The sequence below is a fragment of the Pseudophryne corroboree genome, chromosome 3 (genome assembly GCF_028390025.1).
Source record: "Pseudophryne corroboree isolate aPseCor3 chromosome 3, aPseCor3.hap2, whole genome shotgun sequence".
NCBI classification, from domain to species: domain Eukaryota; kingdom Metazoa; phylum Chordata; class Amphibia; order Anura; family Myobatrachidae; genus Pseudophryne; species Pseudophryne corroboree.
Window position 1 is genome coordinate 805,788,928 of NC_086446.1, and position 130,727 is coordinate 805,919,654.

At 46.7% G+C, this 130,727-nt stretch overlaps 1 protein-coding gene across 1 annotated transcript; it reads left to right on the forward strand.

Annotated features, from left to right (window-relative positions):
- Positions 1 to 12,757: 12,757 nt before the first annotated feature.
- LOC135057453 (pancreatic lipase-related protein 2-like) lies at positions 12,758 to 121,240 on the forward strand. The gene is made up of 11 exons (XM_063963346.1): positions 12,758 to 13,448; positions 27,661 to 27,899; positions 28,052 to 28,155; positions 60,657 to 60,705; positions 100,331 to 100,482; positions 101,285 to 101,410; positions 114,404 to 114,538; positions 117,632 to 117,740; positions 120,287 to 120,406; positions 121,001 to 121,126; positions 121,221 to 121,240. The coding sequence occupies exons 4-11, from the start codon at positions 60,657 to 60,659 to the stop codon at positions 121,238 to 121,240; spliced, it is 837 nt and encodes a 278-aa protein (XP_063819416.1). The 5' UTR covers positions 12,758 to 13,448; positions 27,661 to 27,899; positions 28,052 to 28,155.
- The last annotated feature ends 9,487 nt before the right edge of the window (positions 121,241 to 130,727 follow it).

A 130,727-nucleotide genomic window follows, 5' to 3' on the forward strand; every position in this document is an offset into this window, starting at 1 on the left:
CGCAAACGCCAACTCGTTCCTAGGCAGGCTACGCTTTGTATCACCGCTTTCCAGAATACGCACACAGCTGAAAACCTCTTACGGCAACTGAGGAAGATCATCGCAGAATGGCTTACCCCAATTGGACTCTCCTGGGGATTTGTGGCATCGGACAACGCCAGCAATATTGTGCGTGCATTACATCTGGGCAAATTCCAGCACGTCCCATGTTTTGCACATACCTTGAATTTGGTGGTGCAGAATTATTTAAAAAACGACAGGGGCATGCAAGAGATGCTGTCGGTGGCCAGAAGAATTGCGGGCCACTTTCGGCGTACAGGCACCGCGTACAGAAGACTGGAGCACCACCAAAAACACCTGAACCTTCCCTGACATCATCTGAAGCAAGAGGTGGTAACGAGGTGGAATTCAACCCTCTATATGCTTCAGAGGATGGAGGAGCAGCAAAAGGCCATTCAAGCCTATACATCTGGCCACGATATAGGCAAAGGAGGTGGAATGCACCTGACTCAAGCGCAGTGGAGAATGATTTCAACGTTGTGCAAGGTTCTCCAACCTTTTGAACTTGCCACACGTGAAGTCAGTTCAGACACTGCCAGCCTGAGTCAGGTCATTCCCCTCATCAGGCTTTTGCAGAAGAAGCTGGAGACATTGAAGGAGGAGCTAAAACAGAGCGATTCCGCTAGGCATGTGGGACTTGTGGATGGAGCCCTTCATTCGCTTAACCAGGATTCACGGGTGGTCAATCTGTTGAAAGCAGAGCACTACATTTTGGCCACCGTGCTCGATCCTAGATTTAAAACCTACGTTGTATCTCTCTTTCCGGCAGATACAAGTCTGCAGAGGTTCAAAGACCTGCTGGTGAGAAAATTGTCAAGTCAAGCGGAACGTGACCCGTCAACATCTCCTCCTTCACATTCTCCCGCAACTGGGGGTGCGAGGAAAAGGCTACGAATTCCGAGCCCACCCGCTGGCGGTGATGCAGGGCAGTCTGGGGCGAGTGCTGACATCTGGTCCGGACTGAAGGACCTGCCAACGATTACTGACATGTCGTCTACTGTCACTGCATATGATTCTCTCACCATTGAAAGAATGGTGGAGGATTATATGAGTGACCGCATCCAAGTAGGCACGTCAGACAGTCCGTACGTATACTGGTAGGAAAAAGAGGCAATTTGGAGGCCCTTGCACAAACTGGCTTTATTCTACCTAAGTTGCCCTCCCTCCAGTGTGTACTCCGAAAGAGTGTTTAGTGCCGCCGCTCACCTTGTCAGCAATCGGCGTACGAGGTTACTTCCAGAAAATGTGGAGAAGATGATGTTCATTAAAATGAATTATAATCAATTCCTCCGTGGAGACATTCACCAGCAGCAATTGCCTCCAGAAAGTACACGGGGACCTGAGATGGTGGATTCCAGTGGGGACGAATTAATAATCTGTGAGGAGGGGGATGTACACAGTGAAAGGGGTGATGAATCGGACGATGATGATGAGGTGGACATCTTGCCTCTGTAGAGCCAGTTTGTGCAAGGAGAGATTGATTGCTTCTTTTTTGGTGGGGGCCCAAACCAACCAGTCATTTCAGTCACAGTCGTGTGGCAGACCCTGTCGCTGAAATGATGGGTCCGGTAAAGTGTGCATGTCCTGTTTATACAACATAAGGGTGGGTTGGAGGGCCCAAGGACAATTCCATCTTGCACCTCTTTTTTCTTTCATTTTTCTTTGCGTCATGTGCTGTTTGGGGAGTATTTTTTTGAAGGGCCATCCTGCGTGACACTGCAGTGCCACTCCTAGATGGGCCAGGTGTTTGTGTCGGCCACTTTGGTCGCTTATCTTAGTCACACAGCTACCTCATTGCGCCTCTTTTTTTCTTTGCGTCATGTGCTGTTTGGGGAGTATTTTTTTCAAGTGCCATCCTTTCTGACACTGCAGTGCCACTCCTAGATGGGCCAGGTGTTTGTGTCGGCCACTTGGGTTGCTTATCTTAGTCACACAGCTACCTCATTGCGCCTCTTTTTTTCTTTGCGTCATGTGCTGTTTGGGGAGTATTTTTTTGAAGGGCCATCCTGCGTGACACTGCAGTGCCACTCCTAGATGGGCCAGGTGTTTGTGTCGGCCACTTGGGTCGCTTATCTTAGTCACACAGCTACCTCATTGCGCCTCTTTTTTTCTTTGCGTCATGTGCTGTTTGGGGAGTATTTTTTTTGAAGGGCCATCCTGCGTGACACTGCAGTGCCACTCCTAGATGGGCCAGGTGTTTGTGTCGGCCACTTGGGTCGCTTAGCTTAGTCACACAGCTACTTCGGTGCAAATTTTAGGACTAAAAATAATATTGTGAGGTGTGAGGTGTTCAGAATAGACTGAAAATGAGTGGAAATTATGGTTATTGAGGTTAATAATACTATGGGATAAAAATGACCCCCAAATTCTATAATTTAAGCTGTTTTTTAGGGTTTTTTGAAAAACACACCCGAATCCGACAAAAAAAATTCGGTGAGGTTTTGCCAAAACGCGTTCGAACCCAAAACACGGCCGCGGAACCGAACCCAAAACCAAAACACAAAACCCGAAAAATTTCCGGTGCACATCACTAATAATAAGGGGGAAATCTGCTCTGTGCTGTGCTTGGGGTATAATAAGGGGGAAGTCTGCTCTGTGCTGTGTTTGGGGTATAATAAGGGGGAAGTCTGCTCTGTGCTGTGCTTGGGGTATAATAAGGGGGAAGTCTGCTCTGTGCTGTGGTTGGGGTATAATAAGGGGGAAGTCTGCTCTGTGCTGTGGTTGGGGTATAATAAGGGGGAAGTCTGCTCTGTGCTGTGGTTGGGGTATAATAAGGGGGAAGTATGCTCTGTGCTTTGGTTGGGGTGTAATAAGGGGGAAGTCTGCTCTGTGCTGTGGTTGGGGTGTAATAAGGGGGAAGTCTGCTCTGTGCTGTGATTGGGGTATAATAAGGGGGAAGTATGCTCTGTGCTGTGGTTGGGGTGTAATAAGGGGGAAGTCTGCTCTGTGCTATAGTTGGGGTGTAATAAGGGGGAAGCCTGCTCTGTGCTATGGTTGGGGTATAATAGGATTTTAATACCTACCGGTAAATCCTTTTCTCTTACTCCGTAGAGGATACTGGGGATGCTTCAGGAGACATGGGCACACTATAAGACTTTGAATGGGTGTGAACTGGCTCCTCCCTCTATGACCCTCCTCCAGACCCCTGTTATAGGAACTGTGCCCAGGGAGACGAACATTTCGAGGAAAAGGATTTATTTAATTATTTTAAAACTAAGGTGAGATACAGACCAGCTCACACCTCAAACACGCCGTACAACATGGCATTCAACAACAATGCATGGAATGGCATGACCAACAACAGTCACAGATTGACTGAACTCAACGCAACATGAGCGTAACTATAACCAAACTGCAGATACAGTACGCACTGGGTCGGGCGCCCAGCATCCTCTACGGACTAAGAGAAAAGGATTTACCGGTAGGTATTAAAATCCTATTTTCTCATACGTCCTAGAGGATGCTGGGGATGCTTCAAGAACCATGGGGTTTATACCAAAGATCTAGAACGGGCGGGAGAGTGTGGATGACTCTGCAGCACCGATTGACCAAACAAGAAGTCCTCCTCAGCCAGGGTATCAAACTTGTAAAACTTCGCAAAGGTGTTTGAACCCGACCAAGTAGCAGCTCGGCACAGCTGTAATGCCAAGATCCCTCTGCAGCCACCCAGGAAGAGCCAACCTTTCTGGTAGAATGGGCCTTCACCGACTTCGGTAACGGCAATCCTGCCGTAGAATGAGCCTGCTGAATCGTATTACAGATCCAGCACGCAATAGTCTGCTTTGAAGCAGGAGCCCCAATCTTGTTGGGAGCCCACAGGACAAACAGAGCCTCCATTTTCCTAATTTGAGCCGTTCTGGAGACATAGATTTTCAAAGCTCTGACCACATCGAGAGACTTCGATTCCGCCAAGGCATCGGTAGCTACTGGAACCACAATAGGTTGGTTTACGTGAAACGATGAAACCACTTTTGGCAGAAATTGCTGACGAGTTCTCAACTCCTCTCTATCAGCATGGAAGATTAAATAGGGGTTCTTGTGAGACAAAGCCGCCAACTCAGATACCCACCTTGCGGATGCCAAGGCCAACAACATGACTACTTTCCAAGTAAGGAACTTTAACTCAACCTTGCGTAAAGGTTCAAACCAATGAGATTGCAGGAACTGCAATACCACATTAAGATCCCACGGTGCCACAGGAGGCACAAATGGAGGTTGGATGTGCAGCACGCCTTTCACGAAGGTCTGAACTTCTGGAAGAGAGGCCGATTCTTTCTGAAAGAAGATTGATAAGGCCGAAATCTGTACTTTAATAGAGCCTAACTTTAGGCCCGCATCCACACCTGCTTGCAAAAAATGGAGTAAATGCCCCAGCTGAAATTCTTCCGTAGGAGCCTTCTTGGATTCACACCAAGACACATATTTCCTACAAATACGGTGGTAATGCTTTGCCGTTACTTCTTTCCTAGCCTGAAGAAGTGTGGGAATGACTTCACTGGGAATACCCTTTCGGGCTAGAATTTGGCGTTCAACCGCCATGCTGTCAAACGCAGCCGCGGTAAGTCTTGATACACGCACGGTCCTTGTTGTAACACGTCCTCCCATAGTGGAAGAGGCCAGGGATCTTCTATGAGCAACTACTGAAGATCTGGATACCAGGCCCTCCTTGGCCAGTCTGGAACAATGAGTATCGCCTGAACCCTTGTTCTTCTTATAATCTTTATCACCTTTGGAATGAGTGGAAGTGGAGGGAACACATAGACCGACGGAAACACCCACGGTGTCACTAGGGCGTCCACCGCTATTGCTTGAGGGTCCCTCTACCTGGAACAATATCTCTGAAGTTTCTTGTTGAGGCGGGAAGCCATCATGTCTATTTGAGGAATTCCCCAACGACTTGTCACTTCTGCAAAGACCTCTTGATGAAGACCCCACTCTCCTGGATGGAGATCGTGTCTGCTGAGGAAGTCTGCTTCCCAGTTGTCCACTCCTGGAATGAAGACTGACAGAGCGCTTGCATGTCTCTCCGCCCAGCGAAGAACTTTTGTGGCCTTGGCCATCGCCGCTCTGCTCTTTGTTCCGCCCTGGCGGTTTATGTACGCCACTGCTGTTATGTTGCCTGACAGAATCAGGACGGGAAGACCGCGAAGAAGATGTTCCGCTTGCAGAATGCCATTGTAAATGGCCCTTAATTCCAGAATGTTTATGTGCAGACAAGCTTCCTGGCTTGACCATTTTCACTGAAAATGTCTCCCCTGTGTGACTTCTCCCCAGCCTCGGAGACTTGCATCTGTGGTCACCAGGATCCAATCCTGAATCCCGAACCTGCGGCCCTCCAGAAGGTGAGAACTGTGCAGCCACCACAGGAGGGAGATCCTGGTCCTGGAAGATAGGATTATTTTCCCATGCATGTCCAGGTGAGACCCGGACCACTTGTCCAACAGGTCCCACTGAAACACCCTGGCATGGAACCTGCCATACTGAATGGCCTCATAGGCCGCCACCATCTTCCCCAGCAACCGAGTGCATTGAAGAATCGACACTCTTGCCGGTTTCAGAATCTGTTTTACCATGTTCTGGATTTCCAGAGCCTTTTCTACTGGAAGAAAAATTCTCTGTAATTCTGTATCCAGAATCATACCCAGGAATGACAGCCGTGTCGTCGGAACCAACTGTGATTTTGGCAAGTTTAGGAGCCAACCATGTTGTTGCAGAATCGTCAGCGATAGCGCAACATTTTCATCAATTGCTCCCTGGATCTCGCCTTTATGAAGGGATTGTCCAAGTACGGGATAATTGTAATTCCCTGCTTGCGCAGGAGAACCATAATTTCCGCCATAACCTTGGTGAAAATCCTCGGAGCCGTGGACAGACCAAACGGCAACGTCTGAAATTGGTAATGACAATACTGAACAGCAAACCTCAGGTAAGCCTGATGTGGAGCATATATGGGGACGTGTAAGTAGGCATCCTTTATGTCGACCGACACCATAAAATCCCCCTCCTCCAGACTGGAGATCACTGCTCGGAGAGATTCCATCTTGAATTTTAATTTTTTTAGAAAGAAATTGAGGGATTTTAGGTTCAGAATCGGTCCGACTGAGCCATCCGGCTTTGGGACCACAAACAGGCTTGAATAAAAGACTTCCCCCTGTTGTGCCGGGGGCACCATGACAATGACTTGATTTTGACACAACTTTAGTATCACAGCGCATACTACCTCCCTTTCTAAAGGAGAAGCTGGCAAGGCCGATTTGAAAAATCGGTGAGGGGGCACGTCTTGAAACTCTAATCTGTATCCTTGGGTTACTATTTCTACTATCCAAGGATCCAGGACCGAGTGCACCCAGACCTGACTGAAAAGTCTGAGATGTGCCCCCACCGGTGCGGACTCTTGGGAACTTGCCACAGCCTGTGACCTTTTTTCCCCTTCCTCTTCCTCTCGCAGCAAGTAAGGAGGACCCTCGTCCTTTTTTGAATTTAGTAGGCCGAAAGGACTGCATCTGATAGTCAGGCGTTTTCTTCTGTTGTGCAGGAACATAAGGTAAAAATGACGACTTACCGGCGGTAGCCGTAGACACCAGGTCAGTGAGGCCGTCACCAAACAGGACACTACCGTTAAACGGTAACGACTCCATCGCCTTCTTACAGTCAGCATCAGCATTCCATTGATGAATCCACAATGCCCTCCTAGCTGAGACTGCCATGGCATTGGTCCTTGATCCCAAAAGGCCAATATCCCTCGCAGCTTCTTTTAAATATGCTGCAGCGTCCCTGATATGACCGAGAGTCAAAAGCACGCTATCCCTGTCCAGGGTATCTACCTCAGATGACAAGTTATCTGCCCACTTTTCAATAGCGCTACTCACCCATTCCGACGCAACGGCAGGCCTGAGTAGCGACCCTGTAGTGACATAAGTGGATTTTCGGGTATTTTCCTGTTTACGATCCGCAGGATCCTTTAGGGCTGCCGTGTCAGGAGACGGAAGCGCCACCTTTTTGGTTAGACGCGATAAAGCTTTGTCTACCTTCGGGGTTGACTCCCACTTTTCCCTGTCCCCAAATGGAAACGGATATGCCACAGGAATTCTTTTGGGAACCTGTATCTTCCTGTCCAGATTTTCCCAAGCCTTTTCAAAAAGAGTGTTCAGTTCATGAGAGGGAGGAAACGTTAACTCAGGTTTCTTTCCTTAATACATACAGACCCTTGTATCAGGAACAGCAGGGTCCTCCGTGATATGTAACACTTCTTTTATTGCCACAATCATGTACTGAATGCTCTTAGCCAGTTTTGGATTTAATCTGGCATCACTATAGTCGACACTGGAATCAGAGTCTGTGTCGGTATCTGTATCAGCTATCTGGGTAAATGCACGTTTCTGTGACCCGAAGGGGTCTGAGCTTGTGACAAAGCATCCTCCATGGATTTCCTCCATGTCTGGTTCTTAGACTCAGATCTATCAAATCTCTTAGTCAACCGAGTCACATTTTCATTTAAAACACTCAACATATTTACCCAATCAGCCGTCGGCGGTGCCGACCCAGCCACTCTCACAGTACTCTCTGTCCCCACTCCAGCCTCCTCCTGGGAAGAGCACTCAGCCTCAGACATGTCAACACACGTACCGACACCCACAACCACACTGGGGCTATAGGAGATAGACCCACAACAAAGCCTGTAAGAGAGACACAGAGGGAGTTCTGCCAGCTCACAACCCAGTGCCTATCCCAGTACTGAAGCGAGTAACAAGACTGCCCAGACCTGCTAGCACTTTATATATAAATAATTAGCACCAAATCACTTGTGCCCCCCCCCCCGTTTTGCACCCTGTTACTTGTACAATAGTGTGGAGGTCAGGCTCAGCATCTCTGCAGCTTCTGTGAAGAGAAAATGGCGCTGGTCAGAGCTGTGAGGGCTAAGCCACGCCCCCTTCATGGCGCGCTTCAGTCCAGCTTAAATTACATATTTATACAGGCGGGGGTCCCGTAACTAGTGCCTAGGCACTGTTTTCACTTCAGCTGTGACACCCACCGAACCACGGCATAACAGGGGCCTGCAACACTAAGTATTCACTGTTCCTTAGAATTAGTGGCGGATTTAGCGGGGGGCGATCAGGGCGAACGCCCCCCCTACATATACCGGCAGCGGGATGGAGGCCGGGTCCCGCTGCGGTATTGGGAACGGGTTGGAGAGCGGTGCAGCACGGCGGGGGACGAGGAGAGAGAGGAGCGTCCTGACGCGCGTACAGTGACCTCTGATCTGAGCACGCCCCCTCCTTCCTGTACGCGCGTCAGGGCGCTCTCTCTCTGTCTTCGTCCTCCGCCTCGCTGCACCGCTCGGAACCCGTTCCCAATATCGCGGCGGGACCCGGCCTCCATCAATGATTAGGTGTGTGTGTGTCCCATTTCTCCCCCCTCCTCTCTTCTCCCAGCATTGTGTCCCTGCATTCTGTTGCCTCATTCAGTGTGCTATAATGTGCACTTCGGCTCATACAATGTGCTATAAAGTGAATTTTGGCTCATACAGTGTGCTATATTGTGCACTTCGGCTCATACAGTGTGCTATAACATTGGCTCATACAGTGTGCTATAACGTTGGCTCATACAGTGTGCTATAAAGTGAATTTTGGCTCATACAGTGTGCTATAAAGTGAATTTTGGCTCATACAGTGTGCTATAAAGTGAATTTTGGCTCATACAGTGTGCTATAAAGTGAATTTTGGCTCATACAGTGTGCTATAAAGTGAATTTTGGCTCATACAGTGTGCTATAACATTGGCTCATACAGTGTGCTATAACGTTGGCTCATACAGTGTGCTATAAAGTGAATTTTGGCTCATACAGTGTGCTATAAAGTGAATTTTGGCTCATACAGTGTGCTATAAAGTGAATTTTGGCTCATACAGTGTGCTATAAAGTGAATTTTGGCTCATACAGTGTGCTATAAAGTGAATTTTGGCTCATACAGTGTGCTATAAAGTGAATTTTGGCTCATACAGTGTGCTATAACGTTGGCTCATACAGTGTGCTATAAAGTGAATTTTGGCTCATACAGTGTGCTATAACGTTGGCTCATACAGTGTGCTATAATGTGAATTTCAGCTCATACAGTGTGCTTCAATGTTGAATTTCTTTGTAAGAATATCCTAATGTCTATCCCATGCATGTTTAAATTGCCCTACTGTCTTATCCTCTACCACCCCTGATGGAAGGAATGGCGATTTGGCAGTCTGTATCACCAGTGCGCAGGGTTCTCTCCACTAACTGGCAACATTTTATTAGTAATGGCAACAATAGGAAATTTTAGAAGCGAACGGGAAGGGCATTACTAAGTGGGAGGGGCTATGATTAGGGGGAGGAGTCATAATTCTTAAACCGCCCCCCCTAAAAGTTAAGTCTAGATCCGCCACTGCTTAGAATACAATGCAAATGAGATTAATATACATACAGACATTAATGACACAATTCAGCGGAAGATGTTTTATTTCCCTGGGATGCTTTAGTGAATCTTTCTCCGCTGTAAAGGATTTGAAACGATTATCTCACTAACTTGCATAACAAACAATCACTTTCATAATATATATACAATTACAATATTAAAACAATTGGGGCCCCAATGAACCTTTTGTCCTTCTTAGCTAGCTGAGTGATTTGTTAAGTGCACTAAACCTGAAATACTTTCTCCTGGAAGCAGCTATTAAGCATGTGGTGGATGCCGCAACTGAAGGTTTAAAACCTGGAGCTCAATAGGTCCTATCTGGAGTTTATAAATTCTCTCCATTGCAAGTAACAATACTGTCTCGTAATAGTCTGTCAATGCGGGTCTATTTCCTTCTAGGTACTCACTGTTTAATCCCAAAGCTCAGTGTGCTCATTCTGCTGCTAATGTCAGTTTTAAGGCTCTATTCCTTTAGAGAAACACTGGTGTTAATGTTCATGTAACGCTCCTAACAGATTGCTTTTGTTGAACTCGCCTACTTTTACACCAGTAGATCAGTAGTAGCCATCCGTTATCAATGTACGTGTACTTTATGCCTCTGAATCATACTTGCCTACCCCTCCCGGAATGGCCGGGAGGCTCCCGAAAAACGGGTGACCCTCCTGGCCCCCCGGAAGAGCAGGCAAGTCTCCCGATATCCGCGGGTCACCCCCTGCCCGCCGCCCACTTAACGAGTAAAGTGGGCGGTCCGGGCAGGCGATGACGCGATTCTTGTTGAATCGCGTCATCGTAACCACGCCCCCTGCTGTATAATGCCGGTAATCGCGGCATTACACAGCGGGGGCGTGGCTTAAATGATGCGGTCCAGAAGCCACGCCCCGTTCTGCCTCTGGTCCGCCTCCGTTCCGCCTCTGGCCCGCCCCCTGTCACGTCACCTCACTGCCCGCCCCCCCTGCTGAGCCGACGGGCTGATCTCTCCCGGAGAGAGCAGCCCAGAAGTCGGCAACTATGCTCTGAATGATGTAACTAGAAGAGAGTACTTTTAGGGAGCTGTAGTGTCTCTAGTAGTGACGGAAGAGTTGCTCCATGCCTGCTTCCCTTTAGTGATACTGTCACTGACTTCCACTTATTTCCTAGATAGTAGCCTTGTATAACTGTATTACATAGTCCTGTTTCCTCTTGCACCAGTGCACTCAGGGCCGGTGCTAGGGTGTTCGGCGCCCCCCTGCAAACTATAAAATTGCGCCCTCCCATATTCCGTTGGCGTGCGCCGGGAAAAGGGGTGTGGTCTCACAACTAAGGGGCATGGCCACACAATAGTACCCCCATTTAAAATTACGCCACAATGTAGCACAATCTTATTAATCTTATACGTAATGCCCCACCCGTAGTAGTAGCGTCCTTATATGTAATGCACCCCAGTAGTAGTAGCACCCTTATACATAATGCACTCACAGTAGTAGTAGCATCCTTATACATAATGCCCCCCAGTAGTAGTAGCATCCTTATACGTAGTGCCCCCCCAGTAGTAGCACCCTTATACATAATGCACTCACAGTAGTAGTAGCATCCTTATACATAATGCCCCCCAGTAGTAGTAGCATCCTTATACGTAGTGCACCCCCAGTAGTAGATGCGTCCTTATATACGTAATGCCCCCCCCCCAGTAGTAGAAGCGTCCTTATACGTAGTGCACCCCCAGTAGTAGAAGCGTCCTTGTTCGTAATTCCCCCCCTAGTAGTAGTAGCGTCCTTATACGTAATGCCCCCCCCCCCCCCACAGTACTAGTAGCGTCCTTATACGTAATGGCCCCCCCCAGTAGTAGCATCTTTACATGTAATGCCCCCCCCCTGTAGTAGTAGCGTCCTTATGCATAATGCCCCCCCAGTAGTAGCATCCTTATACGTAATGCCCCTCTAGTAGTGGTAGCATTGTTATACGTAATGCCCCCCGAGTAATAGTAGCGTCCTTATATATAATGCCCCCAAGTAGTAGTAGCGTTCTTATACGTAATGCCCCCCCCAGCAGTAGTAGCGTCCTTATACGTAGTGCACCCCCAGTAGTAAAAGCGTCCTTATACGTAATTCCCCATAATAGTAGTATCGTCCATATACGTAATGCCCCACAGTAGTAGTAGCGTCCTTATACATAATGCACCCCCAGTAGAAGCCTCCTTATATGTAATTCCCCCGTAGTACTAGTAGCGTCCTTATAAGTAATGCCCCCCCCCCCCAGCAGTAGTAGCGTTGTTACGCGTAATGCCCCCCCTGTAGTAGCGTCCTTATACGTAATGCACCCTCCCAGTAGTAGTAGCGTTGTTACGCGTAAAGCCCCCCCTGTAGTAGTAGCATCCTTATACGTAATGCACCCACAGTAGTAGTAACATCCTTATACGTAATTCCCCCCTAGTAGTAGTATCGTCCTTATAAATAATGGCCACCCCAGTAGTAGCGTAGTTTCACGTAATGCCCCCCTGTAGTAGTAGCGTCCTTATACGTAATGCCCCCCAGTAGTAGTAGCGTCCTTGCATGTAATGGCCTCCCCCAGTAGTAGCGTCATTATACGTAATGCCCCCCCCCCAGTACTAGCGTCCATAAAGTGCGCGTACGCACAGAGGCGTCACCAGGTGTGGTGACACCCGGTGCGCACCCCTGATGTACTGCTGCGATCGCGGCAAAAAGGGGGCGTGACCTTACAGCTAGGGGGCGTGGCTTCGCGGGAATACTGTTATCGTCACTCTGGGGGCGTGCCCAGCATCTCCGGAGATGCTGGGCTTCCCCCAGAGACGGTCTCAGTGTGCTGTCGGCTCCTCTGCTATGACAGGAGCCGGGTGCTGTAGCGGAATTTCACACTGCAGCACCTGGCTCCTGTCACTACGGAGGAGCTGACATTTGGTGTCACCCCCTCCAGGTGTCACACCCGGGTGCGGGCCGCACCCCCCGCACCCGCCTTGTGACGCCACTGCGTACGCAGACATACCTCACACACACAATTCACACATATATACACACACATACACACCCACCCACCATATGCACACATACACACACACACCACTTACCTAAGCCAGTCTCCCTCTGTACTGCAGCCTGGTCAGTGTAGCTCCGCCCCTTCTGTCCCGTTTAGCCCCGCCCCCTTTCGGCCCGTTAAGCTCCGCCCCCGTCTGTCCCGTACTCAGCCGCTGTCACACGGGGAGGGGAGGCAGGAGGTTTTTGATTCTGCAGACGCTGCTGCCAGTGACTGTCATACAGTGACAGACACAGCAGCAGCAGGGGGGACAGGACGGCGCAGCAGTGAAGGGATTCAGAGCAGGGAAAGCGCCTCTCTGTCCCAGCGCCTCCCTGCACTGCATCCCTTCGCTGAGCGGGTAGCGCCGGGCCTGAGTGCACTATATATTGTGACTCTCCATCAGTAAAAGAGGTTGCCTGTCTCTGGGTGTACTGGGTACTTTGCAAGGAGCTAACGTGTCCCAATCTCCAATAATCGATATGCTGGCATTACTATACTTGTAGTAACCAAGTGACTTACAGGTCTGATGAAGCTGCTGGGGTGTCATGAACTAGCTTTTGGGGAAGCTCTGCTCTAATTCCCCTGGAGATGTCAGTATTGCAGTAATTAGGGATTTACAGCCTGATCAGTGCTGCAGCTGGCTCACCCCTCTTCGGCTGCCACTCCAAGCTGGGGCCACCTTCCGTGCCGCCTCTCCGGCTGCAGACTCTCCACTTGCTGCTCACTGGGGAAGGACTCACAGCTGCCCTCCATCTCTAGCTCTCCCTCTCTGGTCACCGGGAACAGTAGTCAGCACCGGGTAAATAGTGCAGCACTTCTGCTCACTGCTAGCCACTCCTCTCAAAATGGATGCTCAACGACCACCAACTGTCACACACCAGCCAGCATGAGCCAGCCTCTCCCTGAAGCAGCATGTGACACCCTGGTAGCCAACGTGTGGGTGAGAGTTCCCATTCACCATGCGCTAGCTCTGTAGCTCTACTCCACTGTCGCCAATGATGCTCTGGCTGCATGTATATAATGGCAGTATTTACAAAGAAACCGTAACTGTTCTCACTTGGAGTGGGGTATCACACTGCAAGTGCTATTTGTGGGTCCTATGCTGCCCAGGGCACCCCCCCTGTGCCCTGCACCCTGCAGTGCCATTCATATGTGTGAGCATGGCACGCAGCGCGACATCTGCGCGGTACCTAAAACGCCGTCTTCTGCCATCACTGAAGTCTTCTGATCTTCCTATACTCACCCGGCTTCTGTTTTCTGCTCTGTGCTGTGGTTGTGGTATAATAAGGGGAAAGTCTGCTCTGTGCTGTGGTTGGGGTGTAATAAGGGGGAGGTCTGCTCTGTGCTGTGATTGGGGTATAATAAGGGGGAAGTCTGCTCTCTGCTGTGGTTGGGGTATAATAAGGGGGAAGTCTGCTCTGTGCTGTGGTTGGGGTGTAATAAGGGGGAGGTCTGCTCTGTGCTGTGATTGGGGTATAATAAGGGAGAAGTCTGCTCTGTGCTGTGGTTGGGGTATAATAAGGGGGAAGTCTGCTCTGTGCTGTGGTTTTGGTTTAATAAGGGGGAAGTCTGCTCTGTGCTGTGGTTGGGGTATAATAAGGGTGAAGTCTGCTCTGTTTTGTGGTTGGGGTATAATAAGGGGGAAGTCTGCTCTGTGCTGTGGTTGGGGTATAATAAGGGGAAGTCTGCTCTGTGCTGTGGTTGGGGTATAATAAGGGGGAAGTCTGCTCTGTGCTGTGGTTGGGGTATAATAAGGGTGAAGTCTGCTCTGTTTTGTGGTTGGGGTATAATAAGGGGGAAGTCTGCTCTGTGCTGTGGTTGGGGTATAATAAGGGGAAGTCTGCTCTGTGCTGTGGTTGGGGTATAATAAGGGGGAAGTCTGCTCTGTGCTGTGGTTGGGGTATAATAAGGGGGAAGTCTGCTCTGTGCTGTGGTTGGGGTATAATAAGGGGGGAGTCTGCTCTGTGCTGTGGTTGGGGTATAATAAGGGTGAAATCTGCTTTGTGCTGTGGTTGTGGTATAATAAGGGGGAAGTCTGCTCTGTGCTGTGGTTGGGGTATTTTAAGGGGGAAGTCTGCTCTGTGCTGTGGTTGGGGTGTAATAAGGGGGAAGACTGCTCTGTGCTGTGGTTGGGGTATAATAAAGGGGATGTCTGCTCTGTGCTGTGGTAGGGGTATAATAAGGGGGTATAATAGGGGTGAAATCTGCTCTCTGCTGTGGTTGTGGTATAATAAGGGGGAAGTCTGCTCTGTGCTATGGTTGGGGTGTAATAAGGGGTATAATAAGGAGGAAGTCTGCTCTGTGCTGTGGTTGTGGTATAATAAGGGGGAAGTCTGCTCTGTGCTGTGGTTGGGGTATAATAAGGGGGAAGTGTGCTCTGTGCTGTGGTTGGGGTATAATAAGGGTGAATCTGCTCTGTGCTGTGGTTGGGGTAGAATAAGGGGGAAATCTGCTCTGTGCTTTGGTTGGGGTATAATAAGGGGGAAGTGTGCTCTGTGCTGTGGTTGGGGTGTAATAAGGGGGAAGTGTGCTCTGTGCTGTGGTTGGGGTGTAATAAGGGTGCAATCTGCTATGTGCTGTGGTTGGGGTGTAATAAGGGGGAAGTCTTCTCTGTGTTGTGGTTGGGATATAATAAGGGGGTATAATAAGGGTGAAGTCTGCTCTGTTTTGTGGTTGGGGTATAATAAGGGGGAAGTCTGCTTTGTGCTGTGGTTGGGGTGTAAAAAGGGTGAAGTCTGCTCTGTTTTGTGGTTGGGGTATAATAAGGGGGAAGTCTGCTCTGTGCTATGGTTGGGGTATAATAAGGGGAAAGTCTGCTCTGTGCTGTGGTTGGGGTATAATAAGGGGGAAGTCTGCTATGTGCTGTGGTTGGGGTGTAATAAGGGGGAAGTCTTCTCTGTGTTGTGGTTGGGATATAATAAGGGGGTATAATAAGGGTGAAGTCTGCTCTATTTTGTGGTTGGGGTATAATAAGGGGGAAGTCTGCTCTGTGCTGTGGTTGGGATATAATAAGGGGGTTTAATAAGGGTGAAGTCTGCTCTGCTCTGTGCTGTGGTTGGGGTATAATAAGGGGGAAGTCTGCTCTGTGCTGTGGTTGGGGTATAATAAGGGTGAAGTCTGCTCTGTGCTGTGGTTGGGGTATAATAAGGGGAAGTCTGCTCTGTGCTGTGGTTGGGGTATAATAAGGGGGAAGTCTGCTCTGTGCTGTGGTTGGGGTATAATAAGGGTGAAGTCTGCTCTGTTTTGTGGTTGGGGTATAATAAGGGGGAAGTCTGCTCTGTGCTGTGGTTGTGGTATAATAAGGGGGAAGTCTGCTCTGTGCTGTGGTTGGGGTATAATAAGGGGAAGTCTGCTCTGTGCTGTGGTTGGGGTGTAATAAGGGGGAAGACTGCTCTGTGCTGCGGTTGGGGTATAATAAAGGGGATGTCTGCTCTGTGCTGTGGTAGGGGTATAATAAGTGGGTATAATAGGGGTGAAATCTGCTCTGTGCTGTGGTTGTGGTATAATAAGGGGGAAGTCTGCTCTGTGCTATGGTTGGGGTGTAATAAGGGGTATAATAAGGAGGAAGTCTGCTCTGTGCTGTGGTTGTGGTATAATAAGGGGTAGGACTGCTCTGTGCTGTGGTTGGGGTATAATAAGGGGGAAGTGTGCTCTGTGCTGTGGTTGGGGTATAATAAGGGTGAATCTGCTCTGTGCTGTGGTTGGGGTATAATAAGGGGGAAATCTGCTCTGTACTGTGGTTGGGATATAATAAGGGGAAAGTCTGCTCTGTGCTGTGGTTGGGGTGTAATAAGGGGAAAGTCTGCTCTGTGCTGTGGTTGGGGTATAATAAGGGTGCAATCTGCTATGTGCTGTGGTTGTGGTATAATAAGGGGGAAGTCAGCTCTGTGCTGTGGTTGGGGTGTAATAAGAGGGTATAATAAGGAGGAAGTCTGCTCTGTGCTGTGGTTGGGGTATAATAAGGAGGAAGTCTGCTCTGTGCTGTGGTTGGGGTATAATAAGGGGGAAGTCTGCTCTGTGCTGTGGTAGGGGTATAATAAGGGGGAAGTCTGCTCTGTGCTGTGGTTGGGGTATAATAAGGGGGAAGTCTGCCCTGTGTTGTGGTTGGTGTATAATAAGGGGGAAGTCTGCTCTGTGCTGTGGTTGGGGTAAAATAAGGGGGAAGTCTGCTCTGTGCTGTGGTTGGGGTATAATAAGGGGGAAGTCTGCTCTGTGCTTTGGTTGGGGTATAATAAGGGGGAAGTCTGTTCTGTGCTGTGGTTGAGGTATAATTAGAGGGGATATCTGCTCTGTGTTGTAGTTGGGGCATAATATGGGGAAAGTCTGCTCTGTGCTATGGTTGGGGTATAATAAGGGTGAAATCTGCTCTGTGTTGTGGTTGTGGTATAATATGGGGGAAGTGTGCTCTGTGCTGTGGTTGGGGTGTAATAAGGGGGTATAATAAGGAGGAAGTCTGCTCTGTGCTGTGGTTGGGGTATAATAAGGGTGAAATCTGCTCTGTGTTGTGGTTGGGGTATAATAAGGGCCCCTTATTATACCCCAACCACAACACAGAGCAGATTTCACCCTTATTATACCCCAACCACAGCACAGAGCAGACTTCCTCCTTATTAAGGGGGAAGTCTGCTCTGTGCTGTGGTTGGGGTAAAATATGGGGGATATCTGCTCTGTGCTGTGGTTGGGATATAATAAGGGTGAAGTCTGCTCTGTGCTGTGGTTGGGATATAATAAGGGGGAAGTCTGCTCTGTCCTGTGGTCGGGGTAAAATAAGGGGGAAGTCTGCTCTGTGCTGTGGTTGGGGTATAATAAGGGGGAAGTATGCTCTGTGCTGTGGTTGGGGTATAATAAGGGGAAAGTCTACTCTTTCCTGTGGTTGGGGTATAATAAGTGGGAAGTCTGCTCTGTGCTATGGTTGGGGTATAATAAGGGGGATGTCTGCTCTGCGCTGTGGTTGGGATATAATAAGGGGGGGGTGTGCTCTGTGCTGTGGTTGTGGTATAAAAAGGGGGAAGTCTGCTCTGTGCTGTGGTTGGGGTATAATAAGGGGGAAGTCTGCTCTGTCCTGTGGTTGGGGTATAATAAGTGGGAAGTCTGCTCTGTGCTATGGTTGGGGTATAATAAGGGGGAAGTCTGCTCTGTGCTGTGGTTGTGGTATAATAAGGGGGAAGTCTGCTCTGTGCTGTGGTTGTGGTATAATAAGGGGGAAGTCTGCTCTGTGCTGTGGTTGTGGTATAATAAGGGGGAAGTCTGCTCTGTGCTGTGGTTGGCGTATAATAAGGGAGAAGTCTGCTCTTTGCTGTGGTTGTGGTATAATAAGGGGGAAGTCTGCTCTGTGCTGTGGTTGGGGTATAATAAGGGGGAAGACTGCTCTGTGCTGTGGTTGGGGTATAATAAGGGTGAAATCTGCTCAGTGTTGTGGTTGGGGTATAATAAGGGGGAAGTCTGCTCTGTGCTGTGGTTGGGGTATAATATGGGGGATGTCTGCTCTGTGTTGTGGTTGGGATATAATAAGGGGGTATAATAAGGGTGTAGTCTGCTCTGCTCTGTGCTGGGGTTGGGGAATAATAAGGGTGAAGTCTGCTCTGTGTTGTGGTTGGCGTATAATAAGGGAGAAGTCTGCTCTGTGCTGTGGTTGGGGTATAATAAGGGGAAAGTCTACTCTGTGCTGTGGTCGGGGTATAATAAGGGGGAAGTCTGCTCTGTGCTGTGGTTGGGGTATAATAAGGGGGAAGTCTGCTCTGTGCTGTGGTTGGGGTATAATAAGGGGGAAGTCTGCTCTGTGCTGTGGTTGGGGTATAATAAGGGGGAAGTCTGCCCTGTGCTGTGGTTGGGGTATAATAAGGGGGAATTCTGCTCTGTGCTGTGGTTGGGGTATAATAAGGGGGAAGTGTGCTCTGTGCTGTGGTTGTGTTATAATAAGGGGGAAGTCTGCTCTGTGCTGTGTTTGGGGTATGATAAGGGGGAAGTCTGCTCTGTGCTGTGGTTTTGGTATAATAATGGGGAAGTCTGCTCTGTGCTGTGGTTGGGGTATAATAAGGGGGAAGTGTGCTCTGTGCTGTGGTTGTGTTATAATAAGGGGGAAGTCTGCTCTGTGCTGTGGTTTTGGTATAATAAGGGGGAAGTCTGCTCTGTGCTGTGGTTGTGGTATAATAACGGCGGAAGTCTGCTCTGAGTTGTGGTTGGTGTATAATAAGGGTGCTCTGTGCTGTGGTTGTGGTATAAAAAGGGGTAAGTCTGCTCTGTGCTGTGGTTGGGGTATAATAAGGGGGAAGTCTGCTCTGTGTTGTGGTTGTGGTATAATAATGGTGAAGTCTGCTCTATGCTGTGGTTGTGGTATAATAAGGGGGAAGTCTGCTCTGTGCTGTGGTTGTGGTATAATAAGAGGGAAGTCTGCTCTGTGCTGTGGTTGGGGTATAATAAGGGGGAAGTCTGCTCTGTGTTGTGGTTGGGATTTAATAAGGGGGTATAATAAGGGTGAAGTGTGCTCTGTGCTGGGGTTGGGGAATAATAAGGGTGAAATCTGCTCTGTGCTGTGGTTGGGGTATAATAAGGGGGAAGTCTGCTCTGTGCTGTGGTTGGCGTATAATAAGGGAGAAGTCTGCTCTTTGCTGTGGTTGTGGTATAATAAGGGGGAAGTCTGCTCTGTGCTGTGGTTGGGGTATAATAAGGGGGAAGACTGCTCTGTGCTGTGGTTGGGGTATAATAAGGGTGAAATCTGCTCAGTGTTGTGGTTGGGGTATAATAAGGGGGAAGTCTGCTCTGTGCTGTGGTTGGGGTATAATATGGGGGATGTCTGCTCTGTGTTGTGGTTGGGATATAATAAGGGGGTATAATAAGGGTGTAGTCTGCTCTGCTCTATGCTGGGGTTGGGGAATAATAAGGGTGAAGTCTGCTCTGTGTTGTGGTTGGCGTATAATAAGGGAGAAGTCTGCTCTGTGCTGTGGTTGGGGTATAATAAGGGGAAAGTCTACTCTGTGCTGTGGTCGGGGTATAATAAGGGGGAAGTCTGCTCTGTGCTGTGGTTGGGGTATAATAAGGGGGAAGTCTGCTCTGTGCTGTGGTTGGGGTATAATAAGGGGGAAGTCTGCTCTGTGCTGTGGTTGGGGTATAATAAGGGGGAAGTCTGCTCTGTGCTGTGGTTGGGGTATAATAAGGGGGAATTCTGCTCTGTGCTGTGGTTGGGGTATAATAAGGGGGAAGTGTGCTCTGTGCTGTGGTTGTGTTATAATAAGGGGGAAGTCTGCTCTGTGCTGTGTTTGGGGTATGATAAGGGGGAAGTCTGCTCTGTGCTGTGGTTTTGGTATAGTAATGGGGAAGTCTGCTCTGTGCTGTGATTGGGGTATAATAAGGGGGAAGTCTGCTCTGTGCTGTGGTTGTGGTATAATAAGGCGGAAGTCTGCTCTGAGTTGTGGTTGGTGTATAATAATGGGGAAGTCTGCTCTGTGCTTTGGTTGGGGTATAGTAAGGGGGAAGTCTGCTCTGTGCTGTGGTTGGGGTATAATTAGGGGGAAGTCTGCTCTGTGCTGTGGTTGGGGTATAATAAGGGTGAAATCTGCTCTGTGTTGTGGTTGGGGTATAATAAGGGGGAAGTCTGCTCTGTGCTGTGGTTGGGGTAAAATATGGGGGATGTCTGCTCTGTGTTGTGGTTGGGATATAATAAGGGGGTATAATAAGGGTGAAGTCTGTTTTGCTCTGTGCTGGGGTTGGGGAATAATAAGGGTGAAGTCTGCTCTGTGTTGTGGTTGGCGTATAATAAGGGAGAAGTCTGCTCTGTGCTGTGGTTGGGGAGTAATAAGGGGAAAGTCTACTCTGTCCTGTGGTCGGGGTAAAATAAGGGGGAAGTCTGCTCTGTGCTGTGGTTGTGGTATAATAAGGGGGAAGTCTGCTCTTTGCTGTGGTTGGGGTATAATAAGGGGGAAGTCTGCTCTATGCTGTGGTTGGGGTATAATAAGGGGAAAGTCTACTCTTTGCTGTGGTTGGGGTATAATAAGTGGGAAGTCTGCTCTGTGCTATGGTTGGGGTATAATAAGGGGGATGTCTGCTCCGCGCTGTGGTTGGGATATAATAAGGGGTGTGTGCTCTGTGCTGTGGTTGTGGTATAAAAAGGGGGAACTCTGCTCTGTGCTGTGGTTGGGGTATAATAAGGGGAAAGTCTACTCTTTGCTGTGGTTGGGGTATAATAAGTGGGAAGTCTGCTCTGTGCTATGGTTGGGGTATAATAAGGGGGAAGTCTGCTCTGTGCTGTGGTTGTGGTATAATAAGGGGGAAGTCTGCTCTGTGCTGTGGTTGGGGTATAATAAGGGGGATGTCTGCTCTGTGTTGTGGTTGGGATTTAATAAGGGGGTATAATAAGGGTTAAGTCTGCTCTGCTCTGTGCTGGGGTTGGGGAATAATAAGGGGGAAGTCTGCTCTGTGTTGTGGTTGGCGTATAATAAGGCAGAAGTCTGCTCTGTGCTGTGGTTGGGGTATAATAAGGGGAAAGTCTACTCTGTGCTGTGGTCGGGGTATAATAAGGGGGAAGTCTGCTCTGTGCTGTGGTTGGGGTATAATAAGGGGGAAGTCTGCTCTGTGCTGTGGTTGGGGTATAATAAGGGGGAAGTCTGCTCTGTGCTGTGGTTGGGGTATAATAAGGGGAAAGTCTACTCTTTGCTGTGGTTGGGGTATAATAAGTGGGAAGTCTGCTTTGTGCTATGGTTGGGGTATAACAAGGGGGATGTCTGCTCTGCGCTGTGGTTGGGATATAATAAGGGGGAAGTCTGCTCTGCGCTGTGGTTGGGGTATAATAAGGGGGAAGTCTGCTCTGTGCTGTGGTTGGGATATAATAAGGGGGTATAATAAGGGTGCAATCTGCTCTGTGCTGTGGTTTTGGTATAATAAGGGGGAAGTCTGCTCTGTGCTGTGATTGGGGTGTAATAAGAGGGTATAATAAGGGTGCAATCTGCTCTGTGCTGTGGTTTTGGTATAATAAGGGGGAAGTCTGCTCTTTGCTGTGATTGGGGTGTAATAAGAGGGTATAATAAGGAGGAAGTCTGCTCTGTGCTGTGGTTGGGGTATAATAAGGGGGAAGTTTGCTCTGTGCTGTGGTTGGGGTATAATAAGGGGGTATAATAAGATTGCAATCTGCTCTGTGCTGTGATTTTGGTATAATAAGGAGGAAGTCTGCTCTTTGTTGTGGTTGGGGTATAATAAGGGGGAAGTCTGCTCTGTGCTGTGGTTGGGGTATAATAAGGGGGAAGTCTGCTCTGTACTGTGGTTGGGATATAATAAGGGGGAAGTGTGCTCTGTGTTGTGGTTGGTGTATAATAAGGGGGAAGTCTGCTCTGTGCTGTGGTTGGGGTATAATAAGGGGGAAGTCTGCTCTGTGCTGTGGTTGGGGTATAATAAGGGGGAAGTCTGCTCTGTGCTATGGTTGGGGTATAATAAGGGGGATGTCTGCTCTGTGTTGTGGTTGAGATATAATATGGGGGTATAATAAGGGTGAAGTCTGCTCTGTGTTGTGGTTGGCGTATAATAAGGGAGAAGTCTGCTCTGTGCTGTGGTTGGGGTATAATAAGGGGAAAGTCTACTCTGTGCTGTGGTTGGGGTATAATAAGGGACCATCACTGAAGATTCAGGTTTACACATATTAGTAATAGAATGTCTACAAATATTAAGCATTCTAATACACTAACATCACATCCTCTTTTCTTTAAAGATAAGCCCTGTACGCTTCAATGCAACAATTAACAATGTCATATTAAGAACATCATCTAACACGTTTCAATGAGTCTCTCAGGTCTGCGTGTTTCCCTTTTGGGTCTTTAATACATAGTCTGTGTTTCATCGACCATGTTGGACCTTTCTAGAATCGTGGTTTGTTCACCATTATGAGGATCATCATATGTGTCAGATGAAGTGTATTCTTCAGTCATGTTGTCTTCATTATGGTTAGGTTGAGATCTTAAATCTACTTGATTTCTAACTTCCGTTCCACGCTCTGAACATATAGTATAAGATCTTGGTGCTACTTGTGCTTCCACAATACCTTTTTGCACCCAAATACCTTTCTCGTGATCTCTGAGACGGACTTGGTCACCCGATTTTAGATCAAATAAGCTTATTGCTCGCCTGTCATGGAACAGTTTCTGTTTCACCTGTTGACATTCCTTACTCAGTCTGACCAATGCTGAGTTATGTGTATTAAGCAATTCATCATGTATCGGGAGATTTGCTCTAATCCTCCTTCCCATCAGAATTTGTGCAGGAGAAAGTCTATTCTGTAAAGGTGTACTGCGGTAGATTAAAAGACTTTTGTAGAAATCTTCTTTACCTTCTTGAGCTTTTTTCATGAGACTCTTTACAGTTTTTACTGAACTTTCCACCAACCCATTTGAGCGTGGATAGTGGGGACTTGACGTAGTTTGGACAAATTCCCACTCATCAGCAAATTGTCTAAATTCAGCACTGGAAAACTGAGGACCATTGTCAGTGAACACTTTCATAGGAACACCATGCCTGGCAAAGGTTGACTTAATGCAATTGATTACGGCTTAACTAGTAGTTGTATGTAGTGTCTTCACCTAAGGGTAGTTAGAGTAATAATCAGTCACAACAATGTATGTTTTCCCATTACAATCAAACAAATCTGCGCCAACTTTCTGGTACGGTCTCTCTGGCACTGCGTGAGGACTAAGTGGCTCGACTTGTTGTTTCGGTCTATACGTAAGACATAATTCACATGTAGCTGTAGTCTGTGCTATGTCTTGGTTCATTCTTGGCCAATACATAACTTCACGCGCTCTCCGCTTACATTTTTCTTCTCCTAAGTGGCCTTCATGTATCTTGCACAGCTTAGTTTTTCTTAGTCGTGCAGGTATGACAAACCTATTGCCTTTGTAAATAATACCATCGACAACTGTAAGGTTACTGCGGTACATCCAATAATCATGGCTAGACAGTGGGCACGCATGTTTTTCTGCTGGCCAACCTTTCAGAATGATATCTTTCAACACTTTCATTGTGTCATCTGTCTCAGTTTCTTTCCTAATCTGTTCTTGTCTTGCAAGAGACACTGGTAGAGAAGCTATGATCAAATTAACATAGGCTTCTATCTTTTCATCCATCAGACTTTTGGAACCTTCACTTTTGTCCACAGCACGAGAAAGTGTATCAGCAATGTACATGTATTTGCCGGGACAGTACAGCAAGTGTACATCATATTTCTGTAGTCTGATAAGCATTCGTTGAATTCTCATGGGACAGTCATGTAATGATTTAGTCATAATAGCTACCAATGGCTTGTGGTCAGTTTCCACTGTAAACGTTTGACCATATACAAACTGATGAAATCGCTCACATGCATATGTGATCGCTAGAAGTTCTTTTTCTATCTGAGCATACCTTGTTTCAGCACTTGTCAGTGCTCTTGATGCATAGATTACTAGTTGCCATGTATCCTCATGTTCTTGTAACAGCACTGAGCCTAGGCCAAATTGCGAAGCATATGCTGAAATTCTTATTCTTTTCGCAGGATCAAAGAATTTTAGCACTGGTTGCTCTGTAATGATCTGTTTCAAGTTTTGCCAACTTACTTCATGTTCATGTGACCACATCCACTCGTTATCTTTGTCCAACAACCATCTAAGAGAGGCTGTTCATTCAGAGAGTTTAGAAATAAACTTTTCTAAGTAAGTAATCATTCCTAGGAATCTTCTGACGCCGTCTTTGTTGTTAGGACGTTCCATGTTCACTATGGCTGATATTTTCCTTGGGTCTGGTTTTACACCTTGATCCGAGACCACGTCGCCCATAAATGTAAGTGTATTTATTCCAAATTCACATTTGTCCTTGTTTAGCTTTAGATTCACTTTCTTGACAAGTTCCATTACTTGTCTCAATCTAGAATCATGTTCTTCCTTTATAGATCCCCAGACAATGTCATCCATCATTGTTTCAACACCTGGAATATGTTCAAAAATCATGTGTATCTTTTTGTGATATACTTCTGGAGCAGACAATATTCCATATGGTAGTCGAACAAATCTGTATCTACCTTCTGGTGTATTAAATGTACAAAGCTTTGAGCTGGCTTCATCTAGCTTCATTTGCCAGAATCCTGATGATGCGTCCAATTTACTGAACCATTTTGCTCCCGCAAATTGCGACATGATTTCATCTCTGGTTGGTAGTTTTAAATGTTCTCGTTTAATAGCTTTGTTTAAATCTCTGGGGTCTAGACATATTCTGAGTTGTCCATTTTTCTTTTCAACAATTACTAAGGAGCTTACCCATTCAGTAGGCTCATCAACTTTCTGTATCACACCCGAGGCTTCCATACGATTTAACTCTTGTTTCAGTTTTTCTCTCAGCGCAAACGGCACTTTTCTACAGGGGTGTATCACTGAAGAAACTTGCGTGTCTATATTTATTTTATGCTCTCCAGGCAAACAACCTAGACCTTCAAACAAGTCTCTGTATTCTGTAAACATCGATTTGCAGTCATCTTCTACTTGTGATGTCAACATAAAATCTTTCTTTAGCAAGCTTAGTTTCTCACAGGAACTTAATCCTAGAATCGGTTGCACATTTTTATCCACAATCAGTAGAGATGTTTTAAACTGTTGTACCTTATATTTCAGTGTCCCTAAGCATGTATCTTTCACAGGAATTTCCTCCCCAGTGTACCCGGTAACTTTCACTTTGGCTGGATGAATTTTAGGTTTTACTCTAAAAGTCTTATACAGTAGTCTTGAAACGATATTAAATTCACCTGCGCGCCAGTATCAAGCTTATAGGGAATTACAATCTCGTTCACAGTTAAAGGGGCAATCAATTCTTTCTTATCTGCACTGCAAAGTTCAATGCAATCCACAATGAATTCCTCTGTTTGTTTAATAGCATGCACTTTGGTTTCACTTTTCATTTTACAGCATTTGGCAAAGTGATTAAGTCTACCACATTTCATGCAGGTTTTACCATAAGCAGGGCACATTTTAGGATTGTGAGCATTTCCACATCTACTACACATTTCCTTGTTAGACTGTGGCTTAGACTGCTTCATTCTTAAGAATGGAGGTTTGCTTGGCTCTGTTTTCTGCACCACATGTACGTGCTGTACATCAGCTTCCTTGTGTATTTTTTTGGCTTGAAATCTAGTTATTTCTGCAGATCTGCACATAGTCACTGCCTTTTCTAGTGTTAGGTCTTGCTCTCTCAGCAGTCTCTCTCTGAGTCCATTATCAAGTATTCCACAGACAATACGATCTCTAATCAGTGAATCCTTTAAATCACTAAACTCACAGGTTTTACTGAGTGATTGCAGCTCTGTAACATACTGATCAAATCCATCTCCAGACTTCTGATCACATGTGAAAAACTTATATCTTTCATATGTCACATTTTTCCTTGGCACAAAGTAATCTTCAAACTTTTGCATTATAGAAGATAGCACCATATTCTGCCCCTCATTAAACTGAAAACTATTATAAATGTCCAGCACATCCTCTCCTATCACATGGAGGAGAATGGATGCCTTCGTTTTGTCAGCCTCTGTATCAGCTCCACATGCAGCAAGATATATATTAAACCTTTGATTAAATTTTTTCCAGTTTTCAGACAAGTTACCAGACATCAGCATGCCGGTTGGAGGAGCCAGTTTATCCATGGTTACTCACTGTTTGAAGATAGGAGCACACGGCAGGCTTTGCAGACACCGAATATCACAGCCTTACAGACTGCTGCAGGATTCTGTCACACTCTGAGAGCACTAGCAGTCCAAGTTAAACTTCTTCTGACACCATGTTTTGTTCATATGTTTGTAAATCCAGTCATCAGGACACAGAGACATGTGAGTTCACTGCTGTGCTCTTTTATTCCATCACCAACTCCAGACACACTGCACACTGGACCACCCACTTCCCAGCATCCCCCTGGTCCCAGGGACCATCACTGAAGATTCAGGCTTACACATATTACTAAGGGAGTGTCTACAAATATTAAGCATTCTAATACACTAACATCACAGTTGGGGTATAATAAAGGGAGAGTCTGCTCTGTGCTGTGGTTGGGGTATAATAAGGAGGAAGTCTGCTCTGTGCTGTGGTTGGGGTATAATAAGGGGGAAGTCTGCTCTGTGCTGTGGTTGGGGTATAATAAGGGGGAAGTCTGCTCTGTGCTGTGGTTGGGGTATAATAAGGGGGGAGTCTGCTCTGTGCTGTGGTTGGGGTATAATAAGGGGGAGTCTGCTCTGTGCTGGGGTTGGGGTATAATATGGAGGAAGTCTGCTCTGTGCTGTGGTTGGGGTATAATAAGGGGGAAGTCTGTGCTGTGGTTGGGGTATTATAAGGGGGTATAATTAGGAGGAAGTCTGCCTTGTGCTGTGCCCCTCTCCCGGTAAGTGATACCTGGTTAGTATGTATGAAACTTTACATTTTCACACTGCGATTCTTAGTGACAATACATGATATCATCACATAATGGGGGTCATTCCGAGTTGATCGCTCGCTAGCAGTTTTTAGCAGCCGTGCAAATGCATTGTCGCCGCCCACTGCGGAGTGTATTTTCGCTTTGCAGAAGTGCGAACGCCTGCAAAAACATTTTGTACAAAACAAGACCAGCCCTGTAATTACTCTCCGTGTGCGTTGATTCTAATGACGGAGGGACAGCTTTTGACGTCACACACCCGCCCAGCGAACGCCCAGCCACGCCTGCGTTTTTTCTGCCACGCCTGTGTTTTACCAAACACTCCCTGAAAATGGTCAGTTGCCACCCAGAAACGCCCACTTAATGTCAATCTCCTTGCGATCAGCTGTGCGTTTGGAATCGTCGCTAGAACCAGTGCAAAACCACAATGGACTTTGTACCCATACGATGCTCGTGCGCATTGTGGTGCCTACACATGCGCAGATTAGCCGTTTTTTACACTGATCGATACCCAGCGAACAACGGCAGCTAGCGATCAACTCGGAATGACCCCCAATATGCGACTTGTGATAAATCTAGCCCTGGGTGTGTTTTCCTTCTAAATGGTATTTCAATTAATTATACAGCAAATAATATGATTTCAGTTTCTGTGCAATATAGCCCATCTGCAATGTAATGCTCATATACTGATACAACACTCTGTAATGAGGAAATATATGATACATTATATACTGTACATTATATACTGGTAGGATATTATTGGCACGTCTGCTTATCTTCTCTGGGACTGCACATGAGGAAACACCGTAAGACACTGTGACGAGTGGTGTAATCAATACTCATTGTGCAGTGATCAGGATCCAGCGTTACATGTTGTGGCACAAAGTCCGGCGCAGGGTGAAAGGTCAGAGACTGTTCCCCGGGAGAGTAGGAGAAGGCGAGAACTTACATATCCCTCCGTATAAGGACAATCACACTCCTGAGTGTCCAGGTCAGAGCCTACAAGACGTATCCTATACATTACATGCCATAGCCCAAGACAGAGGGACACCGAGCCTCTACCATGTGACGACTGATGATTCCCTGGGTGCTGGGAGGACACTTATCTCTGTAACTAAGTCTAATCATCTGCTCTCTCATTAGACATAAGAAGAGAATATTCTGCATCTGCTATGAGGCGTGTATGACTGCGGCCACATCCACCCGGGACCATAGTACACAGAGGCGGCCGCGCAGCCGATTACAAGGTGAGTGACTAAATCATCTGCCGAAAATTATTTCCCGGACTTCTCCTGTATATACGTTTATGTAGTAATAGAAGCCGCACAACGTGTAGACACAGAATATACTGTATAAGCACAAGGTATGTTCTGGCTATGTACATTGGGGGTCAATCCGAGTTGTTCGCTAGCTGAATTTGTTCACAGTGCAGTAATCAGGCTAAAAATTGGCAGTTGTGCGCATGCGTATGCGCGTCGTACGGGCGCAATGAATGATGCAGTGTTGCACAGGGTCTAGCGATGCATTTCAGTCGCACTGGTTGCCGCAGAGGGATTGACATGAAGTGGGCGTTTCTGGGTGGCAACTGACCGTTTTCAGGGAGTTTTCGGAAAAACGCAGGCATGCCAGGAAAAACGTAGGAGTGGCTGGGCGAACGCTGGGCGGGTGTGTGACGTCAAATCCGGAACTGAATAGTCTGAAGTGATTGCAAGCGCTGAGTAGGTCTGAAGCTACTCTGAAACTACACAAAAATGTTTTTCAGCCGCTCTGCGATTTAACCGTTCGCACTTCTGCTAAGTTAAAATACATTCCCAGTGGGCGGCGGCTTAGCGTTTACACGGCTGCTAAACACTGCTAGCGAGCGATCAACTCGGAATGACCCCCTTTATACACATCATTCATACTCTGTACAGAACAGTGCTGTGTAAAGCACATTGTACAGCACTGGCGTATATAATTACAGATGTACACGGGCCCCCGAATTTTGTCTTGTTTTGGTCTTGTTGAAACCACCCCCAAGTGTTTTAGTTTTGTATCTGGATCTTTAATTGGTAAAATCAGATAAAATCAGGTCATTTGGGGGTGTTTTTGTTCCTACAGTATCATACCTCCCAACTTTGATCTCAGCGGTGGAGGGACAGCAAAAGGCGCACAGCCATTTTTAGGGGTGTGGCCTAATGTCAATGGGCGTGGCTTCGCGGCAAGTGCCGCTTTAGCAAGCCACGCCCTCGTTTTCGTCATTATGGGGGCATGAACAGCGCTGTGAGAGCTGCTGGTCACGCCCCCTGTCCCTCTCTGCAGTGAAGAGACGCTGTGCGCATGCTCACTGCATCTATTCACCGCTGCTCTCCTCAGAGCAGTGAGTGACAGGGGGGGGGGGATCTCCCAACTGCCCCCCCCACCCGCAGGACACTGCGACCCGGGGGTGGGACAGCGGGACGGACCGTGAAAAACGGGACTGTCCCGACAAAATCGGGACAGTTGGGAGGTATGCAGTATTATTAACCTCAATAACAACATTTCCAGTCAGTTCTGACCCCCTCACAGCTCACAGCATAGGGCCTAATTCAGACCTGATCGCAGCAGCAACTTTGTTAGCCGTTGGGCAAAACCATGTGCAGTGCAGTGCAGGGGGGGGCAGATGTAATATGTGCAGAGAGAGTTATGTAGCCCATACACTTGTGAGATATCAGGTACAATCCTTCGATTTCGACCGCATCTGTGAGAAAAATCGAAGGATTGTATGCACACTTTACGTACCATGCGACGCGATGCGCGGGCACGCCCGTCAAATATCGCGTCTCAAGATATTAAGTGCTGCACTTAATATTTATCACATCGCAGTGCGATCGTGTTTTCAAAAACACATGTGATATATCGCACTGCGACACGCGATGGGCACCCACCAGGAGTGGCCAGAGGCCGCTCCCACTCGGCAGGTGACGTGCTCATCACGTGATTACCATGCGATCTATTGCATGATCGCATGGTAATCACTTTGGCAGTCGCGGGGCATCGCGCAAGTGTATAGGCACCATAAGATTTGGGTGGGGTGTGTTCAAACTGAAATGTAAATTGCAGTGTAAAAATAAAGCAGCCAGTACTTACCCTGCACAAAAACAATATACCCCACCCAAATCTAACTCATCTGCCCCACCTGCAGTGCACATGGTTTTGCCCAACTGCTAACAAATTTGCTGCTGCAATCAGATCTGAATTACCCCCATAGGCCAAAGGCTGGCTGGGTAAACTAAGCAGCAGAGCAGCGGCACAAACACCCGGCAGTTATTTCTGTTTAAATTGATGGAAACACTCTTAAAAGAAAGAATTGTAGATTATCTCAAATCCAGCAATTTATAGGATCCCAAACAGCATGGATTCACTGGAGGAGATCATGTCACTGGGGGGAGATCATGTCACTGGGGGGAGATCATGTCACTGGGGAGAGATCGTGTCACTGGGGGGAGATCATGTCACTGGAGATCATGTCACTGGGGAGAGATCGTGTCACTGGGGAGAGATCATGTCACTGGGGAGAGATCATGTCACTGGGAGGAAATCATGTCACTGGGGGAGATCATGTCACTGGGGGGGAGATCATGACACTGGGGGGAGATCATGTCACTGGGGGGAGATCATGTCACTGGAGATCATGTCACTGGGGAGAGATCGTGTCACTGGGGAGAGATCATGTCACTGGGGAGAGATCATGTCACTGGGAGGAAATCATGTCACTGGGGGAGATCATGTCACTGGGGGGGAGATCATGACACTGGGGGGAGATCATGTCACTGGGGGGAGATCATGTCTCTGGAGATCATGTCACTGGGGAGAGATCGTGTCACTGGGGAGAGATCATGTCACTGGAGGAGATCATGTCACTGGGGGGAGAACATGTCACTGGGGGGAGAACATGTCACTGGGAGGAAATCATGTCACTGGGAGGAAATCATGTCAATGGGGGAGATCATGTCACTGGGGGGAGATTATGACACTGGGGGGAGATCATGACACTGGGGGGAGATCATGTCACTGGGGGGAGATCATGTCATTGGGGGGAGATCATGTCACTGGGAGGAGATCATGTCACTGGGAGGAGAACATGTCACTGGGAGGAAATCATGTCACTGGGAGGAAATCATGTCAATGGGGGAGATCATGTCACTGGGGGGAGATTATGACACTGGGGGGAGATTATGACACTGGGGGGAGATCATGTCACTGGGGGGAGATCATGTCATTGGGGGGAGATCATGTCACTGGGAGGAGATCATGTCACTGGAGATCATGTCACTGGAGATCATGTCACTGGGGGGAGATCATGTCACTGGGGGGAGATCATGTCACTGGGGGGAGATCATGACACTGGGGGGAGATCGTGTCACTAGTAGGAGATCATGACATTGGGGGGAGACCATGACACTGGGGGGAGACCATGACACTGGGGGGAGATCATGTCACTTGGGGGAGATCATGTCTCTGGAGATCATGTCACTGGGGGGAGAACATGTCACTGGGGGGAGAACATGTCACTGGGAGGAAATCATGTCAATGGGGGAGATCATGTCCCTGGGGGGGAGATCATGACACTGGGGGGAGATCATGTCATTGGGGGGAGATCATGTCACTGGGAGGAGATCATGTCACTGGGAGGAGATCATGTCACTGGGAGGAGATCATGTCACTGGAGATCATGTCACTGGGGGGAGATCATGTCACTGGGGGGAGATCATGTCACTGGGGGGAGATCATGACACTGGGGGGAGATCATGTCACTGGGGAGAGATCGTGTCACTGGGAGGAGATCGTGTTACTGGAGGAGATCATGTCACTGGGGAGAGATCATGTCACTGGGGAGAGATCATGACACTGGGGGGAGATCATGTCACTGGGGAGAGATCATGTCACTAGGAGGAGATCATGTCACTGGGGGAGATCGTGTTACTGGAGGAGATCATGTCACTGGGGAGAGATCATGACACTGGGGGGAGGTCATGTCACTGGGGGGAGATCGTGTTACTGGAGGAGATCATGTCACTGGGGAGAGATCATGACACTGGGGGGAGATCATGTCACTGGGGAGAGATCATGTCACTAGGAGGAGATCATGTCACTGGGCGAGATTATGTCACTGGGGGGAGGTCATGTCACTGGGGGGAGGTCATGTCACTGGGGGGAGATCATGTCACTGGAGATTATGTCACTGGGGGGAGATCATGTCACTGGGGAGAGATCATGTCACTGGGGAGAGACCATGTCTATGGGGGGGAGATCATGTCACTGGAGATTATGTCACTGGGGGGAGATCATGTCACTGGGGAGAGATCATGTCACTGGGGAGAGATCATGTCACTGGGGAGAGACCATGTCTATGGGGGGGAGATCATGTCACTGGGGGGAGATCATGTCACTGGGGAGAGATCATGTCACTGGGGAGAGACCATGTCTATGGGGGGGAGATCATGTCACTGGGGGGAGATCATGTCACTGGGGAGAGATCATGTCACTGGGGAGAGACCATGTCTATGGGGGGGAGATCATGTCACTGGGGGGAGATCATGTCACTGGGGGGAGGTCATGTCACTGGGGAGAGACCATGTCTATGGGGGGGAGATCATGTCACTGGGGGGAGATCATGTCACTGGGGAGAGATCATGTAACTAGGATTAGATTATGTCACTGGGGAGAGATTATGTCACTGGGGGCAGATTATGTCACTGGGGAGAGATCATGTCACTGGTAGGAGATCATGTCACTGGGGAGAGATCATGTCACTGGTAGGAGATCATGTCACTGGGGAGAGATTATGTCACTGGGGGGAGATTATGTCACTGGGGGGAGATTATGACACTGGGAGGAGATCATGTCACTGGGGGGAGATCATGACACTGGGAGGAAATCATGTCACTGGGGAGAGATCATGTCACTGGGGAGAGATCATGTCACTGGGAGGAGATCATGTCACTGGGGAGAGATCATGTCACTGGGAGATCATGTCACTGGGGAGAGATCATGTCACTGGGGAGAGATCATGTCACTGGGGAGAGATCATGTCACTGGGGAGAGATCATGTCAAACAAATCTTATTGACTTTTTTGACTGGGTGACTAAAGTAATAAAGGCGTAAACTGTATATATACAGTAGCTTATCTAGACTTTAGTAAGACTAAAGGGGCTACACTGGAGAGATACGTGCCTAAATTCAAAGTAATATGACTAGATTGCTTAGAAATTAAGAAAGGATCTCTCCGGGTGTATGCCCATAGCGATAGCGATGCTCGGTCCTGTGAAGTGAGCGCCCCCCCCCTTCCTCGATCAGCACAAATCTCCCCGTGTGTACGAGGCTTAATTAGAATGCTCCTGTAGTTCGGCGATGAGTCCCACAGTGTGTACGCGGTGAGGCGCAGTTGCGATTTATGCGCAAATGGTCAGATAAGCTGTGGAAAAGTCCTGAGCGTTTCTGGGAGGTGACTGGTAGGTGCACGGAAAAACTGTCCTTCTCAGGGCGTGTCATGGTGTGTCTCAAATACAGACACAGGAAGCCAGAGTGAGATGAAGAATCTGCACCGGGGGCAGCTGCAGCCTGTGATAAGCCTGTGTCCTACGCCACCTTCTACTGCCTAACAGACTCAGAGGATGACGCTCTCTGTACCGGAGGATGACGTTCTCTGTACTGGAGAATGATGCTTTTTGTACCGGAGGATGACGCTCTCTGTACCGGAGGATGACGCTCTCTGTACCGGAGAATGACGCTTTTTGTACCGAAGGATGACGCTCTCTGTACTGGAGGACGACGCTCTCTGTACCAGAAGATGACGCTCTCTGTACCGTAGGACGACGCTCTCTGTACCGGAGGATGACGCGCTCTGTTCCGGAGGAAGGCATTCTCTGTACCAGAGGACAACACTCTCGGTAAGGTGGACAACATTCTCTGTATCGTAGGACGACGCTCTCTGTACCGTAGGACGACGCTCTCTGTACCGTAGGACGACGCTCTCTGTACCGGAGGACAACGCTCTCTGGACCGGAGGACGACGCTCTCTGGACCGGAGGATGACGCTCTCTGGACCGGAGGATGACGCTCTCTGGACCGGAGGATGACGCTCTCTGGACCGGAGGATGACGTTCTCTGGACCGGAGGATGACGTTCTCTGGACCGGAGGATGACGTTCTCTGGACCGGAGGATGATACTCTCTGTACCGGAGGATGACACTCTCTGGACCGGAGGACGACGCTCTCTGTATCAGTGGATGACGCTCTCTGTACCGGAGGAAGACGCTCTCTGTACTGAAGGGTGATGCTCTCTGTACTGGAGGATAATGCTCTCTGTGCCGGAGGATGACGCTCTCTGTACCGGAGGATGACGCTCTCTGTACTGGAGAATGATGCTCTCTGTACCAGAAGATGACGTTCTCTGTACCGTAGGCTGTACCAGAGGATGACGCTCCCTGTATCAGTGGATGACGCTATCTGTACTGAAGGGTGACGCTCTCTGTACTGGAGGGTGATGCTCTCTGTACCGGAGGATTATGCTCTCTGTACCAGAGGATGATGCTTTCTGTACTGGAGGATGGCGCTCTCTGTACCGGAGGATGATGCTTTCTGTACTGGAGGATGGCGCTCTCTGTACCGGAGGATGATACGCTCTGTACCGGAGGAAAGCATTCTCTGTACTGGAGGACAACACTCTCGGTGGACAACGGTGGACAACGTTCTCTGGACCGGAGGATGACATTCTCTGTACCGTAGGACGACGCTCTCTGTACCAGAGGATGACGCTCTATGTTCTAGAGGATGATGCTCTCTGTACCGGAGGACGACTCTCTCTGTACCAGAGGATGACGCTCTCTGTACCAGAGGATGACGCTCTCTGTACCAGAGGATGACGCTCTTTGTACTGGAGGATGACGCTCTCTGTACTGGAGGATGACGCTCTCTGTACTGGAGGATGACACTCTCTCTACCGGAGGATGACGCTCTCTGTACCGGAGGACGAAGCTCTCTGTCACGGAGGATGATGCTCTCTGTACCGTAGGACGACGCTCTCTGTACCAGAGGATGACGCTTTCTGTACCAGAGGATGACGCTTTCTGTACCAGAGGATGACGCTCTCTGTACATGAGGATGACAGTCTCTGTACCGGAGGATAACGCTCTCTGTACTGGAGGACGACTCTCTCTGTACCGGAGGACGACTCTCTCTGTACCGGAGGACGACTCTCTCTGTACCGGAGGATGACACTCTCTGTACCGGAGGATGACACTCTCTGTACCGGAGGACGAAGCGCTCTGTAACGGAGGACGAAGCGCTCTGTACCGGAGGATGAGACTCCCTGTACCGGAGGATGATGCTCCCTGTACCGGAGGATGACACTCTCTGTACCGGAGGACGAAGCGCCCTGTAACGGAGGATGATGCTCTCTGTACCGGAGGATGAGACTCCCTGTACCGGAGGATGATGCTCTCTGTACCGGAGGACGACGCTCTCTGTACTGAAAGACGACGCTCTCTATATCAGTGGATGATGCTCTCTGTACCAGAGGACGACGCTCTCTGTACTGAAAGACGACGCTCTCTGTACCAGAGGACGACGCTTTCTGTACCGGAGGATGACGCTCTCTGCACCGGAGGATGGCGCTCTCTGTACCGGAGGACGAAGCGCTCTGTACCGGAGGATGACGCTCTCTGTACCGGAGGAAGACGCTCTCTGTACCAGAGGATGATGCTCTCTGTACCGGAGAATAACGATCTCTGTACCGGAGAATGACGCTCTCTGAACCGGAGGACGACGCTCCCTGAACCGGAGGACGACACTCTCTGAACCGACACTCTCTGAACCGGAGGACGACACTGAGGGACAACACTCCTGCACTGGAGGGTGACGCTTTCTGTACCGGAGGATGACGCTCTCTGTACTGGAGGGTGACACTCTCTGTACCGGAGGATGACACTGTCTGTACCTGAAGATGACGCTCTCTGTACCACATGATGACGCTCTCTGTACTGGAGGATGACGCTCTCTGTACTGGAGAGTGACACTCTCTGTGAAGATACCCGGTGATCTGGATATCCTGGGGTTCAAGGAACACACTGTGGAGCGGGTTATAATGAAAAAAAAAAGGTGATCTTTATTCAGGGAGACCCAGAAGTCCAGTGAACAGCAAGCAGGGTTATACTAATAATGTCCACTCAGAGTTCAGCAAAGTCCTTACCAGCTGCTCTATATCTCTTCCAGTCCTGGGCAGTAATGACAGCTGTAGCAGGGCACACAGAGTGGCTTGTCACTGATGACACTGAGAGGGGACGACACCCCAACCTCCAGTGAGTCTAGCTGTGTCCCATCACCTCCCCACACACAGTCTCCCTCTACCAGCAACTTCCTCACTCCCACAATTCTCCCTTCCTGGTTCCTTCTCTCTCCTCCTTTCTGATTCGTGGATCATGCTGTCAGTCTTTCCAGAGGGGAAGGAGGAGGGCTTTTCTAAAAAGAACACTCCCTTGCTGTCTGCTTCTGGGATACTTCCTGTGTGTGACTTTTGCAGACTGAGGGCTTCAAGAACTCAGAACTTGGGCCATAGGATTAACTCTTTCCTTTTTAACATGAAAGCAAGTCCTAGACATCCCTTTCCCTGGTCTCCTCACATACCTCCCCCTTCTTAAATCGAGGAGACAGGAATGATCCCAATGTTGGAGTCCTGACTGTTGTCTCGGTCCGGAGGTCTGCGAAGTCTGGCATTTGTTTCCTCACGTCTGGATAACCCGTCAGCGTTGTGATGGTCTCGTCCCTTTTTGTGAGAAATAGAAAAGTTGAAACCTTGTAACGCCAAACTCCACCTCAACAACCTCCCATTTCCCCCTGAGGTTCTATTTAGCCAATTTAAGGGGTATGGTCAGTAATAATAGTGAATTCTTTACCATAGAGATAAGGTTGTAGTTTCATTAAGGCCCAGACTATGGCTAGACACTCCTTCTCAATAGTGGCATAGGCTATCTCTCGGTCAGATAACTTACGAGATAGATACACAATTGGGTGTTCCCTACCATCTTCTCCCACCTGGCACAACACTGCCCCAAGTCCACACCCCGAAGCATCTGTCTGCACAATAAACTTTTTATCGTAGTCAGGGGCAGCCAACACTGGGGCTCAAGTCAGCGTGTCTTTTAAGACGGTGAAGGCTTGCTCACACTCAACAGTCCATTCGATCTTCCGAGCATATCTCTTTTTGGTCAAGTCCGTTAGGGCCTTGGCCACGGTGCTGTAATGTGGTATGAATTTTCTGTAATAGCCAGCAACCCCAAGGAAGGCCCGCACTTGCTTCTGGTTGACAGGTCGGGGCCAGTTGACAATAGCCTCCACCTTTGCCGGTTCTGGTCTAATAGATCCTCCTCCAACCCAATGTCCTAGGTACTGAACCTCAGCCATCCCCATCTGACATTTATCTGGGCATATGGTGAGCCAGGCCTGTCTGATCCTTTTGAGCACTTCTGCCACATGAGTTAAATGGTCTGCCCAGGTATGGCTGAAGATGGCGATATCATCGAGGTAGGCTTGTGCAAAGTCTTGACATCCCTCCAGTAGGTCATTCACCATTCGCTGGAATGTGGCAGGGGCATTCTTCATCCCGAAAGGCATGGTAGTACACTTAAAGAGTCCTATGGGCATGATGAAGGCAGAACGCACCTGGGCTTCTTTGGTAAGTGGGATTTGCCAGTAACCCTTACTTAAGTCCAGCGTTGAGACGAACTTGGCCCCTCCAATCTGGTCCAGTAGCTCATCGATACGGGGCATAGGGTAAGCATCAGTTATGGTTACTTTATTCAATTTACGATAGTCCACGCAAAACTGTGTAGTACCAACTTTCTTGGAAACCAACACGACCCCAGCGGCCTATGGGCTTTTAGATGGCACAATGACCCCCAAAGCTAGCATCTCTTTGATCTCAGTCTTTACCTGTCTCATAACATCTGGGGTCATTCGGTAAGCGACTTGTCGGATGGGCTTACTGTTCCCAGTGTCCACATGGTGAGTGGTCAGGTGAGTTCGACCAGGTTGACATGAAAACTGGGCTTGTTCAGCCTCTAAGATCCTCTGCATCTCCTGCTGCTGTGCCGTATTCAATTGTGGTCCCACCTGGACTGATTCCACTCCCTTATTCTCTTTAGCAGCTCCCAAATGGTCAGGCAATGGATCAGTTTCTGGTGTCTCCATCGGAGGGCAACATACCATCATGGCCGCTACTTGACGATCTCTATAAGCTTTGATTCTATTTATATGGAAGGTGCATAGGCGCTTCCCTCCCTTATCCAGGGCGATCACATAATTGACCGGTCCGGTGCACCTTACCACTGTATATGGTCCATCCCAGGTGGCTTGCAGTTTATTTCTCCGCACTGGGATAAGCACCATGACCTTTTGCCCTGGATTCAACTCACGGTCTTGAGCGTGGGCATCCTACCATTCCCTTTGTTTCTCTTGTGATTCCCAGAGATGCTCTTGGGTTAACTGTAGCAATCTTCTCATCCGATTCCGCATGTTCTCTACATATTGTAAAATGGGCTGCTGGTGTTCTTGAAAAGTTCCCTCCCAACTCTCTTTGACCAGGTGTAGGGGCCCCCGCACTTTCCGGCCGTACAAAAGTTCAAATGGGGAATATCCGGTAGATGCTTGTGGTACTTCCCGATAAGCAAATAGAAGCTGTTGCAGGGTTCTCTCCCAGTCCCTCCCCTCGCACTGTACGTAAGCTTGTAGGAGTCTTTTCAGCGTTCCATTGAATTGTTCACATAGTCCATTGGTCTGAGGATGATAAGGGGTGGTCCGAAGAGGCCGAACCCCCCACTTTTCCCATAGGGTTTGCATTAGTTCACCTTGGAATTGAAGCCCTTGATCTGTGACGACTTCCTATGGATATCCGAACCGACTGAATATGTCCGTCAGTGCTTGCGTAACATGTTCTGTGTCAATGGATGACAGGACCACGGCTTCAGGGTAACGTGTAGCAAAGTCCACCAGCGTTAAGATGTACTTCTTGCCCGTATGACTGGGAATAGCTAATGGTCCAACTAGGTCTATGGCAACACAGGCAAAGGGCTCCCCTATAATAGGTAATGGGTGCAGAAAAGCTTTCCGTTGGGGCTTTCCCAGTCTCTGACAGGTATCACAGGTGTCCCGATACTGCTTAACACCTCTAGAAATCCGTGGCCAGAAGACATTCTGCAACAGTCGGGCCAATGTTTTACCGGTGCCAAAATGTCCAGCTGCAGGGATGTCGTGGGCAAGAGCTAGTAATTGTGCTCTGTATTGTGTAGGTACCACCAACTGTTTAGTAGGCATAACTGCTTCCTGTCTGGGCCGAGGAACGACCACTCATTACAGTAATTCCTCTTCCCACACTATCTTGCTTCCATCAGCTGTTTCCAACCCCAGTTCGGCTGCGCTCCTCAATTTGCTCAGGGAGGGGTCAGTCCGTTGGGCCTGTCGGAACTCACTCCGGTCCACCTCACCCAAGTCTACCTCTAAGGCACTGGACAATGAACTGGAGTCACTCACCATTGTCTGGGTAGGCTGGTTCTGGTCCATATCTGTAGCCTGGGTCACCTCTCTTCGTGTTTGGCTTCTGGTTACCACCTGGATGAAGTGTGTCACTAGTCCTTGTCCCAGATCATTCCCGAGGATTACCTTGGCTGGTAGCCCCTTGAGTACTCCGACTTTCACGATTCCTTGATCAGCTCCACAGTCTAGATGTATCTTGGCAACAGGGATATCGGCCTGTTGTCCCCCGGCAGTGGCATTTGGCACATACTGTCCAGGAATCACCTGGGAGGCAGGAATCAGGTCTGGCTCAATCAACGTGAGTGAGGCCCCAGATACTCGTAGGCCCTGTACCTGCTGGTTCTCCACTATCACAGTCTGTAGGTGTCCTCGCATATTCCAGGGAGTCGCCTTCTCCTCCCCCAGAACCAAGTCCACAATATACACCCCACCCATCATCCCATCCATATCTGACTGGACGACCTCCTCATCATAATCCTCCATGGGGTAACATACCACAGAGACTGGAGCCGGTCTAGCCCCAGGGAATGGCCCTCTTGTGGACAGTCCCTAAGAAAGTGCCATGGTTGATTGCAGCGATAACACTTCCGAGATTCTGGGTTAGCCACTCTGAATCTGGGTGGCTGATAAGTGATGTTTTTGATAGGGCCTCCTTTATTACTATCTTTGACTTGCGGTTCTTTGTCAGAGAGCTTCTCCACTCGTGGGGTTCTTGTACTGCCTGCTGCACTGAAGACTCTCCATTGAGGACCAGTGGCTATATATTCATCAGCCCATTCCGCAGCTTGTTCAGGTGTACTGGGCTTCCTGTCTGTGACCCACTCCCGTACCTCTGATGCCATCTTAATCATTAGCTGTTCTACCACAATTAAGTTGACAATCTGCTCCACAGTGGAGGACTGTCTTCCTTCAAGCCATTTACCACAGGCTTGCCGTAGCTGACTAGCAAACTCTTGGTAGGAATCAGTTCCACCTTTATTTAGTGTCCTGAATTTGAGACAATAAGATTCTGCAGTGATCTGGAACTTAGCTAGCAATGCCTTCTTTATACAGGCGTAGACTCCACATTCCTGGGGGGTTAGGGCCCGATAGGCTTCCGGAGCCCTGCCAGTGAGACTTGGCCCCAAGTACTTTGGCCAGTCAGCTGGCTCTATTCCATGTACCCCCATGAGATTTTCAAAGATCTGGAGGTGAGTGTCAATGTCTATTTCATTTTCCCGAAATGTGGGAACATCCTTAAATCCCAAGCGTCACTTCTCTTGTTCAAAACTTCAGGGTGACTCCGGAATTCCACTGCCAGCAGGAATTTGTACTCCTAGATTAGCTCAGATCACTCCAGCTCTCTCCTGTGGGGTCGCACCTTCGCCTAGCGCCCCCAGCCAGCTCTGCAGTACAGCAGGAGTGGCAGTGGTCAACTCTGGTAACTTATTGGATGAATTACTACCAATGCCTGTTGGTCCCTCTTCATCATTACTCAGGTGGTCAGGATCCTCTGGGTGCCCCCGATCCCACTCCAACAACCGCAGTACCAGAGATTCCCTGGTCTCAGTCCCATCATAAGTAATTCCCTTCATCCTGAAAAATCCTTGTAGGTGAGGTTTCCGAGCTGTACGGTAAAACTTCTCCTGCTCTCTCATTGCATTCTCCTCTTGACTGCTGGCCACAACTGCTGGCTGACTCTCCATGCTGACACTCTGTTGTATTAGCTCCCTGGAAACACTACAGGAACTGTGTGATATCCCACAGCTGCCACCAAATGTGAGGATACCGGGTGACCTGGATATCCTGGGGTTCAAGGATCACACTGTGGAGCGGGTTATAATGAAAAAAAAGGTGATCTTTATTCAGGGAGATGCAGAAATCCAGTGCACAGCAAGCAGGGTTATACTAATAATGTCCACTCAGAGTTCAGCAAAGTCCTTACCAGCTGCTCTATATCTTTTCCAGTCCTGAGCAGCAATGACAGCTGTAGCAGGGCACACAGAGTGGCAAGTCACTGATGACACTGAGAGGGCACAACACCCCAACCTCCAGTGAGTCTAGCTGTGCACCATCACCTCCACACACACACAGTCTCCTTCTCCCAGTCACTACCTCACTCCCACAATTCTCCCTTCCTGGTTCCTTCTCTCTTCTCCTTTCTGATTGGTGGATCATGCTGTCAGTCTTTCCAGAGGGAAAGGAGGAGGGCTTTTCTAAAAGGAACACTCCCTTGCTGTCTGCTTCTGGGATACTTCCTGTGTGTGACTTCTGCAGACTGAGGGCTTCAATTTAAGAACTCAGAACTTGGGCCATAGGATTAACTCTTTCCTTTTTAACATGAAAGCAAGTCCTAGACATCCCTATCCCTGGTCTCCTCACACTCTCTGTATCAGTGGGTGGCGCTCTCTGTACAGGAGGATGACACTATGTACCGTAGGATGACACTATGTACCGGAGGATGACGCTATGTACCGGAGGATGACGCTATGTACCGGAGTATGACACTATGTACAAGATGATGACTCTCTCAGTACCGGAGGATGACACTATGTACCGGAGGATGACACTATGTACAAGAGGATGACACTATGTACAGGAGGATGACACTATGTACAGGAGGAAGACACTATGTACCGGAGGATGACACTATGTACAGGAGGATGACGCTCTCTGTACAGGAGGATGACGCTCTCTGTACCGGAGGATGACGCTCTCTGTACCGGAGGATGACGCTCTCTGTACCGGAGGATGACGCTCTCTGTACCGGAGAATGACGCTCTCTGTACCGGAGGATGACGCTCTCTGTACAGGAGGATGACGCTCTCTGTATCGAAGGATGACGCTCTCTGTACTGTAGGATGACGTTATGTACCGTAGGATGACGCTATGTACCGTAGGAGGGCGCTATGTACTGGAGGATGATGCTATGTACCGGAGGATGATGCTATGTACCGGAGGATGACACTATGTACAGGAGTATGACACTATGTACAGGAGTATGACACTATGTACAGGAGTATGACACTATGTACAGGAGTATGACACTATGTACAGGAGGATGACGCTATGTACAGGAGTATGACACTATGTGCAGGAGGATGACACTATGTACAGGAGTATGACACTATGTACCGGAGGATGACACTATGTACCGGAGGATGACACTATGTACCGGAAGATGACGCTATGTACAGGAGGATGACGTTATGTACCGGAGGATGACGTTATGTACCGGAGGATGACGCTATGTACCGGAGGATGACACTATGTACAGGAGTATGACGCTATGTACAGGAGTATGACGCTATGTACAGGAGGATGACACTATGTACAGGAGGATGACACTTTGTACAGGAGTATGACACTATGTACCGAAGGATGACACTATGTACCGGAGGATGACGCTATGTACCGGAGGATGACACTATGTACAGGAGTATGACACTATGTACCGGAGGATGACACTATGTACAGGAAGATGACGCTATGTACAGGAGGATGACACTATGTACCGGAGGATGACGCTATGTACCGGAGGATGACACTATGTACAGGAGTATGACACTATGTACCGGAGGATGACACTATGTACAGGAGTATGACGCTATGTACAGGAGGATGACACTATGTACAGGAGGATGACACTTTGTACAGGAGGATGACACTATGTACCGGAGGATGACACTATGTACCGGAGGATGACACTATGTACAGGAGTATGACACTATGTACCGGAGGATGACACTATGTACCGGAGGATGACACTAGAGGATGACACTATGTACCGGAATATGACACTATGTACAGGAGTATGACACTATGTACAGGAGGATGATACTATGTACAGGAGTATGACACTATGTACAGGAGGATGACACTATGTACAGGAGGATGACACTATGTACAGGAGGATGACACTATGTACAGGAGTATGACACTATGTACAGGAGGATGACACTATGTACAGGAGTATGACACTATGTACAGTAGGATGACACTATGTACCGGAGGATGACACTATATACCGGAGGATGACACTATGTACCGGAGGATGACACTATGTACCGGAGGATGCCGCTCTCTGTACCGGAGGATGACACTATGTACCGGAGGATGACGCTCTCTGTACCGGAGGATGACGCTCTCTGTACCAGAGGATGACGCTCTCTGTACCGGAGGATGACGCTATGTACCAGAGGATGACACTATGTACAGGAGTGTGACACTATGTACAGGAGTATGACACTATGTACAGGAGTATGACACTATGTACAGGAGTATGACACTATGTAAAGGAGGATGACACTATGTACAGGAGTATGACGCTATGTATAGGAGGATGACGCTATGTATAGGAGGATGACGCTATGTACAGTAGGATGACACTATGTACAGGAGTATGACACTATGTACAGGAGGATGACACTATGTACAGGAGGATGACACTATGTACCGGAGGATGACACTATGTACAGGAGGATGAAACTATGTACAGGAGGATGACGCTATGTACAGGAGGATGACGCTATGTACAGGAGTATGACACTATGTAAAGGAGGATGACACTATGTACAGAAGTATGACAGTATGTACAGGAGGATGACACTATGTACAGAAGGATGACACTATGTACCGGAGGATGACACTATGTACAGGAGTATGACACTATGTACAGGAGGATGACACTATGTACAGGAGTATGACACTATGTAAAGGAGTATGACACTATGTACAGGAGTATGACACTATGTACAGGAGTATGACACTATGTACAGGAGGATGACACTATGTACAGGAGGATGACGCTCTCTGTACCGGAGGATGACGCGCCCTGTACCGGAGGATGACGCGCCCTGTACCGGAGGATGACGCTCTCTGTACCGGAGGATGACGCTCTCTGTACCGGAGGATGATGCTCTCTGTACCGGAGGATGACACTCTCTGTACCGTAGGATGACGCTATATACAGGAGGATGACACTCTCTGTACTGAAGGATGACGCTCTCTGTATTGGAGGATGACGCTCTCTGTACTGGAGGATGACGCTCCCTGTACTGGAGGATGACACTCTCTGTACCGGAGGATGACGCTCTCTTTACCGGAGGATGACGCTCTCTATACCGGCAGATGACGCTCTCTGTACCGGCAGATGACGCTCTCTGTACCGGAAGATGACGCTCTTTGTGCCAGAAGATGATGCTCTCTGTACCGGAGGATGACGCTCTCTGTACCGGAAGATGACGCTCTCTGTACCGGAAGGGATGACGCTCTCTGTACCGGAAGGGATGACGCTCTCTGTACCGGAGGATGACGCTAAGTACAGGAGGATGACGCTCTCTGTACGGGAGGATGAAGCTCTCTGTACTGGAGGATGACGCTCTCTGTACAGGAGGATGACTCTCTCTGTACTGGAGGATGACGCTCTCTGTACTGGAGGATGACACTCTCTGTACTGGAGGATGACGCTATGTACAGGAGGATGACGCTATGTACAGGAGGATGACGCTATGTACAGGAGGATGACGCTATGTATAGGAGGATGACAGTATGTACAGGAGGATGACACTATGTACAGGAGGATGACACTATGTACCGGAGGATGACACTATGTACAGGAGTATGACACTATGTAAAGGAGTATGACACTATGTACAGGAGGATGACACTATGTACCGGAGGATGACACTATGTACAGGAGTTTGACACTATGTAAAGGAGTATGACACTATGTACAGGAGGATGACACTATGTACCGGAGGATGACACTATGTACAGGAGTTTGACACTATGTAAAGGAGTATGACACTATGTACAGGAGGATGACACTATGTACAGGAGTATAACACTATGTACAGGAGGATGACGCTATGTACAGGAGGATGACACTATGTAAAGGAGTATGACACTATGTACAGGAGGATGACACTATGTACAGGAGGATGACACTATGTACAGGAGGATGACGCTCTCTGTACCGGAGGATGACACTATGTACCGGAGGATGACGCTCTCTGTACCGGAGGATGACGCTCTCTGTACCGGAGGATGACGCTCTCTGTACCGGAGGATGACGCTCTCTGTACCGGAGGATGATGCTCTCTGTACCGGAGGATGACGCTCTCTGTACCGGAGGATGACACTATGTACCGGAGGATGACGCTCTCTGTACCGGAGGATGATGCTCTCTGTACTGGAGGATGACACTCTCTGTACCGGAGGATGACGCTCTATGTACCAGAGGATAACGCTCTCTATACCGGCAGATGACGCTCTCTGTACCGGCAGATGACGCTCTCTGTACCGGCAGATGACGCTCTCTGTACCGGAAGATGACGCTCTCTGTACCAGAAGATGATGCTCTCTGTACCGGAGGATGACGCTCTCTGTACCGGAAGATGACGCTCTCTGTACCGGAAGGGATGACGCTCTCTGTACCGGAAGGGATGACTCTCTCTGTACCGGAGGATGACGCTAAGTACAGAAGGATGACGATCTCTGTACGGGAGGATGACGCTCTCTGTACTGGAGGATGACGCTCTCTGTACTGGAGGATGATGCTCTCTGTACTGGAGGATGACACTCTCTGTACTGGAGGATGACGCTATGTACAGGAGTATGACGCTATGTACAGGAGGATGACGCTATGTACAGGAGGATGACCCTATGTACAGGAGGATGACACTATGTACAGGAGGATGACACTATGTACAGGAGGATGACGCTATGTACAGGAGGATGACGCTATGTACAGGAGGATGACGCTATGTACAGGAGGATGACACTATGTACAGGAATATAACGCTATGTACAGGAGGATGACGCTATGTACTGGAGGATGACACTATGTACAGGAGTATGACTATGTACAGGAGGATGACACTATGTTCAGGAGTATGACACTATGTACAGGAGGATGACACTATGTACAGGAGGATGACACTATGTACAGGAGGATGACACTATGTACAGGAGGATGACACTATGTACAGGAGTATGACTATGTACAGGAGGATGACACTATGTATAGGAGGATGACACTATGTACAGGAGGATGACGCTATGTACAGGAGGATGACGCTATGTACAGGAGGATGACGCTATGTACAGGAGGATGACACTATGTACAGGAATATAACGCTATGTACAGGAGGATGACGCTATGTACTGGAGGATGACACTATGTACAGGAGTATGACTATGTACAGGAGGATGACACTATGTTCAGGAGGATGACACTATGTACAGGAGGATGACACTATGTACAGGAGGATGACACTATGTACAGGAGGATGACACTATGTACAGGAGGATGACACTATGTACAGGAGTATGACTATGTACAGGAGGATGACGCTATGTACAGGAGGATGACCCTATGTACAGGAGGATGACACTATGTACAGGAGGATGACACTATGTACAGGAGGATGACGCTATGTACAGGAGGATGACGCTATGTACAGGAGGATGACGCTATGTACAGGAGGATGACACTATGTACAGGAATATAACGCTATGTACAGGAGGATGACGCTATGTACTGGAGGATGACACTATGTACAGGAGTATGACTATGTACAGGAGGATGACACTATGTTCAGGAGTATGACACTATGTACAGGAGGATGACACTATGTACAGGAGGATGACACTATGTACAGGAGGATGACACTATGTACAGGAGGATGACACTATGTACAGGAGTATGACTATGTACAGGAGGATGACACTATGTACAGGAGTATGACACTATGTACAGGAGTATGACACTATGTACAGGAGGATGACACTATGTACAGGAGGATGACACTGATAAAGCTAAATATTTATTTTATAACATTCACTATATATTGGTAAGAGACTCAGTACGCAATGGGCGTACGGGGTACCGTAAGGGTACGCACTTAGCGTAGCAGACGCTAGGCCGTGGTCGAGACGCACGAGCGACACGTTCGCTCACGGCTTACGCTGGGTATCGAGCACGCTATAGGCGGTCCGAGTACCGTAATGCTACGCTACTAGCGTAGCGGACGCTGTGCCCACAAGAGAAACACGAGCGGCGCAGACGCTCACAGGATGACACACAGTAAACCTTGTATGCAACACAATGAAAGGCTGAGCCTATACTGTAAACCTTGGTTTTGTAATGTGAACACAATGCAATGCTAATTAACCTCTTTTATATAAAAGCCTCTTGAGCGATTGAGACGCTCTGGATACTCTCAGCAATGTAATAAACACACAATACCTTGCTAAGGTTCCAAAACCTTTACTAACGAGATTTAGTTATGTAAAAAAAGGAAAATACAGTTAACAGTTTATACACTACAGACTAACATCAATATCTAAACATAATAACTACACATATACAATATACAACAGCGTAACAATAACAGAGAAAGAGAGAGAGTATGGCAAATACAAACAGAGAACAAGTTGGTTACAGAGAAAAACTTACACACTGGGGAATGATCGCTGCGCAGTCCTGGTACCAGCTCTCAAGTTAGTCAGTGATGAAAACCTTTTGTGGAGAGTAGACTGAGCTGGCCCAAACTGGCTGCCTTATATACACTGCATACACTACACTACAAAGGGGCCTACAATCTCATTGTTCATTGGACACAGGAATCTGTCTTCACATTATAACAAAAGGTCATAGGTTGATTCAAACAGGTGGGCTGTGACTATTTCATACTGCTCAGGTGGGAGGGAATCTCAGGATTCCCGCTGCATGGATAATGAACTGCAAATATAGTAAATGTCCATAAACTTCTTATAAACATAACTATTCGCAAGAGCGATTAATCTCTTTCAAACCAACACCGGAATGTTACCAATAATATACTCTACCGTTGCATACCAAACACCACTGCTCAAAACCTGTCTGACCCTTCGTATCATGTAAAGAGGGATTTCTCTGTCCATGAACCAGTTACACTAAACAAACTTACTGATATTATTAAGGAGACCATAACCTACAAAATACACTATTTGGATTAACTATGTGACAATTGAGTCGCCCGCCAGACGCACACAAACTCTACCGTAACTGCACATACCACGCGCTTGAGCGCATGTCCGTGAAGGCGCCGTCACGCAACTGCGAATATGCGCACGCACGGGAGAGAATGTGCACGTGCAGCGGGCAAGCGCATTGGGGTTAGTACAAGGCATGAGAATAACGATATTTTTCGACTTTCACAGTCCACCCTTTGGCAGTCACCAATAACTGCCACTTCCTAAACAAAACAGAAAAATATATGTCATCATGTAAACACCTTTTTATGATTGGGTAAGGGGAGGAGAGGAGAAGGTGGGAAAAGTATGACCTAGTGAGATAGTAAAAGCATGTGTGTATGAAATCCATGTTTGAGGGGTCTTGTATCATCGTGCCGTACGTGTTTTAAATCAAGCTTCGAAGTATTGCGAAGTATACATTTGAATCCTTCTTATCCCTTATCAAGGGTCTGTGGATGGGCTGTCAAACTCTACCGAGCTCTTTTCGGCTTTTGGTTGCAACAAATGGGGTGCACATTAGTTGATGATACATGAAGGGGGAGAACATGTGAATGCTGACATATGTGTCTATATTCCCTGTCGACTATGTGTGTCATTACCTGGAGGTTGTAGAGATGAAGATAAGAAACAATCGTTATAAATGCAGTCGTAAACTATGTGAGTTTAAATAAACAGTCGCCGATTGAGGTCTTGTCTGATGTTTTGTCTTGATGTACATGTTGTCTGATGTCTCTCGGTGCTTTTGCTATAAATAGCGAGCAAAAGCTGTTCCATTGTCCATAAAATTACAGTCTCTAAAGTATTGGGCTTTCGTGAAAAGTTAAAGTCACTAGGGATATTGGGGCTTGTGGCATAGTTCATCAATGGTCTATATAAAAGAGGTTGTCAAATTCTTCTTCCAAGCGGATGTCTTTGTACCTTGGAGGAAAACAAAGGAGAAACGGGTGAAAGAAACGGACCGTGGAATCACATTTTCATCACAACATTGTCTCTATCGTTGGGACATAAATCAAATTAGTTGTTGTTATTACAGTGTCCTCGCTCCTCAGACTCATCACTCTGGTACTACCTTTACACTTCGTTTAAGTCCGAACGCATCTAAATATCAGGCCAACCAATATGACGACTCCCAGAATACACAAGAGAAATTTCCCTACGTCCATTATATTTCGTGGGTTCAACCATGACACCCAACTGGTCAGCTCATTACCCAGAGCAGCGAGTGTGAGATTGTGTTTCCTTCGAAACTCCCACTTTAATTGCAAAATGTCATCCATCTTTTTGTCTATGACCTCGGCCGGGTCCTCAGTGCTGTTTGTAATATACGTGCAGCACTTTACACCATACTGTTGCTAGGGTAACACAATACCCGCCTGTCACTGCTGTGAGATAATTGAGAATCATCCTATGCTGAACCAGCTCTGTTTTGTAGGCTTGTAACTCTTTCCCAGTGTACCTGAACGTGTCGTCATACATTTCGGTGATATTGTCTAACAAGTTCGCTAGCGCAGATATATATCTATAGTTTATCACTCCTCTGGCGGTACGAGTGATATCTAACGCGAGTAGGAATTGAATCCCGGTGGATTCATGGATCAGATCAGAGGCCGGATGCTCTGTCCTCTCTATCTGGTGCCGTGTAACGACGTGCTCGTAATGAGTGTGAGTATAAGGAGCTTGGGCACCACGGTGAATGTCTTTAATTTTGATATGGGATACAGTCATTACTTCAGGCAGTACTATTCCAATGTAACACAATCCCTCTGAGTTTGGGGCAAGCCACTTATACGCCTTGCTCCCGCTTATGAAATATGCATCGTCGGGGAGAACATATGGGACAGAGTATGACATTACCATGTTACAAATTTTCCATGTGAAATCTCCTAACCCTAACTCTCCCATCTGTCTAGTACACGTATCAGGTTGTACGATATGTGCACAGTATCCTGGTGATACTTCTCCAACTCGCATGGTCCTACTTCCTAGAGTATACCTATACCGGAAATATTTTCCAATGTTGGCGATCTGGCGTATAAGCTCTGTGTCTATGGGCATTCTATCGGCTCTATATGAAAATGTCATGGTTTGATTACTCCATGACACTTCCCAATTTCCCGGCTTTCGGGGATTGGAAATGTTAAAGCATACTAAGGACTTATCCACGTGATACTGGTGGAGCTTCAAACTAGGAGGACTAGAGATATTAAACCTCTTGTCCACCGGCCTCCCACCACTTAACTCAAGTACCTCTCCTACAGTTAAAGGGAATGGTACTAGTCCTGATTTGCTATGACCTTGAGGTACTTGAGAGCATACCCAACAGTCTGTCTGGTTTAACACTTTACCCACTAAAGAGTGATAGTCACTCAATGGATGCCGGTCCATGTGGACATTAAAACTGGACTGACATTTCTTGATGCACCCATCCTCAACTATATTGTCACAATGCCTACAGATGCAGTTCTCTTCAGCTAACAATCCTTCACAATTCCTTCTATTGTCAATGCTACCAGATCGTTTTCTGATACTCGCCTTTACTCTGTGATTATGTTGCTCTTGGAAAACTACGCCTCCATCCTGGTCATCAGAACCCATTCCAGATCCTTTCTCGACCTCCATGGTACTCTCACCGAAACAGACTGCTCTGGTCAACATCATGGTCAACAGGAAAATCCGGATCACAGTCTCTTGGGGCAAGTCCATCTTATAGGAGGAAAAGGAGAAATTTGTAATGGGGGTACAAAAAAAATAATTGAGGGGAAAGAAAAATGTTACGATGTCTTCTAGTCTTGTTGTTCCTCTTGCTCTGTTGTCATCTTAAAGGTGCTGTCTCTCAATCTTCCAAACGAACATTCCGGTGATACAATATTCCTTCCAAATCTGCGAAGGAACAAAAATCTTGCATTACCATTTGTCTAACTGATGTGTGACATACCATCTGTAAAGCATGAGAACATGAGAGAGAAGAGGAAAAAAACAAACGAGAGGGAGAACAATTCATATATATGTTACCTAAAACAACAAACAAAAAAACATTGTCAGATCTTCCGTTCACCATCAGGCTGTCACACCATCACATCCATTGGTATCTTTGCGCAGTCTCCCCCGACCAGTATTTCCACACTCCACCCTTTTGTGCCTGGCCAGGACACACCGATGTCGGTAGGTCACACTGGGGTTAGATAGACTTCTGCAAAGACCAAGTAGCTATGTGATGTTTGAGTTCTGCCGATGAACGTCAGAGATGGGGAGAAAGAAACATTTACAGATAAATTACAAAGTTTACCCGGCCGTTCCTGTGTCTACACGGAACTGACCTCCCAATATCATTAACTGTAACCGCAGGCTTACTATCAGTCCTAATGATCACCTTTCCTGACTGCATATTACAGGTGCGGCCCAAACTTCTTCCTATATGATCCCTGATTACAATTTTGTGTGTCATAACTCTGCTCGTGTTTTTGTCTAGGGGGTTGATATACCTTCTGTGGATCTTTAAACCTACAACTACGTGCAAAATGACCTTCCTTCTGGCAATTATAACACCTTATCACCTTTGACTTACCCACAGGGATCTGAGGCTTCTTACCTCCCTGTGCTTCCCTGTTTCTTTGGATATCATGGTCATGTCGTTGTCTAGGGGGTTGATATGACTTTTGTATATTTCTTGATCTACAATCTCTTGCAAAATGTCCCTCTTTGTGACAATGATAACAAACTATCACATTTGAATTTCTCACAGGGGTTTGGGGCTTAAGCTGGTGTGGCTTCGTTGTCAGGGCTTGTCTACTGACTGTCATTTGCTTACTGCCCTGTGACTCCAGGTGTCTTTTGATGTTCCATTCAATTATAACATCATCTTGTGTTGGTTCTACAATATGAGATACATTTGTTTGTGCGTGATATATAACACTGTACGTACCTGTGGACACGACCTCACCTGACCCTCCGTAAGGGGGTTTGACTACTGCCTTTACCGATTTGGTCGCGTCCACCTGGATGTCTTGTATGATGGCTGCTGGAAATGGTGCCGACCTCGTGCTTGGCTCACTTTCTTGCTTGTAATCCTGAGGGAAGTTTAACATGGAGTGCAACTTGCACGGGTTAACAGTTGTACATTTAACGGTTTTACTTTTATCATTGTTACATTCGTTACAATTATTCTTATCATCTATACAGTTACTAAGTGCATGTTTATCATACCCCAGTGTGCCATTCTCCGTAACCACTTTCTCTCTTGTTGCCATATTTTTCTTACCAAAGTGAGAGTCAGCTGTGTAAGCTAATCCTCCTTGTATTTCACTTTCCTGTTGCGATAACTGTAAATAATCATAATGTTTGATCCGTTTCTTTGCAGATTTAATGAGACATATCCTTCTCCTTAGATTTTGTAACACCTCGGGGCTAAAACTGCCTACCCGTGGGAACTTTTCTCCGTCATGCACAGTCATTCTTTCCCATTCATTGAAAACCTTTGTATGTGATTCATCTTGGACCTCCTGGTCTGTATCACACGTTATATACCTTGCCGACCTTATGGGCCGGTTTACTAAATCAACCTGGACCAGGGTTGATCGCCCTCTACCTGAACAACTGGCCCCCATCTTTGCAGGTGTTGCTTTCGCTACCTCTGACCTTCAAATCAGGGTCTTCAGCGAACCCTTACAAAAACCAAGATGTCCGGGGTAGGCTGACGGTGAAAGTTTACCGAGTACCTCCACTCACTCACCTGCGTCGACCAATACGCCCACACACTGCCTTAGCGCTGGCGTACTCAACCTAGGGCCCCTGCGACCTGAACCTCTATTTACTGGAACGTGTGGGTGTGATCCGAAGAGCACTTAACCCTTCCCAGTAAATATCAGTTGCTGGAGAATTCCTGAGTGACCAGCGAACCTCCCTTAAAATAAAAAAAATTACACAAATCACGTTAGAATGTACAAATAGCATTTATGACCCCTCTAGCGTACGCAAATGGTACTGGGTAAACTTACAAACTAATGCACACAATTACATGCGGTACAATCGTACTGCACATAACAACTAATCTTATGTGCGGAACGACCAGTGGAATCGAAAATTGTGACTGCGAATTCCTTCAGCCAGAGCTTAATGGCCTATATGGGTATTGCACCAACCCTCCTGGTGTTGTTCTTCTTGACTCTATCTATAGCGGACTTCCTAGTCCGCTGTACCTAGACCTCCTGGTCTGTCTCTGGACCTCCTGGTCCGTGACCTCCTGGTCTGCTATACTCTAATGCTCTTATTTTAATGTGTTAACAAGGGATGCCTCTGAAGCCACCGCGCCGTCACTTTCACGTATGTACCTCACGAGAACTCGATTTCCTGTGGTTCCACCCCAAAAATGAGAAACTTATATATATGTATACACACTCTTTCACCTCATATACTCTTTACTTTTGTTTCTGCGCAGAAATCCCTTTCATTCAGTATCACAGTCTAGTCCCGAAAGGAGTTACAACTAGAGAAGGATTATTTACGCTAAAATTTAGGACACTGAGATTGACTTGCGCTATTATCGCGTTGCCTCCGTATCGCCTACTAAAACAATACTATCGTGTGATTTGTATTACGTGGGCGTACCCATACGCACCGTTGCGTAATATACGCTACGTGCGTCAGCCCTTGCACGCGTACGCTTGTCCCGCCCTTTGTTAGGGACACGTGTACACAGGCCAGAAACGTCCACAGTAACACAAGTAACACGTTTCTATCAATGCAAATGATATTTAACTGCAATCATTTACCAAGCACCACACAGGTCTCCCTTGTATCTTAGGCAAAGCCGTGCGCGTGTTTTACAAATTACTCCCTTTCGTATTAATTTTACTTTTAACTACCACTAGCAACAAATCTTTCACAGCACGTTATCAATGATAAATGGCAAACAGGAAAGCGAGATGTGAAATTACACAAATGACAAAAACAGGTGTGTGCGTGTGTTGCGTACGCAATGCGTATCAAACAGAAATAAAACAGTTTTAAAAGACAATAGCGTACTGTTCTTACCTTCTGGTTCCGGATTCCACCAGCACTCCTACAGCGTAGCGATGCAGACGCTTATCTAGTCAGCACTACCGTATCGATTACCACCAACACGGATACAAAGGGATACGCCATCCTGCCCTTTGCTGACAGATAAAGTCTGCTTGTGTTCGCTAGAGCGGATATGTGGAGGACGGACGAGCCGCCAATTGATAAAGCTAAATATTTATCTTATAACATTCACTATATATTGGTAAGAGACTCAGTACGCAATGGGCGTACGGGGTACCGTAAGGGTACGCACTTAGCGTAGCAGACGCTAGGCCATGGTCGAGACGCATGACCGACACGTTCGCTCACGGCTTACGCTGGGTATCGAGCACGCTATAGGCGGTCCGAGTACCGTAATGCTACGCTACTAGCGTAGCGGACGCTGTGCCCACAAGAGGAACACGAGTGGCGCAGACGCTCACAGGATGACACACAGTAAACCTTGTATGCAACACAATGAAAGGCTGAGCCTATACTGTAAACCTTGGTTTTGTAATGTGAACACAATGCAATGCTAATTTACCTCTATTATATAAAAGCCTCTTGAGCGATTGAGCAATCTGGATACTCTCAGCAATGTAATAAACACACAATACCTTGCTAAGGTTCCAAAACCTTTACTAACGAGATTTAGTTATGTAAAAAAAGGAAAATACAGTTAACAGTTTATACACTACAGACTAACATCAATATCTAAACATAATAACTACACATATACAATATACAACAGCGTAACAATAACAGAGAGAGAGAGTATGGCAAATACAAACAGAGAACAAGTTGGTTACAGAGAAAAACTTACACACTGGGGAATGATCGCTGCGCAGTCCTGGTACCAGCTCTCAAGTTAGTCAGTGATGAAAACCTTTTGTGGAGAGTAGACTGAGCTGGCCCAAACTGGCTGCCTTACATACACTGCATACAGTACAATACAAAGGGGCCTACAATCTCATTGTTCGTTGGACACAGGAATCTGTCTTCACATTATAACAAAAGGTCATAGGTTGATTCAAACAGGTGGGCTGTGACTATTTTATACTGCTCAGGTGGGAGGTAATCTCAGGATTCCAGCCGCATGGATAATGAACTGCAAATATAGTAAATGTCCATAAACTTCTTATAAACATAACTATTCGCAAGAGCGATTAATCTCTTTCAAACCAACACCGGAATGTTACCAATAATATACTCTACCGTTGCATACCAAACACCACTGCTCAAAACCTGTCTGACCCTTCGTATCATGTAAAGAGGGATATCTCTGTCCATGAACCAGTTACACTAAACAAACTTACTGATATTATTAAGGAGACCATAACCTATAAAATACACTATTTGGATTAACTATGTGACAATTGAGTCGCCCGCCAGACGCACACAAACTCTACCGTAACTGCACATACCACGCGCTTGAGCGCATGTCCGTGGAGGCGCCGTCACGCAACTGCGAATATGCGCACGCACGGGAGAGAATGTGCACGTGCAGCGGGCAAGCGCATGGGGTTAGTACAAGGCATGAGAATAACGATATTTTTCGACTTTGACAACACTATGTACAGGAGGATGACACTATGTACAGGAGGATGACACTATGTACAGGAGTATGACGCTATGTACAGGAGTATGACACTATGTACAGGAGGTTGACACTATGTACAGGAGTATGACACTATGTACAGGAGGATGACGCTATGTACAGGAGGATGACGCTATGTACAGGAGGATGACACTATGTACAGGAGGATGACGCTATGTACAGGAGGATGACGCTATCTACAGGAGGATGTTGCTATGTACAGGAGGATGACACTATGTACAGGAGGATGACGCTATGTACAGGAGTATGACGCTATGGACAGGAGGATGACACTATGTACAGGAGTATGACACTATGTACACGAGGATGACGCTATGTACAGGAGGATGACGCTATGTACAGGAGTATGACGCTATGTACAGGAGGATGACACTATGTACAGGAGTATGACACTATGTACAGGAGGATGACGCTATGTACAGGAGGATGACACTATGTACAGGAGTATGACACTATGTACAGGAATATGAAGCTATGTACAGGAGGATGACACTATGTACAGGAGTATGACGCTATGTACAGGAGGATGACACTATGTACAGGAGGATGACGCTATGTACAGGAGTATGACACTATGTACAGGAGGATGACGCTATGTACAGGAGGATGACACTATGTACAGGAGTATGACGCTATGTACAGGAGGATGACGCTATGTACAGGAGTTTGACACTATGTACCGGAAGATGACACTATGTACAGGAGTATGACACTATGTACAGGAGTATGACACTATGTACAGGAGTATGACACTATGTACAGGAGGATGACACTATGTACAGGAGTATGACACTATGTACAGGAGGATGACACTATGTACAGGAGTATGACGCTATGTACAGGAGTATGACACTATGTACAGGAGGTTGACACTATGTACAGGAGTATGACACTATGTACAGGAGGATGACGCTATGTACAGGAGGATGACACTATGTACAGGAGGATGACGCTATGTACAGGAGGATGACGCTATGTACAGGAGGATGACGCTATGTACAGGAGGATGACACTATGTACAGGAGGATGACGCTATGTACAGGAGTATGACGCTATGTACAGGAGGATGACACTATGTACAGGAGTATGATACTATGTACAGGAGGATGACGCTATGTACAGGAGGATGACACTATGTACAGGAGGATGACGCTATGTACAGGAGTATGACGCTATGTACAGGAGGATGACGCTATGTAAAGGAGGATGACACTATGTACCGGAGGATGACGCTATGTACAGGAGTATGACGCTATGTACAGGAGGATGACGCTATGTACAGGAGTATGACACTATGTACAGGAGGATGACGCTATGTACAGGAGGATGACGCTATGTACAGGAGTATGACGCTATGTACAGGAGGATGACGCTATGTACAGGAGTATGACGCTATGTACAGGAGGATGACGCTATGTACAGGAGTATGACACTATGTACAGGAGGATGACGCTATGTACAGGAGGATGACGCTATGTACAGGAGTATGACGCTATGTACAGGAGGATGACGCTATGTACAGGAGGATGACACTATGTACAGGAGTATGACACTATGTACAGGAGGATGACGCTATGTACAGGAGGATGACACTATGTACAGGAGTATGACACTATGTACAGGAATATGAAGCTATGTACAGGAGGATGACGCTATGTACAAGAGGATGACACTATGTACAGGAGTATGACACTATATACAGGAGGATGACACTATGTACAGGAGGATGACACTATATACAGGAGTATGACACTATGTACAGGAGGATGACGCTATGTACAGGAGGATGACGCTATGTACAGGAGGATAACATTATGTACAGGAGTATGACACTATGTACAGGAGGATGACACTATATACAGGAGTATGACGCTATGTACAGGAGGATGACGCTATGTACAGGAGGATGACGCTATGTACAGGAGGATGACACTATGTACAGGAGTATGACGCTATGTACAGGAGGATGACACTATGTACAGGAGGATGACACTATGTACAGGAGTATGACACTATGTACAGGAGGATGACGCTATGTACAGGAGGATGACACTATATACAGGAGTATGACACTATGTACAGGAGGATGACGCTATGTACAGGAGGATGACGCTATGTACAGGAGGATGACGCTATGTACAGGAGTATGACACTATGTACAGGAGGATGACGCTATGTACAGGAGTATGACGCTATGTACAGGAGGATGACACTATGTACAGGAGGATGACACTATGTACAGGAGTATGACACTATGTACAGGAGTATGACACTATATACAGGAGGATGACACTATGTACAGGAGGATGACACTATATACAGGAGTATGACACTATGTACAGGAGGATGACGCTATGTACAGGAGGATGACGCTATGTACAGGAGGATAACATTATGTACAGGAGTATGACACTATGTACAGGAGGATGACACTATATACAGGAGTATGACGCTATGTACAGGAGGATGACGCTATGTACAGGAGGATGACGCTATGTACAGGAGGATGACACTATGTACAGGAGTATGACGCTATGTACAGGAGGATGACACTATGTACAGGAGGATGACACTATGTACAGGAGTATGACACTATGTACAGGAGGATGACGCTATGTACAGGAGGATGACACTATATACAGGAGTATGACACTATGTACAGGAGGATGACGCTATGTACAGGAGGATGACGCTATGTACAGGAGGATGACGCTATGTACAGGAGTATGACACTATGTACAGGAGGATGACGCTATGTACAGGAGTATGACGCTATGTACAGGAGGATGACACTATGTACAGGAGGATGACACTATGTACAGGAGTATGACACTATGTACAGGAGTATGACACTATGTACAGGAGTATGACGCTATGTACAGGAGGATGACACTATGTACAGGAGGATGACACTATGTACAGGAGTATGACACTATGTACAGGAGTATGACACTATGTACAGGAGGATGACGCTATGTACAGGAGGATGACACTATGTACAGGAGGATGATGCTATGTACAGGAGGATGACACTATGTACAGGAGGATGACACTATGTACAGGAGTATGACGCTATGTACAGGAGGATGACGCTATGTACAGGAGGATGACGCTATGTACAGGAGGATGACACTATGTACAGGAGTATGACACTATGTACAGGAGGATGACACTATGTACAGGAGTATGACACTATGTACAGGAGGATGACACTATGTACTGGAGTATGACGCTATGTACAGGAGTATGACTATGTACAGGAGTATGACGCTATGTACAGGAGGATGACACTATGTACAGGAGGATGACGCTCTCTGTACCGGAGGATGACGCTCTCTGTACAGGAGGATGACAGTCTCTGTACCGGAGGATGATGCTCTCTGTACAGGAGGATGACGCTCTCTGTACAGGAGGATGATGCTATGTACAGGAGTATGACGCTATGTACAGGAGGATGACGCTCTCTGTACCGGAGGATGACGCTCTCTGTACAGGAGGATGACAGTCTCTGTACCGGAGGATGACGCTCTCTGTACAGGAGGATGACGCTATGTACAGGAGTATGACGCTATGTACAGGAGGATGGCGCTCTCTGTACTGGAGGATGACGCTATGTACAGGAATATGACGCTCTGTACAGGAGGATGACGTCTCTGTACCGGAGGATGACGCTCTATGTACCGGAGGATGACAGTCTCTATACCGGAGGATGACGCTCTCTGTACAGGAGGATGACGCTCTCTGTACAGGATGATGACGCTCTCTGTACCGGACGATGACGCTCTCTGTACCGGAGGATGACGCTATGTACAGGAGGACGACGCTCTCTGTACAGGAGGATGACGCTCTCTGTACAGGAGGATGACGCTCTGTGTACCGGAGAATGACGCTCTCTGTACAGGAGGATGACGCTCTCTGTACAGGAGGTTGACGCTCTCTGTACAGGAGGATGACGCTCTCTGTACAAGAGGATGACGCTCTCTGTACCGGAGGATGACGCTCTCTGTACCGGAGGATGACGCTCTCTGTACATGAGGATGACGCTCTCTGTACAGGAGGATGGCGCTCTCTGTACAGGAGGATGACGCTCTCTGTACAGGAGGATGACGCTCTCTGTACAGGAGGATGACGCTCTCTGTACAGGAGGATGACGCTCTCTGTACTGGAGGATTACGCTCTCTGTACAGGAGGATGACGCTCTCTGTACCGGAGAATGACGCTCTCTGTACAGGAGGATGACGCTCTCTGTACAGGAGGATGACGCTCTCTGTACCGGAGGATGACGCTCTCTGTACAGGAGGATGACGCTCTCTGTAGAGGAGGATGACGCTCTCTGTACAGGAGGATGACGCTCTCTGTACAGGAGGATGACAGTCTCTATTCAGGAAGACGATGCCCCATTAGTACTGTCTGTAGTAATTCCTTTGGTGTTTCCTTGGCAGATGTATAGTACAGTATATACAGTATATATGTGCTGCAGTTACATTGTATAACATGTGGTAGTTATAGACTCCTGAACATTTGTTTCTTTGTGTCTCTTACAGATGTTGAACAATTTGTTTCCAGTTATGTCCCTTATGTCAATGCTGAAAGGTAAGAGATCATGTAATCACAGTAGTGGGTAAGAGATCATGTAATCACAGTAGTGGGTAAGAGATCATGTAATCACAGCAGTGGGTAAGAGCTCATGTAATCACAGTAGTGGGTAAGAGATCATGTAATCACAGCAGTGGGTAAGAGATCATGTAATCACAGTAGTGGGTAAGAGATCATGTAATCACAGTAGTGGGTAAGAGCTCATGTAATCACAGTAGTGGGTAAGAGATCATGTAATCACAGTAGTGGGTAAGAGATCATGTAATCACAGTAGTGGGTAAGAGATCATGTAATCACAGTAGTGGGTAAGAGATCATGTAATCACAGTAGTAGGTAAGAGATCATGTAATCACAGTAGTGGGTAAGAGCGCATGTAATCACAGTAGTGGGTAAGAGCGCATGTAATCACAGTAGTGGGTAAGAGATCATGTAATCACAGTAGTGGATAAGAGATCATGTAATCACAGTAGTGGGTAAGAGATCATGTAATCACAGCAGTGGGTAAGAGATCATGGAATCACAGTAGTGGGTAAGAGATCATGTAATCACAGTAGTGGGTAAGAGATCATGTAATCACAGCAGTGGGTAAGAGATCATGTAATCACAGTAGTGGGTAAGAGATCATGTAATCACAGTAGTGGGTAAGAGATCATGTAATCACAGTAGTGGGTAAGAGATCATGTAATCACAATAGTGGGTAAGAGATCATGTAATCACAGTAGTGGGTAAGAGATCATGTAATCACAGTAGTGGATAAGAGATCATGTAATCACAGTAGTGGGTAAGAGATCATGTAATCACAGTAGTGGGTAAGAGATCATGTAATCACAGCAGTGGGTAGGAGATCATGTATTCACAGTAGTGGGTAAGAGATCATGTAATCACAGTAGTGGGTAAGAGATCATGTAATCACAGTAGTGGGTAAGAGATCATGTAATCACAGTAGTGGGTAAGAGATCATGTAATCACAGTAGTGGGTAAGAGATCATGTAATCACAGTAGTGGATAAGAGATCATGTAATCACAGTAGTGGGTAAGAGATTATGTATTCACAGTAGTGGGTAAGAGATCATGTAATCACAGTAGTAGGTAAGAGATCATGTAATCACAGTAGTGGGTAAGAGATCATGGAATCACAGTAGTGGGTAAGAGATCATGTAATCACAGTAGTGGGTAAGAGATCATGTAATCACAGTAGTGGGTAAGAGCTCATGTAATCACAGTAGTGGGTAAGAGATCATGTAATCACAGTAGTGGATAAGAGATCATGTAATCACAGCAGTGGGTAAGAGCACATGTAATCACAGTAGTGGGTAAGAGCTCATGTAATCACAGTAGTGGGTAAGAGATCATGTAATCACAGTAGTGGGTAAGAGCGTATGTAATCACAGCAGTGGGTAAGAGATCATGTAATCACAGCAGTGGGTAAGAGATCATGTAATCACAGTAGTGGGTAAGAGATCATGTAATCACAGTAGTGGGTAAGAGATCATGTAATCACAGTAGTGGGTAAGAGATCATGTAATCACAGTAGTGGGTAAGTGCTCATGTAATCACAGTAGTGGGTAAGAGCGCATGTATTCACAGTAGTGGGTAAGAGATCATGTAATCACAGTAGTGGGTAAGAGATCATGTAATCACAGCAGTGGGTAAGAGATCATGTAATCACAGTAGTTGATAAGAGATCATGTAATCACAGTAGTGGGTAAGAGATCATGTATTCACAGTAGTGGGTAAGAGATCATGTAATCACAGTAGTGGGTAAGAGCTCATGTAATCACAGTAGTGGGTAAGAGATCATGTAATCACAGTAGTGGGTAAGAGATCATGTATTCACAGTAGTGGGTAAGAGCGCATGTATTCACAGTAGTGGGTAAGAGATCATGTAATCACAGTAGTGGGTAAGAGATCATGTAATCACTAGGGATGTGCACTTGAAATTTTTCGGGTTTTGTGTTTAGGTTTTGGGTTCGGTTCCGCGGCCGTGTTTTGGGTTCGACCGCGTTTTGGCAAAACCTCACCGAATTTTTTTTGTCGGATTCGGGTGTGTTTTGGATTCGGGTGTTTTTTTCAAAAAACCCTAAAAAACAGCTTAAATCATAGAATGTGGGGGTCATTTTGATCCCAAAGTATTATTAACCTCAAAACCATAATTTCCACTCATTTTCAGTCTATTCTGAATACCTCACACCTCACAATATTATTTTTAGTCCTAAAATTTGCACCGAGGTCGCTGAATGACTAAGCTAAGCGACCCTAGTGGCCGACACAAACACCTGGCCCATCTTGGAGTGGCACTGCAGTGTCACGCAGGATGGCCCTTCCAAAAAACACTCCCCAAACAGCACATGACGCAAAGAAAAAAAGAGGCGCAATGAGGTAGCTGTGTGAGTAAGCTAAGCGACCCTAGTGGCCGACACAAACACCTGGCCCATCTAGGAGTGGCACTGCAGTGTCACGCAGGATGGCCCTTCCAAAAAACACTCCCCAAACAGCACATGACGCAAAGAAGAAAAAAAGAGGCGCAATGAGGTAGCTGTGTGAGTAAGATAAGCGACCCTAGTGGCCGACACAAACACCTGGCCCATCTAGGAGTGGCACTGCAGTGTCACGCAGGATGGCCCTTCCAAAAAACACTCCCCAAACAGCACATGACACAAAGAAAAAAAGGCGCAATGAGGTAGCTGTGTGAGTAAGCTAAGCGACCCTAGTGGCCGACACAAACACCTGGCCCATCTAGGAGTGGCACTGCAGTGTCACGCAGGATGGCCCTTCCAAAAAACACTCCCCAAACAGCACATGACGCAAAGAAAAAAAGAGGCGCAATGAGGTAGCTGTGTGAGTAAGATAAGCGAACCTAGTGGCCGACACAAACATCTGGCCCATCTAGGAGTGGCACTGCAGTGTCACGCAGGATGGCCCTTCCAAAAAACACTCCCCAAACAGCACATGACGCAAAGAAGAAAAAAAGAGGCGCAATGAGGTAGCTGTGTGAGTAAGCTAAGCGACCCTAGTGGCCGACACAAACACCTGGCCCATCTAGGAGTGGCACTGCAGTGTCACGCAGGATGGCCCTTCCAAAAAACACTCCCCAAACAGCACATGACGCAAAGAAGAAAAAAAGAGGCGCAATGAGGTAGCTGTGTGAGTAAGATAAGCGACCCTAGTGGCCGACACAAACACCTGGCCCATCTAGGAGTGGCACTGCAATGTCACGCAGGATGGCCCTTCCAAAAAACACTCCCCAAACAGCACATGACACAAAGAAAAAAAGGCACAATGAGGTAGCTGTGTGAGTAAGCTAAGCGACCCTAGTGGCCGACACAAACACCTGGCCCATCTAGGAGTGGCACTGCAGTGTCACGCAGGATGGCCCTTCCAAAAAACACTCCCCAAACAGCACATGACGCAAAGAAAAAAAGAGGCGCAATGAGGTAGCTGTGTGAGTAAGCTAAGTGACCCTAGTGGCCGACACAAACACCTAGCCCATCTAGGAGTGGCACTGCAGTGTCACGCAGGATGGCCCTTCCAAAAAACACTCCCCAAACAGCACATGACGCAAAGAAGAAAAAAAGAGGCGCAATGAGGTAGCTGTGTGAGTAAGATAAGCGACCCTAGTGGCCGACACAAACACCTAGCCCATCTAGGAGTGGCACTGCAGTGTCACGCAGGATGGCCCTTCCAAAAAACACTCCCCAAACAGCACATGACACAAAGAAAAAAAGGCGCAATGAGGTAGCTGTGTGAGTAAGCTAAGCGACCCTAGTGGCCGACACAAACACCTGGCCCATCTAGGAGTGGCACTGCAGTGTCACGCAGGATGGCCCTTCCAAAAAACACTCCCCAAACAGCACATGACGCAAAGAAGAAAAAAAGAGGCGCAATGAGGTAGCTGTGTGAGTAAGATAAGCGACCCTAGTGGCCGACACAAACATCTGGCCCATCTAGGAGTGGCACTGCAGTGTCACGCAGGATGGCCCTTCCAAAAAACACTCCCTAAACAGCACATGACGCAAAGAAGAAAAAAAGAGGCGCAATGAGGTAGCTGTGTGAGTAAGCTAAGCGACCCTAGTGGCCGACACAAACACCTTGTCACAACTGAGGGCCTGAGCTGACAGGAGGCAGCCTCAGTTGTAGGGGCTGAGATGTAACGGAACCTGGGAGGTTGTATCAGACCCCTAGACATGTAAGTAACATGTAGAATAACTGCCCGAAGGCGTGACCACGACAACCAGGATAAAAGTCAATGATGTTTATTATGACAAATTCCGTAACACAGCAGCAGTAAAGGAAACATAAAAGTCAACAGAGGATAAATACAATTCCTGGGTACTACAGGGTGGCAAGGGCCACAGGCACTGGTAGTGTGAGACAGTTCTTATAATCTTCTAGTTGGAAAGTCCTTACCAGGCCTGACTGTAGCAATGGAGAGAACCCAGGATCGTACCAGCTGATGTTCCAGGAAAGGCTGGGCTGCTGAAGGTAAAACGGCTGCTGTGGATACTGGCTGGAACCAGACTGTTGTTGGTACGGAGTGGATACTGGCTGGAACCAGTTAAATAATAAACGAACTTGAGAGCGATGAAATAATAATGAAGTTTGGAGTTTGAGAGCGGTGAAATAATAATACCGGTGGAGAGTGGTAAACTGCAGAAAAGGACACCGGCCCTTTAAGAGAAGCTATACACTGCTGGAAGCTGGCCTGGAAGCAGGTGATTGTTTGAGAGCGGTGAAATAATAATACCGGTGGAGAGTGGTAAACTGCAGAAAGGACACCGGCCCTTTAAGAGAAGCTGTACACGGCTGGAAGCAGGTGATTGTTGTAGCTGGAAACAGGTGAGTCCAGAATGGATCGGGGAGTCAGGCTACACCGCAGATGGAATGCTGGTGCGGGTCTCTATAGCAGAAGTCTGGAGACAGGAGCTGGAACCTGGAAGACAACCACAGGAGAGAGACAAACTGGAACTAGGTTAGACAACCAAAGCACTGACGCCTTCCTTGCTCAGGCACAGCATACTTATACCTGCAGCAAGGAAGGGGTTGGCTAGGCAATTATGCAAATCAACAATACAGACAGCAGATTGGTGGAAATAATCAGATGACAAAATCCAAGATGGCTGCGCCCATGCAGACACTTGGAGGGAAGTTTGGTTTGTAATCCATGTGAGAATTGAAACAGTAATGGCGACGCCGGCCACAGGAGACAGGAGACGCCAGACTGACAAGCGCACACTTAACCACGCGGGCACAGCGGAGGCCGCGGCTGATGAAATCACCACTCTGACATTCTGCATGTGGAAACTCAGGAACAGCGGAATCCGGTCCTGGAACGCTGAGCCAGCCTTAGGAGGCATCTGAAGGGTAAGTAATGGCGTCCAGATACCCGGATCGTGACACACCTGGCCCATCTTGGAGTGGCACTGCAGTGTCACGCAGGATGGCCCTTCCAAAAAACACTCCCCAAACAGCACATGACGCAAAGAAGAAAAAAAGAGGCGCAATGAGGTAGCTGTGTGAGTAAGATAAGCGACCCTAGTGGCCGACACAAACACCTGGCCCATCTAGGAGTGGCACTGCAGTGTCACGCAGGATGGCCCTTCCAAAAAACACTCCCCAAACAGCACATGACGCAAAGAAGAAAAAAAGAGGCGCAATGAGGTAGCTGTGTGAGTAAGCTAAGCGACCCTAGTGGCCGACACAAACACCTGGCCCATCTAGGAGTGGCACTGCAGTGTCACGCAGGATGGCCCTTCCAAAAAACACTCCCCAAACAGCACATGACGCAAAGAAGAAAAAAAGAGGCGCAATGAGGTAGCTGTGTGAGTAAGATAAGCGACCCTAGTGGCCGACACAAACACCTGGCCCATCTAGGAGTGGCACTGCAGTGTCACGCAGGATGGCCCTTCCAAAAAACACTCCCCAAACAGCACATGACGCAAAGAAGAAAAAAAGAGGCGCAATGAGGTAGCTGTGTGAGTAAGCTAAGCGACCCTAGTGGCCGACACAAACACCTGGCCCATCTAGGAGTGGCACTGCAGTGTCACGCAGGATGGCCCTTCCAAAAAACACTCCCCAAACAGCACATGACGCAAATAAAAATGAAAGAAAAAAGAGGTGCAAGATGGAATTGTCCTTGGGCCCTCCCACCCACCCTTATGTTGTATAAACAGGACATGCACACTTTAACCAACCCATCATTTCAGTGACAGGGTCTGCCACACGACTGTGACTGAAATGACGGGTTGGTTTGGACCCCCACCGAAAAAGAAGCAATTAATCTCTCCTTGCACAAACTGGCTCTACAGAGGCAAGATGTCCACCTCATCATCATCCCCCGATATATCACCGTGTACATCCCGCTCCTCACAGATTATCAATTCGTCCCCACTGTAATCCACCATGTCAGCTCCCTGTGTACTTTGTGGAGGCAATTGCTGCTGGTCAATGTCTCCACGGAGGAATTGATTATAATTCATTTTAATGAACATCATCTTCTCCACATTTTCTGGAAGTAACCTCGTACGCAGATTGCTGACAAGGTGAGCGGCGGCACTAAACACTCTTTCGGAGTACACACTTGTGGGAGGGCAACTTAGGTAGAATAAAGCCAGTTTGTGCAAGGGCCTCCAAATTGCCTCTTTTTCCTGCCAGTATAAGTACGGACTGTCTGACGTGCCTACTTGGATGCGGTCACTCATATAATCCTCCACCATTCTTTCAATAGTGAGAGAATCATATGCAGTGACAGTAGACGACATGTCCGTAATCGTTGTCAGGTCCTTCAGTCCGGACCAGATGTCAGCATCAGCAGTCGCTCCAGACTGCCCTGCATCACCGCCAGCGGGTGGGCTCGGAATTCTGAGCCTTTTCCTCGCACCCCCAGTTGCGGGAGAATGTGAAGGAGGAGATGTTGACAGGTCGCGTTCCGCTTGACTTGACAATTTTGTCACCAGCAGGTCTTTGAACCCCAGCAGACTTGTGTCTGCCGGAAAGAGAGATCCAAGGTAGGTTTTAAATCTAGGATCGAGCACGGTGGCCAAAATGTAGTGCTCTGATTTCAACAGATTGACCACCCGTGAATCCTTGTTAAGCGAATTAAGGGCTCCATCCACAAGTCCCACATGCCTAGCGGAATCGCTCCCTTTTAGCTCCTCCTTCAATGCCTCCAGTTTCTTCTGCAAAAGCCTGATGAGGGGAATGACCTGACTCAGGCTGGCAGTGTCTGAACTGACTTCACGTGTGGCAAGTTCAAAAGGTTGCAGAACCTTGCACAACGTTGAAATCATTCTCCACTGCGCTTGAGACAGGTACATTCCACCTCCTATATCGTGCTCAATTGTATAGGCTTGAATGGCCTTTTGCTGCTCCTCCAACCTCTGAAGCATATTGAGGGTTGAATTCCACCTCGTTACCACTTCTTGCTTCAGATGATGGCAGGGCAGGTTCAGTAGTTTTTGGTGGTGCTCCAGTCTTCTGTACGTGGTGCCTGTACGCCGAAAGTGTCCCGCAATTCTTCTGGCCACCGACAGCATCTCTTGCACGCCCCTGTCGTTTTTTAAAAAATTCTGCACCACCAAATTCAAGGTATGTGCAAAACATGGGACGTGCTGGAATTTGCCCATATTTAATGCACACACAATATTGCTGGCGTTGTCCGATGCCACAAATCCACAGGAGAGTCCAATTGGGGTAAGCCATTCCGCGATGATCTTCCTCAGTTGCCGTAAGAGGTTTTCAGCTGTGTGCGTATTCTGGAAACCGGTGATACAAAGCGTAGCCTGCCTAGGAAAGAGTTGGCGTTTGCGAGATGCTGCTACTGGTGCCGCCGCTGCTGTTCTTGCGGCGGGAGTCCATACATCTACCCAGTGGGCTGTCACAGTCATATAGTCCTGACCCTGCCCTGCTCCACTTGTCCACATGTCCGTGGTTAAGTGGACATTGGGTACAACTGCATTTTTTAGGACACTGGTGAGTCTTTTTCTGACGTCCGTGTACATTCTCGGTATCGCCTGCCTAGAGAAGTGGAACCTAGATGGTATTTGGTAACGGGGGCACACTACCTCAAGAAATTGTCTAGTTCCCTGTGAACTAACGGCGGATACCGGACGCACGTCTAACACCAACATAGTTGTCATGGCCTCAGTTATCCGCTTTGCAACAGGATGACTGCTGTGATATTTCATCTTCCTCGCAAAGGACTGTTGGACAGTCAATTGCTTGGTGGAAGTAGTAAAAGTGGGCTTACGAATTCCCCTCTGGGATGACCATCGACTCCCAGCAGCAACAACAGCAGCGCCAGCAGCAGTAGGCGTTACACGCAAGGATGCATCGGAGGAATCCCAGGCAGGAGAGGACTCGTCAGAATTGCCAGTGACATGGCCTGCAGGACTATTGGCATTCCTGGGGAAGGAGGAAATTGACACTGAGGGAGTTGGTGGGGTGGTTTGCGTGAGCTTGGTTACAAGAGGAAGGGATTTACTGGTCAGTGGACTGCTTCCGCTGTCGCCCAAAGTTTTTGAACTTGTCACTGACTTATTATGAATGCGCTGCAGGTGACGTATAAGGGAGGATGTTCCGAGGTGGTTAACGTCCTTACCCCTACTTATTACAGCTTGACAAAGGCAACACACGGCTTGACAAATGTTGTCCGCATTTCTGGTGAAATACTTCCACACCGAAGAGCTGATTTTTTTGGTATTTTCACCAGGCATGTCAACGGCCCTATTCCTCCCATGGACAACAGGTGTCTCCCCGGGTGCCTGACTTAAACAAACCACCTCACCATCAGAATCCTCCTTGTCAATTTCCTCCCCAGCGCCAGCAACACCCATATCCTCCTCATCCTGGTGTACTTCAACACTGACATCTTCAATCTGACTATCAGGAACTGGACTGCGGGTGCTCCTTCCAGCACTTGCAGGGGGCGTGCAAATGGTGGAAGGCGCATGCTCTTCACGTCCAGTGTTGGGAAGGTCAGGCATCGCAACCGACACAATTGGACTCTCCTTGTGGATTTGGGATTTCGAAGAACGCACAGTTCTTTGCGGTGCTTTTGCCAGCTTGAGTCTTTTCAGTTTTCTAGCGAGAGGCTGAGTGCTTCCATCCTCATGTGAAGCTGAACCACTAGCCATGAACATAGGCCAGGGCCTCAGCCGTTCCTTGCCACTCCGTGTGGTAAATGGCATATTGGCAAGTTTACGCTTCTCCTCCGACAATTTTATTTTAGATTTTGGAGTCCTTTTTTTACTGATATTTGGTGTTTTGGATTTTACATGCTCTGTACTATGACATTGGGCATCGGCCTTGGCAGACGACGTTGCTGGCATTTCATCGTCTCGGCCATGACTAGTGGCAGCAGCTTCAGCACGAAGTGGAAGTGGATCTTGATCTTTCCCTAATTTTGGAACCTCAACATTTTTGTTCTCCATATTTTAATAGGCACAACTAAAAGACACAGAGGTAGCTACAGCCATGGACTACCGTACTGTGTCTGCTGCTAATATAGACTGGATGATAATGAGATGAAATCAATATATATATATATATATATATATATAATATCACTAGTACTGCAGCCGGACAGGTATATATATTTATTATGTAATGACTGATGACGGACCTGCTGGACACTGTCAGCTCAGCAGCACCGCAGACTGCTACAGTAAGCTACTATAGTAGTATGTATAAAGAAGAAAGAAAAAAAAAACCACGGGTAGGTGGTATACAATTATGGATGGACGAGCGACTGCCGACACAGAGGTAGCTACAGCCGTGGACTACCGTACTGTGTCTGCTGCTAATATAGACTGGATGATAATGAGATGAAATCAATATATATTATATCACACTAGTACTGCAGCCGGACAGGTAGATATATTTATTATGTAATGACTGATGACGGACCTGCTGGACACTGTCAGCTCAGCAGCACCGCAGACTGCTACAGTAAGCTACTATAGTAGTATGTATAAAGAAGAAAGAAAAAAAAAACCACGGGTAGGTGGTATACAATTATGGATGGACGAGCGACTGCCGACACAGAGATAGCTACAGCCGTGGACTACCGTACTGTGTCTGCTGCTAATATAGACTGGATGATAATGAGATGAAATCAATATATATATATATAATATCACACTAGTACTGCAGCCGGACAGGTAGATATATTTATTATGTAATGACTGATGACGGACCTGCTGGACACTGTCAGCTCAGCAGCACCGCAGACTGCTACAGTAAGCTACTATAGTAGTATGTATAAAGAAGAAAGAAAAAAAAAACCACGGTTATGTGGTATACAATTATGGATGGACGAGCGACTGCCGACACAGAGGTAGCTACAGCCGTGGACTACCATACTGTGTCTGCTGCTAATATAGACTGGATGATAATGAGATAAAATCAATATATATATATATAATATCACTAGTACTGCAGCCGGACAGGTAGATATATTTATTATGTAATGACTGATGACGGACCTGCTGGACACTGTCAGCTCAGCAGCACCGCAGACTGCTACAGTAAGCTACTATAGTAGTATGTATAAAGAAGAAAGAAAAAAAAAAACCACGGTTAGGTGGTATACAATTATGGATGGACGAGCGACTGCCGACACAGAGGTAGCTACAGCCGTGGACTACCGTACTGTGTCTGCTGCTAATATAGACTGGATGATAATGAGATGAAATCAATATATATATATATAATATCACTAGTACTGCAGCCGGACAGGTATATATATTTATTATGTAATGACTGATGACGGACCTGCTGGACACTGTCAGCTCAGCAGCACCGCAGACTGCTACAGTAAGCTACTATAGTAGTATGTATAAAGAAGAAAGAAAGAAAAAAAACCACGGGTAGGTGGTATACAATATTATATATATATTATATACAATTATATATATATATATATATATTAAACTCACTGGTGGTGATTATTAAACTGGTGGTCAGGTCACTGGTCAGTGGTCACACTATCAGCAACTTGCAAGTAGTACTCCTAAGCAGACAATCACAATATATATTATACTGGTGGTCAGTGTGGTCACAATGGCAGTGTGGCACTCTGGCAGCAAAAGTGTGCACTGTACGTTATATGTACTCCTGAGTCCTGCTCTCAGACTCTAACTGCTCCCCACTGTCAGTGTCTCCCCCACAAGTCAGATAATACAGTCACACTATCTATCACTTCAGCAAGTAACTACTAGTACTCCTCCTAATGCTCCCCAAAATTACTACTGTGTCTCTCTCTACTGTCTCACTCTCTTCTCTATAAACGGAGAGGACGCCAGCCACGTCCTCTCCCTATGAATCTCAATGCACGTGTGAAAATGGCGGCGACGCGCGGCTCCTTATATAGAATCCGAGTCTCGCGATAGAATCCGAGCCTCGCGAGAATCCGACAGCGGGATGATGACGTTCGGGCGCGCTCGGGTTAACCGAGCAAGGCGGGAAGATCCGAGTCGCTCGGCCCCGTGTGAAAAAAACTGAAGTTCGGGCGGGTTCGGATTCCGAGGAACCGAACCCGCTCATCCCTAGTAATCACAGAAGTGGGTAAGAGCGCATGTAATCACAGTAGTGGGTAAGAGATCATGTATTCACAGTAGTGGGTAAGAGATCATGTAATCACAGTAGTGGGTAAGAGATCATGTAATCACAGTAGTGGGTAAGAGATCATGTATTCACAGTAGTGGGTAAGAGATCATGTAATCACAGTAGTGGGTAAGAGCGCATGTAATCACAGTAGTGGGTAAGAGATCATGTATTCACAGTAGTGGGTAAGAGATCATGTAATCACAGTAGTGGGTAAGAGCGCATGTATTCACAGTAGTGGGTAATAGCGCATGTATTCACAGTAGTGGGTAAGAGATCATGTAATCACAGTAGTGGGTAAGAGCTCATGTAATCACAGTAGTGGGTAAGAGATCATGTAATCACAGTAGTGGGTAAGAGATCATGTATTCACAGTAGTGGATAAGAGATCATGTAATCACAGTAGTGGGTAAGAGCGCATGTATTCACAGTAGTGGGTAAGAGATCATGTAATCACAGCAGTGGGTAAGAGCTCATGTAATCACAGTAGTGGGTAAGAGATCATGTAATCACAGTAGTGGGTAAGAGATCATGTATTCACAGTAGTGGGTAAGAGATCATGTAATCACAGTAGTGGGTAAGAGCGCATGTATTCACAGTAGTGGGTAATAGCGCATGTATTCACAGTAGTGGGTAAGAGATCATGTAATCACAGTAGTGGGTAAGAGCTCATGTAATCACAGTAGTGGGTAAGAGCGCATGTATTCACAGTAGTGGGTAAGAGATCATGTAATCACAGTAGTGGGTAAGAGATCATGTAATCACAGTAGTGGGTAAGAGATCATGTAATCACAGTAGTGGGTAATAGCGCATGTAATCACAGTAGTGGGTAAGAGATCATGTAATCACAGTAGTGGGTAAGAGATCATGTAATCACAGTAGTGGGTTAGAGATCATGTAATCACAGTAGTGGGTAAGAGATCATGTAATCACAGTAGTGGGTAAGAGATCATGTAATCACAGTAGTGGGTAAGAGATTATGTAATCACAGTAGTGGGTAAGAGATCATGTAATCACAGTAGTGGGTAAGAGATCATGTAATCACAGTAGTGGGTAAGAGATCATGTAATCACAGTAGTGGGGTAAGAGATTATGTAATCACAGTAGTGGGTAAGAGATCATGTAATCACAGTAGTGGGTAAGAGATCATGTAATCACAGTAGTGGGTAAGAGATCATGTAATCACAGCAGTGGGTAAGAGCTCATGTAATCACAGTAGTGGGTAAGAGATCATGTAATCACAGTAGTGGGTAAGAGATCATGTAATCACAGTAGTGGGTAAAAGATCATGTAATCACAGTAGTGGGTAAGAGATCATGTAATCACAGTAGTGGGTAAGAGATCATGTAATCACAGTAGTTGGTAAGAGCGCATGTAATCACAGTAGTGGGTAAGAGATCATGTAATCACAGTAGTGGGTAAGAGATCATGTAATCACAGCAGTGGGTAAGAGCTCATGTAATCACAGTAGTGGGTAAGAGTGCATGTATTCACAGTAGTGGGTAAGAGATCATGTAATCACAGTAGTGGGTAAGAGCTCATGTAATCACAGTAGTGGGTAAGAGCGCATGTATTCACAGTAGTGGGTAAGAGATCATGTAATCACAGTAGTGGGTAAGAGATCATGTATTCACAGTAGTGGGTAAGAGCGCATGTAATCACAGTAGTGGGTAAGAGATCATGTAATCACAGTAGTGGGTTAGAGATCATGTAATCACAGTAGTGGGTAAGAGCGCATGTAATCACAGCAGTGGGTAAGAGATCATGTAATCACAGTAGTGGGTAAGAGATCATGTAATCACAGTAGTGGGTAAGACATCATGTAATCACAGCAGTGGGTAAGAGATCATGTATTCACAGTAGTTGGTAAGAGATCATGTAATCACAGTAGTGGGTAATAGCGCATGTAATCACAGTAGTGGGTAAGAGATCATGTAATCACAGTAGTGGGTAAGAGATCATGTAATCACAGTAGTGGGTAAGAGATCATGTAATCACAGTAGTGGGTAAGAGATCATGTAATCACAGTAGTGGGTAGGAGCTCATGTAATCACAGTAGTGGGTAAGAGATCATGTAATCACAGTAGTGGGTAGGAGCTCATGTAATCACAGTAGTGGGTAGGAGCTCATGTAATCACAGTAGTGGGTAAGAGATCATGTAATCACAGTAGTGGGTAAGAGATCATGTAATCACAGTAGTGGGTAAGAGATCATGTAATCACTAGAGATGAGCGGGTTCGGTTTCTCTGAATCCGAACCCGCCCGAACTTCATGTTTTTTTTCACGGGTCCGAGCGACTCGGATCTTCCCGCCTTGCTCGGTTAACCCGAGCGCGCCCGAACGTCATCATGACGCTGTCGGATTCTCGCGAGGCTCGGATTCTATCGCGAGACTCGGATTCTATATAAGGAGCCGCGCGTCGCCGCCATTTTCACACGTGCATTGAGATTGATAGGGAGAGGACGTGGCTGGCGTCCTCTCCATTTAGATTAGGGTTGAGAGAGAGAGAGAGAGATTGACCTGAGGCTGTGATACTGTAGAAGAGAGTGCAGAGTTTAGTGACTGACGACCACAGTGACCACCAGACAGTGCAGTTGTTTGTTTTATTTAATATATCCGTTCTCTGCCTGAAAAAAACGATACACACAGTGACTCAGTCACATACCATATCTGTGTGCACTGCTCAGCCCAGTGTGCTGCATCAATGTATATATATATCTGACTGTGCTCAGCTCACACAGCTTATAATTGTGGGGGAGACTGGGGAGCACTGCAGTGCCAGTTATAGGTTATAGCAGGAGCCAGGAGTACATAATATTATATTAAATTAAACAGTGCACACTTTTTGCTGCAGGAGTGCCACTGCCAGTGTGACTAGTGACCAGTGACCTGACCACCAGTATATATAATATTAGTAGTATACTATCTCTTTATCAACCAGTCTATATTAGCAGCAGACACAGTACAGTGCGGTAGTTCACGGCTGTGGCTACCTCTGTGTCGGCACTCGGCAGCCCGTCCATAATTGTATATACCACCTAACCGTGGTTTTTTTTTTCTTTCTTTATAGTCATACTAGTTACGAGTATACTATCTCTTTATCAACCAGTCTATATTAGCAGCAGACACAGTACAGTGCGGTAGTTCACGGCTGTGGCTACCTCTGTGTCGGCACTCGGCAGCCCGTCCATAATTGTATATACCACCTAACCGTGGTTTTTTTTTCTTTCTTTATACATACATACTAGTTACGAGTATACTATCTCTTTATCAACCAGTCTATATTAGCAGCAGACACAGTACAGTGCGGTAGTTCACGGCTGTGGCTACCTCTGTGTCGGCACTCGGCAGCCCGTCCATAATTGTATATACCACCTAACCGTGGTTTTTTTTTTCTTTCTTTATACATACATACTAGTTACGAGTATACTATCTCTTTATCAACCAGTCTATATATTAGCAGCAGACACAGTACAGTGCGGTAGTTCACGGCTGTGGCTACCTCTGTGTCGGCACTCGGCAGCCCGTCCATAATTGTATATACCACCTAACCGTGGTTTTTTTTTTCTTTCTTTATACATACATACTAGTTACGAGTATACTATCTCTTTATCAACCAGTCTATATATTAGCAGCAGACACAGTACAGTGCGGTAGTTCACGGCTGTGGCTACCTCTGTGTCGGCACTCGGCAGCCCGTCCATAATTGTATATACCACCTAACCGTGGTTTTTTTTCTTTCTTTATACATACATACTAGTTACGAGTATACTATCTCTTTATCAACCAGTCTATATTAGCAGCAGACACAGTACAGTGCGGTAGTTCACGGCTGTGGCTACCTCTGTGTGGGCACTCGGCAGCCCGTCCATAATTGTATATACCACCTAACCGTGGTTTTTTTTTTTTTCTTTATACATACATACTAGTTACGAGTATACTATCTCTTTATCAACCAGTCTATATATTAGCAGCAGACACAGTACAGTGCGGTAGTTCACGGCTGTGGCTACCTCTGTGTCGGCACTCGGCAGCCCGTCCATAATTGTATATACCACCTAACCGTGGTTTTTTTTTTTTCTTTATACATACATACTAGTTACGAGTATACTATCTCTTTATCAACCAGTCTATATTAGCAGCAGACACAGTACAGTGCGGTAGTTCACGGCTGTGGCTACCTCTGTGTCGGCACTCGGCAGCCCGTCCATAATTGTATATACCACCTAACCGTGGTTTTTTTTTCTTTCTTTATACATACATACTAGTTACGAGTATACTATCTCTTTATCAACCAGTCTATATATTAGCAGCAGACACAGTACAGTGCGGTAGTTCACGGCTGTGGCTACCTCTGTGTCGGCACTCGGCAGCCCGTCCATAATTGTATATACCACCTAACCGTGGTTTTTTTTTCTTTCTTTATACATACATACTAGTTACGAGTATACTATCTCTTTATCAACCAGTTCTATATATTAGCAGCAGACACAGTACAGTGCGGTAGTTCACGGCTGTGGCTACCTCTGTGTCGGCACTCGGCAGGCAGTCCGTCCATAATTGTATACCACCTAACCGTGGTTTTTTTTTCTTTCTTCTTTATACATACATAGTTACATAGACATCTCTTTATCAACCAGTCTATATTAGCAGCAGACACAGTACAGTACGGTAGTTCACGGCTGTGGCTACCTCTGTGTCTGCACTCGGCAGGCAGTCCATAATTGTATACTAGTATCCATCTCCATTGTTTACCTGAGGTGCCTTTTAGTTGTGCCTATTAAAATATGGAGAACAAAAATGTTGAGGTTCCAAAATTAGGGAAAGATCAAGATCCACTTCCACCTCGTGCTGAAGCTGCTGCCACTAGTCATGGCCGAGACGATGAAATGCCAGCAACGTCGTCTGCCAAGGCCGATGCCCAATGTCATAGTACAGAGCATGTCAAATCCAAAACACCAAATATCAGAAAAAAAAGGACTCCAAAACCTAAAATAAAATTGTCGGAGGAGAAGCGTAAACTTGCCAATATGCCATTTACGACACGGAGTGGCAAGGAACGGCTGAGGCCCTGGCCTATGTTCATGGCTAGTGGTTCAGCTTCACATGAGGATGGAAGCACTCAGCCTCTCGCTAGAAAAATGAAAAGACTCAAGCTGGCAAAAGCAGCACAGCAAAGAACTGTGCATTCTTCGAAATCCCAAATCCACAAGGAGAGTCCAATTGTGTCGGTTGCAATGCCTGACCTTCCCAACACTGGACGTGAAGAGCATGCGCCTTCCACCATTTGCACGCCCCCTGCAAGTGCTGGAAGGAGCACCCGCAGTCCAGTTCCTGATAGTCAGATTGAAGATGTCAGTGTTGAAGTACACCAGGATGAGGAGGATATGGGTGTTGCTGGCGCTGGGGAGGAAATTGACCAGGAGGATTCTGATGGTGAGGTGGTTTGTTTAAGTCAGGCACCCGGGGAGACACCTGTTGTCCGTGGGAGGAATATGGCCGTTGACATGCCAGGTGAAAATACCAAAAAAATCAGCTCTTCGGTGTGGAGGTATTTCACCAGAAATGCGGACAACAGGTGTCAAGCCGTGTGTTCCCTTTGTCAAGCTGTAATAAGTAGTGGTAAGGACGTTAACCACCTCGGAACATCCTCCCTTATACGTCACCTGCAGCGCATTCATAATAAGTCAGTGACAAGTTCAAAAACTTTGGGTGACAGCGGAAGCAGTCCACTGACCAGTAAATCCCTTCCTCTTGTAACCAAGCTCACGCAAACCACCCCACCAACTCCCTCAGTGTCAATTTCCTCCTTCCCCAGGAATGCCAATAGTCCTGCAGGCCATGTCACTGGCAATTCTGACGAGTCCTCTCCTGCCTGGGATTCCTCCGATGCATCCTTGCGTGTAACGCCTACTGCTGCTGGCGCTGCTGTTGTTGCCGCTGGGAGTCGATGGTCATCCCAGAGGGGAAGTCGTAAGCCCACTTGTACTACTTCCAGTAAGCAATTGACTGTTCAACAGTCCTTTGCGAGGAAGATGAAATATCACAGCAGTCATCCTACTGCAAAGTGGATAACTGAGGCCTTGGCATCCTGGGTGGTGAGAAACGTGGTTCCGGTATCCATCATTACTGCAGAGCCAACTAGAGACTTGTTGGAGGTACTGTGTCCCCGGTACCAAATACCATCTAGGTTCCATTTCTCTAGGCAGGCGATACCGAAAATGTACACAGACCTCAGAAAAAGAGTCACCAGTGTCCTAAAAAATGCAGCTGTACCCAATGTCCACTTAACCACGGACATGTGGACAAGTGGAGCAGGGCAGGGTCAGGACTATATGACTGTGACAGCCCACTGGGTAGATGTATGGACTCCCGCCGCAAGAACAGCAGCGGCGGCACCAGTAGCAGCATCTCGCAAACGCCAACTCTTTCCTAGGCAGGCTACGCTTTGTATCACCGGTTTCCAGAATACGCACACAGCTGAAAACCTCTTACGGCAACTGAGGAAGATCATCGCGGAATGGCTTACCCCAATTGGACTCTCCTGTGGATTTGTGGCATCGGACAACGCCAGCAATATTGTGTGTGCATTAAATATGGGCAAATTCCAGCACGTCCCATGTTTTGCACATACCTTGAATTTGGTGGTGCAGAATTTTTTAAAAAACGACAGGGGCGTGCAAGAGATGCTGTCGGTGGCCAGAAGAATTGCGGGACACTTTTGGCGTACAGGCACCACGTACAGAAGACTGGAGCACCACCAAAAACTACTGAACCTGCCCTGCCATCATCTGAAGCAAGAAGTGGTAACGAGGTGGAATTCAACCCTCTATATGCTTCAGAGGTTGGAGGAGCAGCAAAAGGCCATTCAAGCCTATACAATTGAGCACGATATAGTAGGTGGAATGCACCTGTCTCAAGCGCAGTGGAGAATGATTTCAACGTTGTGCAAGGTTCTGATGCCCTTTGAACTTGCCACACGTGAAGTCAGTTCAGACACTGCCAGCCTGAGTCAGGTCATTCCCCTCATCAGGCTTTTGCAGAAGAAGCTGGAGACATTGAAGGAGGAGCTAACACGGAGCGATTCCGCTAGGCATGTGGGACTTGTGGATGGAGCCCTTAATTCGCTTAACAAGGATTCACGGGTGGTCAATCTGTTGAAATCAGAGCACTACATTTTGGCCACCGTGCTTGATCCTAGATTTAAAGCCTACCTTGGATCTCTCTTTCCGGCAGACACAAGTCTGCTGGGGTTGAAAGACCTGCTGGTGACAAAATTGTCAAGTCAAGCGGAACGCGACCTGTCAACATCTCCTCCTTTACATTCTCCCGCAACTGGGGGTGCGAGGAAAAGGCTCAGAATTCCGAGCCCACCCGCTGGCGGTGATGCAGGGCAGTCTGGAGCGACTGCTGATGCTGACATCTGGTCCGGACTGAAGGACCTGACAACGATTACGGACATGTCGTCTACTGTCACTGCATATGATTCTCTCAACATTGATAAAATGGTGGAGGATTATATGAGTGACCGCATCCAAGTAGGCACGTCACACAGTCCGTACTTATACTGGCAGGAAAAAGAGGCAATTTGGAGGCCCTTGCACAAACTGGCTTTATTCTACCTAAGTTGCCCTCCCACAAGTGTGTACTCCGAAAGAGTGTTTAGTGCCGCCGCTCACCTTGTCAGCAATCGGCGTACGAGGTTACATCCAGAAAATGTGGAGAAGATGATGTTCATTAAAATGAATTATAATCAATTCCTCCGCGGAGACATTGACCAGCAGCAATTGCCTCCACAAAGTACACAGGGAGCTGAGATGGTGGATTCCAGTGGGGACGAATTGATAATCTGTGAGGAGGGGGATGTACACGGTGATATATCGGAGGGTGATGATGAGGTGGACATCTTGCCTCTGTAGAGCCAGTTTGTGCAAGGAGAGATTAATTGCTTCTTTTTTGGGGGGGGTCCAAACCAACCCGTCATATCAGTCACAGTCGTGTGGCAGACCCTGTCACTGAAATGATGGGTTGGTTAAAGTGTGCATGTCCTGTTTTGTTTATACAACATAAGGGTGGGTGGGAGGGCCCAAGGACAATTCCATCTTGCACCTCTTTTTTCTTTTCTTTTTCTTTGCATCATGTGCTGATTGGGGAGGGTTTTTTGGAAGGGACATCCTGCGTGACACTGCAGTGCCACTCCTAAATGGGCCCGGTGTTTGTGTCGGCCACTAGGGTCGCTAATCTTACTCACACAGTCAGCTACCTCATTGCGCCTCTTTTTTTCTTTGCGTCATGTGCTGTTTGGGGAGGGTTTTTTGGAAGGGACATCCTGCGTGACACTGCAGTGCCACTCCTAGATGGGCCCGGTGTTTGTGTCGGCCACTAGGGTCGCTAATCTTACTCACACAGCTACCTCATTGCGCCTCTTTTTTTCTTTGCGTCATGTGCTGTTTGGGGAGGGTTTTTTGGAAGGGACATCCTGCGTGACACTGCAGTGCCACTCCTAGATGGGCCCGGTGTTTGTGTCGGCCACTAGGGTCGCTAATCTTACTCACACAGCTACCTCATTGCGCCTCTTTTTTTCTTTGCGTCATGTGCTGTTTGGGGAGGGTTTTTTGGAAGGGCCATCCTGCGTGACACTGCAGTGCCACTCCTAGATGGGCCCGGTGTTTGTGTCGGCCACTAGGGTCGCTAATCTTACTCACACAGCTACCTCATTGCGCCTCTTTTTTTCTTTGCGTCATGTGCTGTTTGGGGAGGGTTTTTTGGAAGGGACATCCTGCGTGACACTGCAGTGCCACTCCTAGATGGGCCCGGTGTTTGTGTCGGCCACTAGGGTCGCTTATCTTACTCACACAGCGACCTCGGTGCAAATTTTAGGACTAAAAATAATATTGTGAGGTGTGAGGTATTCAGAATAGACTGAAAATGAGTGTAAATTATGGTTTTTGAGGTTAATAATACTTTGGGATCAAAATGACCCCCAAATTCTATGATTTAAGCTGTTTTTTAGTGTTTTTTGAAAAAAACACCCGAATCCAAAACACACCCGAATCCGACAAAAAAAATTCGGTGAGGTTTTGCCAAAACGCGTTCGAACCCAAAACACGGCCGCGGAACCGAACCCAAAACCAAAACACAAAACCCGAAAAATTTCAGGCGCTCATCTCTAGTAATCACAGTAGTGGGTAGGAGCTCATGTAATCACAGTAGTGGGTAAGAGATCATGTAATCACAGTAGTGGGTAAGAGCTCATGTAATCACAGTAGTGGGTAAGAGATCATGTAATCACAGTAGTGGGTAAGAGATCATGTAATCACAGTAGTGGGTAAGAGATCATGTAATCACAGTAGTGGGTAAGAGATCATGTAATCACAGTAGTGGGTAAGAGATCATGTAATCACAGTAGTGGGTAAGAGATCATGTAATCACAGTAGTGGGTAAGAGATCATGTAATCACAGTAGTGGGTAAGAGATCATGTAATCACAGTAGTGGGTAAGAGCGCATGTAATCACAGTAGTGGGTAAGAGATCATGTAATCACAGTAGTGGGTAAGAGATCATGTAATCACAGTAGTGGGTAAGAGATCATGTAATCACAGTAGTGGGTAAGAGATCATGTAATCACAGTAGTGGGTAAGAGATCATGTAATCACAGTAGTGGGTAAGAGCGCATGTAATCACAGCAGTGGGTAAGACATCATGTAATCACAGTAGTGGGTAAGAGCGCATGTAATAACAGCAGTGGGTAAGACATCATGTAATCACAGCAGTGGGTAAGAGATCATGTATTCACAGTAGTGGGTAAGAGATCATGTAATCACAGTAGTGGGTAATAGCGCATGTAATCACAGTAGTGGGTAAGAGATCATGTAATCACAGTAGTGGGTAAGAGATCATGTAATCACAGTAGTGGGTAAGAGATCATGTAATCACAGTAGTGGGTAAGAGATCATGTAATCACAGTAGTGGGTAAGAGATCATGTAATCACAGTAGTGGGTAAGAGATCATGTATTCACAGTAGTGGGAAAGAGATCATGTAATCACAGTAGTGGGTTAGACAGCATGTAATCACAGTAGTGGGTAAGAGATCATGTAATCACAGCAGTGGGTAAGAGATCATGTAATCACAGTAGTGGGTAATAGCGCATGTAATCACAGTAGTGGGTAATAGCGCATGTAATCACAGTAGTGGGTAAGAGATCATGTAATCACAGTAGTGGGTAAGAGATCATGTAATCACAGCAGTGGGTAAAAGATCATGTAATCACAGCAGTGGGTAAGAGATCATGTAATCACAGTAGTGGGTAAGAGATCATGTATTCACAGTAGTGGGTAAGAGATCATGTAATCACAGCAGTGGGTAAGAGCGCATGTAATCACAGTAGTGGGTAAGAGATCATGTAATCACAGTAGTGGGTAAGAGATCATGTAATCACAGCAGTGGGTAAGAGATCATGTAATCACAGTAGTGGGTAAGAGATCATGTAATCACAGTAGTGGGTAAGAGATCATGTAATCACAGTAGTGGGTAAGAGATCATGTAATCACAGCAGTGGGTAAGAGATCATGTAATCACAGTAGTGGGTAAGAGATCATGTAATCACAGTAGTGGGTAAGAGATCATGTAATCACAGTAGTGGGTAAGAGATCATGTAATCACAGCAGTGGGTAAGAGATCATGTATTCACAGTAGTGGGTAAGAGATCATGTAATCACAGTAGTGGGTAAGAGATCATGTAATCACAGCAGTGTGTAAGAGATCATGTATTCACAGTAGTGGGTAAGAGATCATGTAATCACAGTAGTGGGTTAGACATCATGTAATCACAGCAGTGGGTAAGAGATCATGTATTCACAGTAGTGGGTAAGAGATCATGTATTCACAGCAGTGGGTAAGAGATCATGTAATCACAGTAGTGGGTTAGACATCATGTAATCACAGCAGTGGGTAAGAGATCATGTATTCACAGTAGTGGGTAAGAGATCATGTAATCACAGTAGTGGGTAATAGCGCATGTAATCACAATAGTGGGTAAGAGATCATGTAATCACAGTAGTGGGGTAAGAGATCATGTAATCACAGTAGTGGGTAAGAGATCATGTAATCACAGCAGTGGGTAAGAGATCATGTATTCACAGTAGTGGGTAAGAGATCTTGTAATCACAGCAGTGGGTAAGAGATCATGTAATCACAGTAGTGGGTAAGAGATCATGTAATCACAGCAGTGGGTAAGAGATCATGTATTCACAGTAGTGGGTAAGAGATCATGTAATCACAGTAGTGGGTAAGAGCTCATGTAATCACAGTAGTGGGTAAGAGATCATGTAATCACAGTAGTGGGTAAGAGATCATGTAATCACAGTAGTGGGTAAGAGATCATGTATTCACAGTAGTGGGTAAGAGATCATGTAATCACAGTAGTGGGTAGGAGCGCATGTATTCACAGTAGTGGGTAAGAGATCATGTAATCACAGTAGTGGGTAAGAGATCATGTAATCACAGTAGTGGGTAAGAGCGCATGTAATCACAGTAGTGGGTAAGTGCTCATGTAATCACAGTAGTGGGTAAGAGATCATGTATTCACAGTAGTGGGTAAGAGATCATGTAATCACAGTAGTTGGTAAGAGATCATGTAATCACAGTAGTGGGTAAGAGATCATGTAATCACAGCAGTGGGTAAGAGATCATGTATTCACAGTAGTGGGTAAGAGATCATGTAATCACAGTAGTGGGTAAGAGATCATGTAATCACAGTAGTGGGTAAGAGCGCATGTATTCACAGTAGTGGGTAAGAGCGCATGTATTCACAGTAGTGGGTAAGTGCTCATGTAATCACAGTAGTGGGTAAGAGATCATGTATTCACAGTAGTGGGTAAGAGATCATGTAATCACAGTAGTGGGTAAGAGATCATGTAATCACAGTAGTGGGTAAGAGATCATGTAATCACAGTAGTGGGTAAGAGATCATGTAATCACAGTAGTGGGTAAGAGATCATGTAATCACAGTAGTGGGTAAGTGCTCATGTAATCACAGTAGTGGGTAAGAGATCATGTAATCACAGTAGTAGGTAAGAGATCATGTAATCACAGTAGTAGGTAAGAGATCATGTAATCACAGTAGTGGGTAAGAGATCATGTAATCACAGTAGTGGGTAAGAGATCATGTAATCACAGTAGTGGGTAAGAGCGCATGTATTCACAGTAGTGGGTAAGAGCGCATGTATTCACAGTAGTGGGTAAGTGCTCATGTAATCACAGTAGTGGGTAATAGCTCATGTAATCACAGTAGTGGGTAAGAGATCATGTAATCACAGTAGTGGGTAAGAGATCATGTAATCACAGCAGTGGGTAAGAGATCATGTATTCACAGTAGTGGGTAAGAGATCATGTAATCACAGTAGTGGGTAAGAGATCATGTAATCACAGCAGTGGGTAAGAGATCATGTAATCACAGCAGTGGGTAAGAGATCATGTAATCACAGCAGTGGGTAAGAGATCATGTAATCACAGCAGTGGGTAAGAGATCATGTATTCACAGTAGTGGGTAAGAGATCATGTAATCACAGTAGTGGGTAAGAGATCATGTAATCACAGCAGTGGGTAAGAGATCATGTAATCACAGCAGTGGGTAAGAGATCATGTATTCACAGTAGTGGGTAAGAGATCATGTAATCACAGCAGTGGGTAAGAGATCATGTAATCACAGCAGTGGGTAAGAGATCATGTAATCACAGTAGTGGGTAAGAGATCATGTAATCACAGTAGTGGGTAAGAGATCATGTAATCACAGTAGTGGGTAAGAGATCATGTAATCACAGCAGTGGGTAAGAGATCATGTAATCACAGCAGTGGGTAAGAGATCATGTAATCACAGTAGTGGGTAAGAGATCATGTAATCACAGTAGTGGGTTAGACATCATGTAATCACAGTAGTGGGTAAGAGATCATGTAATCACAGCAGTGGGTAAGAGATCATGTATTCACAGTAGTGGGTAAGAGATCATGTAATCACAGTAGTGGGTAATAGCTCATGTAATCACAGTAGTGGGTAAGAGATCATGTAATCACAGTAGTGGGTAAGAGATCATGTAATCACAGTAGTGGGTAAGACATCATGTAATCACAGTAGTGGGTAAGAGCTCATGTAATCACAGTAGTGGGTAAGAGATCATGTAATCACAGCAGTGGGTAAGAGATCATGTAATCACAGTAGTGGGTAAGAGATCATGTAATCACAGTAGTAGGTAAGAGCTCATGTAATCACAGTAGTGGGTAAGAGATCATGTAATCACAGTAGTGGGTAAGAGATCATGTAATCACAGTAGTGGGTAAGAGATCATGTAATCACAGTAGTGGGTAAGAGATCATGTAATCACAGCAGTGGGTAAGAGATCATGTATTCACAGTAGTGGGTAAGAGATCATGTAATCACAGCAGTGGGTAAGAGATCATGTAATCACAGTAGTGGGTAAGAGATCATGTAATCACAGTAGTGGGTAAGAGATCATGTATTCACAGTAGTGGGTAATAGCGCATGTAATCACAGTAGTGGGTTAGACATCATGTAATCACAGCAGTGGGTAAGAGATCATGTAATCACAGTAGTGGGTAAGAGATCATGTATTCACAGTAGTGGGTAATAGCGCATGTAATCACAGTAGTGGGTTAGACATCATGTAATCACAGCAGTGGGTAAGAGATCATGTATTCACAGTAGTGGGTAAGAGATCATGTAATCACAGTAGTGGGTAATAGCGCATGTAATCACAGTAGTGGGTAAGAGATCATGTAATCACAGTAGTGGGTAAGAGATCATGTAATCACAGTAGTGGGTAAGAGATCATGTAATCACAGCAGTGGGTAAGAGATCATGTATTCACAGTAGTGGGTAAGAGATCTTGTAATCACAGCAGTGGGTAAGAGATCATGTAATCACAGTAGTGGGTAAGAGATCATGTAATCACAGCAGTGGGTAAGAGATCATGTATTCACAGTAGTGGGTAAGAGATCATGTAATCACAGTAGTGGGTAAGAGCTCATGTAATCACAGTAGTGGGTAAGAGATCATGTAATCACAGTAGTGGGTAAGAGATCATGTAATCACAGTAGTGGGTAAGTGCTCATGTAATCACAGTAGTGGGTAAGAGATCATGTATTCACAGTAGTGAGTAAGAGATCATGTAATCACAGTAGTGGGTAGGAGCGCATGTATTCACAGTAGTGGGTAAGAGATCATGTAATCACAGTAGTGGGTAAGAGATCATGTAATCACAGTAGTGGGTAAGAGATCATGTAATCACAGTAGTGGGTAAGAGATCATGTAATCACAGTAGTGGGTAAGAGATCATGTAATCACAGTAGTGGGTAAGAGCGCATGTAATCACAGTAGTGGGTAAGTGCTCATGTAATCACAGTAGTGGGTAAGAGATCATGTATTCACAGTAGTGGGTAAGAGATCATGTAATCACAGTAGTTGGTAAGAGATCATGTAATCACAGTAGTGGGTAAGAGCGCATGTAATCACAGTAGTGGGTAAGAGATCATGTAATCACAGTAGTTGGTAAGAGATCATGTATTCACAGTAGTGGGTAAGAGCGCATGTATTCACAGTAGTGGGTAAGAGATCATGTAATCACAGTAGTGGGTAAGAGATCATGTAATCACAGTAGTGGGTAAGAGCGCATGTATTCACAGTAGTGGGTAAGAGCGCATGTATTCACAGTAGTGGGTAAGTGCTCATGTAATCACAGTAGTGGGTAAGAGATCATGTATTCACAGTAGTGGGTAAGAGATCATGTAATCACAGTAGTTGGTAAGAGATCATGTAATCACAGTAGTGGGTAAGAGCGCATGTATTCACAGTAGTGGGTAAGAGCGCATGTATTCACAGTAGTGGGTAAGAGATCATGTAATCACAGTAGTGGGTAAGAGATCATGTAATCACAGTAGTGGGTAGGAGCGCATGTATTCACAGTAGTGGGTAAGAGATCATGTAATCACAGTAGTGGGTAAGAGATCATGTAATCACAGTAGTGGGTAAGAGATCATGTAATCACAGTAGTGAGTAAGAGCTCATGTAATCACAGTAGTGGGTAAGAGATCATGTAATCACAGTAGTGGGTAAGAGATCATGTAATCACAGTAGTGGGTTAGACATCATGTAATCACAGCAGTGGGTAAGAGATCATGTAATCACAGTAGTGGGTAAGAGCGCATGTAATCACAGTAGTGGGTAAGAGATCATGTAATCACAGTAGTGGGTAAGAGATCATGTAATCACAGTAGTGGGTAAGTGCTCATGTAATCACAGTAGTGGGTAAGAGCGCATGTATTCACAGTAGTGGGTAAGAGATCATGTAATCACAGTAGTGGGTAAGTGCTCATGTAATCACAGTAGTGGGTAAGAGATCATGTATTCACAGTAGTGGGTAAGAGATCATGTAATCACAGTAGTGGGTAGGAGCGCATGTATTCACAGTAGTGGGTAAGAGCGCATGTAATCACAGTAGTGGGTAAGAGATCATGTAATCACAGTAGTGGGTAAGAGATCATGTAATCACAGTAGTGGGTAAGAGATCATGTAATCACAGTAGTGGGTAAGAGATCATGTAATCACAGTAGTGGGTAAGAGCGCATGTAATCACAGTAGTGGGTAAGTGCTCATGTAATCACAGTAGTGGGTAAGAGATCATGTAATCACAGTAGTGGGTAAGAGATCATGTAATCACAGTAGTGGGTAAGAGATCATGTAATCACAGTAGTGGGTAAGAGATCATGTAATCACAGTAGTGAGTAAGAGCGCATGTATTCACAGTAGTGGGTAAGAGATCATGTAATCACAGTAGTGGGTAAGAGCGCATGTATTCACAGTAGTGGGTAAGAGATCATGTAATCACAGTAGTAGGTAAGAGATCATGTAATCACAGTAGTGGGTAAGAGCTCATGTAATCACAGTAGTGGGTTAGACATCATGTAATCACAGCAGTGGGTAAGAGATCATGTAATCACAGTAGTGGGTAAGAGATCATGTAATCACAGTAGTGGGTAAGAGATCATGTAATCACAGTAGTGAGTAAGAGCTCATGTAATCACAGCAGTGGGTAAGAGATCATGTAATCACAGTAGTGGGTAAGAGATCATGTAATCACAGCAGTGGGTAAGAGATCATGTAATCACAGTAGTGGGTAAGAGATCATGTAATCACAGCAGTGGGTAAGAGATCATGTATTCACAGTAGTGGGTAAGAGATCATGTAACCACAGTAGTGGGTAAGAGATCATGTAATCACAGCAGTGGGTAAGAGATCATGTATTCACAGTAGTGGGTAAGAGATCATGTAATCACAGTAGTGGGTAAGAGATCATGTAATCACAGTAGTGGGTAAGAGATCATGTAATCACAGCAGTGGGTAAGAGATCATGTAACCACAGTAGTGGGTAAGTGCTCATGTAATCACAGTAGTGGGTAAGAGATCATGTAATCACAGTAGTGGGTAAGAGTGCATGTATTCACAGTAGTGGGTAAGAGATCATGTAATCACAGTAGTGGGTAAGAGATCATGTAATCACAGCAGTGGGTAAGAGCGCATGTAATCACAGTAGTGGGTAAGAGCTCATGTAATCACAGCAGTGGGTAAGAGATCATGTAATCACAGTAGTGGTTAAGAGATCATGTAATCACAGTAGTGGGTAAGAGCGCATGTATTCACAGTAGTGGGTAAGAGATCATGTAATCACAGTAGTGGGTAAGAGATCATGTAATCACAGTAGTGGGTAAGAGCTCATGTAATCACAGTAGTGGGTAAGAGATCATGTATTCACAGTAGTGGGTAAGAGATCATGTAATCACAGTAGTGGGTAAGAGATCATGTAATCACAGTAGTGGGTAAGAGATCATGTAATCACAGTAGTGGGTAAGAGATCATGTAATCACAGTAGTGGGTAAGAGATCATGTAATCACAGTAGTGGGTAAGAGATCATGTAATCACAGTAGTGGGTAAGAGATCATGTAATCACAGTAGTGGGTAAGAGATCATGTAATCACAGTAGTGGGTAAGAGCGCATGTAATCACAGTAGTGGGTAAGAGCGCATGTATTCACAGTAGTGGGTAAGAGATCATGTAATCACAGTAGTGGGTAAGAGCGCATGTATTCACAGTAGTGGGTAAGAGATCATGTAATCACAGTAGTGGGTAAGAGCTCATGTAATCACAGTAGTGGGTAAGAGCTCATGTAATCACAGCAGTGGGTAAGACATCATGTAATCACAGTAGTGGGTAAGAGCTCATGTAATCACAGTAGTGGGTAAGAGATCATGTAATCACAGTAGTGGGTAAGAGATCATGTAATCACAGCAGTGGGTAAGAGATCATGTAATCACAGTAGTGGGTAAGAGCTCATGTAATCACAGTAGTGGGTAAGAGATCATGTAATCACAGTAGTGGGTAAGAGATCATGTAATCACAGTAGTGGGTAAGAGCTCATGTAATCACAGTAGTGGGTTAGACATCATGTAATCACAGTAGTGGGTAAGAGCTCATGTAATCACAGTAGTGGGTAAGAGATCATGTAATCACAGTAGTTGGTAAGAGATCATGTAATCACAGTAGTGGGTAAGAGATCATGTAATCACAGTAGTGGGTAAGAGATCATGTAATCACAGTAGTGGGTAAGAGATTATGTAATCACATCAGTGGGTAAGAGATCATGTAATCACAGTAGTTGGTAAGAGATCATGTAATCACAGTAGTGGGTAAGAGATCATGTAATCACAGTAGTTGGTAAGAGATCATGTAATCACAGTAGTGGGTAAGAGATCATGTAATCACAGTAGTAGGTAAGAGATCATGTAATCACAGTAGTGGGTAAGAGCGCATGTAATCACAGTAGTGGGTAAGAGCGCATGTAATCACAGTAGTGGGTAAGAGATCATGTAATCACAGTAGTGGGTAAGAGATCATGTAATCACAGTAGTAGGTAAGAGATCATGTAATCACAGTTGTGGGTAAGAGCGCATGTAATCACAGTAGTGGGTAAGAGCGCATGTAATCACAGTAGTGGGTAAGAGATCATGTAATCACAGTAGTGGGTAAGAGATCATGTAATCACAGTAGTGAGTAAGAGCGCATGTAATCACAGTAGTGGATAAGAGATCATGTAATCACAGTACTGGGTAAGAGATCATGTAATCACAGTAGTGGGTAAGAGATCATGTAATCACAGTAGTAGGTAAGAGCTCATGTAATCACAGTAGTAGGTAAGAGATCATGTAATCACAGTAGTAGGTAAGAGATCATGTAATCACAGTAGTGGGTAAGAGCTCATGTAATCACAGCAGTTGGTAAGAGATCATGTAATCACAGTAGTAGGTAAGAGCTCATGTAATCACAGTAGTAGGTAAGAGATCATGTAATCACAGTAGTGGGTAAGAGCACATGTAATCACAGTAGTGGGTAAGAGCTCATGGAATCACAGTAGTGGGTAAGAGATCATGTAATCACAGTAGTGGGTAAGAGATCATGTAATCACAGTAGTGGGTAAGAGATCATGTAATCACAGTAGTGTGTAAGAGCTCATGGAATCACAGCAGTGGGTAAGAGCTCATGGAATCACAGCAGTGGGTAAGAGATCATGTAATCACAGTAGTGGGTAAGAGATCATGTAATCACAGTAGTGGGTAAGAGATCATGGAATCACAGTAGTTGGTAAGAGATCATGTAATCACAGTAGTGGGTAAGAGATCATGTAATCACAGTAGTGGGTAAGAGATCATGTAATCACAGTAGTGGGTAAGAGCTCATGTAATCACAGCAGTGGGTAAGAGATCATGTAATCACAGTAGTGGGTAAGAGATCATGTAATCACAGTAGTGGGTAAGAGCTCATGTAATCACAGAAATGGGTAAGAGATCATGTAATCACAGTAGTGGGTAAGAGATCATGTAATCACAGTAGTGGGTAAGAGATCATGTAATCACAGTAGTAGGTAAGAGCTCATGTAATCACAGTAGTAAGTAAGAGATCATGTAATCACAGTAGTGGGTAAGAGCTCATGTAATCACAGCAGTTGGTAAGAGATCATGTAATCACAGTAGTAGGTAAGAGCTCATGTAATCACAGTAGTAGGTAAGAGATCATGTAATCACAGTAGTGGGTAAGAGCACATGTAATCACAGTAGTGGGTAAGAGCTCATGGAATCACAGTAGTGGGTAAGAGATCATGTAATCACAGTAGTGGGTAAGAGATCATGTAATCACAGTAGTGGGTAAGAGATCATGTAATCACAGTAGTGTGTAAGAGCTCATGGAATCACAGCAGTGGGTAAGAGCTCATGGAATCACAGCAGTGGGTAAGAGATCATGTAATCACAGTAGTGGGTAAGAGATCATGTAATCACAGTAGTGGGTAAGAGATCATGGAATCACAGTAGTGGGTAAGAGATCATGTAATCACAGTAGTGGGTAAGAGATCATGTAATCACAGTAGTGTGTAAGAGCTCATGGAATCACAGCAGTGGGTAAGAGCTCATGGAATCACAGCAGTGGGTAAGAGATCATGTAATCACAGTAGTGGGTAAGAGATCATGTAATCACAGTAGTGGGTAAGAGATCATGTAATCACAGTAGTGGGTAAGAGCTCATGTAATCACAGCAGTGGGTAAGAGATCATGTAATCACAGCAGTGGGTAAGAGATCATGCAATCACAGTATTGGGTAAAAGCGCATGTAATCACAGTAGTGGGTAAGAGCTCATGTAATCACAGCAGTGGGTAAGAGATCATGTAATCACAGTAGTGTGTAAGAGCTCATGTAATCACAGTAGTGGGTAAGAGCACATGTAATCACAGTAGTGGGTAATGGTAAGAGATCACAGTAGTGGGTAAGAGATCATGTAATCACAGTAGTGGATAAGAGATCATGTAATCACAGTAGTGGGTAAGAGATCATGTAATCACAGTAGTGGGTAAGAGATCATGTAATCACAGTAGTGGGTAAGAGATCATGTAATCACAGTAGTGGGTAAGAGATCATGTAATCACAGCAGTGGGTAAGAGCGCATGTAATCACAGCAGTGGGTAAGAGCGCATGTAATCACAGTAGTGGGTAAGAGATCATGTAATCACAGTAGTGGGTAATGGTAAGAGATCATGTAATCACAGTAGTGGGTAAGAGCGCATGTAATCACAGCAGTGGGTAAGAGCTCATGTAATCACAGTAGTGGGTAAGAGATCATGTGATCACAGCAGTGGGTAAGAGCGCATGTAATCACAGCAGTGGGTAAGAGCGCATGTAATCACAGTAGTGGGTAAGAGATCATGTAATCAATCACAGTAGTGGGTAATGGTAAGAGATCATGTAATCACAGTAGTGGGTAATGGTAAGAGATCATGTAATCACAGTAGTGGGTAATGGTAAGAGATCATGTAATCACAGTAGTGGGTAAGAGTGCATGTAATCACAGCAGTGGGTAAGAGCTCATGTAATCACAGTAGTCCCTACTGTAGCTGTTGGTATTAGAGTTAATGTAATGTGTATCACAGGTGTGTAATATACAGGTGTGTAATATACATGTGTGTAATATAAAGTGTATCACAGGTGTGTAATATTTAGGTGTGTAATAAACATGTGTGTAATATAATTAGTGATGTGCACCGGAAATTTTTCGGGTTTTGTGTTTTTGGTTTTGGATTCGGTTCCGCGGCCGTGTTTTGGATTCGGACGCGTTTTGGCAAAACCTCCCTGAAAAATTTTTGTCGGATTCGGGTGTGTTTTGGATTCGGGTGTTTTTTTACAAAAAAACCTCAAAAACAGCTTCAATCATAGAATTTGGGGGTCATTTTGATCCCATAGTATTATTAACCTCAATAACCATAATTTCCACTCATTTTCAGTCTATTCTGAACACTGAACACCTCACAATATTATTTTTAGTCCTAAAATTTGCACCGAGGTCGATGGATGGCTAAGCTAAGCGACACAAGTGGCCGACACAAACACCTGGCCCATCTAGGAGTGGCACTGCAGTGTCAGGCAGGATGGCCCTTCAAAAAAATAGTCCCCAAACAGCACATGATGCAAAGAAAAAAAGAGGCGCACCAAGGTCGCTGTGTGACTAAGCTAAGCGACACAAGTGGCCGAAACAAACACCTGGCCCATCTAGGAGTGGCACTGCAGTGTCAGACAGGATGGCACTTCAAAAAATAGTCCCCAAACAGCACATGATGCAAAGAAAAAAAGAGGTGCACCAAGGTCGCTGGATGGCTAAGCTAAGCGACACAAGTGGCCGACACAAACACCTGGCCCATCTAGGAGTGGCACTGCAGTGTCAGGCAGGATAGCACTTCAAAAAAATAGTCCCCAAACAGCACATGATGCAAAGAAAAAAAGAGGCGCACCATGGTCGCTGTGTGACTAAGCTAAGCGACACAAGTGGCCGACACAAACACCTGGCCCATCTAGGAGTGGCACTGCAGTGTCAGACAGGATGGCACTTCAAAAAAATTGTCCCCAAACAGCACATGATGCAAAGAGAAATGAAAGAAAAAAGAGGTGCAAGATGGAATTGTCCTTGTGCCCTCCCACCCACCCTTATGTTGTATAAACAGGACATTCACACTTTAACGAACCCATCATTTCAGCGACAGGGTCTGCCACACGACTGTGACTGAAATTACTGGTTGGTTTGGGCCCCCACCAAAAAAGAAGCAATCAATCTCTCCTTGCACAAACTGGCTCTACAGAGGCAAGATGTCCACCTCATCATCATCCTCCGATTCCTCACCTCTTTCACTGTGTACATCCCCCTCCTCACAGATTATTAATTCGTCCCCACTGGAATCCACAATCTCAGGTCCCTGTTTACTTTCTGGAGGCAATTGCTGGTGAATGTCTCCATGAGGAATTGATTATAATTCATTTTGATGAACATCATCTTCTTCACATTTTCTGGAAGTAACCTCGTACGCCGATTGCTGACAAGGTGAGCGGCTGCACTAAACACTCTTTCGGAGTACACACTGGAGGGGGGGCAACTTAGGTAAAATACAGCCAGTTTGAGCAAGGGCCTCTAAATTGCCTCTTTTTCCTGCCATTATACGTACGGACTGTCTGACGTGCCTACTTGGATGCGGTCACTCATATAATCCTCCACCATTCTTTCAATGGTGACAGAATCATATGCAGTGACAGTAGACGACATGTCCGTAATCGTTGGCAGGTCCTTCAGTCCGGACCAGATGTCAGCACTCGCTCCAGACTGCTCCTGCATCACCGCCAGCGGGTGGGCTCGGAATTCTTAGCCATTTCCTCGCACCCCCAGTTGCGGGAGAATGTGAAGGAGGAGCTGTTGACGGGTCACGTTCCGCTTGACTTGACAATTTTCTCACCAGCAGGTCTTTGAACCTCTGCAGACTTGTGTCTGCCGGAAAGAGAGATACAACGTAGGTTTTAAATCTAGGATCGAGCACGGTGGCCAAAATGTAGTGCTCTGATTTCAACAGATTGACCACCCGTGAATCCTGGTTAAGCGAATTAAGGGCTCCATCCACAAGTCCCACATGCCTAGCGGAATCGCTCTGTTTTAGCTCCTCCTTCAATGTCTCCAGCTTCTTCTGCAAAAGCCTGATGAGGGGAATGACCTGACTCAGGCTGGCAGTGTCTGAACTGACTTCACGTGTGGCAAGTTCAAAGGGTTGCAGAACCTTGCACAACGTTGAAATCATTCTCCACTGCGCTTGAGTCAGGTGCATTCCCCCTCCTTTGCCTATATCGTGGGCAGATGTATAGGCTTGAATGGCCTTTTGCTGCTCCTCCATCCTCTTGCTTCAGATGATGGCAGGGCAGGTTCAGGAGTGTTTGGTGGTGCTCTAGTCTTCGGCACGCGGTGGCTGAATGCCGAAAGTAGCCCACAATTCTTCGGGGCACCGACAGCATCTCTTGCACGCCCCTATCGTTTTTTAAATAATTCTGCACCACCTAATTCAATGTATGTGCAAAACATGGGACGTGCTGGAATTTGCCCAGATGTAATGCACGCACAATATTGCTGGCGTTGTCCGATGTCACAAATCCCCAGGAGAGTCCAATTGGGGTAAGCCATTCTGCGATGATGTTCCTCAGTTTCCGTAAGAGGTTGTCAGCTGTGTGCCTCCTATGGAAAGCGGTGATACAAAGCGTAGCCTGCCTAGGAACGAGTTGGCGTTTGCGAGATGCTGCTACTGGTGCCGCCGCTGCTGTTCTTGCTGCGGGAGGCAAAACATCTACCCAGTGGGCTGTCACAGTCATATAGTCCTGAGTCTGCCCTGCTCCACTTGTCCACATGTCCGTGGTTAAGTGGATATTGGGTACAACTGCATTTTTTAGGACACTGGTGACTCTTTTTCTGAGGTCTGTGTACATTTTCGGTATCGCCTGCCTAGAGAAATGGAACCTAGATGGTATTTGGTACCGGGACACAGTACCTCAATCAAGTCTCTAGTTGCCTCTGAATTAACGGTGGATACCGGAACCACGTTTCTCACCACCCAGGCTGACAAGACCTGAGTTATCCGCTTTGCAGCAGGATGACTGCTGTGATATTTCATCTTCCTCGCAAAGGACTGTTGGAAAGTCAATTGCTTACTGGAAGTAGTACAAGTGGTCTTCCGACTTCCCCTCTGGGATGACGATCGACTCCCAGCAGCAACAACAGCAGCGCCAGTAGCAGTAGGCGTTACACTCAAGGATGCATCGGAGGAATACCAGGTAGGAGAGGACTCGTCAGACTTGCCAGTGACATGGCCTGCAGGACTATTGGCTTTCCTGTGTAAGGTGGAAATTGACACTGAGGGAGTTGGTGGTGTGGTTTGCAGGAGCTTGGTTACAAGAGGAAGGGATTTACTGGTCAGTGGACTGCTTCCGCTGTCATCCAAAGTTTTTGAACTTGTCACTGACTTCTGATGAATGCGGACCAGGTGACGTATAAGGGAGGATGTTCCGAGGTGGTTAACGTCCTTACCCCTACTTATTACACCTTGACAAAGGCAACACACGGCTTGACACCTGTTGTCCGCATTTCTGTTGAAATAATTCCACACCGAAGAGCTGATTTTTTTTGTATTTTGACCAGGCATGTCAATGGCCATATTCGTCCCACGGACAACAGGTGTCTCCCCGGGTGCCTGACTTAAACAAACCACCTCACCATCAGAATCCTCCTTGTCAATTTCCTCCCCAGCGCCAGCAACACCCATATCCTCATCCTGGTGTACTTCAACAGTGACATCTTCAATTTGACTATCAGGAACTGGACTGCGGGTGCTCCTTCCAGCACTTGCAGGGGGCGTGCAAATGGTGGAAGGCGCAAGCTCTTCCCGTCCAGTGTTGGCAAGGTCAGGCATCGCAACCGACACAATTGGACTCTCCTTGGAGATTTGTGATTTAGAAGAACGCACAGTTCTTTGCTGTGCTTTTGCCAGCTTAAGTCTTTTCATTTTTCTAGCGAGAGGCTGAGTGCTTCCATCCTCATGTGAATCTGAACCACTAGCCATGAACATAGGCCAGGGCCTCAGACGTTCCTTGCCGCTCCGTGTCGTAAATGGCATATTGGCAAGTTTACACTTCTCATCAGACGCTTTTAATTTAGATTTTTGGGTCATTTTACTGAACTTTTGTTTTTTGGATTTTACATGCTCTCTACTATGACATTGGGCATCGGCCTTGGCAGACGACATTGATGGCATTTCATCGTCTCGGCCATGACTAGTGGCAGCAGCTTCAGCACGAGGTGGAAGTGGATCTTGATCTTTCCCTATTTTAACCTCCACATTTTTGTTCTCCATTTTTTAATATGTGGAATTATATGCCAGTATCAATAGCAATGGCCTACTACTATATATACTGCGCACAACTGAAATGCACCACAGGTATGGATGGATAGTATACTTGACGACACAGAGGTAGGTAGAGCAGTGGCCTTCCGTACCGTACTACTATATATACTGGTGGTCACTGTCAGAAAAACTCTGCACTGTACTCCTCCTATATAATATACTGGTGGTCCCCAGTGCCCACAATAAAGCAGTGTGAGCACAGATATGGAGTGTTTTTCAGGCAGACAACGTATACTGGTGGTCACTGTCAGCAAAACTCTGCACTGTACTCCTCCTATATAATACAGCTGCTCCCCAGTCCCCACAATTAAGCAGTGTGACCACAGATATATGCAGCACACTGGTCACAGATATGGAGTGTTTTTCAGGCAGACAACATATACTGGTGGTCACTGTCGGCAAAACTCTGCACTGTACTCCTCCTATATAATATACTGGTGGTCCCCAGTGCCCACAATAAAGCAGTGTGAGCACAGATATATGCAGCACACTGAGCACAGATATGGAGGGTTTTTCAGGCAGACAACGTATACTGGTGGTCACTGTCAGCAAAACTCTGCACTGTACTCCTGCTATATAATACAGCTGCTCCCCAGTCCCCACAATAAAGCAGTGTGAGCACAGATATATGCAGCACACTGAGCACAGATATGGAGTGTTTTTCAGGCAGAGAACGGATAACTGGTGGTCACTGATCAGCAAAACTCTGCACTGTACTCCTCCTATATAATACAGCTGCTCCCCAGTCCCCACAATTAAGCAGTGTGAGCACAGATATATGCAGCACACTGAGCACAGATATGGAGTGTTTTTCAGGCAGACAACGTATACTGGTGGTCACTGGTCAGCAAAACTCTGCACTGTACTCCTCCTGTATAATACACTGGTGGTCCCCAGTGCCCACAATAAAGCAGTGTGAGCACAGATATGGAGTGTTTTTCAGGCAGACAACGTATACTGGTGATCACTGTCAGCAAAACTCTGCACTGTACTCCTCCTATATAATACAGCTGCTCCCCAGTCCCCACAATTAAGCAGTGTGAGCACAGATATATGCAGCACACTGAGCACAGATATGGAGTGTTTTTCAGGCAGACAACGTATACTGGTGGTCACTGTCAGCAAAACTCTGCACTGTACTCCTCCTATATAATACAGCTGCTCCCCAGTCCCCACAATTAAGCAATAAGCACAAATATTATTAATAAACGGAGAGGATGCCAGCCACGTCCTCTCCCTAACATTTCCAATGCACGAGTGAAAATGGCGGCGACGCGCGGCTGTTTATATAGAATCCGAATCTCGCGAGAATCCGACAGCGGGACGATGATGTTCGGGCGCGCTCGGGTTAACCGAGCCATACGGGAGAATCCGAGTATGCCTCGGACCCGTATAAAATGGGTGAAGTTCGGGGGGGGTTCGGTTTCCGAGGAACCGAACCCGCTCATCACTAAATATAATGTAATATAATGTGTTTCCCAGGTGTGTAATATAATGTGTATCACACGTGTGTAATATACAAGAGTGTGTAATATAATGTGTATTACAGGTGTGTAATATACAGGTGTGTAATATAATGTTTATCACAGGTGTGTAATATACAGGTGTATAATATAATGTGTATCACATGTGTGTAATATACAGGTGTGTAATATAATGTGTATCACAGGTGTGTAATATAATGTGTATCCCCTCCCCCAGATCTGCAGAGACTCGTGTCTATGCTTCAGGTGCCCTTGGATATCTGGGCAGTGTATAATTGCAGATGCAACCATGTGTATGTATCACTGGATCAGAAGACGATGCCGCAGTATTTGTATATTATATGTATTTGGATATGCAGTCTAGGACAGGTAATAGTGCTAATAGATCAGATTATGATTGGTTGTACAGTGCTCAGGGAGTGCTTACACGCTCGGACAGTATATCCTGGTGGTGTAAATAACTGCTCCAGAGAACAGGTGCAGCATGAGATAAGTCTAGGAGACCAGAGAAAAGAGGGAGAGTATACAAGGACATGTGTGGTGTATCCTCACATTTACTGGAGTACTATCAGAGAGATCACGTAGTATGAAGGGCTTTGTGTCATTTTGTTTAAGTCTATAAAATGAGCCTACCCTGGACCTCCTGCTCATGTAGGACCTGAGGCCATCGGATAAGGAGAAACTGGACCTGATGCCATAGGATAAGCAGAAACAGGACCTGAGGGCCATGGACACGCAGAAATAGGAACTTAGTATAGCGGACAAGCAGAATTAGAACATGAGGATATTGGACAAACAGAAACAGGACCTTAGGGCATATAGACACATATAAACGTAGAATGTGACGGCAGATAAGAACCACTTGGCCCATCTAGTCTGCCCCTTTTTTTAACCAAATTGTTACCTCAAACCCTATTTGATCCTTATTTCTTTGTAAGGAGATCCTTATGTCTATCCCATGCATGTTACATTGCTCTACTGTCTTAGCCTCTACCACCTCTGATGGGAGGCTATTCCACTTGTCCACTACCCTTTCTAGGAAGAAACAAGACCTTACAGCAATGGACAAGCAGAAACAGAATATTAGACAAGCAGAATCAGGACATACTGTAAGAGCACTGGACAAGCAGCAGAAACAGTTTATGAATGAATTAGTCAAGTAGAAACAGGACCTAACAACATGGGACAAGTAGAAACAAGACCTGAGGGCATAGAACAATCAGAACCAAGAACTGAAAGTGTTGGAGAAGGAGAAACAGGATCTGAGGGCATTGGAAAAGCAAAAATAGGAACATAGGATGTTGGACACGCAGAAGTAAGACCTGTGGGCATTTAAGACACCTCCTCTATATAATCATAGGCTGCCTAGCAAGGTCTGTTTGAGGGGCTGCAGCCTGTGGGATACCAATTCCTTCTTTATGGAGATCACTGGTGGAGATAGAGGTCCAAATACTCTGTCTATTGCCAACCACTAACAGTGCAATGGGTTAACAACCAGGATAACGTTGCATTCAGTCTGCCATTGGCACAGCTGACACTTTACGTGTCTGACACTTTGTTGCATTTGTAATTATACTGAACAATTTACTACTGTACAACCTTACATAGCATACTGAATAATATATGTGGTTTAATAAAAGCATCTTATTATCTGTTGTCATTAGGAGAGGTGTGCTATGACCGGCTGGGGTGTTTTACGGACAAATCCCCATGGTCTCGGACCTTACAGCGGCCAATAGGCCACTTACCGTGGTCTCCACAGAAGATTAATACCCGCTTCCTGCTGTACACGAGACATAATCCTAACAACTTCCAGGTATGTTCCATAAATCACTTCCATTTATTATAGGTGTTATTACTGTTAATACTACAATTATTATTATTATTATTATTATTATTGTTATTATTATTATTTTTTCATTCTTCTTATTATTATTATTATTATTATTACCATCATTATTAGTATTATTATTATTATTATCATTATTAGTATAATTTTAGATCATTTCTATGTTTTGTAAACAAAAGAGGGGAACAAGCGCCTATTGGCCCTCATTCCGAGTTGTTCGCTCGCAAGGCGATTTTAGCAGAGTTACACACGCTAAGCCGCCGCCTACTGGGAGTGAATCTTAGCTTCTTAAAATTGCGAACGATGTATTCGCAATATTGCGATTACAAACTACTTAGCAGTTTCAGAGTAGCTTCAGACTTACTCGGCATCTGCGATCAGTTCAGTGCTTGTCGTCCCTGGTTTGACGTCACAAACACTCCCAGCGTTCACCCAGACACTCCTCCGTTTCTCCAGCCACTCCCGCGTTTTTTCCGGAAACGGTAGCGTTTTTATCCACACGCCCATAAAACGCTGTGTTTCCGCCCAGTAACACCCATTTCCTGTCAATCACATTACGATCGCCGGAGCGAAGAAAAAGCCGTGAGTAAAAAAACTATCTTCATAGCAAAATTACTTGGCGCAGTGCGAACATTGCGCATGCGTACTAAGCAGAAAAACGCTGCGATGCGAAGAAAATTACAGAGCGAACGACTCGGAATGAGGGCCATGGTGTAGTATTTTCTTTCAAGGGTGCCAAATTACGCCAAAATTTCTATGTTTTATTTAGGAAGTCAGCGCTATTAAACCAAACACGATCGCAGCATCACCATTTAATGTCCACCGGAAATCTCGATTCATTATCCATGGATTTACTGAGAATGGTGAAAAGAGCTGGCTGTCTTATATGTGCAAGGTCTGTGCAAGTGAGAAATCCTATCCTACGGTAACAGGCAGAGCTGACCCTAGGCATAGGCAAACTAGGCACATGCCTAGGGCATTTGGCATACCTAGGGGCACAAGCTGCTTCTGCTGATTAAAATTATATGCAGCATGCCTACTGTATATTCTGTGTGTGACTGCGGCACTATCTGCATACGAAATTCATTACTTATGTGCGGCATTATGTGTATAAGGTGTACTACAGTACTTGGTGACGAAACATATAGAAAGGGCACTACTGTGTGGTCTAATGTGAATAAAGAGCAATATTGGGTGGTGTAAAGTGACTAAGGGGCACTACTGTGAGGAGTAACGTGGTACTACTTTGTGATGTAACGTGGTACTACTTTGTGATGTAACGTGGTACTACTTTGTGATGTAACGTGGGACTACTGTGTGATGTAACGTGGGACTACTGTGGATGTAACGTGGGACTACTGTGTGATGTAACGTGGGACTACTGTGTGATGTAACGTGGGACTACTGTGTGAATGTAATGTGGGACTACTGTGTGATGTAACGTGGGACTACTGTGTGATGTAACGTGGGACTACTGTGTGATGTAACGTGGGACTACTGTGTGATGTAATGTGGGACTACTGTGTGATGTAACGTGAATAAGAGACACTATCGCATTATATAATGTGGATAAAGTTGCAGTACTCTGTGGCGTAATTTCAACTGGGGGTACTATTGTGTGTCCATGCCCCTTCCTAGCAATAAAACGCACCGTTTTGGGCTGCGCACCGAATGTGCGCACTGTTCCTATTTAAAATACAGTATAGAGGGTAGGAGCACCAAAATGAGGACTACTATGGGTGAGGGGTGATGGTGCTGGGAAAGGGGTGCAGGGTAAGAGGTGGAACTAGCATCTGTGCAAAGGGGCACCAGCCAAAATCTTGTCTAGAGCATCATATTGGTTAGGGCCGGCTCTGGTAACAGGGGACAGTAACAGATCTATCGGGGATATGTAATAGTGTCTGGTGCGGGATGCCGACTGATCGCCAACGTTTTTTTTAAAGAGGAAATCATTTACATTCCATGGTCGTCCGGCAGACTCAGACCTTATTACATACACCCCAGCATGGCAGAAGACAACCCATCATCTGCATCACTTTGTCCATTGCTGTGACATAGAGTGGGAATAGAACCTGAGGGGCTTTGTTGCAATTGGTGTATTCTCCACAGTACCTAGCTGTTATTAATCTGGTACACTATCATGCATGCACTAGCTGTATTTACTATTTATTTATATTTAGTAAGGAGTCCAGACCATGCCACCTCTAATGGTTAGCCAAGCCCCCGTGATGGCTGGCCACACCCCCACTGGAGGCTGGCCACACCCCTAAGCATAGTCCCCTAACACTGCATTTCCCCAGTGGGCCCTTTAAGCCCCAGTCCGACACTGCATACATTGCAATAATAGAAGATTACCAAGGTGACCTCAAGTGGCAAAGCTATAGCTGAAAGGCCATCCAAATAAGTTTGCAACGTTACACATGGAAAATGGTAATCCTATCAAGTGCCCTAAAGGTAAGGTGTGTACACTGTAGGTGTAAGAGAGAACGTAACATAAGGAATAAGGAACATAGGGGGAGGGAGGGAGAGAAGGGAATTAAATCTGGGAAGGGGATCGCCATGGTCAATATCCGTGATGTTTCACAAACATGGACCCGATTTGAGATCACTATACTGTACCTCTGCCACCATAAGCCGCGCATGAATGAATCTCTTACCACCTGAAAGGATGGGGCATAGAGTTTCAAATGACTACCGCTAGATGCCTCTCCCAGCACACCAACATGCCCTAGCCTCAGTCGTTGGTAGATGGCGATCCTGCAACTAGTGGCACCGAGAGGGGGAGGTGGCTACAAATTACCCAGGCCCGGGCTGCTACCCCCCTCCCTTTCCCCGAGTATACTGTCCTGTGCTGTGACCAGCTCCATCTTCCTGGTGAGATCTTAGGGAAGATGGTGCCACACATAAAAAGAAAATATCTTTACACTCTAGTGGCCAGCATCATCTTCTCAGATATCACTAGGAAGATGGTGCTGGCTGGGAAGGAGGGACACGCTTCCAGACCAAGTAAGGTAGGAAGCGGGTGCCCGCCCCCGCGCCCTCCCTGTGTTCAAACGGTGGCACCCATGTCGGGACTGCAATTATTTTATCATTAAAATGTTTTTATATTAAAGGACATAGTCACACCCACTTTATTAAGCCACACCCCAACCCTTTCACCAGAGCCCGGCATGGCTCTCTACGCACCTGCCTGCATAGAATGAGTCTGTAATTGCGGTGCAGTTTGCGTTTGATCCGCCAATGCCAATGAGAAAATCGTCGTTGGTTCTGGCACTTTGAGGGAACAGGCAGATTATGTAGGGTAAGCGCGCAGGCCGACCACGCACTTCCAAGGAAAATGTGAGCATTCAAGAGAGTTTTCTGCATAGCCCGCACAAGTCCGCTCGCCATACCAGCCGAGAACGTCCAATTCCCTCATGCAACTGTCTGCCGTGTGTTAGTGCGACGTTTAATCATGAGGCCATACCGGCGGCAGCTGGTACAGGCTCTTCGTGCAGGTGACAATGGAAAGCGTGTAGAATTTAGTAATGCGCTGTTACAGAACATGGATGATGATGGCTTCTTACTGCGTTTGAGTTATAGTAATGAAGCCATGTTTCACCTGAGCGTTAAAGGTAACCGTCACAATGTGTGCAAATGGGGATTAGAGAACCCACACGAAACTGTAGCGCATGAGCGTGATTCCCAGAAGTGTAGGTGTTTTGTGCAGTTTCTCAAAGAAAAGTTTGTGGCCTTCTCTTTTTCAAGAGAAACACAGTTACGGGTCAAAACCATCTCGAATGCTGCAGAACTGGCTCTTTCCACAACTGAATGAAGATTCCGATGAAGATGGAGCACCGCCACGTTGGCAGGTTCCACGTTTTCTAAATTACACACTGCCTCAACGTTGGATAGATCCCACGGGCCCTCAGTACTTGGCGCTACACTCTTGGCCCCCAAGATCCCCAGACATTACACTCTGCGACTTTTTCTTTTGGGGATAAGTCAAAGACGGTGTTTTTGTGACATCATTAGCAACTAATCTGAATGACCCCAAAAACAAAATCACGGCAGCGGTGACTTCAGTGGAAAAAGATACTCTGAGAGGCGTTTGGGACACATTCAACTATCGCCTCTATGTTGTCCATACAGCAGGTGGGGGGCACATAGAGCATTTCTAGAATGGACAGTAAAATTTTCTAACTTAGTCAATACAACTTTTTATGTAATTGTAACATGTTGCCATCGTGAATTTAATGATTTAAAAATTGGGTCCATCTTTGTAAAACAACCTGTGTTATAGCCAAACGTTGTTGAAACTCTGCCAAACCTTAGGGCCAGTTACAGGAGACTGCGGCTTGTGATTGGTCCCCCAACTCTCACACTCCCTACCCAGCCTTAGGGCCAGTCACAGGAGACTGCGGCTCATGATTGGTCCCCCAAATCACACACCCCCTACCCAGCCTTAGGGCCAGTCACAGGAGACTGCGGCACGTGATTGGTCCTCCAACTCACACACCCCCAACCCGGCCTTAGGGCCAGTCACAGGAGACTGCGGCACGTGATTGGTCCCCCAACTCACTCACCCCCTACCCAGCCTTATGCCAGTCACAGGAGACTGCGGCTCGTGATTGGTCCCCCAACTCACACACCCCCTACATGGCCTTAGAGCCAGTCACAGGAGACGTGAGATGCATCATCGCTTAGAAAGTGATAAAATGCAGAGTGAAAAAGTACCAGTCAATCAGCTCCTAACACACACAGGGCAACCATGACGAGGGGACTGCGGGGGCTAGAGTCCCGGGTCCTTATAGAGAGGGGGGCCCACCCCTGGCTCCTACCGCAAAATACCTGGAGAGCTGCACAGGCTGCGCAACAACAGTGGGCTGATACGCAGGGAGGACTTAAAACAAATCTTCCCTACGCATTAGCTCTCTGTCTATCATTCCTGCAGGTCCGTAGTGCTCCACCTATATGTAACGTCATGATGTGTGACAACACATAGGGGTGGAGTGGTGTGGCAGAATCTTTTTTTTTTGGGGTGGAGGGGCTGTCTATTTTGTCAATCCCCGGCCCCACAATTTCTGATGGCAGCCCTGCTCACACACCCCTACCCAGCCTTAGGGCTGTGATGTTAGTGTATTAGAATGCTTGATATTTGTAGACACTCCCTTAGTAATATGTGTAAGCCTGAGTCTTCAGTGATGGTCCCTGGGACCAGGGGGATTCTGGGAAGTGGGTGGTCCAGTGTGCAGTGTGCCTGGAGTTGGTGATGGAATAAACAGCACAGCAGTGAACTCACATGTCTCTGTGTCCTGATGACTGGATTTACAAACGTATGAACAAAACATGGTGTCAGAAGAAGTGTAACTTGGACTGCTAGTGCTCTCAGAGTGTGAAAGAATCTTGCAGAAGTCTGTAAGGCTGTGATACTCAGTGTCTGCAAAGCCTGCCATGTGCTCCTATCTTCAAACAGTGAGTAACCATGGATAAACTGGCTCCTCCAACCGGCATGCTGATGTCTGGTAACTTGTCTGAAAACTGGAAAAGATTTAAGCAAAGGTTTAATATATATCTTGCTGCATGTGGAGCTGATACAGAGGCTGACAAAACTAAGGCATCCATTCTCCTCCATGTGATAGGAGAGGAGGTGCTGGACATTTATAATAGTTTTCAGTTTGATGAGGGGCAGAATATGGTGCTATCTTCTATAATGCAAAAGTTTGAAGATTACTTTTTGCCAAGGAAAAATGTGACATATGAAAGATAGAAGTTTTTCACATGTGATCAGAAGTCTGTATATGGATTTGATCAGTATGTTACAGAGCTGCAATCACTCAGTAAAACCTGTGAGTTTGGTGATTTAAAGGATTCACTGATTAGAGATCGTATTGTCTGTGGAATAGCTGATAATGGACTCAGAGAGAGACTGCTGAGAGAGCAAGACCTAACACTAGAAAAGGCAGTGACTATGTGCAGATCTGCAGAAATAACTAGATTTCAAGCCAAAAAGTTACACAAGGACGCTGATGCTGCTGTATATGTAGTGCAGAAAACAGAGCAAAGCAAACCTCCAGTCTCAAGAATGAAGCAGTCTAAGCCACAGTCTAATAAGGAAATGTGTAGTAGTTGTGGAAATGCTCACAATCCTAAAATGTGCCCTGCTTATGGTAAAACCTGCATGAAATGTGGTAGACTTAATCACTATGCCAAATGTTGTAAAATTAAAAGTAAAACAACCAAAGTGCATGCTGTTAAACAAACAAATGAATTCTTTGTGGATTGCATTGAACTTTGCAGTGCAGATAAGAAAGAATGGATTGTCCCTTTAACTGTAAACGAGATTGTCATTCCCTTTAAGCTTGATACTGGCGCACAGGTGAATTTAATATAATTTCAAGACTATAAGACTTTTAGAGTAAAACCTAAAATTCATCCAGCCAAAGTGAAAGTTACAGGGTACACTGGGGAGGAAATTCCTGTGAAAGGTACATGCTTAGTGACACTGAAATATAAGGGACAACAGTTTAAAACATCTCTACTGATTGTGGATAAAAATGTGCAACCGATTCTAGGATTAAGTTCCTGTGAGAAACTAAGCTTGCTAAAGAAAGTTTTTATGGTGACATCACAAGTATAAGAGGACTGCAAATCGATGTTTACAGAATACAGAGACTTGTTTGAAGGTCTAGGTTGTTTGCCTGGAGAGCATAAAATAAATATAGACACGCAAGTTTCTTCAGTGATACACCCCTGTAGAAAAGTGCCGTTTGCGCTGAGAGAAAAACTGAAACAAGAGTTAAATCACATGGAAGCCTTGGGTGTGATATAGAAAGTTGATGAGCCTACTGAATGGGTAAGCTCCTTAGTAATTGTTGAAAAGATAAATGGACAACTCAGAATATGTCTAGACCCCAGAGATTAAAACAAAGCTATTAAACGAGAACATTTCAAACTACCAACCAGAGATGAAATCATGTTGCAATTTGCGGGTGCAAAATGGTTCAGTAAATTGGACGCATCTTCAGGATTCTGGCAAATGAAGCTAGATGAGGCCAGCTCAAAGCTTTGTACATTTAATACACCAGAAGGTAGATACAGATTTCTTCGACTACCATATGGAATATTGTCTGCTCCAGAAGTATATCACAAAAAGATACACATGATTTTTGAACATATTCCAGGTGTTGAAACAATGATGGATGACATTATTGTCTGGGGATCTACAAATGAAGAACATGATTCTAGATTGAGACAAGTAATGGAACTTGTCAAGAAAGTGAATCTAAAGCTAAACAAGGACAAATGTGAATTTGGCGTGAAAACACTTACCATTATGGGCGACGTGGTCTCGGATCAAGGTGTAAAACCAGACCCAAGGAAAATATCAGCCATAGTGAACATGGAACGTCCTAACAACAAAGACAACGTCAGAAGATTCCTAGGAATGATTACTTACTTAGGAAAGTTTATTTCTCATCTCTCTGAACGAACAGCCTCTCTTAGATGGTTGTTGGACAAAGATAACGAGTGGATGTGGTCACATGAACAAGAAGAAAGTTGGCAAAACTCGAAACAGATCATTACAGAGCAACCAGTGCTAAAATTCTTTGATCCTGCGAAAAGAATAAGAATTTCAGCAGATGCTTCGCAATTTGGCCTAGGCTCAGTGCTGTTACAAGAACATGAGGATACATGGCAACCAGTAATCTATGCATCAAGAGCACTGACAAGTGCCGAAACAAGGTATGCTCAGATAGAAAAAGAACTTCTAGCGATAACATATGCATGTGAGCGATTTCATCAGTTTGTGTATGGTCAAACATTTACTGTGGAAACTGACCACAAGCCATTGGTAGCTATCATGACTAAATCATTGCATGACTGTCCCATGAGAATTCAACGAATGCTTATCAGACTACAGAAATATGATGTACACTTGCTGTACTGTCCCGGCAAATACATGTACATTGCTGATACACTTTCTCGTGCTGTGGACAAAAGTGAAGGTTCCAAAAGTCTGATGGATGAAGAGATAGAAGCCTATGTTAATTTGATCGTAGCTTCTCTACCAGTGTCTCTTGCAAGACAAGAACAGATTAGGAAAGAAACTGAGACAGATGACACAATGAAAGTGTTGAAAGATATCATTCTGAAAGGTTGGCCAGCAGAAAAACATGCGTGCCCGCTGTCTATCCATGATTATTGGATGTACCGCAGTGACCTTACAGTTGTCGATGGTATTATTTACAAAGGCAATAGGTTTGTCATACCTGCACGACTAAGAAAAAGTATGCTGTGCAAGATACATGAAGGCCACTTAGGAGAAGAAAAATGTAAGCGGAGAGCGCGTGAAGTTATGTATTGGCCAAGAATGAACCAAGACATAGCACAGACTACAGCTACATGTGAATTATGTCTTACGTATAGACCGAAACAACGGGTCGAGCCACTGAGTACTCACGCAGTGCCAGAGAGACCGTACCAGAAAGTTGGCGCAGATTTGTTTGATTGTAATGGGAAAACGTACATTGTCGTGACTGATTATTACTCTAACTACCCTGAGGTGAAGACACTACATACAACTACTAGTAAAGCCGTAATCAATTGCATGAAGTCAATCTTTGCCAGGCATGGTGTTTCTATGGAAGTGTTCACTGACAATGGTCCTCAGTTTTCCAGTGCTGAATTTAGACAATTTGCTGATGAGTGGGAATTTGTCCATACTATGTCAAGTCCCCACTATCCACGCTCAAATGGGTTGGTGGAAAGTTCAGTAAAAACTGTAAAGAGTCTCATGAAAAAAGCTCAAGAAGGTAAAGAAGATTTCTACAAAAGTCTTTTAATCTACTGCAGTACACCTTTACAGAATGGACTTTCTCCTGCACAAATGCTGATGGGAAGGAGGATTAGAGCAAATCTTCCGATACATGATGAACTGCTTAATACACATAACTCAGCGTTGGTCAGACTGAGTAAGGAATGTCAACAGGCGAAACAGAAACTGTTCCATGACAGGCGAGCAAAAAACTTATCTGATCTAAAATCGGGTGACCAAGTCCATCTCAGAGATCACGAGAAAGGTATTTGGGTGCAGAAAGGTATTGTGCAAGCACAAGTAGCACCAAGATCTTATACTATATGTTCAGAGTGTGGAACGGAAGTAAGAAGAAATCGGGTGGATTTAAGATCTCAACCTAACCATAATGAAGACAACATGACTGAAGAATACCCTTCATCTGACATGTATGATGATCCTCATAATGGTGAACAAACCACGATTCTAGAAAGGTCCAACATGGTCGATGAAACACAGACTGTGTATGAAAGACCCAAAAGGGAAATACGCAGACCTGAGAGACTCATTGAAACGTGTTAGATGATGTTCTTAATAGGACGTTGTTAATTGTTGCATTGAAGCGTACAGGCCTTATCTTTAAAGAAAAGAGGATGTGATGTTAGTGTATTAGAATGCTTAATATTTGTAGACACTCCCTTAGTAATAGGTGTAAGCCTGAGTCTTCAGTGATGGTCCCTGGGACCAAGGGGATGCTGGGAAGTGGGTGGTCCAGTGTGCAGTGTGCCTGGAGTTGGTGATGGAATAAACAGCACAGCAGTGAACTCACATGTCTCTGTGTCCTGATGGCTGGATTTACAAACGTATGAACAAAACAAGGTGTCAGAAGAAGTGTAACTTGGACTGTGAGCTTGTGAGTGGTCCCCCACTGACTGCAGGTTCCACTGTCCCCTACTCACACACCCCCTACCGAGCCTTAGGGACAGTCACAGGAGAGGGATTGTGAAGGGGCGGGATGTAGGGGGAGGTAATGGTCACATAACTACATCCCGCCCTGTGTCCTGTATCAGAGACCCAGGAGTGCACATGGAATAATGGCTATATGATTGGAAAGGGGTGAAGGGTTTGAACTACAACCTTATATGCTTAAGCTTTTAAGGCAAAGTCCATGTTTTTATTAATATTTTCACTCAGTGACCCTCACGTCCCGTATCTGCAATGTTCTGATCACTAACAGTCAGGTGCTTCAACAGACGTAAACTTTTAACTTTTATAAAACTGTTAAAAGCAGAGTTAACCTCTAAGTCTTATCTCAGGACCCTGCCCTCTTAGTGGTCATCCTGTAGTCTGCCGTTACCCACCTAAATCTTATCTTAGGACCCTGCCCTCTTAGTGGTCATCCTGTAGTGTGCCATTACCCATCTAAGTCTTATCTTAGGACCCTGCCCTCTTAGTGGCCCTTCTGTAGTGTGCCGTTACCCATCTAAGTCTTATCTTAGGACCCTGACTTCTTAGTGGCGCACCTGTAGTCTGCTGTTACCCATGTAAGTCTTATCTTAGGACCCTGCCCTCTTAGTGGTCGTCCTGTAGTGTGCCGTTACGCATCTAAGTCTTATCTTAGGACCCTGCCCTCTTAGTGGTCGTCCTGTAGTGTGCCATTACCCATCTAAGTCTTATCTTAGGACCCTGCCCTCTTAGTGGTCGTCCTGTAGTGTGCCGTTACGCATCTACTGTAAGTCTTATCTTATGTCCCTGACTTCTTAGTGGCGCACCTGTAGTCTGCTGTTACCCATGTAAGTCTTATCTTAGGACCCTGCCCTCTTAGTGGCCCTCCTGTAGTGTGCCGTTACCCATCTAAGTTTTATCTTAGGACCCTGCCCTCTTAGTGGTCGTCCCGTAGTATGCCGTTACCCATCTAAGTCTTATCTTAGGACCCTGCCCTCTTAGTGGTCGTCCTGTAGTCTGCCGTTACCCATCTAAGTCTTATCTTAGGACCCTGCCCTCTTAGTGGTCGTCCTGTAGTCTGCCGTTACCCATCTAAGTCTTACCTTAGGACCCTGCCCTCTTAGTGGTCATCCTGTAGTGTGCCGTTACCCATCTAAGTCTTATCTTAGGACCCTGCCCTCTTAGTGGCCCTCCTGTAGTGTGCCGTTACCCATCTAAGTCTTATCTTAGGACCCTGCCCTCTTAGTGGTCGTCCAGTAGTGTGCCGTTACCCATCCAAGTCTTATCTTAGGACCCTGCCCTCTTAGTGGTCGTCCTGTAGTGTGCCGTTACCCATCTAAGTCTTATCTTAGGACCCTGCCCTCTTAGTGGTCATCCTGTAGTCTGCCGTTACCCATCTAAGTCTTATCTTAGGACCCTGCCCTCTTAGTAACCCTCCTGTAGTCTGCCGTTACCCATGTAAGTCTTATCTTAGGACCCTGCCCTCTTAGTGGTCGTTCTGTAGTGTGCCGTTACCCATCTAAGTCTTATCTTAGGACCCTGCCCTCTTAGTGGCCCTCCAGTAGTGTGCCATTACCCATCTAAGTCTTATCTTAGGACCCTGCCCTCTTAGTCGTCATCCTGTAGTGTGCCGTTACCCATGTAAGTCTTATCTTAGGACCCTGCCCTCTTAGTGGTCATCCTGTAGTGTGCCGTTACCCATCTAAGTCTTATCTTAGGACCCTGCCCTCTTAGTCGTCATCCTGTAGTCTGCCGTTACCCATGTAAGTCTTATCTTAGGACCCTGCCCTCTTAGTGGTCATTCTGTAGTGTGCCGTTACCCATCTAAGTCTTATCTTAGGACCCTGCCCTCTTAGTGGTCGTCCTGTAGTGTGCCGTTACCCATCTACTGTAAGTCTTATCTTATGTCCCTGACTTCTTAGTGGTCGTCCTGTAGTCTGCTGTTACCCATCTAAGTCTTATCTTAGGACCCTGCCCTCTTATTGGGCGTCCTGTAGTGTGCCGTTACCCATCTAAGTCTTATCTTAGGACCCTGCCCTCTTAGTGGCCCTCCTGTAGTGTGCCGTTACCCATCTAAGTCTTATCTTAGGACCCTGCCCTCTTAGTGGCCCTCCTGTAGTGTGCCGTTACCCATCTACGTCTTATCTTAGGACCCTGCCCTCTTAGTGGCCCTCCTGTAGTGTGCCGTTACCCATCTAAGTCTTATCTTAGGACCCTGCCCTCTTAGTGGTCGTCCTGTAGTGTGCCGTTACCCATCTAAGTCTTATCTTAGGACCCTGCCCTCTTAGTGGCCCTCCTGTAGTGTGCCGTTACCCATCTAAGTCTTATCTTAGGACCCTGCCCTCTTAGTCGTCATCCTGTAGTCTGCCGTTACCCATGTAAGTCTTATCTTAGGACCCTGCCCTCTTAGTGGTCGTTCTGTAGTGTGCCGTTACCCATCTAAGTCTTATCTTAGGACCCTGCCCTCTTAGTGGCCCTCCTGTAGTGTGCCATTACCCATCTAAGTCTTATCTTAGGACCCTGCCCTCTTAGTCGTCATCCTGTAGTCCGCCGTTACCCATGTAAGTCTTATCTTAGGACCCTGCCCTCTTAGTGGTCATCCTGTAGTCTGCCGTTACCCATCTAAGTCTTATCTTAGGCCCCTGCCCTCTTAGTGGTCATCCTGTAGTCTGCTGTTACCCATCTAAGTCTTATCTTAGGACCCTGCCCTCTTATTGGTCGTCCTGTAGTGTGCCGTTACCCATCTAAGTCTTATCTTAGGACCCTGCCCTCTTAATGGCCCTCCTGTAGTGTGCCGTTACCCATCTAAGTCTTATCTTAGGACCCTGCCCTCTTAGTGGTCGTCCCGTAGTGTGCCATTACCCATCTAAGTCTTATCTTAGGACCCTGCCCTCTTAGTGGTCGTCCTGTAGTCTGCCGTTACCCATCTAAGTCTTATCTTAGGACCCTGCCCTCTTAGTGGTCGTCCCGTAGTGTGCCATTACCCATCTAAGTCTTATCTTAGGACCCTGCCCTCTTAGTGGTCGTCCTGTAGTGTGCCATTACCCATCTAAGTCTTGTCTTAGGACCCTGCCCTCTTAGTGGTCGTCCAGTAGTGTGCCGTTACCCATCTAAGTCTTATCTTAGGACCCTGCCCTCTTAGTGGCCCTCCTGTAGTCTGCCGTTACCCATCTAAGTCTTATCTTAGGACCCTGCCCTCTTAGTGGCCCTCCTGTAGTCTGCCATTACCCATCTAAGTCTTATCTTAGGCCCCTGCCCTCTTAGTAGTCGTCCTGTAGTCTGCCGTTACCCATCTAAGTCTTATCTTAGGACCCTGCCCTCTTAGTGGCCCTCCTGTAGTCTGCCATTACCCATCTAAGTCTTATCTTAGGCCCCTGCCCTCTTAGTAGTCGTCCTGTAGTGTGCCGTTACCCATCTAAGTCTTATCTTAGGACCCTGCCCTCTGAGTGGTCGTCCTGTAGTCTGCCGTTACCCATCTAAGTCTTATCTTAGGACCCTGCCCTCTTAGTGGTCATCCTGTAGTCTTCCATTACCCATCTAAGTCTTATCTTAGGACCCTGCCCTCTTAGTGGTCATCCTGTAGTGTGCCGTTACCCATCTAAGTCTTATCTTAGGACCCTGCCCTCTTAGTGGTCATCCTGTAGTCTGCTATTACCCATCTAAGTCTTTTCTTAGGCCCCTGCCCTCTTAGTGGTCATCCTGTAGTGTGCCGTTACCCATCTAAGTCTTATCTTAGGACCCTGCCCTCTGAGTGGTCGTCCTGTAGTGTGCCGTTACCTATCTAAGTCTTATCTTAGGGCCCTGCCCTCTTAGTGGTCATCCTGTAGTGTGCCGTTACCCATCTAAGTCTTATCTTAGGACCCTGCCCTCTGAGTGGTCGTCCTGTAGTGTGCCGTTACCTATCTAAGTCTTATCTTAGGACCCTGCCCTCTTAGTGGCCATCCTGTAGTCTGCCGTTACCCATCTAAGTCTTATCTCAGGACCCAGCCCTCTTAGTGGTCATCCTGTAGTGTGCCGTTACCCATCTCCTGTAGAATTAGACTCTAAAACCAGTCCCCGGTGTTGTCATAGATAGACATCGGCACTACGTAGTTACTTCCTATCTTCCTACTGTCCCTTATTAAGTGCTGACATTGTCATGTTTCTCTGTTATTATTAATTTTCCAGGTCATGTTACAAGTGGAAGACGTGAACTGTCTCTGCGTGGATTGGGGTGGTGGGTCTCTGGCTCTCTATGGTCAGGCAGCTAACAACATTCGAGTCGTGGGGGCAGAGGTGGCTTATTTCATCAGCACCCTAGAGGCAAGTAAAGAGCAGGACATACTGTAACATAAACCCATATGCACATGCTTCTAGAAGAACCTGTCCTTCACAGTGACTCCATGTAGAGTCTCAGAAAACTCCATCTGGGACAGCATGTAGGAGGTCCGTTCAAATTTAAGGGGGTGGGTAGACTTTTAGAGATTTACAGGGGTCTGTGCTGAGATACGCAGGGTTCGGGGCTGAGATATGGGGGAGTCAGGGCTGAGATACGTAGGGGTCTGGGCTGAGATACGCAGGGTTCGGGGCTGAGATATGGGGGGGTCAGGGCTGAGATACGCAGGGGTCTGGGCTGAGATATGCAGGGTTCGGGGCTGAGATACGCAGGGGTCAGGGCTGAGATACGCAGGGGTCAGGGCTGAGATACGCAGGGGTCAGGACTGAGATTCGCAGGGGTCAGGACTGAGATTTGCAGTGGTCGGTGCTGAGTTACGCAGGTGTCAGTGCTGAGATATGCAGGGGTCAATGCTGAGATACACAGGGATCGGGGCTGAGATACGCAGGGGTCAGTGCTGAGATACCCAGGGGTCAGTGCTGAGATACTCAGGGGTCGGTGCTGAGATACGCTGAGGTCTGGGCAGAGAAATGCAGGGGTCAGTGCTGAGATACGCAGGGGTCAGGGCTGAGATACGCAGGGGTCAGGGCTGAGATACGCAGGGGTCAGGGCTGAGATACGCAGGGGTTGGGGCTGAGATACGCAGGGGTCAGGACTGAGATAGTCAGGACTGAGATACGCAGGGGTTGGGGCTGAGATACGCAGGGGTCAGGACTGAGATAGTCAGGACTGAGATACGCAGGGGTCACGGCTGAGATACGCAGGGACCAGGGCTGAGATAAGCAGGGGTCAGTGCTGAGATACGCAGGGGTCAGGGCTGGTATACGCAGGGGTTCGGGCAGAGATATGCAGGGGTCAGTGCTGAGATACGCAGGGGTCGGGGCTGAGATACGCAGGGGTCGGGGCTGAGATACGCAGGGGTCAGGGCTGAGATACGCAGGGGTCAGGGCTGAGATACGCAGGGGTCAGGGCTGAGTTTCGCAGGGGCTGGGGCTGAGATACGCAGGGGTCAGGACTCTGATAGTCAGGACTGAGATACGCAAGGGTCAGGGCTGAGATATGCAGGGGTCAGGGCTGAGATACGCAGGGGTCAGGGCTGAGATACGCAGGGGTCAGGGCTGAGATACGCAGGGGTCAGGGCTGAGATACGCAGGGGTCAGGGCTGAGATACGCAGGGGTCAGGGCTGAGATACGCAGGGGTCAGGGCTGAGATACGCAGGGGCTGGGGCTGAGATACGCAGGGGTCAGGACTCAGATAGTCAGGACTGAGATACGCAAGGGTCAGGGCTGAGATATGCAGGGGTCAGGGCTGAGATACGCAGGGGTCAGGGCTGAGATACGCAGGGGTCAGGGCTGAGATACGCAGGGGTCAGGACTCAGATAGTCAGGACTGAGATACGCAAGGGTCAGGGCTGAGATATGCAGTGGTCAGGGCTGAGATACGCAGGAGTCAGGGCTGAGATACGCAGGGGTCAGGGCTGAGATACGCAGGGGTCTGGGCAGAGAAATGCAGGGGTCAGTGCTGAGATACGCAGGGGTTAGGGCTGAGATACGCAGGGGTCAGGGCTGAGATACGCAGGGGTCAGGGCTGAGATACGCAGGGGTTGGGGCTGAGATACGCAGGGGTTGGGGCTGAGATACGCAGGGGTCAGGACTGAGATAGTCAGGACTGAGATACGCAGGGGTTGGGGCTGAGATACGCAGGGGTCAGGACTGAGATAGTCAGGACTGAGATACGCAGGGGTCACGGCTGAGATACGCAGGGACCAGGGCTGAGATAAGCAGGGGTCAGTGCTGAGATACGCAGGGGTCAGGGCTGGTATACGCAGGGGTTCGGGCAGAGATATGCAGGGGTCAGTGCTGAGATACGCAGGAGTCGGGGCTGAGATACGCAGGGGTCGGGGCTGAGATACGCAGGGGTCAGGGCTGAGATACGCAGGGGTCAGGGCTGAGATACGCAGGGGTCAGGGCTGAGTTTCGCAGGGGCTGGGGCTGAGATACGCAGGGGTCAGGACTCAGATAGTCAGGACTGAGATACGCAAGGGTCAGGGCTGAGATATGCAGGGGTCAGGGCTGAGATACGCAGGGGTCAGGGCTGAGATGCGCAGGGGTCAGGGCTGAGATACGCAGGGGTCAGGGCTGAGATACGCAGGGGTCAGGGCTGAGATACGCAGGGGTCAGGGCTGAGATACGCAGGGGCTGGGGCTGAGATACGCAGGGGTCAGGACTCAGATAGTCAGGACTGAGATACGCAAGGGTCAGGGCTGAGATATGCAGTGGTCAGGGCTGAGATACGCAGGAGTCAGGGCTGAGATACGCAGGGGTCAGGGCTGAGATACGCAGGGGTCAGGGCTGAGATATGCAGGGGTTGGGGCTGAGATACGCAGGGGTCAGGGCTGAGATACACAGGGGTCAGGGCTGAGATACGCAGGGGTCAGGGCTGAGATACGCAGGGGTCAGGGCTGAGATATGCAGGGGTTGGGACTGAGATACGCAGGGGTCAGGGCTGAGATACACAGGGGTCAGGGCTGAGATATGCAGGGGTCAGGGCTGACATATGCAGGGGTCAGGGCTGAGATACACAGGGGTCAGGGCTGAGATATGCAGAAGCCAGGGCTGAGATACGCAGGGGTCAGGGCTGAGATACGCAGGGGCTGGGGCTGAGGTACGGCTGATCAGGATACACGCTCCTTATCAGCCAAGCAGTGTACCCAGCGTGACACCCTGCGAGAGGAGGCAGCAGAGCCGGGGGTGAAGGTGAGACTGTCTCTCGCGACTCCTGTATGGGACGAGAGGTCGGTTGTGCAGCACATGATAAGATACGTCCTCCCAATCCCAACCGTTGCAGTGGCATTATAAGCTGGTCACCACCTAACAATCCTCCAACGGACCAGCATACACAATTATACCATTCACCAGATATTGATTGATCGGGACGGGGATTGTGTCGTGTGTTCCCAGGTTTAGTCATGTGTGAAGAAACTTATAAACTCTACATTGTGGTGTGGTTTTTTTTTCAGCACAAGTTTGGCTACTCCCCATCTAATGTTCACATCATTGGACACAGTCTGGGGGGTCACGCAGCTGGCGAGGCTGGAAGGAGGCACCCCGGAATTGGCAGAATTACTGGTAGGAACTCCTACAGCACAGTGTGCACAGATATTTACATACATGCAAATTCAATGTAAAGGACAGAGTGCCCCCTATATTCATAAGACAAAGATAATTTGTTTGATTGCTCCACTGACTATTCTGCTGCCAGGTTCCCTCATCAACCATATTGTCCTCACCTGTCGTCACCCTGACGTGCCAGCCTATCGTCCACATATAAAGCTTTCCGCTATTCTCCATTATCCCTGCCTGGTCTTGTAGTCAGGCATTACTCCTATCTCAGGCTTTGTAAATTCCCCTTTCTGTCCTCACCTGCTCCGAGTTTCCTCTAGAGCTGCCCTCTTCTCTGGAACTCTCCACCTCGCAACATCAGATTCCATTAGAGTACATGGAAGCGGCGTAGTTCTGTCACACAATGATGAAATCCACCTGCTGATTGCATCTCACAGGATATTACATTCAGGCCTCAGATTCACATCACTGCTATTTATACTACTCTATACTGCACATGCATCCAAAAACACTCGTACCGCACCTGTGTCCCGAGCATAGAGCACAGTGGGTGGGATGTACCAGCCTGACACTAAACGCATATGTACTAACAGATGCGATAAGTGTTGCGAATTACAGCTCATTCGCAGACCAGCAGCAGCCATGGGGGATGCTGGGAGCGTTCCGTGATGGAACCCACCCCACATCGCATTGCGGAAGAAGCCCCATAGGCTTCTACAGGGTAATGCCAGCAAAAGCTGGCGTTTCCCTGCGCGACAGAGACCCAGTGGATGGAGGTTAGTATATCCGTCGGTTTTTACCAGGATTTTGCCGCATTTTCACTTTAGTACATTCCGCCCAGTGGGTTATGGCAGCAAATTACTGTATAACAGGTCCGCAGGCATACAGAGTCACGTTCTTGGGCAGCCCATCATATGGCCCATACATACATACATACATACATACATACATACATACATACATACATACAAACAATCCACATGCATTCCGTGTGCTCAGGGCACGTCATGGGCCACCCAGCATGTGGAGGTGCAGGGAGACCCATAATACCGGGCAGGAAAATGGCGGCTCCTCCGCAGTGACAGAAGCCAGGTACTGACCTGCGACATTAACCACTGGCACTCGGTTCCCATCACTGAGAAATATGGTGGTCATTCCGAGTTGATCGCTAGCTGCATTTGTTCGCAGCGCAGTGATCAGGCTAAAAAACGGAAGTTCTGCGCATGCTTTTGCGGCCCAATGCACACGCGCGACGTACGGGCACAACGAACAATGCAGTTTTGCACAGGGTCTAGCGATGCATTTCAGTCGCACTGGTTGCCGCAGAGTGATTGACATGAAGTGGACGTTTCTGGGTGGCAACTGACCGTTTTCAGGGACTGTTCGGAAAAACGCAGGAGTGCCAGGAAAAACGCAGGCGTGGCTGGGCCAACGCTGGGCGGGTGTGTGACGTCAAATCCGGAACTGAATAGTCTGCAGTGATCACAAGCGCTGAGTAGGTTTTGAGCTACTCTGAAACTACACAAAAACATTTTTGCAGGCGCTCTGCGATACAACCGTTCGCACTTCTGCTAAGCTAAAATACACTCCAAGTGGGAGGCGGCATAGCGTTTGCATGGCTGCTAAAACTGCTAGCGAGCGATCAACTCGGAATGACTCCCAGTGTATACATATTTACTAAGTAGGACAGGTTACAGGGGCAGTATATGCAAGTCCTGCCCATTTACACTCCATTGAAGATGGCATATAGTACAGTACAGGGGAAATATTCTGCAGTTACTGGTACATTTCAGGCTGACAACCAACACAAGTATCCAGGTGCCGCCCCCCAACAACTGCTGCCCCTAGGCACCTGCCTCATGTGCCTAACGGGAAATTCACCACTGCCTGTAATGTAATATAGTCACTATAGTGTAGTGTGACTGCCAAGTGGTACCCAGCTCCCTCCAACACCCAATGGTGTCTCCAGCGCAGCTCCTCGCACCCGCCCTGTCCTGTAACGTCTTAACATACCTCAGTGACTGATCCCTGGAGCACTGTGCTGGGGTATGGGTCCTGCACCCCATGGCAGAGGGCACAGCTGTGATGTAGAGGGGCCACCAGAGATCTCCTCAGCACCCGATGGTCTGGTCCAACGCTGCCGCCTGGAGATAAATATAATCCTAATATTTGCTGATTATCAAATAAACGCCGGATATTCCTTCCTGTGTTCTCCAGCTGCTCCGTCATAGAACCGGCGGCAGATGGGTCCTGGGTGCGGTGCCCTGGGTGCTGCCCCCCCCCCCCCTTACCCGACTGTAGGTGCCACCTGTTTGCATTATAAACCATTGAAGAACAAAATCTGTAGAGAAAATCCAGAATGTGGCATTTCTATAATACAGACATATGTGTGGGCTTTGTAGTTGGCTGAATAGCGCTGCAGGCTGCTATGTGTAATTATGTGGGTGCACATACAGTACGTATGCTCATTCCTCTCAGCATGAACCTGTGCAATGTTCTCACAGTGTTGTATAATGACCTTGCTGCATTGTTTCCTCATCCTCATGGCACAGGACTGGATCCCGCGCAGCCGTATTTCCAGGGCACCCCCGCGGAGGTCAGGCTGGATCCGTCAGACGCTCTTCTGGTGGACGTCATTCACACAGATAGTTCCTCAACAACTTCTAACCTGGGTATGTGGCCAAGGTACACGCCAACGAGACAGTAATATATATATATATATATATATATATAATGTAAGAAGGTGCATGTTCAGATTCCTCGCTGAATGGAAACAGTGAGTTTTAGAGCCAATCACAAGATCCCGGCCAGGTGACCATAGAGAAATTAATTGTCGCACAGTCTAACAGCCCGACCGGCAGGTGTTGGGTTATTTATATAGACTCTATGTCCGTCACTCCCGGCAACCACAGGGCCCGTCTATATCTGCAACAAAATACAGTAGCACATGTAAATGGCCGTCTTTGTGTGACAACCCCCAACTACTGTAGTCCTCTCTCTCTGGGGTAAATTTACTAAGGTGAGTTTTTTTTAGAATTGCTGATGTTTCCCATAGCAACCAATCAGACTCTATCTATTATCTTCTAGAAGCAGCTAGATAAATGTTAAATAGAATCTGATTGGTTGCTGTGAGCAACATCACCAGTTCAAAAAACCTCCCACCTTAGTAAATATACCCCTCTGTTTGTGTTATCAGTAAATGCAAGCAAGAGTCTGTAATAAATATATATACATATAACTTATATACACAGTGTATATCACTGCAGGTATGGGGGGCTATGGAATAAGCCAGACCGTCGGCCATCTTGATTTCTTTCCGAATGGAGGAAAGCACATGCCGGGGTGTGAGAAAGACAAGGTTATCCGAAGAGGCAATATGGATGTAATTGGAGGTAATTATATGGTGTAATGATCATCCGTCACCAGCCAGGAGTAACAATGATATTATGTGTCTGATTTATCCTCTGATTCCTATATTCTTCACAGCCATGGGCCTAATTCAGTAACGACTGCTAATTAGCAAAATTAGCAATCCTTAGGAGCGCATGCTGGGGTCCGCCCATCATAGTGCAAGGCCGCGTAGCATGCTGGGGTCCGCCCATCGTTGTGCAAGGCCGCGTAGCATGCTGGGGTCCGCCCATCGTAGTGCAAGGCCGCGTAGCATGCTGGGGTCCGCCCATCATAGTGCAAGGCCGTGTAGCATGCTGGGGTCCGCCCATCGTTGTGCAAGGCCGCGTAGCATGCTGGGGTCCGCCCATCGTTGTGCAAGGCCGCGAAGCATGCTGGGGTCCGCCCATCGTAGTGCAAGGCCACGTAGCATGCTAGGGTCCGCCCATCGTAGTGCAAGGCCGCGTAGCATGCTGGGGTCCGCCCATCATAGTGCAAGGCTGCGTAGCATGCTGGGCTCCGCCCATCTTAGTGCAAGGCCGTGTATCATGCTGGGGTCCGCCCATCATTGTGCAAGGCCGCGTAGCATGCTGGGGTCCGCCCATCGTAGTGCAAGGCCGTGTAGAATGCTGGGGTCCGCCCATCGTTGTGCAAGGCCGCGTAGCATGCTGGGGTCCGCCCATCGTAGTGCAAGGCCGCGTAGCATGCTGGGGTCCGCCCATCGTAGTGCAAGGCCGCGTAGCATGCTGGGGTCCGCCCATCGTTGTGCAAGGCCGCGTAGCATGCTGGGGTCCGCCCATCGCTGTGCAAGGCTACGTAGCATGCTGGGGTCCGCCCATCGCTGTGCATGGCCACGTAGCATGCTGGGGTCCGCCCATCATTGTGCAAGGCCGCGTAGCATGCTGGGGTCCGCCCATCGTAGTGCAAGGCCGCGTAGCATGCTGGGGTCCGCCCATCATTGTGCAAGGCCACGTAGCATGCTGGGGTCCGCCCATCATTGTGCAAGGCTGCGTAGCATGCTGGGGTCCGCCCATCGTAGTGCCGGCATCTTTTCTCAAAAATTACGATTGAATTGCACACTGCGATCCAACCTGAATCAGGCCCCATATTTACTATTACCAAATTAAATAATAATAATTATAAATATTATTATTATTATTACTATTATGATTATTATTAGTATTATGATGTAACCGTCATGTTATTATGTTGTGTTGCCTGTGTGATGATTGTGCACCGCTGTCACGTTATTATGTTGTGTTGCCTGTGTGATGATTGTGCACCGCTGTCACGTTATTATGTTGTGCTGTCTGTGTGATGATTGTGCACCGCTGTCACGTTATTATGTTGTGTTGCCTGTGTGATGATTGTGCACCGCTGTCACGTTATTATGTTGTGTTGCCTGTGTGATGATTGTGCACCGCTGTCACGTTATTATGTTGTGTTGCCTGTGTGATGATTGTGCACCGCTGTCACGTTATTATGTTGTGTTGCTTGTGTGATGATTGGTCACCGCTGTCACGTTATTATGTTGTGTTGTCTGTGTGATGATTGAGCACCGCTGTCACGTTATTATGTTGTGTTGTCTGTGTGATGATTGTGCACCGCTGTCACGTTATTATGTTGTGTTGCTTGTGTGATGATTGTGCACCGCTGTCACGTTATTATGTTGTGTTGTCTGCGTGATGATTGTGCACCGCTGTCACGTTATTATGTTGTGTTGCTTGTGTGATGATTGTGCACCGCTGTCACGTTATTATGTTGTGTTGCTTGTGTGATGATTGTGCACAGCTGTCACGTTATTATGTTGTGTTGTCTGTGTGATGATTGTGCACCGCTGTCATGTTATTATGTTGTGTTGCCTGTGTGATGATTGTGCACCGCTATCACGTTATTATGTTGTGTTGCCTGTGTGATGATTGTGCACCGCTGTCACGTTATTATGTTGTGTTGCTTGTGTGATGATTGTGCACCGCTGTCACGTTATTATGTTGTGTTGTCTGCGTGATGATTGTGCACCGCTGTCACGTTATTATGTTGTGTTGCCTGTGTGATAATTGTGCACCGCTGTCACGTTATTATGTTGTGTTGTCTGTGTAATGATTGTGCACCGCTGTCACGTTATTATGTTGTGTTGCCTGTGTGATGATTGTGCACCGCTGTCACTTTATTATGTTGTGTTGCCTGTGTGATGATTGTGCACCGCTGTCACGTTATTATGTTGTGTTGCCTGTGTGATGATTGTGCACCGCTGTCACGTTATTATGTTGTGTTGTCTGTGTGATGATTGTGCACCGCTGTCATGTTATTATGTTGTGTTGTCTGTGTGATGATTGTGCACCGCTGTCACGTTATTATGTTGTGTTGCCTGTGTGATGATTGTGCACCGCTGTCACGTTATTATGTTGTGTTGCCTGTGTGATGATTGTGCACCGCTGTCACGTTATTATGTTGTGTTGCCTGTGTGATGATTGTGCACCGCTGTCACAATATTATGTTGTGTTGTCTGTGTGATGATTGAGCACCGCTGTCACGTTATTATGTTGTGTTGTCTGTGTGATGATTGTGCACCGCTGTCACGTTATTATGTTGTGTTGTCTGTGTGATGATTGTGCACCGCTGTCACGTTATTATGTTGTGTTGCTTGTGTGATGATTGTGCACAGCTGTCACGTTATTATGTTGTGTTGTCTGTGTGATGATTGTGCACCGCTGTCACGTTATTATGTTGTGTTGTCTGTGTGATGATTGAGCACCGCTGTCACGTTATTATGTTGTGTTGTCTGTGTGATGATTGTGCACCGCTGTCACGTTATTATGTTGTGTTGCTTGTGTGATGATTGTGCACCGCTGTCACGTTATTATGTTGTGTTGCTTGTGTGATGATTGTGCACCGCTGTCACGTTATTATGTTGTGTTGTCTGTGTGATGATTGAGCACCGCTGTCACGTTATTATGTTGTGTTGTCTGTGTGATGATTGTGCACCGCTGTCATGTTATTATGTTGTGTTGCCTGTGTGATGATTGTGCACCGCTGTCACGTTATTATGTTGTGTTGTCTGTGTGATGATTGAGCACCGCTGTCACGTTATTATGTTGTGTTGTCTGTGTGATGATTGTGCACTGCTGTCACGTTATTATGTTGTGTTGCTTGTGTGATGATTGTGCACCGCTGTCACGTTATTATGTTGTGTTGCCTGTGTGATGATTGTGCACCGCTGTCACGTTATTATGTTGTGTTGCCTGTGTGATGATTGTGCACCGCTGTCACGTTATTATGTTGTGTTGTCTGTGTGATGATTTTGCACCGCTGTCACGTTATTATGTTGTGTTGTCTGTGTGATGATTGTGCACCGCTGTCATGTTATTATGTTGTGTTGCCTGTGTGATGATTGTGCACCGCTGTCACGTTATTATGTTGTGTTGCCTGTGTGATGATTGTGCACCGCTGTCACGTTATTATGTTGTGTTGCTTGTGTGATGATTGTGCACCGCTGTCACGTTATTATGTTGTGTTGCCTGCGTGATGATTGTGCACCGCTGTCACGTTATTATGTTGTGTTGCCTGTGTGATAATTGTGCACCGCTGTCACGTTATTATGTTGTGTTGTCTGTGTGATGATTGTGCACCGCTGTCACGTTATTATGTTGTGTTGCCTGTGTGATGATTGTGCACCGCTGTCACTTTATTATGTTGTGTTGCCTGTGTGATGATTGTGCACCGCTGTCACGTTATTATGTTGTGTTGCCTGTGTGATGATTGTGCACCGCTGTCACGTTATTATGTTGTGTTGTCTGTGTGATGATTGTGCACCGCTGTTATGTTATTATGTTGTGTTGTCTGTGTGATGATTGTGCACCGCTGTCACGTTATTATGTTGTGTTGCCTGTGTGATGATTGTGCACCGCTGTCACGTTATTATGTTGTGTTGCTTGTGTGATGATTGTGCACCGCTGTCACGTTATTATATTGTGTTGCTTGTGTGATGATTGTGCACCGCTGTCACGTTATTATGTTGTGTTGCCTGTGTGATGATTGTGCACCGCTGTCATGTTTGTATGTTGTGTTGCCTGTGTGATGATTGTGCACCGCTGTCACGTTATTATGTTGTGTTGCTTGTGTGATGATTGTGCACCGCTGTCACGTTATTATATTGTGTTGCTTGTGTGATGATTGTGCACCGCTGTCACGTTATTATATTGTGTTGCCTGTGTGATGATTGTGCACCACTGTCACGTTATTATGTTGTGTTGTCTGTGTGATGATTGTGCACCGCTGTCACGTTATTATGTTGTGTTGTCTGTGTGATGATTGTGCACCGCTGTCACGTTATTATGTTGTGTTGCCTGTGTGATGATTGTGCACCGGTGTCACGTTATTATGTTGTGTTGCCTGTGTGATGATTGTGCACCGCTGTCACGTTATTATGTTGTGTTGCCTGTGTGATGATTGTGCACCGCTGTCACGTTATTATGTTGTGTTGCCTGTGTGATGATTGTGCACCGCTGTCACGTTATTATGTTGTGTTGCTTGTGTGATGATTGTGCACCGCTGTCATGTTATTATGTTGTGTTGTCTGTGTGATGATTGTGCACCGCTGTCACGTTATTATGTTGTGTTGCCTGTGTGATGATTGTGCACCACTGTCACGTTATTATGTTGTGTTGCCTGTGTGATGATTGTGCACCGCTGTCACGTTATTATGTTGTGTTGCCTGTGTGATGATTGTGCACCGCTGTCACGTTATTATGTACAGTGTATACAGTGTGTTCAACACTCGGCAGGAGAACACTGATGTCACCAATGTTAGAATGTACGAGAGGCATGGTTGTTTTCTTCACCCTGATGGCAACCCTAACCCTAGCCTTACTACTAACACTAAGCCTAACACTAACACTAGCCCTAATGCTATACCTAACACTAACACTAGCCCTAACACTAACCCTAATGCTATACCTAACACTAACACTAGCCCTAATGCTATACCTAACATTAACACTAGCCCTAACACTAACACTAACCCTAATGCTATACTTAACACTAACACTAGCCCTAACACTAACCTTAATGCTATACCTAACACTAACACTAGCCCTAACACTAACCCTAATGCTATACCTAACACTAGCCCTAACACTAGCCCTAATGCTCTACCTAACATTAACACTAGCCCTAACACTAACAGTAGCCCTAATGCTATACCTAACGCTAACACTAGCCCTAACCCTAATGCTATACCTAACACTAACACTAGCCCTAACACTAACCCTAATGCTATACCTAACACTAACACTAGCCCTAACACTAACCCTAATGCTATACCTAACACTAACACTAGCCCTAACACTAACCCTAATGCTATACCTAACACTAACACTAGCCCTAATGCTATACCTAACATTAACACTAGCCCTAACACTAACACTAACCCTAATGCTATAACTAACACTAACCCTAACACTAACCTTAATGCTATACCTAACACTAACACTAGCCCTAACACTAACCCTAATGCTATACCTAACACTAACACTAGCCCTAACACTAGCCCTAATGCTCTACCTAACATTAACACTAGCCCTAACACTAACAGTAGCCTTAATGCTATACCTAACACTAACACTAGCCCTAACACTAACCCTAATGCTATACCTAACACTAACACTAGCCCTAACACTAACCCTAATGCTATACCTAACACTAACACTAGCCCTAACACTAACACTAGCCCTAATGCTATACCTAACACTAGCCCTAACACTAACCCTAATGCTATACCTAACACTAGCCCTAATACTAGCCCTAATGCTATACCTAACATTAACACTAGCCCTAACACTAGCCCTAATGCTATACCTAACACTAACACTAGCCCTAATACTAGCCCTAATGCTATACCTAACATTAACACTAGCCCTAACACTAGCCCTAATGCTATACCTAACACTAACACTAGCCCTAACACTAACCTTAATGCTATAACTAACGCTAGCCCTAACACTAACACTAGCCCTAATGCTATACCTAACACTAACACTAGCCCTAATGCTATACCTAACACTAACACTAGCCCTAACACTAACACGAGCCCTAACACTAACCTTAATGCTATACCTAACACTAACACTAGCCCTAATGCTATACCTAACACTAACACTAACACGAGCCCTAACACTAACCTTAATGCTATACCTAACACTAACACTAGCCCTAATGCTATACCTAACACTAACACGAGCCCTAACACTAACCTTAATGCTATACCTAACACTAACACTAGCCCTAATGCTATACCTAACACTAACACTAGCCCTAATGCTATACCTAACACTAACACTAGCCCTAATGCTATACCTAACACTTACACAAGCCCTAACACTAAAGGGCCCCATACACTACTGCGACATGTCGGACCCTCATGTCGCAGGCAATCACCTTTGAACCGCCTGGCAACCTCCCGGTTGTATCTTATGACATGTATCTTAAGACATGTATCTTATGCGATCCCAGCCATGCCTGCGGGGTCCGACATATCACGAGTGCAGCACAGTCAATCTAGGGGATCCGATGCTCACGGGACCACGCATCGGATTGGATGTAAAACACATCTGAAATGCCCGATTTGATCCAATATATCGGCCTGAATGGCCGAAATCAGATTAAATCGGGCATTATCATTCTAGTGTATGGGGCCCTTAACACTAGCCATGACTCTAACCTTAATGCTATACCTAACACTAACACTAGCCCTAACACTAACCCTAATGCTATACCTAACACTAACACTAGCCCTAACACCCTAATGCTATACCTAACACTAACCCTAATGCTATACCTAACACTAACACTAACCCTAATGCTATACCTAACACTAACACTAGCCCTAACACTAACCCTAATGCTATACCTAACACTAGCCCTAATACTATACCTAACATTAACACTAGCCCTAACACTAACATAAATGCTATACCTAACACTAACACTAGCCCTAACACTAACCCTAATGCTATACCTAACACTAACACTAGCCCTAACACTAACCCTAATGCTATACCTAACACTAGCCCTAACACTAACCCTAATGCTATACCTAACACTAACCCTAACACTAACCCTAATTCTATACCTAACACTAACACTAGCCCTAACACTAACACTAGCCCTTTTGCTATACCTAACCCTAAGCCTCCTGGAAATAGTGATATAATGATAATGTCTGTATTTTGCATTTGTCGACATATCAGACCCTCTGCTGTTGATATTGTGAATGTAAACTAATATCTCTAGTGCAGTCAGAGTCGGCCCTAACCAAAATGATGCTCTATACAAGATTTTGTCTGGTGCCCCCTAGCACCGCCGCTAGTTCCGCCTCTGACCCTGCACCCTGTTCCCAGCACCATCACCCCTCATCCATAGCAGTCCTCATTTTGGTGCTCTTACCTCCTATAATTTAAATAGGAACAGTGCGCACATTCAGTGCAAAGCCCAAAAAGGGGCGTGTTCTTCCTGGGAAGGGGCATGGTCACACAATAGTACCCCCAATTCAAATTACGCCACACAGTAGTGCAACTTTATTCACATTATATCATGCGATAGTGTCCCTTATTCACGTTACATCACACAGTAGTACCACTTTACCTTATATACGTTACTCCCCACAGTAGTGCCCCTTATTCACATTACATCACACAGTAGTACCCCTTTACCTTATATACATTACTAATCACAGTAATGCCCCTTATTCACGTTACATCACGCAGTAGTACCACTATACCTTATATACATTACTAATCACAGAAATGCCCCTTATTCACATTACATCACACAGTAGTGCCCTTTCAATACGTTACGCCACACAGTAGATCACCTTATACGCATAATGCCACACATTAGTACTGCATTTATGCACATAATACCACACAGTAATGCCCCTTAAACATACAGTATGACACACATTATTACTGTCCTTATACACATAATGCGCCTTACACATTATGCCAACCTTTATTAATGCCCTTATACACATAATGTATACCCTTACACATACAGTATGTCGCACATAATGAATGCCCTTATACACATAATGCCACACATAGTGTTAGGAAATGAGTTACTGGAACTCTGGAGATCGGGTGACTACTGGGAAGTTCTAGAAAGCGCGTGTGGAGCTGCGGCTGGGGATGGATAATCGCAGCTACACCTGCTCTACCCCTGACTCCGTTACTCCTCCCAGTGGTCAGATGGTGCCTGCAGAGCTAGTCTTCTGCCATTAGCAGCCGTGCTTGAATGGGCGAATTAGGTCCGCCCAGACTATGATGCCCCCAGGTCTTATAAGGTAACAAGGCACCAACCGAGACTGCGAGTGAATAAGGGGAAAGCTGGCTAAAGCTAACAAAGACTACAAAAATGAAAAAATAATAAACAAGTTATGTGCGGCGCTGCCGCCAGAACCCAAGCACAAAAACCAAGGCAAGCGGGAAGACCCACAAAAATGCGACACCGTCACTACTAGAGAAGTAACCAAAGTATTGCGACCAAGGGGCCAAAAAGCGACCCCGTCGCGAAATAGTAAAAGAACTGCGCGGAAGCCTCCGCATAAATAACACAAGAAAAAGATGATAAAGATGCGGCCTCTAACACAAGATGTGGCAGAGCCACAGACACGGCACCACGTGGGATGGCTTCAGGCACCACCGGGATGTAGGGGAGTTCCGGAGACTGGACGCCAAAACTGGAAGCCGAACTGGACATCTAACTGGACACGATCCGAACAGAGGCTGGGACCAGGACACCAGGAACAGCTGACTGGAACCAGGAACTGCAGACAGGGACCAGGAACAGGCTTGCAGGAAGCTATCACCGGCGGGGCCGCACTGTCCTAGCTCCCATAAAAAGGCCCAAAGGACCAATCATGGGAGCCTCAGGCAGCCCAACCCACCCGGACCCTAATTGCGCCAGCTGTGATGTGGCGCGCGTACACAGAGCATCCCGGCTGCTTAGTAACAGCCGGGACTGAAAGCGGCCACCTGGCGTCCCCGGTTGCCAGGCAACTGTCCAGGCCAGGATGCCCGGCGGCGGAAGTGACTAGCCGGCTCGTCACACTGTGGCCGCGGCGGCTAACACATAGTGCCCCTTACACATTTACTGCATTTTATTAATGCTGTTATACACATAATGACACACATAATGCCCCTTACACATATGCCGAACACTACTACACAACCAACCCCCCCCCGCACACAGCACTCACATGGCCGCTAACACTGTGACCTCTGCCTCTGCTTGGATGTGTCCTCATACATCTTGCTTCAATGCACCATGCAGCAGAGATGCCTGGCGTGAGTCAGCTGGCAGCTCTGTTAACGTCAGGCGCCTTTATTTAAAGAAAATGCGTCTTATTTGCATTACTATGTGGTTAGGACGCACACGCAGCTTCTGCTGATTAAAATGATATGCGGCATGCCTATATTCTGTGTGCAACTGCGGCTGTATCTGCATACGAAATGCTACATTACAGTGATTTCCAGGAATACACTGAAACGTAGCATTTCGTATGCAGATACAGCCGCAGTCACACACAGAATATAGGCATGCCGCATATCA

Coding starts and splice junctions, on each gene's coding strand:
- LOC135057453 (XM_063963346.1), top strand. CDS start 60,657: ATGTTGAACAATTTGTTTCCAGTTATGTCCCTTATGTCAATGCTGAAA. Junction 114,539..117,631: donor ATTTCATCAGCACCCTAGAG/GCAAGTAAAGAG, acceptor TTTTTTTTTCAG/CACAAGTTTGGCTACTCCCC. Junction 120,407..121,000: donor CTCAACAACTTCTAACCTGG/GTATGTGGCCAA, acceptor ATATCACTGCAG/GTATGGGGGGCTATGGAATA.